At 33.8% G+C, this 121,896-nt stretch overlaps 12 protein-coding genes and 1 long non-coding RNA gene across 20 annotated transcripts; 7 read left to right on the forward strand and 6 right to left on the reverse strand.

Annotated features, from left to right (window-relative positions):
• Positions 1 to 7,972: 7,972 nt before the first annotated feature.
• LOC127899142 (uncharacterized) lies at positions 7,973 to 10,891 on the forward strand. Its single transcript, XR_008050976.1, has 3 exons — positions 7,973 to 8,385; positions 9,561 to 10,141; positions 10,223 to 10,891. It is a non-coding gene; the product is annotated as an uncharacterized LOC127899142 (long non-coding RNA).
• A 25,831-nt stretch (positions 10,892 to 36,722) lies between these two features.
• LOC107175703 (7-methylxanthosine synthase 1-like) lies at positions 36,723 to 38,587 on the forward strand. Its single transcript, XM_015527394.3, has 4 exons — positions 36,723 to 36,900; positions 37,003 to 37,410; positions 37,523 to 37,783; positions 38,031 to 38,587. The coding sequence occupies exons 1-4, from the start codon at positions 36,781 to 36,783 to the stop codon at positions 38,391 to 38,393; spliced, it is 1,152 nt and encodes a 383-aa protein (XP_015382880.2). The 5' UTR covers positions 36,723 to 36,780; the 3' UTR covers positions 38,394 to 38,587.
• A 1,232-nt stretch (positions 38,588 to 39,819) lies between these two features.
• On the reverse strand, positions 39,820 to 41,572 carry LOC102614785 (nitrile-specifier protein 5). The gene is made up of 2 exons (XM_006469384.4): positions 41,410 to 41,572; positions 39,820 to 41,002 (listed from the first exon to the last, which is right to left on the reverse strand). Exons 1-2 carry the CDS (start codon positions 41,437 to 41,439, stop codon positions 40,043 to 40,045), a joined length of 990 nt encoding a protein of 329 aa, XP_006469447.1. The 5' UTR covers positions 41,440 to 41,572; the 3' UTR covers positions 39,820 to 40,042.
• A 1,034-nt stretch (positions 41,573 to 42,606) lies between these two features.
• On the reverse strand, positions 42,607 to 46,494 carry LOC102614497 (nudix hydrolase 2-like). The gene is made up of 9 exons (XM_006469383.4): positions 46,327 to 46,494; positions 45,884 to 46,134; positions 45,703 to 45,768; positions 45,277 to 45,414; positions 45,008 to 45,085; positions 43,429 to 43,479; positions 43,304 to 43,338; positions 43,103 to 43,211; positions 42,607 to 43,003 (listed from the first exon to the last, which is right to left on the reverse strand). The coding sequence occupies exons 2-9, from the start codon at positions 46,085 to 46,087 to the stop codon at positions 42,803 to 42,805; spliced, it is 882 nt and encodes a 293-aa protein (XP_006469446.1). The 5' UTR covers positions 46,088 to 46,134; positions 46,327 to 46,494; the 3' UTR covers positions 42,607 to 42,802.
• Positions 46,495 to 56,129: 9,635 nt separating this feature from the next.
• Positions 56,130 to 62,303, forward strand: LOC102614014 (NAD-dependent protein deacetylase SRT1-like). 5 transcript variants are annotated; one of them, XM_025095121.2, is made up of 12 exons: positions 56,130 to 56,451; positions 57,207 to 57,420; positions 57,538 to 57,657; positions 58,106 to 58,206; positions 58,345 to 58,453; positions 58,632 to 58,711; positions 59,325 to 59,403; positions 59,727 to 59,780; positions 60,356 to 60,461; positions 60,767 to 60,846; positions 61,062 to 61,129; positions 61,342 to 61,743. In XM_025095121.2, the coding sequence occupies exons 3-12, from the start codon at positions 57,586 to 57,588 to the stop codon at positions 61,496 to 61,498; spliced, it is 906 nt and encodes a 301-aa protein (XP_024950889.1). In that variant the 5' UTR covers positions 56,130 to 56,451; positions 57,207 to 57,420; positions 57,538 to 57,585; the 3' UTR covers positions 61,499 to 61,743. The 5 variants fall into 5 exon arrangements, with proteins under 5 accessions (XP_024950889.1, XP_024950887.1, XP_052291099.1 ...); XM_025095119.2 differs by having other exon boundaries at positions 56,131 to 56,449; positions 57,328 to 57,420; XM_052435139.1 differs by having other exon boundaries at positions 56,132 to 56,449; positions 57,328 to 57,420; positions 61,062 to 61,163; positions 61,342 to 61,463.
• Positions 62,304 to 62,411: 108 nt separating this feature from the next.
• On the forward strand, positions 62,412 to 68,798 carry LOC102613325 (protein ACTIVITY OF BC1 COMPLEX KINASE 7, chloroplastic-like). Of its 3 annotated transcripts, none has more exons than XM_052435137.1 (18): positions 62,412 to 62,433; positions 63,354 to 63,926; positions 64,113 to 64,256; positions 64,432 to 64,557; positions 64,719 to 64,806; positions 65,273 to 65,366; positions 65,802 to 65,895; positions 66,035 to 66,089; positions 66,221 to 66,312; positions 66,500 to 66,670; positions 67,088 to 67,144; positions 67,288 to 67,368; positions 67,515 to 67,599; positions 67,704 to 67,765; positions 67,886 to 67,963; positions 68,047 to 68,151; positions 68,293 to 68,434; positions 68,544 to 68,798. In XM_052435137.1, exons 2-18 carry the CDS (start codon positions 63,369 to 63,371, stop codon positions 68,615 to 68,617), a joined length of 2,106 nt encoding a protein of 701 aa, XP_052291097.1. In that variant the 5' UTR covers positions 62,412 to 62,433; positions 63,354 to 63,368; the 3' UTR covers positions 68,618 to 68,798. The 3 variants fall into 3 exon arrangements, with proteins under 3 accessions (XP_052291097.1, XP_015382893.1, XP_024950883.1); XM_015527407.3 differs by lacking the exon at positions 62,412 to 62,433 and adding an exon at positions 62,503 to 62,833; XM_025095115.2 differs by lacking the exon at positions 62,412 to 62,433 and adding an exon at positions 62,864 to 63,037.
• Positions 68,799 to 71,477: 2,679 nt separating this feature from the next.
• On the forward strand, positions 71,478 to 76,955 carry LOC102612324 (protein ACTIVITY OF BC1 COMPLEX KINASE 7, chloroplastic-like). 2 transcript variants are annotated; one of them, XM_006469374.4, is made up of 18 exons: positions 71,478 to 71,646; positions 72,044 to 72,622; positions 72,785 to 72,928; positions 73,073 to 73,198; positions 73,387 to 73,474; positions 73,663 to 73,756; positions 74,049 to 74,142; positions 74,336 to 74,390; positions 74,527 to 74,618; positions 74,756 to 74,926; positions 75,098 to 75,154; positions 75,300 to 75,383; positions 75,485 to 75,569; positions 75,745 to 75,806; positions 75,909 to 75,983; positions 76,170 to 76,274; positions 76,408 to 76,549; positions 76,644 to 76,955. In XM_006469374.4, the coding sequence occupies exons 2-18, from the start codon at positions 72,059 to 72,061 to the stop codon at positions 76,715 to 76,717; spliced, it is 2,112 nt and encodes a 703-aa protein (XP_006469437.1). In that variant the 5' UTR covers positions 71,478 to 71,646; positions 72,044 to 72,058; the 3' UTR covers positions 76,718 to 76,955. The 2 variants fall into 2 exon arrangements, with proteins under 2 accessions (XP_006469437.1, XP_006469439.1); XM_006469376.4 differs by lacking the exon at positions 75,300 to 75,383.
• Positions 76,945 to 80,694, reverse strand: LOC102613026 (pentatricopeptide repeat-containing protein At5g61990, mitochondrial-like). The gene is made up of 2 exons (XM_006469377.4): positions 77,386 to 80,694; positions 76,945 to 77,291 (listed from the first exon to the last, which is right to left on the reverse strand). Exon 1 carries the CDS (start codon positions 80,558 to 80,560, stop codon positions 77,591 to 77,593), a length of 2,970 nt encoding a protein of 989 aa, XP_006469440.1. The 5' UTR covers positions 80,561 to 80,694; the 3' UTR covers positions 76,945 to 77,291; positions 77,386 to 77,590.
• A 14,958-nt stretch (positions 80,695 to 95,652) lies between these two features.
• LOC102612024 (acetyl-CoA acetyltransferase, cytosolic 1) lies at positions 95,653 to 100,174 on the forward strand. The gene is made up of 15 exons (XM_006469373.4): positions 95,653 to 95,811; positions 96,823 to 96,882; positions 97,113 to 97,211; positions 97,349 to 97,522; positions 97,641 to 97,746; positions 97,826 to 97,964; positions 98,058 to 98,135; positions 98,222 to 98,287; positions 98,537 to 98,622; positions 99,034 to 99,133; positions 99,303 to 99,413; positions 99,501 to 99,542; positions 99,673 to 99,759; positions 99,841 to 99,945; positions 100,038 to 100,174. Exons 2-14 carry the CDS (start codon positions 96,843 to 96,845, stop codon positions 99,928 to 99,930), a joined length of 1,218 nt encoding a protein of 405 aa, XP_006469436.1. The 5' UTR covers positions 95,653 to 95,811; positions 96,823 to 96,842; the 3' UTR covers positions 99,931 to 99,945; positions 100,038 to 100,174.
• A 3,984-nt stretch (positions 100,175 to 104,158) lies between these two features.
• On the forward strand, positions 104,159 to 106,539 carry LOC102611736 (protein NOI4). The gene is made up of 3 exons (XM_006469372.4): positions 104,159 to 104,327; positions 105,086 to 105,268; positions 106,180 to 106,539. The coding sequence occupies exons 1-3, from the start codon at positions 104,322 to 104,324 to the stop codon at positions 106,222 to 106,224; spliced, it is 234 nt and encodes a 77-aa protein (XP_006469435.1). The 5' UTR covers positions 104,159 to 104,321; the 3' UTR covers positions 106,225 to 106,539.
• Positions 106,540 to 106,845: 306 nt separating this feature from the next.
• LOC107175702 (transmembrane emp24 domain-containing protein p24beta2) lies at positions 106,846 to 107,756 on the reverse strand. The gene is made up of 3 exons (XM_015527393.2): positions 107,538 to 107,756; positions 107,239 to 107,425; positions 106,846 to 107,171 (listed from the first exon to the last, which is right to left on the reverse strand). Exons 1-3 carry the CDS (start codon positions 107,754 to 107,756, stop codon positions 106,846 to 106,848), a joined length of 732 nt encoding a protein of 243 aa, XP_015382879.2.
• Positions 107,757 to 108,173: 417 nt separating this feature from the next.
• Positions 108,174 to 110,939, reverse strand: LOC102611435 (uncharacterized). The gene is made up of 6 exons (XM_006469371.4): positions 110,343 to 110,939; positions 109,706 to 109,897; positions 109,431 to 109,479; positions 109,012 to 109,297; positions 108,780 to 108,855; positions 108,174 to 108,686 (listed from the first exon to the last, which is right to left on the reverse strand). Exons 1-6 carry the CDS (start codon positions 110,655 to 110,657, stop codon positions 108,495 to 108,497), a joined length of 1,110 nt encoding a protein of 369 aa, XP_006469434.1. The 5' UTR covers positions 110,658 to 110,939; the 3' UTR covers positions 108,174 to 108,494.
• Positions 110,940 to 111,438: 499 nt separating this feature from the next.
• Positions 111,439 to 114,798, reverse strand: LOC102611149 (indole-3-glycerol phosphate synthase, chloroplastic). The gene is made up of 10 exons (XM_006469370.3): positions 114,461 to 114,798; positions 113,892 to 114,152; positions 113,630 to 113,806; positions 113,282 to 113,356; positions 113,137 to 113,181; positions 112,838 to 113,002; positions 112,516 to 112,594; positions 112,280 to 112,362; positions 112,101 to 112,169; positions 111,439 to 111,776 (listed from the first exon to the last, which is right to left on the reverse strand). The coding sequence occupies exons 1-10, from the start codon at positions 114,617 to 114,619 to the stop codon at positions 111,693 to 111,695; spliced, it is 1,197 nt and encodes a 398-aa protein (XP_006469433.1). The 5' UTR covers positions 114,620 to 114,798; the 3' UTR covers positions 111,439 to 111,692.
• Positions 114,799 to 121,896: the final 7,098 nt, after the last annotated feature.

A 121,896-nucleotide genomic window follows, 5' to 3' on the forward strand; every position in this document is an offset into this window, starting at 1 on the left:
GGAAGGAGTTAATCGTTAGGAAGTTGTTGTAAGAGTAAATCGTGAAGAACAACCTCAAGATTATTACTATTAAGAGATACATCAAGGCTTTAATCGTGATGTAGTGCCTTTAGGCATCAATCGCAAAGTAATTCCTCAGAATTTAGAACTCGCAAGGCGGGTGCAGCTACATGTGCGTGAAGAGTGATAGAGTAATTCGAAAAAAAAGATAGAGGATTATGACGGGAAGTGTAAAAAGAATTCAGATTACAAGATTAATATTGATATTGCAGATTGTTATAGCGGAATGCATGTTGACGAATTTTTAGATTGGATAGCAGATATAGAGAATTTCTTCTAATATATGGAGATTCCCCAAGAGAAATGGGTTAAGCTTGTGGCATTCAAGTTTAAGCGCACATCATCTGCACAGTGGCAACATGTAGAGAATCGAAGAAGAGTTGCAGTGAAACCACTTATCAAATCATGGCCTAGAATGCAGAGGATGATGAAAGAGTATTTCCTACCAGTGGATTATCAACAGTAGTTGTATGTAAAATATCAAAACTGCAAACAAGGGAACGCATGTCGATGAATATACAAAGGAATTTTATCATCTACACACAAGAAACAATATGGATAAGCTAGAGTTGTGGATAGTTGCGAAGTATCTTGGTGGATTAAAACAAGAGATACAAGATCAGATTGTAAATGCCATTTGGGACATGGGTACATAGAAATTGGAAGAACGGAAGCAAAATGTAGTTTTTAGAACTCAACAACAATTCATTAGTGTGTAGAATAAACCAAGCAGTGTTGGGGTTAAAAATAAGCATAAAACATGGGTAGGTAGTAGTCAGGCACAACAACCATGATAGCAACAGCTAAGACAGCAGCCACCTAGACAACAATCACCAAGGCAATAGCAATACGAACCACATATATATAATAACCCAGACGTAAAGCCTATGCTGATGTGAGGAATTAGGGCATTGATCGACTGACTGTTGTACAAAAAATTTGAATTTGGTAGAGGCTGAAGTTGGCGAAGTAGATAATGTTATAGATGCGAATGATGAAGAAGCCCTAGAGTTAGAAGCAGATGAAGAGGAGATGTTGAATTGTATTATGTAGAAGGTTTTATTGGCGCTAAAGATAAAAAAAGATAGCCAGTGAAATAAGATTTTCAAAACACGTGACACTATCAACGATAAGGCGTGCAATGTGATAATTGATAGTGGTAGCAGGGAGAGCATAATTTAAAAGCGTCGGTTGACATGATGGGACTTTTAACAAAAAAAATTCAGCACTTTACATAAGCACATGTAAAAAAGGTGTGTCGTGTTTCTTTCTCTACTAGAAAGATTTATAAAAGTTATGTGATGTGCGATATAGTAGTTATGGATGTGTCTCATCTGTTACTAGGACGACCTTGGCAGTTCAATGTTGATGCAATCCATAGAGGAAGGAATAATGTGTATAAGTTTTGGTAGATAGGAAGAAGGTTCATTCAGTGCCTTTAACGAACTAGAATAAGAATTCTAGGATATAGAGGAATAATTTTTTGACCATTGTGAAGGGTCTTTGGAGGAAGATTGTGAAGGTTGCAATAAGCTAGAAAAAGAAGATGAGTTCGAGGTGAAGACTGTTCATGAAGAAGTGCAACCATTACTAACTTAGTTTGCTGACATTACACCATCAAAGAATCCAGATGGGCTACCACCTTTGCAAGATATTCAGATCATTTGGAGAGAGAGAAAATTAAGATTTAGTGTGCTTTAGGGAGAATGAATGGCTCATGAATCAACTTTTTAAAAAAAATAAATGTGCAGGGATAAAATCTAATCATAAAGCATATTTGGATAAATTAGAGAGTGACTCCACAGCATTTCTCAAATTTTGATTTGAAGAGTTGAAGATTGGAGGCCATATGATTCTTACCTTTTAAGATAATGACAATCTAAGAGTATATTTGGGATTGAGGTTGGACAGCTGTCACTTAAAAAATACAGTACTAAAGTGTTTGGTAAACATTAGCTGTTGTAACTTGGAAGTTATATTGATATGATTTTTCACTTGTATAATAGAAAATCTATTATATCTTTAATAATTTTGTCAAAATTATTATTTAAAATTTATATTTACTACATATTATTAACTTTTGTTTGATAATTACAATTTTTTTTTCCACAGTAGTTTTAGCTTAAAAATTATAGCATCTCAATCCTAAATAGGACCTAGGTGTATGTTTAGGATTGCTTTAGATTGCCAAATAATCACTTACTTGATAATCCATTACCTCAAATATATTTGGTAAACTCATAGCAAGAGTGATCATCACAAAATCTTATTTATGAAATAATTTGTTTTTGAAGTAACTCTTAAAAGTTTATAAGAGTAGATTTTAAAATTTTGATTTGTAATTTGCAATAACAATATTACCCTAATTTTATAGCAAACTTTCAAAAATATCCCTACACTAAAAAAATGTAATTTTTAATATTTAAAATTTAAAATTAAAAATAAAATTGAAAAACCAAAATTATTTTTGGTAACTAGTGACCTCACCAATGCCATTGTCGGTGATTGTGAAAGTGCTATTTGGATACCACCAATACTATCAAACTCAAAATCATATGACCTATGTATTTGTAATGTTCCAGTTGGAAAATGAGAGATGGTGGCAAAGCATACACTCCAAATAGTACAACAACCACCGCACACCACCATCAAAATTGGGGAATATTTGATGCAATGCCATTGCTATTTAATAGATCGACAAGCAATGACCATTATGTAGTGGTTTCATGCCGCCAATCTTCACTTTGGTACCATTTTTGTGGACTAAAGGTAACAATGTCAGTCGATTGTGTTGGGATTATGTGCTCTTTAAACCATATTAATTATTTTATTTTTAGATTAATAAAATATTTGAGATATTTTCAATTACATAAATATTTTGAATAAGATCCGTTTAATCATATTATATGTATTTATGTGATCATCATATAGATTCACAGAAGACATAAATACAAGTTATCTTGTGATTAAATAAATTAAGTTCGTAGTTGATAAATAGAGTTGAATGCTCTATTTATGTTTAGACTATAGTAAATTCATTGAATGATTTGTCTTAATCATGTATGAATTTACTAATGTAGTTTGACTGCATTGAACTGAATCACATATAAGATTTAATTAACTTTGAAATGACTGTCAGACTTATTAAATCTCATAGGCATTGATTTTATTGCAATCTTAATCTTGAGTTAATTATGGTTTCATGTTTGTGATTGTCATTTCATTTGAGTTACCAATGGGCGCGACATACATTTATAGTCAAGATTACCCAGTATCTTGGTGGAAGCAATTATGAGTAGTGAGATTATAGATTAACAATATAGAATTTGTACAACACATCTCTTGATGGGTTTTCGGCACTTGATCATAGAATTCTCTGGCTAGAGTGTGTCAACGTAATTAGTATGTTGAAAATGATCATTAGAGAAAACCAGTAAGTGTCAATGAACAAGATGTAATTAAATTGATTGGACAGTTGAGATATCAATTTATTTAGCGATGTGGTACAAAGGATTGTTTAGTAAAGAAATTAATATGGCATGAGTCGAATTATTTTTCGAGAACACTATCCTACATAGCATACAATTATGGAGATCAATTCCAATCTTTTAGTGGAGTAGATTTGGAATTAAATAATTGGACTAGTTTAATTACAGACTTAATTATTGTAGCCATTTTTGTACCTACCCATATGATCCCCGGGTTAGCTCATTTAATTGACTGCGCCGCTACTGGATTAATAAGTAAGATAACTAGTTATTTGAGTTAAAAGCCTAAATATATAATTTAGTGGGAGGCTTCATTTAATATGCTTGTGTGTAAGGGGCCTTGTGTTATTTTACAAGGTGGGCCCCTATAACAAAAAAAAGTAACGCCACTTTTAGTTTTATTATTTTTTTAATTTAAATCAAATTTGATTTAATAGAATTAAAAAATATATAAATATGGAGTCTAGGGTTTCCACCAAATAGAGATATAAAAGGATTTGTTTTCTCTAAAGGGTGAGAGGAGCCACAATATACGGATCAGAGAAAAAAGTTTTTCTCTCTAATTTTGATAGAGATATTTTCTCTTGCTAGTTGCTTTTATTAGTGATAAAGGCGCTCACACGTCAAGTGCAGGTTAAACTTGAGTCATAACCTGGAAGATCATTGGTGATAGATCGTGATCTAACAAGATTGGTGATGACGGATCGTGATCTGGGAGCCTAGATTACTTTAACAAAAAAACAAAAGTACAATTTCTAGATTATGCTAATTTTATATATTGTATGAGAATTGCGATCTAGATATTTTCGCTGTAAAATATTTTTCAAACCAACAGTCTATGCTGGGATGGTACACATTTTGATAATGGAACAATTTTATTAAATTTCATATATTTTGTTTATTGAATGATTATTTATTTGCTAAATGAATTATTTTTATCGGAAGATAAATGGTTACATTTTTATTATTACCGCAAATATGAACTATTTGGTCAACGTACCCAGCCATGACACATTTATGATTTATCATCAAGCACGTTTTACAAATTATTTAACAAGTGATTTTCTCATAATCTTGATTTACCAAATATTTTAGGAAATTATTTGAAAAGTTGATTATTTGAGAATCTTTATAGGAATTGTATGGGAACCTAATGCAACCCGAACATACCCTAATTCTATAATTACTTTCTTTTAAAAAAAGAACACTCTATAGTTTGTATTCGCATAGCCTTCATTAACATCATATCTGCTACATTCTTTGCATCCGATCCAATAATGAGTGGCAGCAAACCATATTTTTTGGCCGATGTGATTCTGAAAAAATATGGCTTAGTGAAACTAAGCATATCCCAATTTTTAACAAACAGTACAATTCGCCACTAAGTAGCACACTTTTACTTCTGGCCGACCATTTTTAGTAACCTCCACATGATTAACATTACTTGTAGTCCAATGATATTACGGGTACGTTTTGGTAGGGATGGTAAAATCTGGGTCCGGGTCCGGGTTTGGCCTTTCCGGATCCGGACCCGAATACTAAAATGTTATACCGAACTTGGATTTAAACCCGGTTTTTGTGATACCGGGTCCGGAACGGGTTAAACCTGGATTATTACGAGTTTTCAGATTGCGGGTTTTCAACCCGAATCACATACAAATAAAAAAAAAAATCAAATACACTTTACAAATTTGCAAAACCAGATTCAACATAAATCAAATACAAAGTAATAAACCATTTTAATTTTATAGATTTTTAATTTCAAAACAATAAACCATTTACAAATACAGATCCATGACATACACTCACAAAATACAAATCCATGTCTACAACTCAAAATCGTGATTCACGGATTTGGTTCACAAACTTCAACAATCGGTGTTCGGCGAAGTAATGAACATCGGTGGCTGATGATATGATGATGATGAACACGTCACAGCCGCCAGCGCAATTCGCAAAAGGCGGATGAACGACAGCCAAAACAGAGATCGCAATGGAGAAACGACAGCCAAATGAAGGCTGGTGATGATGATGAATGCGAACACAGCGAAGCGAAGCGATGAGGAGTGATGACGATGATTTGATGAAGAGAATAATTGAAGAGAAAAAGGATGATTTGATGAAGAGAAGAAGTGAATGAGAACGAAAATGATGATTTGATGAAGAGAAAAGAAAAAGGTGAAGAGAGGCGGCTGTGAAAGTAGAAAAGAAAGAGAAGAGAAAAGAAGGAGGACGAAAAGGATGATTAAGGCATCAACATTTTTTCCCTTTTTTATATTAAAAAATTATTTAAATATTATGCTAAAATAAGAATATCTGGGTCTGGGTTCCGGATATACGGGTTATCCCAAACTCGGAATCGGACCTTGATCCATCCAGATTATTAAAATTTATTCTGGATCCAGATTTTTTTACACTCCCATATGGGTTCAACCTAGCCCGAATTATCCGGATTCGTCCGGGCCCGGGCCGAGTCCGGGTTATTTTGCCATCCCTACGTTTTGGTATTATTTTTTATTTATTTTATAATATAAAAATAATTAATTTTGGTGAATATAAAGACGTATTTGGCAGCTTAATTTAAAATAATATTTAAAAATAAAATCTGTTTGATTGTTTGTTTGTTGAAAATAATAATATTATATTTTTTAAAAAATAATAAACAAAAAAATTATTAAAACAGCAGTTTATATGTATGCACAGTAAAGTAAATAGCTATATTTTATATTCCATGGCTCACATTTGATTCGATTGAACACATGCTAAGCTTTTTTAGGTATTATTTTTTAAATAATATTTTTGTATTTATTTTATAATATAAAAATAATTATTTTTGGTGAATATTAAAACTTATTTGGTAGTTTAATTTAGCATGATATTTAAAAATGAAATCAACCAAATATATATTTGATTATTTGTTTGTTGAAAATAATAATATTATATTATTAAAAACTAATAAAATAAAAAAATTGCTGAATCAGTGATTTATATGCATGCACAGTAAAGTAAAGGCGCTATATTTTATATTTGGTCTGTCACTTTGGATTCGACTGAACACATGCTAAGTTCTTTTTTGGTATTATTTTTTAAATGAAAATTTTATTTTTGTTTTATAATATAAAAATAATTAATTTTGATGAATATAAAAACATATTTGCTAGCTTAATTTAACATAATTTTTAAAAGTGAAATCTAGCAAGCATATGTTTGATTGCTTGTTTGTTGAAAATAATAATAATATTATATTATTAAAAAAATTGTCATTGCAATTTTTTACTCGACACGTAATAACTAACTTTTTGCTACAAATTTCTTTTTATATTAAGCTTTGTGAATCATCTCTCCATGATATGAAAGTTTCTATTGTCAAAGGTTTTGCAAAAAAGAAATGAATTGTCAAAGGGTGCTGGGGTTGCCGGCGATGACCCTCTGATGCTCAAGTCAGCATTTCAAATTTGATTATAGAAAGAGAATTTAAAGAAAGAAGGACATTATTTTGTTACCCTTTTTTTTTTCTCTTGGCCTCTGATGTGGGAAGTTCTGATCATTATATGGATAATTTGATTCATGAGGTGGAGGCATCATAATGACACGTGGCATTGTTTTAGTGACAAGTGTCCGCAAAACTCATGCATAAAGACACCTGTCATTACGTGTCAAGCTTCCTCATTGACAAGTCTTCTTTAAACACTTGTCATGATTTCAAGCTCTTAATCTTCGTTGGGCTCGAGCACTTCAGCTTTTATGTTGGTTCCTCGTAAAGAGGATTGGTTTTGTAGCATTTCACATGTATGTAACATTCGTAGAATGTTACTTCCAAGTAATTGTTGAACATCTAGGTCATTATTCATAGAAAATGGACCTAGGTCATTCTTTATAATGAATGGACCTAGGTCGCTCTTTGTAGACACATGCCTTTGGCGCTTTTTTGAAGGGCGTTCTACTTAGAATGGACCTAGGTCCTTCTTTATAAAGAGTGGACCTAGGTCGTTCTTTGTAGAAATATACATTTGGCGCTTTGCCGAAGAGTTGCCCTTTGGGTGTTTTATTTAAAATGGACCTAGGTCCTTCTTTATAAAGAGTGGACCTAGGTCTCTTTTTGTAGAAAATGGATCTAAGTCACTTTTTGTAGAAACTTGCCTTTAGCGTTTTGTCAAAAAGTTGCCCTTTGGACGTTTTATTTAGAACAAACCTAGGTACTTCTTTATAAATAGTGGACCTAGGTCGCTCTATGTAGAAAATCGATCTAGGTCATTTTTTGCAGAAATTTACCTTTAACACTTGGCCAAAGAATTGCCCTTTGAGCATTTTATTTAAAATGGACCTAGATCACTTCTTATTGAGCCTATATTCATGTGGGCTTTTTTTGGGTTTATTATAATTTTGGTACAACAGATGCCCCCAGTCTATTTTTTCAAATTTGAGAAGTTAGACTTTATTTATTACTATTATTTACTTCATGTGCTTTAGGTTAGGCTTGAATCATTTTATGGCTTCCAGCCTTGGCTTTTCAATGGGTGCGGGCTTAACTCAATTTTTGAAATTCAAAAATTGTATATCATTTCCTATTAATTTTCTTTGTTTTTTCATTTCCGATGATCTTTGTTTTTTCTTGCCCAATTACAACAAATGACTTATGGCATTCCCCTTCCTCTCATCTATAAAAACCCTCAAAACTCCATAATATATTCACAAGCACTACTAAAAACTTAATGAGAGAATTTACCTTAGAGGGAGACTCTTTCAATTTATAGTGAAGAGGGTGAGCATTTTTTGAAGGAGTTTCACGGATTCGCGCCAGAGCAGTGCTCAATTTTGGTGTCTCTCCGGCTGTAAGGTATTTTTTCCGTTCTTTCTTTTTATTTAAAAAAATGCATTTATTGACATATAATAAAATGTCCATATGAAACGTCAACAATTTGCATGCATGTGAAAACTTAGCAATTTGCATGCAAGTGAAGATTTAATTATTTGCATGCATGTTGAATTTAATATATGCATATATTAAAATGTTATATGCATGTTTATTGAAACTTCTGATATGATGTATGTGGATGCACAAATCAGTGCATGGCTATATATATATATATATATATACACGTGTAAAGTTCTAGCCATTTTATTTATTTATTTATTTTTGCATGCTTATTCACATAAACTTAAATAAATGTAACCACATATATAATTTTCGTATGCAAAGACTTAGCTTTTAGCATGAGAATTCGCATAGAGTTTGATTAATAGGTTCCTAATATGGCCAAGTTACCTGAAACTGAAGCAACCAATGGCGAGACTTGTAGTAAGGATTCATTCAAACATGTAGGCGTTAAAATTGAATCTGAGGATGGGGAAAATAACTTTAAAGTTTGGTATGACAAAAATTGCGCTAAGACTTCTAGTGTGTGGACCATGGACAATTGCAGTAATTCACTTACTTGGGTCGGTGTCGAAATACTGCAGATCATGTACCAAATTCCCCGTTCTATTGAAATGAACTTGTTGGAGAGTGATTTGATTAGCGAACCCCCTACTGGCTGTGTTGGGTTTACAAAAGCAATGTTCAAAGTTGGAGCTTCTCTTCCTCTTGCCCCAAATATTTGAAAGCTTCTACATTCTTTTGGACTGCTCCTGCTCAGCTAGTTCTTACTGCTTGGAGAGCGATAATTGGAATGTGGGTTGTATGGAGGAAGCTTGGATTTTCAGATCCGTCTGTGATCGAGTTCCAATATCTATTTCATTTATGTCGTAACCCCAAAACTTATGACATTTGGCACTTCAAAGCTTATGAAGATTCCAATGAAATTTTACTTAATCATGTTCACATCTCAATCAAGAGGTGGAAGCATTTTTATTTTTTGGTTAGTGGAAATTGGGAGTTTGGGGATGAAGTCGTTGATGCCCGGGTTCGGGTTCCAACACACTTTCGTGAACCAAGTGCGATTTATATATATATATATTATGTGGCACATATTTAATTTTTTTACTAACCTTAGTTTCACTTCTTAATTGTAGATATTTGGAAAAGACCCACGATCCGTGGAGTAGAGGCGAAAAACATTAGGTCAGCTCAAAAGTTGCCTCCAGAAGATCGTGATTGCAACTTCCTATGCTTATTCAATATTTTCACCGAGAATCACATAATTCCAAGTAGTCCATTATCCATTCAGTCAACTAAACGTATAATGGATTCTTCAACTAATGAACCTGTTGGAGGAAAAAAAAGAAGAAAAAGGCCAAGGTTATCTGAAAAGGCAAAACCCATTGAGAGGCTGAGACTGTCAGATAAGACAAAGAACGTGGAGAAGCCACGACTCATGGAGAAGGGCTTTACTTCCCAGCAACAGACAAAGGATCAGAATAATGGTACATTAGTCCAAACTTTGATGCCGAAAGAAGTGACTAAAAAATTTACTGTTGATCAAATCATCGATCCATCTACGGTTCTTGCCTAAGGTGTTAATTCATCACCAGTTCGCGCTCATCAAGCCGATGATGTTGATTGGGACCAATTTGTAAGTGAGGCTGGAGGATCGAGTGTGAAGGATTTGGGGGCCATAGAGTCTCTCAAGGTTGTAGTGAGACTTGTTATAAAGGTAAAGAACTTTTGCCTTCATTATGTTTACCCTTCATTTTTTATTCTGCCTCTCCTTATTTTTTATTTTATTTTTTTGTAGCATTCGGAGCATTTTTCATCCTATGAAACATGAGTTAGGGCTGCCGAAGATCGTGTTGCTGCCACAAGTAAAGAACTATCTCAAGCTCTTGCTGCTAAAAAGAATTTAGAATCTGAGTTCATTGCCCTCCATAAAGAAAAGTTAACAATTGAAAGTCAGTTGCATTTAGCCAAAGAGGAGCAAAAAAAGGCTGAAGAAATAATTGCTCTCGATGCTGAGAGGATTTCTAGTTTTGAAACCCGTGTAAAAGATCTTGAAGAGTCAAATGAACAATTTGAGGATGAACTTTTGGAAGCACAAGCTGAAATTGAAAAAGCTAGAAATAAAGAGTATGAAGAGTACACGAGTGGCGGAAATGAAGTCCCCATCGGTTGACCATCAGATATCATATTACCTGCGACTCTGGGTTTTGATGATTGCTATGGAGATCTTCACCTTCGTCCTCCTGAGTTAGATGATGAGATGTGCAAGGATGTTGAGGAGGGTGAACACATCATGGATCCTTAGATTGTTCCTAAGATCATTTTTCAGCATTTTAATTTTTCTTTCTTGTTGGATTTTAATTTTCTACGGATGTAATCATGGCTGCAATTTTGGCTTCTTTTCGGCGTAACTCGCAGCATGAAATGCTTTATTTTCCTAATGAAAGTTTAGCCTAAAATTTCTTAATTTTGACCAAGTAATTTTTATTCGAAGTCGATTTGACTTAACACCATACATTCCTTTATATAGATCTTTTCTTGTAGACGTTTGATTTAAAAATTTTTATCAGCAATCAGACTTAGGACATTCTTTTAAAAGAAATGACCTACGTCTTTTTATTACAACTTGCCGATCGATATTTTTCATAGAAAAACATTTCTAAGTAACTAGAACAAGGCCATTTTTCACAAGAAAATACCCAAATCCTTTTGTTACAATTTGCCTATGGGTAGTTTCCTTAGAAATAATGGATTGGACTTAAGTCATTCTTTTCAAGAAAAGACTTAAGTCCATTTGTTACAATTTGCTTGTGGGTAGTTTTCTAAAAAAAAAATATTTCTAAGGAATTGGACCTAGGTCATTTCTTGCACAGGTCATTCTATGCAAGAAAAGACCTAGGTCCCTTTGTTGCAATTTGTCTACGGGTGTTTTCCTTATAAAATTATTTCTAAGGAATTAGACCTAGGTCCCTTTGTTACAATTTGCCCGCATGCGTTTTCCTCAAAAAATTATTTCTAAAGAATTGGACCTAGGTCATCCTATGGAATAAAGGACCTGGTCATCTTATGGAAGAAAAGATCTAAGTCCATTTGTCATAATTTTCTCGCAGGCGTTTTCCTCAGAAAATTATTTCTAAGGAATTGGACCTAGGTCATCCTATGCAAGAAAAGACCTAGGTCCCGTTGTTACAATTTTCCCGTGGGCGTTTTGCTTAGAAAATTATTTCTAACAATTTCTCTAGGTTGACACTGCATATATGTTTATAAAACTTCTGCGATAACAAGCCTTTAAGCTTTTCGTAACTTGAATTCACAATTGACTAAGTGCTCATTATGAATTATACAAGTTTAACATAATGCAATGTCACTTCGCATAATATCATTATAAGAATAACAAAAGAAATTTAAGGCAACCAATCTTTTATTAGTCCGTAGGTTAATAAGAAAACTTGTTCGATTATAAAATTTTTCAGACTTTACTGATAATACACTCTAAGGTGCTCGACATTCCAAGCGTGCCTCAGGATATTAGCGTGAAGAGTATAAAGGGAATAGGTCCCTGGCCTTACAACATCTTTCATAATGTAAGGTCTTTCCCAATTTGGCCTAAGATTCCTAACCCCTGGATCTTGCGTATTAGGAAGAACTTTCTTCAAGACCAAATCTCCAATTCTAAAACATTGATTCTTTACACGAGCATTATAATATCGAGCCACTCTCCCTTGATAAGCAGCCACTCTGATCATTGCTTGATCTCGTTTTTCTTCTAAGAAATCTAAGTTTTAAAGTTGAAGATCATCATTGCGCTCGAGATTGAAATGTTGGACTCAATAAGTTGGCATTCATATTTCTACATGAACTACAGCTTCAGTGCCAAAAGCCAGAGAGAATGGGGTTTCGCCGGTGGGTATCCTTGGAGTAGTTTTGTATGACCATAGGACAAAGGGATGCTCTTCCAGTCAAGCACCTTTAGCTTTTTCAAGCTTAATCTTGAGGGTTTGCTTTATCACTCGATTGGTTGCCTCTACTTGCCCATTTGCTTGAGGATGAGCTGGAGAGGAATAGTGATTTGTTATGCCAAGGGCCTTACAGAAGGCTTTAAAACTGGCATTGTCAAATTGCTTGCTGTTATCAGTGATGATGGTTTGAGGGACTCCAAATCTATAAATGATGTTTCTTTTAATGAAGTCTGTTGTCTTATTTTCAGTAATTGTTGCCAAAGGCTCTGCTTCGACCCACTTAATGAAGTAGTCTATAGCGACAATACCAAAATTTACTTGGACTTTTCCTGTATGCAAAGGGCCAATAAGATCAATACCCCACTGGGCAAAAGGCCAAGGTGAAAACAAAGGAATTAAGTCTTCCAGTGGCTACTTGGAATTTTAGCAAACCTTTGACATTTATCACATTTCTTCGTCAACTCAAGGGCATCTTCATGCATGATTGACCAAAAATATCCTTGCCTTATTGCCTTGTATGCTAGCATTCTGCCACCAAAGTGGTTTCTACATATTCCCTCGTGAATTTCTCTTAAAACATAATTTGCATCCGCAAGAGCAAGACATTTCAAGAGCGGAAGAAAGAAGCCTCGTTTGTATAGTTCACCATCAACAAACAGGTATCTGGCAGCTCTAAGTCTGACTTTTCGAGCTTCATTTTTATCTGCTGGTAACTCCCTGTTTATCAAATACTTTTCAATAGGCTCCATCCATATTGCCCTTCGATCTGTAGTCGCAATTTCTTTAACCTCTGGTCGTATGATACTTGGTTTTGGGATCGTAGCAATTGGGATTGACCTCAACAAATTTCCTTCAGGTGTAGATTCGAGTTGGACTAAGACATCTACTCGTTGGTTTTGTTCTCGAGGAATTTGCCTTATTTCAAACCTCTCAAAATCTTTCAGCAACTCATTAACTCGCTCAAGATAAGCAATCATGTTTAAATCTCTGGCTTCATAGTTACAATTGACTTGATTGACTACTAGTTGTGAGTCGCTAAATATCAACTAGTTCTTCACACCAAGGGCTTGCACCAATCTAACTCTAGCAATCAGGGCTTCATACTCGACCTCATTATTAGTTGCATCAAATCCGAATCGCAGGGCACATTCAATTTCTGTTTTATCCATGTGATAATAATCAATCCTCATCTACTGCCCTTACTATTAGATGTGCCATCAACATAAAGAGTCCATTGCTCGAATTGTTCTCCCATAACTTCTGAATATGGAGTTTCTACTTCTGTAAAGTCTGTAATGAAATCTGCTACTGCTTGCCCTTTAACTAAAGTGCGAGACTTAAATTGGATATCAAATTCACCCAACTCTACTGCTGATTTGACCAATCTTCCTAACACATCAGGTTTTGCACATCAGGTTTTGCCAAAGTCTGTTTTAATGGTTGGTTTGTTAATACGATGACCTCATGGGCTTAGAAGTATGGTCGCAATTTCTGCGCTGAAATGACTAGCGTTACAACAACATTCTCTAAATTTAAATATGGAATCTCTGCATCGGGCAAAGCTTGACTTGTGTAATAAATCGGCCTTTGGACTCCATTGTCATCTCGAACAAGAATGGAACTTGTTGCTGAGTTAAAAACTACTAAGTACATGTAAATTAACTCGCCCTTAGATGGTTTGACTAAAAGCGGTGGATTGCTGAGATAGTCTTTTAGCTTCTGAAACGCTTCTTTGCATTCTTCAGTCCATATCATCTCTTTCATTTTCTTTAAGGCTTTAAAAAAAGGAAGGCATTTGTTAATAACCTTTGAGACAAAACGATCTAGAGCATCAACTAACCCAGTTACCTGCTGGATTTCTTTCACATTCTTTGGTGACTTCATGTTGACCAAGGCTTGGATTTTTTCAGGGTTAACTTCAATTCCTCTTTAATTTACCATAAAGCCTAAAAACTTTCCTGAGGCCACTTCAAAGGCACATTTAGCTGGATTAAGCTTTATCTTGAAGTTCATTAAAATATCAAAAGTCTTACGGAGATTTCTGATGCGATCAATTGAGTTTTTGCTTTTTGTCAGCATGTCATCCACATAGACTTCCATTGTGTGACCTATCTGATTGGCAAACATTGCATCCACGAGCCTTTGATAGGTTACCCTAACATTCTTAAGCCCAAAACGCATGACTTTATAACAATAAAGGCCTCGATCAGTAATGAATGAAGTATTTTCTTGATCAGGCTCATGCATCCGAATTTGGTTATACTCGGAATAGGCGTCCATGAAACTAAAACGTTCATGCCCAGCTGTGGCGTCTACAGGCTGATCAATTCGTGGCAAAGGGAAGCGATCATTAGGACATGCCTTGTTGAGGTCAGTAAAGTCTACGCACATCCTTCACTTTCCATTGGCTTTCTTTACCATGACAACGTTTGCAAGTCATTGTGGATACCTAGTTTCTTTAATAAATTTTTCCTTTAAGAGTTTGTCCACCTCATCTTTAACAGCTGCAGCTCTCTCAGCATTCAAACTTCTCATCTTTTGTCGAACATGTTTTGTAAGAGGCTTAGTACTTAAGCGATGAACAATTATCCTCGGATCAATTTTCGGCATATCCTGGTGAGTCCATGCAAACACATCTGAGTATTCCTTTAGGAAATCCACAAGTTCTTCTCAAAGTGGATTGACTAATTAGGACCCAATTTTAACTACCTTGTTGAATCATCTCCAAGGGGAATCTCGACCAAGTCTTCAATGGGATTCGCTTGTTAATCATCCCTTACTGTTTTGGGGTCCAGACTTGTGATTTGAAATGACTCATTTCTTTTCCTGAAGGAAATCTCATAACATTTACAAGCCTCTTTCTGATTTCCTCGAACACTCATATGCCAGCCTCCGTAGGAAACTTCAAAGTATAATGATAAATAGAAGTTGCGGCCTTTAATAGCATATAAGGTTAGTCGACCTAAGACTGAATTGTATGCACTCGGTTGATCTACCACTATAAATTGAACCATAGAAGTAACTTTAGTCGGAGTTTTACCAAAGGATACAACAAGCTCAATCATTCCCTCAAGGATAACACTTCCCCCAGCAAATCCATGCGATGGAGTAATGTATGGCATTAATTAGGATCTTTCCAATCCCATTTTTTGCAAAAGCTGAAAGAAATAATATATCAACTGAGCTTCCATTATTAATTAAGATTCGGTGAAGTCGCTTGTTTGCCACAAGTAGAGTTACAACAATGGCACACAATGAGGGTGATGAATGCCCTGAGTGTCCTCTTTAGAAAACATTATTGGAGTGTCATGAAACCTTGAATTCTGTAGGCGATCTGTTAAATTTATTTCCAGCCCACTAGGCTCATGCCTTATTTGCCTGGCTAAGTTCTTCCTCACCTTGCCAGAATTACCAGCAAGAGGACTACCCCAAATATGGTTGACATCAGACATATTATCATCACTATCATTTTCTTTCTTTTTCGCTTTGTCTTTTCTTAAATATTTTTGTAGGTCTTTATTTTCTCGACTACTTTGGCCTTTGACATATTCTTGTAGCTGACCTTGTCACATCAAACTTTCAATTTGTTCTTTGAGGTCAAAACCTCAGATGTATCGTGTCCAACATCTTTATGAAAGTCGCAATACTTCTTTTGGTTTCTCCGTGAACGATCATATTTCAGTGGAGGAGGAGCTTTAAACAAAGTGGAATTTTTCACTTGCATCAAAATGTGCTCCCTAGGAGCATTCAACTCATTATAGTTAGTAAATTGTATATGAGGCCAAAAAAGAGGCTCTTGAGAGCTAAGTTTGTCCTTAGGGCGGAATTGATCCCCTCTAGAAGCTTGATCGGGTCGTCCAAGTGTTACATCACACCTGTCTTCCTTCTTCTTTTTTTTTTTACTTGATTCACCTTTTCCTCGCCTTTTCTTACTTTGAAATCTTTCTTCTGCATTAGCATATTTCTAAGCCTGAGAGAGCATCTCTTAATATATTGATGGTGGATTCTTTATTACTGACCACCATAGTCTTCCTATCTGTAGGCCTTCCATTAACCTGGAAAGAGCAACCCCATCATCATATCCATCCATTTGAGTGGTCTCAGCATTATACCTTTGAACATACTCCCTTAACGATTCACCCTTATATTGTTTCACTGTCAAGAGGCATGTAATTGGTTTTCCTCTTTGTCTTGCACTACAAAAATGCATCATAAATTCTCGGATCAATTTGAATAAAGAAATAGAGTTTGGCTTTAACCTTTGAAACCACCTTCTTGCAGCCCTAGATAAAGTGAGAAGAAAAGCCCGACATAAAATGGCCAAAGACACGTCATGAACTTCCATAAAAGAGTGATATAGCTCGACATGCACCATAAGATCCATTTGTCAGTCGTAAGGCTCCATTAATGGAAGTCAAAACCCTGACGGTTATCTAGCTCTCATGATTTCTTGTGTAAATGGTGGTTCAGACTCAGCCATCATATCGTCTTGTGGTCTCATTCCATGAACCATTTGTTTAAGCCTTTGCATTCTCTCTTGTAAATCAGATGGCTCATTATTATCTCAAGTTGCTCTTTGTCGTGTCCGTCTCTGATTGAGAGCATGTTTCAAATTATCATCATTCAAATCATTTTTTGATCTTGTCTGGGAAGAGCCGGAGTTTGCTGCATTGCTATCAAAGTTGTTGCAGTTAGCTTGTTCATCATTTCGGGCTTGAAATTAATCGAACATTCTATTGAAGTTTATTGTCAGCTGCTCTATTTGCCTTTAAAGTCGGGCAATCCTGCCGCACCTTGGCGACGAGGCTAAACGTTTGGATCTGGCTATAGATGTTATGCATCAAATTGTTGATTTGGATTTTATTAGAGGTTAGGTGGATGTATTGGGACTGTAGATTCACTTCCAGGATCTACAACATATCTTTGTCGTCAAAAATAAATCTTGCCATCCCTAGAAATTTCATCATCAGCATCAAGCTCGAAGTAGTTATAGTTGTCATCCATGCTCAAGATGATCACATTGGCTTTTTATTCATCCCCACAAACGGCGCCAGCTGTCAATGCAATTTTTTGCTCGACACATATTAACTTTTTACTTCAGATTCATTTCTATATTAAGCTTTGTGAATCATCTCTCCATGATATGAAAGTTTCTATTGTCAAAGGTTCTGCAAAAGAAATGAAATTGTCAAAGGGTGTCAGGGTTGCCGGCCATGACCCTCTGACGCTTAAGTCAGCATTTCAATTTTGATTATAAAAAGAGAATTTAAAGAAAGAAGGACAACATTTCGTTGCCCTTTTTCTCTTGGCCTCTGATATGGGAAGTTTTGATCATTATATAGGCAATTTGATTAATGAGGTGAAGGTGTCATCACGACACGTGGTATTTTTTTAGTGACAAGTGTCCGCAAAACTCATGTATAAAGACACCTATCATTACATGTCAAGCTTGCTCATTGACAAGTTTTCTTTGAACACTTGTCATGATTTCAAGCTCTTAACATTCGTTGGGCTTAAGCACTTCAGCCCTTATGTTGTTTCCTTTTAAAGAGGATTGGTTTTGTGGAATTTCGCATGTATGTAACCTTCGTAGAATGTTACTTCCAAGTAATTGCTGAACATCTAGATTATTATTCGTAGAAAATGGACCTAGGTCATTCTTTATAATCACCTAGTAATTGCTGAACATCTACGAAGGTTACAAGTAATTCTTTAAAATGGACCTAGGTCATTCTTTATAATGACCTAGCAATCGCATGTATGTAACTTTCGTAGAATGTTACTTCCAAGTAATTGTTGAACATCTAGGTCATTATTCGTAGAAAATGGACCTAGGTCATTCTTTATAATGAATGGACATAAGTCGCTCTTTGTAGACACATACCTTTGGCACTTTTTCGAAGGGCGTTCTACTTAGAATGGACCTAGGTCTTTCTTTATAAAGAGTGGACCTAGGTCGTTCTTTGCAGAAATATACATTTGGCGCTTTGCCAAAGAGTTGCTCTTTGGGCGTTTTATTTAAAATGGACTTATGTCCTTCTTTATAAAGAGTGGACCTAGGTCGCTCTTTGTATAAAATCGATCTAGGTCACTTTTTGTAGAAACTTACCTTTAGCGCTTTGTCGAAGAGTTGCCCTTTGGGCGTTTTATTTAAAATGGACCTAGGTCCTTCTTTATAAAGAGTAGACTTATGTCGCTTTTGTAAAAAATCGATTTAGGTCACGTTTTGTAGAAACTTACCTTTAGCGTTTTTGCCCAAAAATTGCTCTTTAGGCGTTTGATTTAAAATGGACCTAGGTCACTTCTTATTTGGCCTATACTCATGTGGGCTTTTTTTTAGGCTTATTATAATTTTGATACAACAAAAATAAAAAAATAAAAAAATTTTGAAACAGTAGTTTATATGCGTGCTTAGTAAAGTAAACATTTCGTGGGTCACATTTGATTCAATTAAACACGTGCTAGTTCTTTATTGGTATCATTTTTTAAATGATATTTTTGTATTTATTTTATAATATAAAAATAATTAATTTTTTTGAATATAAAAACATATTTGGTAGCTTGATTTACAATAATATTTAAAAATGAAATCAATCAAACATATGTCTATTTATTTGTTTGTTAAAAACAATAATATCATATTAAAAATTAAGAAATAAAAAAACTGTTGAAACAGTAGTTTATATGCGTGCACAGTAAAGTAAATGGCTATGCTTTATATTTCGTGGGTCACATTTGATTTTGATTGAACACAACTAAGTTTTGTTTTGGTATTATTTTTTAAATTATATTTTTGTACTTATTTTATTTTATGATATAAAAGTAATTAATTTTGGTGAATAAAAAAAACATATTTGATAGCTTAATTTAAAATAATATTTAAAAATAAAATTAATCAAATATATGTTTGATTGTTTGTTCTTTGAAAATAATAATATTATATTATTAAAAATAATAAAATAAAAAAATGGTTGAAACAATAGTTTATGTGCACGCACAGTAAAATAAATAGCTATATTTTATGGTAAATGATAAGTTACATTCATGCAATTTACACCCACACACTATTTATGTATGTTTTACTTTTGTTTAACATGGGTCCCAGAATTAGAACACTGTCTATGTAATAGTAAATTATTATTTTTCAATTTACTGTGACAAGTTTTTAAATGAGTTGCACTCATTCTCACACAACGTGAAAATAGGCAGAAAAACAATGCCACCAAAACGCCTTTTCTTTTTTTCTTTTTTTTCTTGTTTTAAAACATAAAGCACTAATCCAAAAACTGTAGCAAACTGTCGTGAACCACCTGAAATTTTAGGCCGAATAGGTTAAATCTATAAGCCAAGGTGTGTTAGTTTTGCTTGATTCTAGAAGCTTCTATCACTAGTCTTTTCTAGTATATTCTCACTTGTACATAACTAAGAAATCTCCAGATTTTGCTAGAGTATTGTAACATATAGTTTGTACATAGATTTTCCTATATCAATCTAAGCTTTGCTAGGTACGAGAGCTCTCACTAAGTCTTGAGAACTCTTTAGAGTTAGAACCTTATAGAACTAAGCAAACTTCTTTATAAATAAAGTATGGCGCTTAGCATTTTCAGCAAGCAACTCAAGCAAGTAATCTTGCAAGCTATCAAGCTCTCTTGTGCACACACTCTTGTGAATAACACTGATTCTCTTTGTCTCAATTGCTCGCTTTTCTCTCTAGCTCTTTCGTAAGCAATTTCGCATACTTTTAACTAGACGAGAAGCTTAATAGGTTTACTTTGCAAATGTTGGGCTATAGTTGCATAAGCACTGCATGGGTTTGTTGTGCAATATACTCATTCCGTGACAAAACACACCATAATTTTCCATGAATTAACAAAATGATGGAGACTCGGGGTAAGAAACCACTATGTTATCATAACTTTGCCTTTTAGTAGGTTATCTCAAATAACATACATATTATGAATATGTGTCCTTCATAGATACAAAAAGAAATATTCAAAAGGATAATCCTGACAAATCATAAAATCATTTAATAAATTATACTTGTGAATATATATGTTGAAAGAATCATCTATATATAATTCTATAAACACCATTGAGATACACTTGTGCCCTTAAAAAATAGAGTAATAATATAATCATAAATGTTGATGCATATTTCTAGTCAACTTAGAAAATTAATTTACGCGGGGGCGATATAATGAAAAGACACAGAGACTTAATATGGTTCGGCTTTTGGCATACGTCCACGGGTAGAGAAAGATAAATATTTTATTAAGATCGCACTTACAACTTGACTTTCTCTCTCTTTGCTATTTTTTTTTTTCGATGCCTTACACTATGAGAGACCTCTGCTTTTATAGTCTTCTATAGATAAAGTCCTTTTCTAACTTGAACTCTATCTAACTTTCCTCTATCCTCTAGGATTTTAATTACAAAGTATTTCTACCTTTTCATAAGTTGTATCTGAGTCAAACTCTACTTAATTTGCTTCTAGGCCAAGCAATGCCCTTCTATTGTCCTTCAACGATAGCTCCTCTACTCGGACTTGACTTTTCTTGTGCGATCCATAATCTAGAACTGAGTCAAGGGCTGTCTGGAACCATGATTTTTGCCATCCTCCACTCCTGCTCCCTGTTCCTGGGGAACCTAATTCTTGCTCTATGTTCCTGGGGGAACATGATTCTTGTTCCCCATTCTTGGGGAGCATGGCTTCTGGGGGTCTTAAGGGTATAATTCCTGCATATTTTCTTAGGCCCATTCCTGGGGTAGAATCCTTATTCCCATTCTTGGGGAGCACACTGGGGCCCATTCCTAGAGGTGAAACCTCTGCTCCATATTCTTGGGGGAGTATATTTTCTGGGGCCCACTCCTGGAGGTGAAACCTCTGCTCCCCATTCTTAGGGGAACATATTTTCTGGGGCCCCAATCCTGAGGGTAAAATCTTGCTCCCCATTCTTGGGGGAGCACACTTTCTGGGGTTCATTCCTGGAGGTAGAACTTCTACTTCCCATTCTTGGGGGCGCATATTTTCTGGGGCCCCAGGGTGGAATCCTGGGGGCAGAATCTCTACTCCCCATTCTTGGGGGAGCATATTTTTTGGGGCCCCAATCCTAGGGTAGAATCTTGGGGTAGAATCCCTGCTCCCCATTCTTGGGGGAGCATACTTTCTAGGGCCCATTTCTGGAGGTAGAACCTCTACTTCTCATTCTTGGGGGAGCGTATTTTTTGGGGCCCCAATCCTGGGGAGGAACCTTGGGGTAGAATCCCTGCTCCCCATTCTTGGGGGAGCATACTTTCTAAGACCCATTCCTGGAGGTAGAATCTTTATTTCCCATTCTTAGGGAAGCATATTTTCTGGAGCCCCAATCTTGGGGGTGGAACCCTGGGGTAGAATCTCTGCTTCCCATTCTTAAGGGAGCACAGCTTCTAGGTTTCATTCCTGAAGGTAGAACCTCTACTCCCCATTTGGAGGAGCATATTTTCTAAGGCCCCAATCCTGTTTGTGGAACCCTGGGGTAGAATCCCTACTCCCCATTCTTGGAGGAGTACACTTTCTAGGGCCCATTCCTAGAGCTGTAACCACTGCCCCCATTCCTGGGAGCATATTTTCTAAGGCCCCAATCCTGGGGATGGAACCCTGGGAGTAGAATTCCTGCTCCCCATTCTTGGGGACGCACACTTGTTGGGGGTAACACTTAGCGCTTTATTGACTACTTTATATTTTCTGGGGTAAAATCTCGTTTAGTCCTTATATTTTAAGGTTAGTGCTCGTTCAGTCCCTATATTTTTAAAAATACCTCAAAACATCCCCGACATTAAATTATTAACACATTTCCTCTTACTTTTTGTTGCTTTTCGCTTAATTTTTACAATATTACTCTCTTACAATATTTTTTTGGACATTAGTAAAAAGAAAAAAAATTAATTATCAATTTAATCTCAAAAAATAAAATAGAAACAAAATTAATATATGTTACTTATTTGTAACACACTATTGAAGAATTAATATATTAATTTTTTTATTACTAATGTCCAAAAAAAGGTAATTTAATTATTTTTACAATAAAAATTTTTTGGACGCATGTAAGCTTTCACAAAAATTAATATATATTCTTTTTGTTTTTATTTTATTTTTGGGGTTAAATTGATAATTTAATTTTTTTTCTTTTTATTAATTTTATAAAAAGAAACATTATTGTAAAAGGATAATATTGTAAAAGCAAGTCAAAAAAATAAAAAGTAACAGCAGGGATGTCAATAATTTAAGGGTAGGGATATTTTGAGGTATTTTTAAAAATATATGGACTAAATAAGCACTAATTTTAAAATATAGGGATGAAACGAGCGTTTACCCTATTTTCTACAATAATAAATATGTTCGTATAAATATTATTATACAAATGAATGTGGAAAATAAAATTTAATATTTTTGTTGACCGATCATCTTGACCCAATCTATAAAAGATTGTCCGTAAAAATGCTTGTGATTCTATAATTATTCTTAAAAATATAATGACATCTTTTGACAATTCGGGTTGCATTAATGTATCTGTTGTCAATTTCCAAATATTTCTTTGTTGGCTTTGCTTATTTTCTTTGAAGAGATTGTAGAGTAGCAAAACAAAACTATACAGCAACTTCAATTATATTTCAATATGTTTTTTCATTAAAAAGTAGAGGGGACGAAATCCAAATCATTTTTTTTTTTTGACAATTCATGAATGAAGGAGAATGGAGATAACAGCTAAGCAAACAACTCAGCTCATTCGGTCAATATCTAAACATCAATCTCTCTCTCTCTTTCTCTCTCTCTCTCTCTCTCTCTCTCTCTCTCTCTCGATGCTTCACACTCTAATTTCTTCTGTTTATAGATTTTCTTTTCTTTTCCCTTTTTTTCTCAGAGGGAAGCAACCTTGAAAGCAAAGCCTTTACTAAATGAAAGCTCATTTGACTTGTATTGCAATGGCTTCCCAGATCGCATCAGACTTACAGATATGGGGTTGTTCTTCAGGGCCTAATGTATTTTTACCAACATGGCAAGCTATAGAGGTACAGGACACTATTTGCAGCCGCTTGAAACATAAGCCACCAATATTGCATGCTTTTACTACCGTTTCCAAATCTCTCCCAGCTTTTATAAGAGATTGAAGACAACGAAAGGCCATGAAGATTTTGGTTCATTTTTCCCCTGGTCCTTTCTAAGGAAGGCTATTTCTTCCGTGTTTCCTAAACTTAGTTTACTCTTCTTTCTGCCATCACTGGCTCTCTCGGGTGGACGAACCTGTTCCATTTATTCTTTTTAAAGATAATAAGAAATTGAAAACTTATATAAATAGTGTACAAAATCATATTCTTATTAATACCTCAATTTTATGCTTTAATAGGTACCCACAGAGCTAGTAAGTGAACGTAGAATTCCTTTATTGAATAAAAGGGATGTTTGCCTAGCAAAAATTTATAACCCTCCTAGTGTGCCTAAAGTGTTTTTGGATCAATTTGAGAGTGATTTCACATCATTTCTCAAATTTTGGTCATAAGAGTTGAAGACTGGAGGTCGTATGGTTCTTAACTTTTTAGGTAATGATAAATATCATACTGGTATCTTCGAGCTTTTGGGAATGGTGTTAAACGACATGGTCTCTGAGGTATCCTCTTTCTGTTTGTTACACATATATACAAGTATAATATTCTAAATAAGATATGTTTACACAAAGTTAGTTTTATACATATTAGTTTTATACACACACACATATACTTTCTTACATGAAAATTATTAGGTGAATTATTGCTAAACGATGTTATTTTGTAACAAAGCAATTACAATGTCCACTTGTAAAAATCGATCATTATTTATCACGCCTCTAGTTCATAAATTTATATATGTGTGTGAGAATTTTATATACTTTAAAGAGAATTACTATCTCTTTTGAACTAACTAGGGGCTGATTGAAGAATCAAAATTGGAGTCATTTAGGCTCGGTATTTGTTTTCTAAATATTGTTTTTATGAAACAAAAATGAGAATGAAAATGTTATTTAAATTTATTTATAAAAATTAAAAATGTGTTTCGTATCATTTTCAAAAATAATTTTAAAAATGAAAAAAATAAAATACGTTCGGTAGGAATATTTTAAAGAATTATTATTGGAATAATTTCCATTAATTTAAAATTAAGTAATGAATAATTATTTTTATTATTTAATTAGTTTGATTATTTTTATTTTAATAATAAATTAGGTGATCTTGTTAATTTTTTTGTTTAAAGAAAAATAATAAGCTCTACATATTTGATTTAATTAATATTTAAAACATAAATATTATAATGTACATAAAAAATAAAAGATTTTTGAGAGGGAAATTGATTTTTTGGGCATAGTAATAGTAGTAGTAGTAGTAGTAGTAGTAGTAATAATAATAATAATAATGTTGTTGATATTATTATTATTTTGTGAGAAGGTGGAAGAAAATTGTTCATTTTAAAACTTAAAACTGTATTGGAAAACAAGAAAAAGTTGTTTTCTTATTTTCTTTGTTAAAAGTATAGAATGAATTTTATATTTTCAAAAATACTTTCAAAAACAATCTACCGAACACGTATTTAGTATTTTCTGAATTCAAAAAATAAAAATCAGAATTTGAAAACAATGCCGAACCCACCCTTAATTATCCAGTCTATACACCTTGTGTTGAAGAAGTAAGACAAGTTATGGGAAGCAAAGGATCCTTTAACATCCATCAGCATGAAACATCGCATATAAGTTGGTCAGCAGGCTATGAGAACGATAACAAAGGCTTGGAGTTAAACAAGCACGCAAGAGCCAAGAATGTGGCAAATAATATAAAGTGAGAGTCCCTTCTGGCCAATCATTTTGGAAGTGCAATCATGGATGATTTGTTCCTTAGATATACAATCAAGGTACGTGCGCAATTGGAAATGGGGTTAGGAGCTTACACATTTCTGTTACTTTACTTGATTAAGAAATGAATTATGTAATTTCAAAAAAAAAAATTACGTTTTTTGTACGTTTATCTTTCAGTTCTTATCTTACGTGAAGCTCTGTTGTCCTCGTTCTTGTTGTAGTTTGTTTTGTTTGTTTGTTTTTCTTGTAATACGTATCACACTGCGTGAAATGACTAAGCTTTGTATCAATTTAGGTTATTTATGTACTTATGCTATTTTATGTTGTTTTTGTTAAAAGCTACAGAGTATAGAAGAATTCTAACTGTTATTAAAATGAGAATAACTTTGGCTATTAAATAGCCTTACATAACGAACCAAGCAACAAAACAGGAACCAAGTTTAACTGACTCCTAAAGACATGGAAGACTAAAATCAACAAATAACGTCACCCTTAACAATAGGAATTTTATTTTGACTAAGTAGTAACAAAATCAACTCAACATTTCCTCCCTTAAACTGAATGCTAATGCATCAGTTTACATCAGTTTCAGAGCAAACTCCTAATGATGCACGCAGCTTTAGGAAGACATCCAGCTTGAGTGGCTTAGTCATTAAATCGGCTAATTGTTCTTGTGTGCTGCAATAGACCAATTCTACAGTACCAGCCTTTGTAAGCTCCCGAAGAAAATGAAAACGCACATATATGTGCTTACTTCGACCATGCATTACTGGGTTCTTCGAAAGTTTGATTGCAGAACTACTATCACACTGAATAATAGTTGTCTTACCTTGCTTCAGACCCAAATTATCCAACACCCTTTTCAACCAAACTGTTTGACATGCACAAGAAGCCGCAGCAATGAATTCAGCTTCAGTAGTGGAGAGACTCACTATTGGTTGCTTTTTTGATAGCCAAGATACTGCTCCTGAGCTCAACAAAAAAACATAACCTGAAGTGCTTTTTCTATCTTCTAAATCCCCAGCATAATCACTATCAGTGTAAGCAATGAGTTCATTATTTCCTCCCTTCTTATAGAAAATTCCGAAATCAAGTGTTCCCTTCAAATATCTCAGCACCCTTTTAGCTACTTGGAGATGAAGCTCAGTAGGATTCTCCATGTACCTACTGATAAGACCCACTACGAACATCACATCCGGTCGAGTAGCTGTAAGATACATGAGACTACCCACAATTTGTTTGAAATAAATTTTGTCTACCTTAACACCACTTTCATCCTTCACAAGTTTACAACCTGGAACAATTGGATTTTGAACTGAGTTGCTTCCATCCACCCCAAACTTTTGCAGCACCTGTAACGCATATTTTTTCTAACTGATAAACACACCTCTTGAATTCTGCAAGATTTCAAGACCAAGAAAATACCTCATTTTGCCAAGATCAGTCATATCGAACTCATGTTTCATGGAACTTTTAAATTCTGAGACCATCAATTCATCATTGCCCGTAAAGATGAGATCATCTACATACAAACTCATAATCAAAAATTTCCCTTCTTTCTCTGTTTTGATGAACAGAGTATGTTCATAGTCACATTTCTCAAAACCCTCTTTCAAAAAATAAGCTTCTATACGGCTATACCAAGCACGCGGTGCTTGCTTAAGGCCGTAGAGTGCCTTTTTTTAATTTATAAACCTTGTGTTCATAACCCTTTTTCACATAACCAAGCGGCTGTTCCACAAAAACCTCTTCATTCAGCTCACCATATAGAAATGCCGACTTAACATCTAGCTGATAGATAGCCCATCCTTTTTGAGCTGCAAGAGCTACTACCAAACGAATTGTTTCCATACGTGCTACAGGTGCGAATACTTCTGTATAATCTACCCCATGTTGCTGAGAGTACCCCTTCACTACAAGCCTTGCCTTGTGTTTATCAACTTCACCATTCTCATTAAACTTGGTTTTGTAAACCCATTTCACTCCAATTTTCTTTCCACCTTCAGGTAATTCTGTCAATTCCCATGTATCATTCCGTTTTATTGCTTCTATTTCCACATCCATGGCTTTCCTCCATTTCTCGCTTTTTACGGCATCGTCGAAATGAATAAGATCAGCAGTTGCAAACATGGCCAACTGAACTTCTTCTTCAGATAGTCCCTCTCCTGTCTCATAGTCTTGCATCCAAGCTGGTGGTCTCCTAATTCTCCCTTCATTCGAGCTAGGTGAGCTTTCCTCGGCTGGAGAATCAGAGGAAAAATTCTCCCCTTCTTCAATATTAGCATCAGAATTAGATTCACTTCTCCCTACATTTCTGTCGATCTCCACCACTTTTTCCTCACGATCACCCCATTCCAAATCACATGCAATTGCTTCCTCATACTTCTTGTCCCAATCCCAGCTTTTGTCTTCCTCGAACACAACATCTCGACTTATAATAATCCTTTGTGAAATAGGATCATAAAGCCGGTAAGCCTTCGACTCCTCGCTTACTCTCAACAGAATACAAATCTGACTTTTATCATCTAGTTTTGTTCGTTTGCTATCAGGCACATGAACATGAGAGATGCAGCCAAAGACTCTGAAATACTCTACCGAAGGTTTGATTCCACTCCACGCTTCTTCCGGAGTCATATTTCTCACAGCAAAGGTTGGACTTCGATTTAGAATATGTATCGTCCAGTTGACTGCTTCAGGCCAGAAGGTTTTGGGGACTCTTTTTTCTGAAATCATGCTTCGTACCATATTCATAATGGTCCTGTTCTTTCGTTCTGCGACTCCGTTTTGTTGTGGTGTGTATGCTGCTGTCAACTGTCTCTGTATACCATTTGCATCACAAAAATTATTGAATTCTTGTGATGTAAACTCTCCTCCTCGATCAGTTCGCAGTGCTTGAAGTGGAGTGTTTGTCTTTTTTTCCACTCGGATCTTAAATCTTTTGAAAACATCAAAGGCTTCGGATTTTCTGTCAAAAAGAAAACCCATGTTTTTCTACTGAAATCATCAATAAAGGTAAGTAAATACCGTTTCTTGCTGTTGGAGATCAGTTTGATCGGTCCGCAAATATCAGCGTGTAACAACTGAAGGATTTGGAAAGCTCTCCAGCTGCTTCTTTTTGGAAATGAATCCCTGTGCTGCTTGCCCACCAAACAGTCCTTGCATAGCCTTGAAGGAGTTTTAAGTTGTGGTAAACCATTCACCATTGCCTTTTGTTGAAGAGTTTTTAAACCCGTAAAACTCAAATGTCCATATCTGCAGTGCCAGAGCTACACCAGATCCTCAGTAATTGTATTGAAACAAACAGATGTTATAGGTTTAGAAATAGCTTGCAATATAAACATTCGATTTGCAGACATCTTTGTATCCATGATCAAACCTCTCTTATGATGAAACACCTTGCACCTTCCATGTTGGAACAGAACAGTAAGCCCCTTTTCTTGCAATTGCCCAATGCTCAACAGGTTGCTCTTCAATTCAGGTACATAGAAAACTTCGGTAATAATTTGTGTTGTTCCATTCACTTGTAACCTGATGTTACCCTTTCCTATTACAGTCATGCTTGAATTGTTGCCCAACTTCACAGAATCTCTAAAATTTTCATTTAGATCTGAGAAATATTCCTTTTTTCCACACATATGATTGCTGCAGCCCGAGTCAAGATACCACATATCTTCCTTGTTGTCCTTGTTCACATCTACGCATGCCATCAACAACATCTCTTCTTGAGTCTCTGCAAAATCTGCTCTTATCTCATTACTTGGACACTCCCATTGAAAATGTCCAAGTTTGTGACAATTATAACACTCCACTGTGGATTTGTCAAATTGTTGTCTGCCCCGTCCTCTTCCTCTTCCTCGAAAACCTCCTCTACCACGACCTCTTGCTCCTGAACTATTCTCATGTGTTATCTCCAGCGCCTGTTCCTCTCCATTATTCCTATGAAATTTCTGCTCATGAACAATTAGTGAACTTTTTAGCTCATCAATTGAAAGCTGATCAATGTTCTTTGACTCCTCAATTGAACAAACAATATAATTGAACTTCTCAGTCAATGATCGAAGAATCTTCTCTACCACTTTAACATCTTGCATATCCTCTCCATAATTTCTCATCTTATTAGCTACTGACATGACTCTTGAGAAATAATCAATAACAATTTCACCTGGTTTCATTTCAAGGGTCTCGAAATCTCTCCTTAGTGCTTGAAGGATGGAACGTTTCACCCGAGCATTACCTTCAAATTTCTTTTTCATTGAGTCCCATATCTGTTTTGAGGTGTCCTTCTTTAAAATTGTTTCAAGGATGGTCCTGTCAATTGCTTGAAACAAATAATTCTTCACTTTCCTATCCTTTAACTTCATCTCATCGAGGCTCTTTTGTTGTGCTTCCGTTACAGCAGCTCCGTCTGCAGGCTCAACAAAACCAATCTCCACAAGGTTCCAATATTCTTTGGACCTAAGGAAGTTCTCCATTAGCATGCTCCAATGGTCGTAATGACCATCGAAGCGTGGAATCGCAGGCTGAACAAAACTCCCTTCACTTGCCATCTCTTTCTTCTCTAGTTTTTCTTGAATACAAGTCACTCAAAAGCTGCAGCTTTCTATTCTCAGGCCCACTGGAGAAAAGCTCTGATACCAAATGTTAAAAGCTACAGAGTATAGAAGAATTCTAACTGTTATTAAAATGAGAATAACTTTGGCTATTAAATAGCCTTACATAACGAACCAAGCAACAAAACAGGAACCAAGTTTAACTGACTCCTAAAGACATGGAAGACTAAAATCAACAAATAACGTCACCTTTAACAATAGGAATTTTATTTTGACTAAGTAGTAACAAAATCAACTCAACAGTTTTATGTTGGTATTTCAATGGAACCCAAGGGCTGCAAGTATTCAATGTTTCTATTTATGGTGATGATATCTCCATTCCAAAATTTCTGTAAACCCACCCCATGTTTTAAAAATAATTACAAAGTGTAAATTATTTTTAAAAAATTTCAAATAAAGAAGAACATTGGAGAATTAATTAACTGAATTTATCATAATTTGATTTTTTTATTATATTTGAATTTGATTATAAAGACTGCTCTGGCAGAAGTTTAAATTGACTATTTTAGCCTTATAAGGCAACACTACCAAGAATTTACTTTAACTTCAATATTTTTCTAATTTTATACCAAACTCATTTTTTCTATTACTACTTTATTAGTATGATTATTAAATTTTAATTAAACTAACTTGGTGTCTTTATGGCACAATACTCATGTAAATTATTGGACAGTCAAATATATGTCATTTACATGGAAGTGTGGTGAAAATAATAATTAGATTTCATTTAAAAAAATGTATTATAAGTCACAAAATTAAATACCTAAATTATTAGATACAGTAACTCTTGTTTTTTGGGACAATTTGATTATTTTATATCATAATAATAAAATAGTAAAATAAAACTTATATTAAAGTTTATGATTAAATATGGTCAAAGAAACCTAATAAAAAAGTTAATGGAAGGACTTGATTAAATAAACAAAACTTTTATTGATTTATATTTTTTGAGAATGTTGTGAATTCACTGCAATTATTTTCTAGAAGTGGGATGGATATACAAAAATATTGGAGCGGAAATATCCCCACCCTTAAAATTTTTTGACAATTACTTATTCCCACTTAATGTTTTAGTTTTTTCCATTTTAATTTATAATATATAGAAGAAATTAACCTATCATTTCTTTGATAGCCTTGGTCCTTTGGAGAAGATTTTATTCAGTTCATCGTGAAAATTTGTTCTCAGTGCCATTTATAATTAAATTCAACAATGCACTTGATAGACCAAATTAAAACTAAAGTTAATAGCTTATATTTATTTTTAATGATTACAACCTACACATATATATTACTCTCAAGACTTATATTTATTGAAACTTTCTATGCATTCATTTATAATAAAATTTAAAAATTTGTTGGGACTGGATAAAAAATTTATTTCTTTCACTAATAACCTTGCATGTAAAACTACCATGCATATTTCCTGTTTTTTTAATTGTGGAAAGGGAAAAGAGGATCCATGAGAACTTGAATTAATACCCTCAATATTATTGAGAGCACCCGCGCATAACTTCTCATCTTCATTAATATATATAAATATATAGTTCCCTTCTAATAATGGAATCCCTTACTTTAAAATAACGGACAGGGTAAAAGACAAAAAATTCAGATTTCAGTAAATTACAAGACAAATTATATTGTATTGAATCTATAATTTTTGTCTTTTTACTTACCATGTACTTCAATGTATTAAACTATATATCTTAATAGTTTATTGGACATTGGTGAAGTTCAGAATTCTGGTCTATATTCGTACTATATATATATAGTATGAATATAATCGAGCAATAATGGCATACATCCCAATAAGAATCTCTACATTTTGTGTCAGTAATTTATTGAGTGATGGATTTAATAACTTCTAACCAAGTTCTCGGAGAGACATAATTAACTGCATTGATCTCGGTAGCTACTCCACCCACAGAATTTAAATAACCTAAAGGAGCATGAGTCAGTCCAGCACTGACTCTTCGATATATTTCTTGCTGAAAGTATCCCTGATCCCATTGATAACGGGTGGGACCAAGTAAAATTATTTTTTAGTAGTTGATAAAACTCTTTTCTCAGAGCGTGTACCTTTTATACCAAAATTGGGTAACTCAATTGATGTTAGACCAGAATCAACGAGGCCAAAGGAGGCCTATAATCAGAAAGACCAAAAGAAAATCAGCAAATCCCATATTAAATAACAGAGTCAAATTCAACAGCCCACGAAGGCCAAGAAAATTCCAATGTCGAAGTAAAAGGGAAGGGCTATTGAATTTTTCAATGTATTAAATAATTGAGCCGAGCTATTGGCACCCCTGCATTATTCTTATAAAATCCCCTTTAAATAAAATTACAACTAAAGATAACTGAAAATTAAACACATATAATTTTTTTTTCCAGCAAACTACTTAATTCATAATCAATCCTTTAAAAAAATATATATATGTTACTTCCTATTTAATGAAAATAAATTGTACAAATTTAGGATAATCTATTGTTCTCTTTTGATTCCTTATTTATTAAATATTTTTATACTTAAAATTGCTTTGATATTATAATTTGAAATTGGTATTATTTCAACCAATGATTAACACTAAAAAACTTATCACCCATATAACTTTTTAATTTGTGTGTAGGGTAATAATAAAATTGAAAATAATGAAAAAGATAGCACAATAATACTTTGAGTTTTAACAATAAAACAAATCAAATGAAAATTGAAAACTTAAAAAAGTGTATCTAAAAAAGGGGCATTTTCGAAAATAAAATAAAAATAATTAAAAATAGAATCTTATGAAGAGATTAGAGGGGTGCCAATGGTCCAACTCTATATAATTTGGTATTGAAAAACTATATTGAGACTCGACTAATTTAAATTCGGCGTATTGAAGGGCTATTGAATTTGATGAAGCAAAATATCTCTCGCGCTCGCAGTGAAAGTAAAGACAACGCCTGTCAATGGCATATGAACAACTATTTTTGCAAAAACAGAGACTGAACATGTGGGTGGGCTGTGGCCATTTTCATCATACGTGTTTGATTATAATTTGTAACCAAAATTGTTAACTGGAAATTAACAATCTACCTATATAAGAATGGGCATAGCAAAAATCCCCGTAAGGGCTCATTATATTAGGTAATTAAGGGCCGGGTGGAAGTACGCTTTTTCATACCTAATATTACGTCGATATCCAATCCCAAATATATCAAGCACCGATTCCAAAACCATTTATTGTTAGAGTGTTGGCAGCGAAGTCTCAAAGTCTCAATCAAACATAACAGATATTGAGACGTGTTAATTAAACTATCTAAGAAAATGCATTTGCCAACCACAACTGTTGATGTGTTAGGAACTTATGTTATATTGTGAAACCATTGAAAATGTCATTTGCTGTGCGACCGGTGAAATTTAGTGATCCAGCCAAGGTTAGCACTAAGAAAAAGTACAAATTAAAAGGCCACTGTTTTGTTTAAGAACTTTTAATATGTTTTTAATTAATTATCTTCATATAGGCATGCACACACTCAGATTTGAGATGGGAAGCCTTCCACTTTTTCTTAGTTTGAGTAATTAGTAGGAGAAGAAGTGGATCCTAATCTAATTAATAATTGTTAGTGCCTACTGGATATTATTTCTTTCAAATCAAAAGCCTCCCGGCCTCATCTGGCTAAATGTCACTGTCGTGTGATGTGATCGCGAACTTCATTGATGAAAAATAAGGGGATAAAATAATAACTTTGAAGAGTGGAATTCTAAATAGATTTTTTAATTTTTCTCTTAGTGTAATTTTATTCAAAAATAAAATTATAATCTCATCCGGGTTATTTTTTGAAACCTCCCCTGAGATTTGATATAATTTCAATTAGATGGTGAGATTGATTGTATTCTCACTTACCTCCCTTGTCGTTAGTATACATACAACTTGACTGTTAGTTGACTTGAGAAATGACTGAAATATCCAAACTAATTATTCAACCAAAAATTTTGGCGCCAACAAAGTAAGGGTACGACGAAAATAGCTTGCCAAATATATACCTTCTCTTCTCTCCAAATTAAACCTAGGTCTTAAGTTTTCCGGCAACAGGGGACGGCAGTTGGACATGCGTTTGACAGCAAGTTGATCTCCGGCAGCACGTGGCTCTACTTCTGCCATTTTGGCCGCAATATATCAAGTTAATTTTCGGTAATTTTGGCAAGCCTTATATTGTAAATTCTTTTTGTTTTTCGTTTTCCTAAGATTGATTGATGACAAATGGGTATATAAATGATTATAGATGAGCATTAGGATTGATTGGTGTGTAAATATTAAAAATGGTTTACTGAAATTGGTAGTTAATAAATGGCACATGAGGTGCTCGACAAAATGCCTCTTGGGGTTTGTTTGTCTCATTTTAGGTAGATTAAGGTGTTGATGGTGCATTCATGCGAAGTCCTATTTTGTAAGCTCATTATCTAGCATGAAAAGTTTACAACAACTAGCTTAAGAGGGTATTTTACATTTATGGAAAATTGCATGCGCGACAGGGCCTATCGCAACAAGTGCTTGTGATTTAGAGTGACAGGCACCGTCTCTCGGGGTACAGGTACATGTCTCCCCAAATTACAGAAAATTTGTTTAACTAACACGTGAAATCAAAAATCACTAAAAAATAATTTACTTCTCTCAGCAATAGACTATACCAGTCTCCAAAATATGTTAAGGGATTCCATCACCACCAAACCACTAATATTTTACTTGTTTAAAGAAATAAGTAAATTCCAAACCATCAAGTTATATGTCATCAAACCAGCAACACAAATAACAAATAACAAACATTTAAATTTGTACCGAGAGGAAAAAAAAACATTAGTAGGAGTTAATTGAATTGGAAAATAACACTAAGTAAAATGGCACCATAATTTAAATTATAGTCACATGTGCATTTCCGCAGCTTACAATTGGTGACAGTCACAAATTGACTGAATTTCATCAGCCTATACATCCGGTAACCACCCATATACACAAAAATAACAAAAATAACAACTACACTAACAGTGTGCTATGATAGCTGAGTTATACTTTATACATGTCATTGTCACTATAATGTGAGTTTGTTAGTATCACATTTATACAAAATATACAAAAACTTAATCTTGTATCAATGACTGAGTACAAAAAGATGATACGACTTCTTAATTTGCCGGCATCCTCTCAAGAGAATCTTCTATTGCCGTCACTTGCTCAATGTGAACCTCATAATTCAAATCAAGGAGAGCAAACTCATTCTCGTTTGCTAAGTCAAACTAGTCCATTTTTGCTGCAGGTTCCAGTGGAACAACTGGCCTTTCGCTCCTATCATATGTAAATATGCACACGTTAATAAGTGAAAGCAAAGTAATAATTAAAAATAATAATAATAATAACATTACTAAACAACAACAACAATTACAATAATAAAGAAAAATAATGATAATAGTAATACATTTTAATAAAGATATTAATAATAATTGTGATGATAATATATGTGTGTGTGTGTGTACTATTTTTATTTTGAATTAATATTAAACACAAATTGTGTTTTTAGTGTGACATGCTTGTTGCACCATAATACTATCATGTCGCCCAAAAACACAGAAGCTGAATTCGGGCAACCTAAGCCGTCGCACGGGCGACAACGTTGTCGTCCAAAAACACAAAAACTGTGTTCGTGCAACGTGAGTCTGTCGCATGGGGGACAGGCCCTGTCGCTTAAAATCGCAGGAACTGTATTTGTGCGATAGACATACAAAAACAATGCAAATTCATAAACATATCAACTTGAGCAAACTTTGGTCAGAAAAATAAAAATTACAACTAAGACTACTTCTGTTTTGCATACTCATTTGCATAATAATAACAAATTATTGGCTTTATATACTTTATTACACTATGTATGGTGTAAATCACAAACATAAAAAAAACTAATAACAATTTTTTTCAACTTATGGCCACATATGTCTGAACCCATTCTCCTTTTAATCAATTTTTTCACCACCAACCCATAAACAAGACAAATCAAACACAACCAACAACCACTTATAAAATCTCCAAAAACAAGAAAATCAAAGGTATTTAAAAATTTTAGACTTTGATAAAGTAATTAACCTCTTACAAACTTCAATACCAGTGGCATATCCCGACCGCTGTCGATCGTCACCGGTCGGTCGCCTTCTCTGACCACCATGTTTGTCTTCTTCATGGGTTATATATGCTCTTTGTGTTTATTTCTTTTTATTCCAGCAACTGAGAATAGGGGAGTCGAGTGAAAAATGCTTTGATTGTTAATGTGAGAGAAAGAAATCTCCATTGCTTTTTTATGCTGGAGAAAGAGAAATTAACTCTTTTACACAATAGATATTGTGTGTAATCGAATAATACAATTATCCAATGAATTTCAAACCATTTTTTTATTGTTACTTGATTTTTTTAGATTTTTAGCATGTTTTTTACATTTTTGCCCTCAAATACTAATGTTATACGCGTATGTATACTAACGGGAGGGGAGGTAAGTGAAAATACAATCAATTTCACCATCTAACTGAAATTATATCAAACCTCAGGTGAGGTTTTTAAAAATAGCCCAATCTTAACTTTTGGTTTGAAGAGGATATTAAAATAATTTTATGGATGGTACAATTTTCTTTTCTTTTCTTTCGTTTCCTTTTTTTTTTCAAAGCAAACATCCTCAAAGGATGGTAAAACATTAACACTTTTCCTTCTAAAAATTAAGCACAATAATGCTATTCTTATTTTGTCATCTAGTACATGAGGGGTAGCCGGTTACGAGTGAAACTGAAACTAATTATTTTTCGAGGGAAAAATTTAGATGAGAGTCCCATTAAATTCCATTGATTTCTGTATATAAACCGTAAGTGGCTTAGAACTAGAGCAAGGGACACGACGAAGATCATTCACTCAGATGAGAAGCATGGAATTAGGGCAAGGTTCTAGCAAAAATGGAGCCATGCAAGTAGAACAAGTTCTGTTCATGAATGGAGGAGAAGGAGATAACAGCTATGCAAACAACTCAGCGCCATCGGTCACTTTATAAACTTCAATCTCACTTTCCCTCTTTCTTGATGTTCACACTTTAATTTCTTCTGTTTATAAATTTTCTTATCTTTTCCATTCTTTTGTTCAGAGGGAGGCAACCTTGAAAACAAAGCCCCTACTGCATGAAAGCTTGTTTGATTTGTATTGCAATGGCTTCCCAGATTGCATCAGATTTACAGATATGGGGTGTTCTTCAGGGCCTAATGCATTTTTGCCAACATTGCAAGTTATAGAGGCACTGGACACTATTTGCAGCCGCTTGAAACATAAGCCACCAATACTGCATGCTTTTCTCAATGATCTTCCTGGAAATGATTTCAATACCGTTTCCAAATCTCTTCCAAGCTTTTATGAGAGATTGAAGACAGAGAGGGGCCATGACGATTTTGGTTCATGTTTCATTGCTGCAGCCCCTGGATCTTTCCATGGAAGGCTATTTCCTCCGTGTTTCCTAAACTTGGTCTACTCTTCTTTCTGTCTTCACTGGCTCTCTCGGGTAAACGAACCCGTCCCATTTATTCTTTTAAAGATAATAAAAAAATTAAAAATTTAAAAAAATAGTGTACAAAATCATATTCTTATAATACGTCAATTTTATGTTTTAACAGATGCCCAAAGAGCTAGTAAGTGAATGTGGAATTCCTTTATTAAATAAAAGGGATGTCTGCGTAGCAAAAACCTGTAGCCCTTTCAGTGTGCATAAAGCATACTTGGATCAATTTGAGATTGATTTCACATCATTTCTCAAATTTCGATCGGAAGAGTTAAAAACTGAAGGCCGTATGGTTCTTAACTTTATAGGTAATGATAAATACCATACTGGTGTTTTCGAGTTGATGGGAATGGTGTTAAATGACATGGTCTATGAGGTATCTTCTCTCTCCCCTTTTTGAACACAAACATACCACTATATTATATATATATATATATATTCTCTTACATGAAAATTATTAGGTGAATTCTCACTAAAGATGTTATATTGTAACAAAGTAATTATGATATGCACTTGTAAAAATCAATCATTATGTTTCACATCTCTAGCTCAGACATTTGTATGTGTGTGAAAAAATTATATATATTTTAAAGAGATTTACTCTTTCTTTTGAACTTATTTAGGGTTTGATTGAAGTATCAAAATTGGAGCCATTTCATTTTCCGATGTATAACCCTTGTGTTGAAGAAGTAAGACAAGTAATTGAAAGAGAAGGATCCTTTAACATCCATCAGCTTGAAACGTCGCATATAAGTTGGTCAGTAGGCTATGAGAACAATAACAAAGGCTTGGAGTTAAACGAGCACGCAAGAGCCAAGAACGTGGCAGATAATATAAGAGCAGTCTCAGAGTCCCTTCTGGCCAATCATTTTGGAAGTGCAATCATGGATGATTTGTTCCATCGATTTACAATCAAGATAAGTGCACATTTGGAAATGGGGCTAGGAGCTTACACAGTTCTCTTCATTTACTTGATAAAGAAATGAATTATGTTATTTCCAAAAAAATAAAATAAATGTTTCGTACGTTTATTGCTTTCTGTTCTTATCTTACGTGAAGCTCTGTTGTGCTCGTTCTTGTATTTGTTTGTGCTTTCTTTAATACATATCACTTTACGTGAAATGACTAAGGTTTGTATTAATTAAGGTTATGCACCAATGCATGTACTTACGTTATTTTATATTGTTTTATGTTGGTATTTCAATGGGACCCACTTGCGGCAAGCATCCAATATTGTTGTTGTTGGTTGTTGTTCTTGTTATTAGTGTTTATCGAATATTTTTTTTCCCATCCCCTCCTTCATTTTTACTAGAAATTTGATTGTTCTAAAAGTGGTACTCGTATGGTACTTTGTTGAACCCACATTATTAGAAAGCAACATTTAAAATATCGCCCATATTGTTTCATGAATTCGTTAATTTGTTGAGAGTGGTGGGGTTTTTGATACTTAGTGGTACTTGTATGGTATTTTGTTGAGAGTAATAACGGTAAATATGTTTTAAAAAAATATAATTTCCTAGTCATAATATAAAAAATTAAATTGGCTGATTTTGAAAAATTTTAAAAATTTTAGGCTATTTATGTAAATTTTCCTAATTAATTCGACCAACCATTCTTTAGCAGCTTAGTAACTTTTCATAACAAACAATGTCAACTAGTCATTGGACAAGTACTGGGCACGCAATGGAGGTGATCAAGGAAACAGTAGCCATGCACACAACTTATCACAAATTTACAATAGCCCGGCTTGTACTTAATTAGATCAATTCCGGAGAGAATTCACAACATTTATCAGGCTTTGTTCAGAAGAGTAGATATCTACCTAGACGCTGTATAATCACTTGCAGTATCTTAATTAGAGGTACCATTAGTAATTTCACTCTATTATATGTGTATCTGGAGTGTTCTTGTCTAATATCTTTGTGTTTAAAATGTGAATACGAGGGCCTCCATATTTTTAGCTCCCCACCAGCCTTTATTAATCCTTTTGTCCGGAATGATACGTATGGGGTTGTCTATTCCCCGTCCAGTAACGTCTTAACCCTCTTTGGGAGCTCCCTATGTACCAAAATATATATATATATGAATATGAGACTAGATATCATTGCCTAATAATATTCTAATATACTCAATAATTTTAAAGCACCCAGATTCAAGTATAGATTTACATGGAAGGTAGTGTGGGCAATTGACCCCGCTTAACAAAAAAGTTTCTCTATCTTTTAGAAAATATTGTTTTGAGTACAAAGAAATTTAGATATAACGGTCAATTTCATAAATTATTAATTTTTTACTAACAATGAACTAAGTTTCTAAATTCACTAGTGGAATCATTGTAAATGTACATTAATTGTCAAGTTTAGCTACATCGGTTGATCTATTCAAACGTTTTCCATCAAGGTCTTGGGAGAATTCACACAACTGATATCACTTCGTTGAGAAAGAAGTAGTAAACAGCTACATATATTACACACACCCATCATGATTGCATGTAACATTATAACTTCTCAGTTCTTATCTGCCTTAATATTTATTTATTCACCGCTCAAGGACTTGCTCTACACAAACACACACACTCCACGATTTCTCTCATACGCATATTGCCATAATTACATCACCATCATTATCAAAATGATTAATCTTCAATCCCATCCAAGCAAGGAGTAAAGAAGTAAATGTCATCAAGCCTATCATTACTTGGAGAATTGCCACCGTATACCAGTAGTCCATGTTTTCCACCCCTAAGCCCACCAGCAAATGCACACCATCCGCGAGGCCCGGGATGATGATCTGAGCCGGGCCCATCATCCCACCGTGTCCACACCAATGTCTCAGTGTCCAATGAGTAAAGTTCACCGGCGAATTTTCCGGCCCCAAGGTGGCCCAAGTCACTGGGGTCTACTTCTCCGCCGTAGACGACTATGTGTTTTCCGATCCCAACAGTAGAAAATACGCTCCGAGCTGTTGGTTTTTCGCCGCTCGTCTCTACCTGGGCCCATTGTGCATGGGCTGGATCAAAGCAATGCACATCATCCACTTCCACTCCAGCAAAACCATACACAACCCATATCTTCCCCTGGGTCACTATCAACCCGGGCCCACCTCTACCCTTGCAGTTCTCCCCTGCCGATGGATATTGGATCCATTTTCTATCAACAACATCAAAACCCCATAGATCATTAAGCCGGCCTGAAACACCACAACCGCCGAAGATGTACACGTGTCGATCATCAGCGGCCGTTGAGTGGTAGCTCCTATGAGGGGGGCCAGCATCACCGTTAGATAATAGGGTCCACTGGTTTGTACGCGTGTCAAAAGAGTACAGCTCATTGAGCTCCTTGTGTGTACCATCCCGACCACCAAACATATAGATGGTATGTCCAACCGCAGCCATTGTGACACCGACGCGTGGCGGAGGGACGTCCCCAGTAACATCGGCCACAGACCATGTTAGGGTTTCGAGGTCGAAGACATGGAGGTTGTTGTCAACCGGGACACGTGGTGTGAACTCGCCCCCGAAAGCATAGACCTTTTGTCCTACTATGGTAATTGCATGCGAGCTTCTGGCTCCAGGCCCGGAACCCTTTTGGTCAAGCTGAAAAACGAAGATCACAACCAAAAATGCTAATATTGAACAACTACATGTACAAAATTGACTGATTTGTAGTCAATTTGGGATAATAAAAACCATTCTCGATCGCGTGTCAGCAAACCAAATAATTTTGTCATTTTCCATTTTGAAGAAATCAAAATGATCTGTAAATGAATTAAGAATTGACTCTCCATTAACTCTTGATGACTTTTAGATAGGCAGGCTTCCAAGAAATTTACAAGCATTCCCTAAACGGAATGAAGAAAACCAAACCCACTACCTGTAATAATTATCCAGCAGCGGCAGTTGAACGATAATCAAAATAGACAACCAACCAATTATAGATAATTCGGTTGGGTCTGCAGAAAATAATATCAGAGCAGAATATGGAAAGAGTAATAAAAGCAAACCTTGATCCATGTGCCTTTGGCAGAAGCCATTTATGACTTGGGATAAGGATAGGGGAGAATGGCCAAGACCCAAGAGTTACTCTCCAGTCTCCACTCTGCAGCCTGATTTCTTTCTTCTGGCTCTGGGTTCCAACTTGCAACCACTTGTATTTATATCTAAAATATTTTAACTGAGGCTAATATCGTAACTTCCCCCCCGAGGTTAGGCATATCTGGGTAATGCACAGCACATGAACCCGCTTACAAAAAGTCCTATGTCTAAACTACATGGATGCACCTCAACTTGTAACAATATTCCAGGAAGTGTTGGTCAACTTATGCTGCAAAATTAGCCATTATCACGGTGTTTTAAGTAAATATAATTTAGATTCTCTTGTGTCGTGGCATGGAATGAGCCCAAGTCGCTGTCAAAAGTTCTATTGGAAGCTAATAACCCAATTGCTTCATCAAAACAATTTTAAAATGTTTTCCTTATTTCTTCTTTTCACTGACCACCACCTGCCCCGGATGTGCCTGTTTGTAGTTTATTAAAATTAGTGTTATTTACAAACAAGTTGGTAGATTAACTGGAATAATTTCACTAAGATTTTTGGTTCGAAACTTAAAAATGGAGTTATATTAAATATTTATTAAAAGAGTTTTATTGTTTTAATAGTCTTACCCGATTCGAATCTAAATTAACCATTTAATGTAATATTTAGATACCAAATACACCCAAAAAAATTTGTCTCATTCTCCAACTACAAGGCATGATGCCTCCCTGCGCCTTACATCATCATGCGTTGCCAAGGATTAATTATTTGTTATTTTGTTTTGCCTTTGAGAGCACGAATCTCACCACAACCACATGAACCCCAGACGTATGTATAAGCATTTATCTCTGCTACAAATTGAATAGTTAAAGGCCATTTATACAACCTTTTGTTATTACATCAACATGAAACAATATTATGAATAATTATGAGCAACCAAGTCACCCACCCTTTCGCCCAGTGGCCAGGACCCTGTACTTATAACTGTGAGCGCAGCGGTTCGAGCCCCCGCGACGCATGTAGGGGTTTATTTCCTTCCTTAATTATTAAGTAAAGACAATCTTCTACCTTTCGAAATGTGAGTGGAGTAGACACCCCTCGAATATTAGAAAGAGTAAAATCTCGGCAGTGCTATATAAGAATTAATGTAAATTAGGCCCAGTAATTATCTGATTGTAAATATCAGTTGTAAATCTCATATAATATAAGTTGTAATCTGAGCATTATTCTCATGTAATTCAAAACAAAAAAAGTCACCCACCCTTTTAAAATTATTTTATTCTGCAGTTAGAACTGCTTTGTAGTATACATGCATCTGCAATGGAGTTCTATAATCTGCTGGTGAATCTTCCTGCAGATGACTAATGGTGGCCGTTAGACGGATCACAATACCGGCTGTTGAAGTACAAGTGGCTTTCTTTCCCGGAGCCTGTGGTTACAGGCATCGGAGAAAAACCAGCATAGTCCTTTTCTGACTTTGTTAGGCATATCTGGCAAATATAATTGAACATCTGATGTTTCAGTACGTAAGGTTGTGCTGCGTAATCCTCAGCCGGCATCCACTGCAAAAGAAAAATTTGAAAACAACGCTATATGATATGACGATTAATTGAGTTAACAAAACCAGTACAAATATCACCTTCCGCAATTATATTCAGTACCTGGGCAGCCGCAATCTCTGAGTCTTGCTTCTGAATGTCAAAGTTGCGTGGCCGTAGCATGCAAACAAAAAACAGATCCGATTTCCGGAAAAATGAACGGTGGCTTTGCCTGTTTCATTAAGCAAATAGCACAAACACTGTCAAGACCACAGAATTTGATAACCAAAACCGAGACAAGTGCAGCTGCCGAAGTTTCCTTACCTGAAGGCTAAAACTTCAACAAATTCTGTGTCGATCTGAAACAACAAAAAGGCAATTGAATTAGAATTAAAATGACTTGATACTAATTCGATTGTGCTCTATGGATTTGCACATTTTTCACTTACTCCAGTCTCTTCCTTAACTTCTCTCACTGCAGCAGCACAAATGTCCTCACCCTGTGGATTGTAAAACTTCAGATTATTAAATGTTCTTAAAAAATCATTTGGCCGCATAGTAATCCATCTCACTTGACGTGGGATATGTTTTCTATCATCTTTGTTACGTGCAGGCTTATATTTTTGCCTGATACTTGATAGAATCATTTTTTTGCTGAAACGAGTATCACATTATTTCACTACATGACAAGAATCACCCTAAAACTTAACGGATGTTAAAGGAATAATCTCACGTCCACTAAGAATAAATCCAAGATTATATATATATATATATATATATATATATATATATATATATATATATATATATATATATATGTATGTATGCATGCATGCATGCATGTATGTATGTGTATGGATGTATGTATATGTATGTATATAAAATAAACTTTAAACTTAATTTTTAATATATCTTTTTAAGTATGAGTTAGACAGATAAATATTCGTTTAATTCTTATATTTTAATAATACTTCAAAACACTCTTGAAGTTAAATATGTTATCTTTTTTTTCTATTTTTTCTTTACTTTTGCAATAGTATCCTTTAAATAATGTTTTTCACATTAATTAATTAATTTATAAAAATTTAATTAGTAAATTAGTCAATAATTATATATTTACAAAAAACTTTACATGGCTAATTTGGAATCACAAACTGAGCTATCCTACGATTCAGATTAAGTGCAAGAAAATATGTTTTTGTTCTAATTAAAGCGTACGAAATACTTTGAAAATGATTTTGTTTTGGGAAGCCCCTTATGTACGCGAAGACGTCAAGCAATAATAATTTATTTTATAAATTAAAGTAATGTTTACAAATAGTCGTTTTATAAAAAATAATTTACAAAATTAATCCTAAAAGTAGAATAGTAACATAAAAAATTACGAAAATTTTAATATTACTTTTAAAGTTAATTTGATAAATGAGCTTTTTTTATTAATATTCTCAAGAAGGTAATAATATTGTTTCAAGGATATTGTTGTAAAAGGAAAGAAAAAAAAGGATAGAATTGTAAGAATTTAATAGTAAAGTGTTTTGAGATTTTTTTTTAATACAAGTATTCACATTTTTTTTCATTAATATCCTCAAGAAGACAAAAATATCATTATAAGGATATTATTATAAAAAGAAAGAAAAAATAGACATAAAAGTTTAATATATTTAATTTTTTTTTTGGTATACTACATTGGGCCTTAATTAATCCAGATTCGAGCATGGTAGAATTATTAAGGCAATAAAACTTGCTCAATAAGTATTTAATGTAGCTGCATTCCCAAATCTCAAACCGAAAATCTTGGTTAAATTAAAATAGTCTCATGCGAGCTGATCTACGCACTTGTTGGTTGTAACATATTTGATAATAAAAGTGTTTTGAAATGCTTTTTAATATATAAATATTGAACTGAATACTTAAATTTAAAAAAAAAAAAGAGAAAAGGACAAGCATTAACTTTCAATTAGGCCCACAAAATTCCATATGTTGTTTTTCATATAATTCTATAAAGCACAACACGCTGAATCTGTATACCTCCTCAATGGTCCCGGTGGGAAGCTTCCAGACGCCGGTACCTTTGAGTGCTCCATTGTTCTCCTGCACAACCAGAACCTGCCAACCAAAAGTAGAACAATTCAACTTAAGCGGCATTCAAATATTGAAAAAAAAATGAAAAAAGGGAAAAGTCAACCAGTCAAGTTTTGTTGACCATGACCGGACTTTTATAAAGGGCGCCAGTGCTCGTGGTTTATGTGAAATTAATAAATTAAGGTGGAAAATCAACAGAAGCTGAGAGGCAATACCTCTCTTTTATTGTTCATGACAAAAGCACCAACACCAACGCGATGAGAAGCATTAGCAGGAAGAACATCAGCAGTTTCCGGGATCCAATAGACAAGCATCAAGTAATCTGGTTCAGCATGGTGGTACCGAAATCCTTCCTGAACAAAATTCAGAATAAGGACTTGGATCAAATCAAATATATATATATATATTAATTTTCTGATCCGGAATTTTAAAGTGCAGAAAAGTGTAGGAAAGTCTGAGAAAATTTTAAAACTGCACGATTTTAAAGGCTTACAGTTTTAAGCCTTCAAATCATGCGGTTTTAAAACTTTCTCGGATTATCTCACATTTTAAAATTCTGGATTGGAACATTTCTCTCTCTCTCTCTATATATATATATATATAACCATATTTACGTATTGTATATATATATTTGTATTTACCTGAACTGCAGGTTTAACAAGATTAGCAAGTTCAATAGGCAGTTTAATCCAAACACCCCTCTTCCCCTGCAAGATGTAAATATTCTCACAAGTTAGTTAAAAAACATACCCCTTGGAATAATTCGTACGTAGGAATAAAGTTTACAAATTTAATGGCTAGCAATTAAATATATCAATGTACCTGCTGCCTCCATAACGATAATGAAGCTCTAAGCCTAGAAGAAAAGACCTTAGAATCCATTGGCTTTTTCATATCTACTGTAACCCCACCATGCAAATCACCAACAGCAGTGAGTAATTCTGGACACCGAACGCCATCTTCAGGCATCATGTTCTGCTCCTCCTCAACTGATATTAAATTCGTTGAAATTGGATCGCTGGACATGTTTCCAATCTATTAATATTGGAACCCTCTGTACTCTAGCCTGCGACCTGAACGAAGAGTAATGAAGCATGAAGTCAAGTTTATCAATGATTCAACTTTGAAACAAATAAAGCAAATGGCCAATGATATCACAAGCCACAATGCAAATTGCGTTAGGAGCAAACCCACTAAAAATAATAACCAGAATTGACAACACTCGGAAGACGCACTAATCTGTTCGCATGTATATATATGTATACCTATTGGTCGATAATGGAATCAAATGGGGCTGCAAAAAATATATAAGACGCCAAGGAGCTAGCCTTCAGCTGGCAAAAGTGTATATTTAAATTAACTTGTTGGTTCTGAAAAATTCTAGGCGCGAACTAAAATCAAATACGCTCAATTCTGACGCACATATGAAAAGATGTTCAAATGCATGCTGAAATATATAAGGTGACGAGAGGGCAGTAACGTCGTAGACGGGACTGGTCAATGAAACGCCACAGAGGCTCCTGTCAGTTGTTTGATCATTGCTGCGTGTTTGCCGTGAGGTTTCCGACTGTCCGTGCATGGAACGAGTAAAATTTAATTCGCAGCTTCTTCCTGAATTTAATTGTTCTATTTATTTTAGTCTCTTTTTTTTATTCATTGTGTTTATTGGTTTCCACGTTGTTTCATTTTATAATAAAATGACGCGTGGGAGCTCTTTGACGCATCATTATGTACGTTGTCTTGGAAGAGATAATGTTTACATCACCGTGTTGTTAACGTAATGGAAAATGTTTTGTTTAGAGAAACATGAGAGAAACAATGAAGAAAGGGGTAAAGAGAGAGAGTGGGTAGAGAGAGAAAAAAAAAATTTTCTCGTCTTTTTATTGTACTTCTCTCTTTCTAGCACTACTCTAACGTAATATGAGGCCCGAGGATTTCGTCTAACGGTTTTCAAACTGCTTTCTTTATCTAGTCTCTAGAATCGTATCAATTTTGAGTTTTACTGATTACCTAATTTTTCAAAAAGATGAAATAAAAAATTAATAGTAATATGAAATTCTTTAGGTAATATCAGTGTATGTTCCATCTATTCAATTCTAATTTCTTGACTTTAATGGCGTAAAATTAAAGTTAATTTACAAAATGGCACAACTTAAATTTGTATTGCTTTTGTTGCAACCAAAAAAAGGAAAAAAAAAAAAAGAGACTGTTTTGGTAAGAATAATAACTCAAGTATGATAGTTGATTACCTAGCTAAGGTTTGGAAAATCAGTAAACGTAAACCATCATCACACTTGCCCTTCGGGATATTGTCGTCTAAAACTCTCTTTATTATGCCTACAAAACTAAGAAAGTTTCAAGTATCACATTATTTCTACTTTAAAAAACATTTTGAATACTATTATTTTGTACGTTCGTCTACTAAATTTATAGATTCTATTTTATGCTGTATACCCTTAAAAATTCCAAAAACACCCTCAGCTGAACTTATTCATTATAAACGTTTATTTACTTAGCACACCCATACAAATATTCATCACTCCCAAGTAAATTAACATTTACAATTTCATTTGTGTTTGCTAAAACAATCATTTGATCAGATTGGCTACATTCTACAATCAATATATATACAATTATTCTGTGAGTAATAATATAACCACAAACTCTCATACAAATTTATTTTATACAAATTGATGTGGTATGATAAAATTGGTTGAATTAAATATCTACTGGCCCACATAATCTATTTTTATTATTTTGTATTTTCATTCAACTAATGAATTAATGCTTAATCAGTTTGTACAAGATAAGTTTATACAATAGTTTGTGGTTGTATTATCACTCATTATTCTACAATCTTTAACCGTCACCGCTTTTCGAGTTTTTAACGTAATCTTGGTGTTGTTTTTGTTTTTCTCATGCTTTTCCCTTTTTATTTATTTTATATGATTTATTTATTTTCTTTACATTGTATTATTTTTAGAATTTTGTTTAGTTTGTGATAAATTAAAAAAAAAACATTTAGGTTACATTTGCATATGTTATGCGATCAATTTTCTAACTACATTTGTTAAAACCCTAATTTATTCTCAAAATTTTTTTCTACACTCATATTACACAACTGCAGTAGTGTATGTATGAATTTACACGACTATAGTCGTGCAAGTGTTCAAAATGTTCCAACTATTATGACACCTTAGCATTCTATTAGTGCTTTTTTCACTAAATATATCCTTTGACTATTAGTGGACTGTAGTGATATATTTTGATAAGTTATGCAATTATTGTCATGTACGTATGAACTACACACTACAATCATGCACATATATAAAATGTTCCAATTGTTATGAAACCTTAGTATTGTATTAGTGAAAAAACTAAAAAAAATCTTCTGGGGAAGAAATATGTTTTCTGACTATTTACTGGGTTGTAGTTGTGTATTTTTACAAGTTACACAACTTTTTTCGTATATGTACGAATTTACACAATAACAGTCGTGCAAGTGTCAAAAATATAGTAGTTGTTATGACAATAGTATTCTGTTAGTGTAAAGAATACATTATTTTTACTAAATATATCATCTGACTGTTTACAGAACTATATTTGTGAATTTTAGCAAGTTACATGACTGTTGTCATGTAAACGAGCAATTACACGACTACAGTTGTTTAATTGGGCAAACGGTTCCATAATTCATTATATGCACTATTTTATTTTTTTTATTTGTTGTATAATCATGTGTTATATTATTGCAAGAAATGACTTCAGTACGTGTGCCTATTATGTTTTGTGGTGAATAGATTGAGCAAAACGGCCATTATAGATTTAATGGTACAGAGACAAGAGAGATCATAGTGCCCCGTTCTACAACGTATGCACAATTGATAGAAATAATACCTCGGGCTATTTCTATTGATATTTATGAATTTGACATTGAAATGAAGTTCAAACTTAAAACATTCAATCCAATGTCGCTCGTTCCAATTACGACTGATGATGATGTAGATTATTTTCTAGAAGAAAACGATTAGTGTTATCATTATAATGATTGTTTTAGGTGGTTTTTGTAGTATGTCCACATACTCAACTATAGTCGTGTATTTGTAAAGTTACCAGACTATTGTCTTGTATATCTAATTGTGCTTGACTACAGTCATTTATTAAGAGATGAATAATTGATATTTCAGTAATGGATAATGTGTGTTTTTTTAAAGATACTCGACTACAGTCGTGTATCTATGAAATCTCATACTGTAGTTGTGTATTTAGACAGATACTCAACCGTTATCATGTATCAATAAACATACCAGACTGTAGTCATGTATCTACAAATGTATATGACTATCCTGTTATATATCGCACATTTTACAAAATTATCTTGTTGTCTTTGAATGATACATTTAACAAAAAATAATTTGACACTATGTAGTTTGAAAAACCCGTCAGTAATCTTGTATCAATGAAAATACCTGACTATAGTCGTGTATCTATGAAAATACCCAACTATATTCATATATTTGGGTTAAGCATTCCTTGAGTGTGTATGACCATCCTCTAATATCACATACATTGTACAAAACTATCTTGTTGTCTTTAAATAATACACTTAACAAAAAATAATTTGACACTATGTAGTTAGAAATACCTGGCTGTAATCTTGTATCAATGAAAATACTCTATTTTAGTTGTGTATCTATGAAAATACCCGGCTGTATTCGTGTATTTGGGCTGAGCATTTCTTGAATATATATGAGCATCCTATTATGAGGGTAGTAAGGTAATTGCACATGAAAAAAGTTATTTATGAGAAATTTTAAAGTATGAGGGTGTATTTAGATAAATACAATAAATAACCAAAAAAGGGGTATGGCATAAACAAATCCATGCTTGCTTTCCATATGAAACAATTTTATTATCTTAATGAACCAATATAAATTTTGCATGTTTTAGTCATTATAGAAAAGAAGTTTTTAGGTTGAAGATAGGCAATAATGTAAGAAATCCCAATATTTAAGTTTTTAACTTAAGTTCTAATGTTATGTGTCACTCATCTGTTAGATGATAGATTTTATAGTTTATAAAATTATTTAACCACAATTTAGTAAATAAATATCACATGATGAGATTCATACTAAGACTGGGGGTAATTCTATAATGTCGTAATTAAAATCACGGCATCAATACCGTAATTAAACATAAATCGTGTAAAATGAAACATAAGACATGTAAATTTAACATAAAACTTGTAAATCAACATCAAGTGTAAAACAAAATATAAATTATGTAAATAGAACGTAAGAATTGTAAATGAAAGGTAAAATAAGTAAATTAATATAGGAGTGGTAAATTGATAAATATAAAATAAAACTTATAAATCAATATTAAGTGTAAAATAAAAAATAAATTAAGTAAATAAAACATAAGACTTGTAAATGAAAGGTAAAACAACTAAATCAACATCAGAGTGGTAAATTGATATATTATTGGTAAATAAAATAAAAATCTACAAATATAATATAAAACTTGTAAATCAACAATAAATATAAAATAAATGGAACATAAGACTTGTAAAAAAAAGGTAAAATAAATAAATTAACATAGGAGTTAAGGCAAAATAAGTAAATTAAGGAGTTATAAATTGATATATTATTGGTAAATAAAGCAAAAACTTATGAATATAATATAAAACTTGTAAATCAACATTAAGTGTAAAATAAAATATAAAATAAAACATAACATGTGTAAATAGAATGTAAAATAAGTAAATTGGCATAAGAGTGGTAGAATGATGTATAATTGGTAAACAAAACATAAAATTACAAATGTAACATAAAACTTGTAAATCAACGATAAGTGTAAAATAAAAAATAAATTAAGTAAATAAAACATAAGACCTGTAAATGGAAAGTAAAACAAGTAAATTAACATAAGAATAATAAAATGATATATTCTTGGTAAACAAAACATAAATTTATAGATGTAACATATAGCTTATAAATCAACATTAAGTATAAATATCATATAAATTATATAAATGAAATAGAAGACTTGTAAATGAAATATAATATAAAACAAGTAAATATTCTAAGAGTTATTGAAAAAAAAATAAAAACTTCAAATATAAAATAAAAACTCATTGTAATAATTGTTACCTTATATATTTACTGTTTTTATTTCTAAATTGAATAATAATAATTTCAGTCTTATGTACTACATGTGATAATATATGTGAAATTTTATTAAGGATAAAACTTATTCTCAAAATTAAATTTTAGAAATTTTTTTTTATATTTTTCAAAATTATTTGTAAGATAATTGATTTTGCATTCTTCTAAACCTACTTAACAACAACCCCAAATGATCTTTTGTTGAAAATTGAGTTAAAAAAAGAAAAAAAAGTCGATGAACAGTAACACGGTTTGACCACGTGGTGAACAGTAACATTGTTTGACCACGCGGTGAACAGTAACATTGTTTGACCACGCAGTGAACAATAACACAGTTACCACGCGGTGAATAGTAACACGGTTTGACCACGCGGCATGAACAATATTGTTCATATATACAATATTGTTTACATGAAGCAGTGGAGCCAATCCAAATAGTCCGTGGTAAAGAGCAAAGACTAATTTGTAAAGCATATATGTTAGCAGTTGATGTTTTTCAAACTTGGTGGAGTTTGATGTTGTTGAAAAATTAATGGGAGAATGATTTTGTTTTGGCTTGTGGAAAATTCAAGTTAAAGGTGTATCCAATCTGGTAAAATTTGAAGGTGTGGACAAATTTGACACCTTAAGGAAATTGTTAAAAAGGTGGAGTGAGCTTGGCAAATTGCTCTAGAATCAGTAAAGGAAATACTAATATTCTCGCAAATGGTGAGTTTCTTTTTAAAAGATTGGGTTAGTTATTTTGGCATGTAGATCTCCAAGTTGTCATGAAAGAGAACATGTTACTGTTAGTGGGGCCTACAAAATTTGCACACAAGGTATGGTTGTCATTGATGTAGGCTGTGTGGTGGAATTTATGTCGATGGCTGACGACTTCCAAGAAAGCCAATATGGAAGTTGTACCATAAATTTCAACGGGATGTTTCGACAGGTGACGAGAAAAATCTTAAAATTGTTTATTCTAAGTGATATTCTCTTTTTGTGGTGGAGTATGGTAATTCTCTATGTTGAGAATTATGATTGTTGGTGAAGACAGTGCTTTATAGCAGTAATTATGATTTTTTTTTAAAAAAATTAACGTAGAGATTATTGAAAATTGATTAAAAAAAAAGAAAAAAGGTTGATGAACAGTAACACAATTTAACCACGCTATGAAAAGTAACACGGTTTGACCATGCGGCTTGAACAATAATGCGACATGAACAGTAATGCGATTTGAACAGTGTTATCGGTTTGGTTATAAATAGGAGAGCCTTTCATAAGCTTTTATGATCCTAGAGACGTAATTCAAATTGAGAGGAGAAAAATACTCTTAAACATGTAGATATATTGTAGGAGTATTTGACTCTTCAATATGGGTATTACGTGTTTGCTTTGTTAAGGGATATTTCTAGGAATCATCTTTTTGAGGCTTAGGTAAGAAAAAATTATTTATGAGAATGTGACTGTAAAAATTTTCCACATAATGAATATTTTTCTCTAGTTGTCTTTTGACAACGATCGTGATTTTTCTTCAGATTTAAAGTTTTCCACGTAAATTTGTATTGTGTGATTTGTATTTTCTTCATTCAATTTTTCTATTAATTTGTTGCTTGACAAATTTCTTGGAGTGATCTTGGGAGGAAGTTCAATTTCCTAACATCTTTTAGTATAAGTAAGAAGTAAAATTTAAAACTACATAAAATATGTATAAAACTAAAAATTAGATCTAATTTTATTGATATTTCATATATGTCTAGTAATATAAGAATGTATTTTTGTTTTGTTTTGACTTGATCCACAAGAAAAATAATTTTGCTCAATTATCTTGTATAGTAAACAAACACTATGATAGAAAAAAAAGTTTATAAATGTCTTAGTATAAATATTGAATTTATGGTTAAACCAATTTAATAAAACTTATTCCAATTGTTTCCAATTCAATTGATGATTTTTTTTTACTTTACTCAAATAAATTAAATTAATAAATTATTTTCTTATTAAAGTTTAATGCTAATTTATATTTTTTATATTATTTTTATAAGTGTTTGTTTTGTTTATAATTTTAAAACACTAATTTACCACTCTTATATTAATTTACTTATTTTATTTTCGTTTAATAATAGTATATGTAATTCATAACATTTATTTTATTTTCATTTAATAATATTATATGTAATTTATAAAATTTATCTTTATCATGACATTGATACCGGACTTTTAATGACGACATTATAGAATTTCCCTTGGGATACCTAACATTGTTGCCCTCACTTATTTGATTTTGTAACGAATTGTACTTTGAATGAAAAGCATTGCTCTTGCAATCTTTGGAAAACATTTTAATGATGAAATAAAATCGCAATAAATGATAATAAGAAAAAAATGGAAAAAGATATTTTCACACGGGGTTTTTAATTAAATACCCTTTAATAGTTTCAAAATTATTCAAATACCCTCCCTTTTTGGTTTTCATGGATACTCTAACAAATGTGAGCAAAGTCGGAAATACTCTTAATGAATGCATCAAATTCACTCAATGAATTGTCTTCATATTTCTTTCCTCATTTCTTTCACCCAAATTTATTTTTGCTGCCGATTCTTTCAAAATCTCTTAGAATCTCTCATAATTTCTTACACAAATACAATTATGTATTCATTTCTTTAACACCCACTCTTTCTTTAAAGGTGCATTGCTTATTAAACAACCCAATAAGGTATGTTAATGTTGTTGGGTTTTAAATTTTTTAATTTTTAGGAAAATTTAGAAATTTTCCTCACATTACAATGTTTTATTTTCACCATTTTTTCTTATACATAGAAATATATGCAATGTAGGTTGTTTAATTATTTTTTTCAGCAATATAACTTATTTATGGCGAAAATGTTTCAAGTCGTGCATTCTTTTGATACCGTGTACGTTATATAGTTAGTCATGTAGGTTGTGTAAGTAATATAGTCGTGTAAGTCGTGTAGGTCATGTAAGAAATATAGTCGTGTAGGTCATGTAAGAAATATAGTCGTGTAAATCATGTAAGAAATATAGTCGTGTAAATCATGTAAGAAATATAGTCGTGTAAGTCGTGTATGTCATGTAGGTCGTGTAGTTACTTATATATGAAATTTAATATTATTGTTTTTATTGTATCATCAGATATGATTTTAGTACGTGTGCCTATTCTCTTCAATGGTGAATGGATTGAGCAAAATGACGAGTATAAGTTCAAAGGTTCAAAGGCTAAAGGGATAATGATACCACGATCGACAACATATGCCGAATTGGTGGAGAAGATAGCTGAAGTTATTGATATAAATACTTCGGAATTCGAAATCACAATGAAATTCAAACTTAAGACATCTGATCTTATGCCACCAGTTACAATTCAAACCAATGATGATGTGAAATTTTTTTAGATTCCAATTTAATTTCACTTCTTTTTTTTAATAATTTTCGTTGACATTTTGTGTCTAGCAGCAAATATAAATTATTAGCACAAATTAAGTCTTTAAAGAACTAAATTAATCTAATGATTAATGGAAAAATTCGTGTAATTTTAAAGTCACAATTAAACATATTACAGCCATTTAATTTTTTTTTTTTTTAATCTTCAAAGTGCTTTCTTCCTCTGGCCAAGCATACAAGCATACATGAGGAATGCCTGCATATAATTAATCCATGAAATCAATTAAGAAAAAAAATATCAACTATAGGAAATTAATGTAATATTATACACATAAGAACACCATTCGCAGTGATAAAATATTTCCACTCATAACTAGACATATCATGACTTACCATGGCTTATAATTGGAAATTAAGAATCTCTCTAACTAATGACATTTCATAGGGTAAAGGTATATGCACCATTCCAATTTATTGTGAGCCTAATTAAACTAAATGTAATGTGTAGATTCTATTGACAAGAAACAAAATGTGGAATTGAAGGTCGTGTAATTGTGTAATACAAGAAGATCGTGTAATTGTATAATACATGAAGGTCGTATAAACATGTAATACATGAAGGTCGTGTAAATGTGCAATACATGAAGGTCGTATAATTGTGCAATACATGAAGGTCGTGTAATCATGCAATACATGAAGGTCGTGTAATACACAACCTTGAATCTTACATAATCTTACACGACCAAATCTTGTGTTACATAACAAAATTATAATCAGCACAATCCATTAATTTTTCACAATTTGCATGCAGCAAAACAACTAGAAATTTGTTTTCAAACATGTTATGAGAGACCCACAACTAATTACTCTATTTTTTCAATATAAAACCCTAACTTTTTATTTTTTTCCCTTGAATATTAACAAGAAAACTAATTACATGGAATTACTTGTCTCAACTAGTTATATTCTGACAATTTTACAGTAAATGATCAATTCTCTCCGGCGATTATGTAGTGACGAACTATGCTTCACTTTCTCAGTTGTGGCAGCTTCCCCTTCTCAGGCTTAGTTTGCTCGTGTTGAAGTTCGATTTATCATGTATGGAGAATGAATGTTTGTTTCGGTAGAGGTGATGCCGGTGAGGGAATTGCAGTGTTTGTTTGTTTGAGTTTGATAATGGAGGGAATTGCAGCAAATGAGTGTTTGTTTGCTTCAGTAGAGAAGGGAGAGGCGTTGTCCGTTGAGTTGAAATGTTTTAAAATGAGGATAGCTTAGTAATTTCCTATTAATTTTTAAAGAGTATCGATGAAATTTTTGGCAAAAATAAATTTTAGGGTATTGAGATAATTTTTGAAGTATGAAGGTGTACCGGGCGCAATCGGCACTTTTCACACGGAACAAAACGAAACACGAATCGCACACACGGCACGCGCCCCCCGCTACACTGTTGTCGCACTTTTCCCGGGAAATGAAGGGGTAAATACGTAACTTCTTATAGTTAGCAAATGCCAAACAGAAACACAAACGCATCGTAAAGAATTAGAAAGCGATTATTGCTTTGTTGTCTAGTTCTTGAAAATGTTGAACAAACTTTTAAAGAAATCAAAACGCAAAAGCACATTCTTAATAGCTCTGGTGCCATGTAAGCAAAGCAAAAGCAAAAGCAAAAGCAAGTGAATCTCACAGAGAAAAACAAACCCAGCAGAACAAAAATTGCTTGTTTCAGAAAAAATTAAAGACATGTCTTTGGGTTATGCAGAGAAGCTTTCTTACAGAGAAGATGTGGGCAGTGTTGGAATGTCCGAAATTTTCGACCCACCTCACCTGTTACAACAAAAAGTGTACTCTTTTTTCGTTCAAACTTCTTGTTACTTCTTTGCATGTTCATTTTTTGTTCTTGCTTTAAAGTTTTGTACTTTCTTGTGTTTCTTGAAATTCTTGAATTTAAAACTCATGTAAAAATGTGCTCAAATTTGAATGTGGCATGCATGCTGTAATGGGTTGTGTGTGATTTGTATTCGTGGGTTTGTTTGCATTTTTGTGTTTGTTTATTATATGGCGATGATTGTGGTGCAAGAAGTGGTTTTATTTAAAAAAAATTAATAAAAAAATTGGGTAGTGCATCTGTTGATATCTGATAAAGGAAGTTAGGGTTTTAAAGAAGTGTGTGCTTTGAAATTCTTGTTTTACAAGATTATTAGATGTTAGGGATGGAGCAGGGGAGCAAGTAATTCTAGTAAGGGTGATGAAAACCTTTGATGATCTCTAGCTAGATAATCTCTAGCAAGTAATCCTTAACATACAACATGGTTTTCTTGGTAATGAAAATTTTGAGTCTTATATTTAGGATTCTAAGTCATTTTATTTTGATTGCGAAGGAAGGCGTGTGTGTTTTGTGATGTATGGAACTTCTGGATCACAATTCCATGTGCGCTGGCTATTTTCTGAAAATTTTGTTTCGTTGCTTGTCTTGTTCAAAACAAAACACGTAAGCTTCCAATGTTTTGTTTGCATGAGGAGTTCTTTTGAGCACCAGGAGATTGTAGATTTTGACATGATTTGGCTGACATCAGTATCTTTTTCTGTTTAATGGTAGATTGCAGAGCTTGCAGTAATGATAAAGAAGCTGCGGAACTCCTTAAGAATCCTATCATATTGTTGACTTGCAGGATTAATAACCAAAGCCTTTTTTAAGTTTTCTTTTCCTGCACTTGCAGAGTAAGCATCTGGTGGCATTTACAGGTGCAGGGATATCAACTTCTTGTGGGATTCCTGATTTTAGAGGTCCCAAAGGAGTTTGGACGCTTCAAGTGAGAATCACTGTTTTTTATTTTTAGTAGTTGGTTTTTCTTTCAGTTGCACACACACAAACACATAAACATGGTGCATTTTGGCAGTTACAATGACTGTTACATGTTGAATTGCAGCGTGAAGGCAAAGGTGTGCCTGAAGCATCACTACCATTTGATCGTGCAATGCCAAGTATTACCCATATGGCCTTGGTTGAACTTGAGAAAGCCGGCATCTTAAAGTTTGTTATAAGCCAGGTTTGATTCATGCATCTTCCCATCAATATATTGTTCAATTTTCCATTTTATTGTACTCTGAAAATTTTAATATGAACTTACATGTTGACTATTTCTTTTAATCCTTTGTGTCTTTTTACATAAACTTCTTAGACATTTGGGTCAATGGCTAAATATTAGTGCTGACCGAAGGATATAGATTAAATCTCTACTTAATTGTTTCTAACAGTCTGATAGAAAAGCTTGAGTTAAAGTTTTTGGTAATTGGTTTAATTTTGTGGCTTCTCAATTAAAGGTCTTCTATTGACTGAAGTTAACGCATAGATATGTGGCACAAATTGAACCTTATGATCATTAACCTGCAAGAGATATTAGCCTGAGATGGTTACTTTTTCTTACCTACCATTCCATATGTCTAGACACTTCATGCTCTGATGCTTTTGATATTTGTTTCATTTTCAATTTTCAGAATGTCGATAGCCTGCATCTGTGTTCTGGAATACCAAGGGAGAAACTTGCTGAGTTGCACGGCAATTCTTTTCGAGAAATTTGCCCATCTTGTGGAGTAGAGTACTTTTACTTATTTTTCCTGTTCACAATGTGCTTCAGTATTTTGGTTTAATCATTTGGAAGAACCTTTCTCCCTGTCTCACTTTCTCTTTAGGATTTCAGTTGGTATAGAAATTCAATTTTATTTGACATGTACAGGTATATGCGTGATTTTGAGATAGAAACCATTGGTATGAAGAAAACACCACGCCGTTGTTCTGACGTTAAATGTGGGTCAAGACTTAAGGACACTGTTCTTGATTGGGAGGTAACTTTCTACTGCTTTTCTACACTGCACTGTTAATGTAATACTTGATTTCATGCTTTGCCATCTGCTTTGCTGCTTCTTGTGTATTATTTAGTCACTTGATACAAAGACAAATCAGATTGTTTTAGTTATCTTAACAAAGTTAATGCTGCTGATAGTCTTATTGCTTTTATTTCAGGATGCATTGCCACCAGTAGAGATGAATCCAGCAGAGGAAAACTGTAGGATGGCAGATGTTGTTCTATGCTTGGGTACCAGGTGTGTTTCCTTAATATATGTCTGTGCTGCACCATTGTTATCTTCATTAAAGCTGTAATTTTTTGCTTTAGATCATGCAGTGGAGATGGAAGTTTAATTCCCCCTTCAATCTCTTACCTACGCTTTGGAGTTGATATTTTAAAAATAAATGAATTAATGCCCCCATTAGCCCGCATTTATCTGTTGCAATCGTCTGGTAATTAAAAATCACATTTAGCCGTCCTCTTTTTCTGATAAGAGTATTTTGCTATTCTTTGGATTATTCATTTCTTGTGCCCCTTTTTTTTTTCAACTTTACCTGATAGTTCAGCTCAGGAAGTGTTCACATGCTATGCTTCAGAGTGGTGGAGTAATTACACACAAAACTCTTTGACATGTCATCAAGTAAATTTGGAACAACTTACTAGTCAGCCTAGTAAAAATTGTATATAGATGCTCGAATTTTAGCAGTTTAAAACTTTATGTCTAAGGTTCCATCAGCATGTGGTTTTAGACTGTTTGAAGCCGAGGTTCTTAGAAGTAGTCATCTTTTTATGTGAACAACATTTTCTTGTGTGCAATTTTCCTTTTCTTTTGTCTCTTTTAGTACTTCATTCAGATTGCTGTTGTGCAGTTTGCAGATTACTCCAGCTTGCAACCTTCCTTTAAAATCACTTCGTGGTGGGGGTAAGATCGTAATTGTAAACCTACAGGTATTTCTTTATTTCTTTTTCCTTCACTCATGAATCTGCTATGCTATTTTTTAGTACAGGCTGAAATCTTTATGTGTAACTGATCACTACTTCAAGGTTGTACTAAGGCCATGACATTATTGGGCTTTTCTTTCACATTATAAACTATGACAAAGACCTTTACTGGTATAAGTCTCTTGGGAGACTTGTGTCTCATGATCATTAAAATAATTTTGTATCAATTGACTTAACTTTCTCTTCTCATCCAGAGCAAGTATTTTATGCATATGATTAGTCAGCATCATTTTTGACTGCTCTCTTTACTTTTCAACTTATATGTCCAGCAAACGCCAAAGGACAAGAAAGCAAGTTTGGTTGTTCATGCTCCTGTTGACAAGGTATAGTTATCTTATTCTGAATTACTAAGCATAGAATGCTTAACAATTTTTTGTGTTACTGCATATTTTGTGCTTCCATGTTTTTCTCTCATCGTTGTCAATTCCACCATAATAGTTTTAAGTTCTGACAATTCATTTGTTATGCAATAAGAGGATGGCTTTTTTGAAGCACATATTGAAACATCATTGCAGTGCTGCATTGTAACTCAGGGTGGCTGTCCTATTCGTACCATGACCAATACATAAGAAGCTCCTGGTATAAACCAATAAACTACAGGATGGGACCCTGCTCATATTGAATTTTTTTTCCATTCCTTGCATTTTACTATGGGATGCATAAGGGTTTTTTTTATAGAACCAAAGGGCAGTATTATTTATTATACATTTCAAAGAACCAAACTTTGTCTGTATATTATAAAAGAAATATGTAAAGTATGTAGTGCTTATTAATCAGTTGCATTAGTATATTTTCAGTGCCTTTTTTATCTTAACATGCTAGATCATCAAGCATATCAGACATCTTCGAACTGGCTTGATTCTTTTGATCAACAAAAGTGTAACTTGAAAAACGACAGGTGATTGCAGGGGTTATGCATCATCTTAATCTGTGGATTCCTCCTTATGTTCGAGTAGATCTTTTTCAGATTAATCTTGATCAGTACTCTAGGCCATCACGATCAGGTATCTTTCCAGCTTTTTGCTTATTTTCATATATCGATATGTAATAGGTTTGCTGATGGAAGACATCATTTGGGATCCCAAGCTTTTTTATTCAAAGTTACGAAGTTTTGTCACAATTCGTGAGTGACTTAAGCTTGCATTTTACCTTCTTTCTGAGTGAATAATGACTGCTGTGCTGCAAAGGCTGGAAAAATACTTATTTAGACTATCTTTTAGTTATTATTGCTCCCATGTGTGGTGAGTGATATAAATCAAAAATAAAATGGAGTGCCTAATTGTATTTGTGATTTTTGGGAGCAATACAGACAAGTATGTGAAATGGGCTCTCAGGGTAGGCAGTGTTCACAGACCCAAAGCTCCATCGCCCTTCGTCCAATCAGTCGAGGTATTTCCTTTTCACCTTAGATATTAATATCTTTAGAGGGATGATTTTCTTTTTTGCAGTTGCTGCGAATACAGTTTAACCTTCAAACAAAGGCACCAGTTATCCCTCTCAATCACTTCCTGTTATGTTTTAAGACTCTTTACCTTTTTGCTTGCTTTTCCCTTGCTCATATTCTGATTGAATCTGTATTTAATTCTCCTGTATTTGAAATATAGGTTTCTTTCTCAGACAGGCCAGATCTTAAAACAGCCATTTTGAATAAACAACCATTCAAGCTGAAAAGGTATCATCCATCAGAAATAGTGCTGCAATCACTGGTGTGAAATAGCACATTTTGTGCACATTGGACATAAAATTTGGTTGTCTTCATATTATATTACTGTTACACAATAAATTTACTGTACATATTCTTTGATTTTAGCTGCTGCTTTCGCCAATGAGTTTTGTGAGGGGGATTCTAATTGTTTTACCCCTTCATGTGCATGAACACACTAGGGAAACACTTAAAACAAGACCATTTATCATAGCCCTAAAACTCAATTTTAGTGATGGTTGTGGTTGTCGGTGCGCCAATGTTGACTTCCCTTATATACTTCTCCCTCAAATGCCCGTTCATCTTTTTTCCTTTATCTTTGGTATAACGTCAAACTAATGCTGTATGAATCCTTTTAGCCTCTTGGAATTTCTCCTTGTCACTAGAAAAACTTATGCAGTAATTTAAGAAATCATAATTGAAACTACGTTATCAGTTCAACTTTTTAAATCAGTAATTTGTCCATGGTAACATTAATTAGGATGTAATATCTGTAAACATGCTCTATTAGTCTTTTTGAAGAAATTACACTCTCAAGGAAAGGTCACAGAAAACCATCGACTTAATTCCCGTCTGTGTATGTAATGCAGGAGGAAGCAGATAACATCAGCCATGATAAGGACACCGTTGTTCGGAAGCTGAGGAATGCAGCAATCCAAAGTCAATGCTGTGGGCAGGTTTCACTAGTTGAAAGAAAAATTCGTCTAACTCCGAGGACTGATATTTTTGTCGGTGCCATTGCAACTAACATCGTCTGGTACTGCAATTTTCCAGAAGGCTCCAGATTCCCTGAAGACATACCAAAGAACAATGATCACTTGGTGAGCAGGCACAATGATAGTGTGAGCCATACCGAAATGCCGCCAAAAAAATTGAAATGCTACTGACTTAAGTGTACTGGCTTTTCGGGAGTAAATATTTTTGAAAAGCTGTCACGCTAATAACAAAAAACTGATTCACAGTGGACGCTTACATGTACTGTTGCTTTTAAAGCAACATGTATATTTTTATTTATCAATGTAAATACTAAGTACTGGGTAAGTACTATGATTATGGGATGGCACTTTGGTCAATATTTTGACAGTTCAGAAAAGAAAGATGACTATTGGATATAGAAAAATCAATGCCATCCATTTTTGACTTGCGTCTTTTTTGCACATCTGAGTTCATATATTTATGTATTTAGAGGCAATGCAGTCCATGTGCATCACATTCGGCTGTGTCATCAACTTCATGTTGGTGTTCTTTTAAGTGTGATCGTGAACTTCAAAGCTGTGAGCCTGTAACATCATATTATTTTTATTTAACTAATGCAAGCCAAAACAAAAAGGCTATTTTACCCACCCAAATATTGGAGTTGTTTTCGGTTTTTGTCGTTGTTAGAGAATTTATAACACAAAGGCACAACCATTTGTCCGAACTCCGAGTTGAACAAATTAATGATTTAAAAATATTATAGAATTGCAAATGACAATTGCCCATTTGCTGGCGTCCCATTTTCTCACTTTCCCCCGTCTTTCTATTTTTGATTACATTTCTAGTATAGTCAATATCTTTCCTCTATAAAAATAAGTTAGTTGTTGGACAAACCCTTAGTTTGTTTTTCCTATACATCCAATGAAATTTTCAAATCTTAAGATTCATATCTAAGCTTGTTGCTGACTCTTCTGTTTCGTGAGTATCATAGTCTGGGTTCTTTTACTTTCACATAATTTTAATGGAGCTTCTGAACTTTTTTTTTTTTTTTTGATGCTGACCCTCAACCGCAACATCTGTTCTGTTGATTAGCAACTGATTTTGAGTTCGTGGGTGAATGATTTTGGGTTTGGTCTCTTGTTGGACATTTGTTAAATATGTTGACTTGATCTGGTTTGGAATGTAATTTCTTTCTTTTGTTTAATTATCTTGCTTTCAGTTTGTTAGTCAATAAGTTTCCATTGAAACCCTTCACTTCTTCTCTCCAGTTTATATGCTTGACTTATCTTATGAATGCTACATTGGTTTCTTTTATCCTAATTATAGCAAATGAAATCTGCATAATATAATCTGCTAGTTGATGTTAGATTGAAGGTGCATTGTTCTTTTAATTCTTTTCACTTGTTTTGGATCAAACCAAATTTGGTTAGCTTGCATTTCGCATTTCATTACTTAGCTCTGCATCAATCTAATTTTGATATTGGTTATCAATACATAGGTTTTTGTTGATTAAATGGTGGGAATACTGGCTTCACAAGGCTGCTGTTGCCACAGTAATCATTTGATTAATCAACAAAAAACAATGGAAAATCTGAGTTTTTCAAGCTCGGTATCAACGTTAGAGAGGTTAACATGCAAACCAACAATTACCAATGGATTATTCCAGTTTCTAGTGCAAATGAAACATACTGGGTCACCTTCAACATTGGGAATCAATGGAAGACCTGTTAAAATGGTACCCATTGGCGAGGTATTGGGAAGACACCCCCAGCTCAGTCATAATATAGATACAGTCAATGGCTCAAAGCAGTCCGTTAATGGAAGTGTAGTTAAGAGAAAATCTTCTTCAGCCCTGGTTAGAACACCAAAAGGTAAAGGTTTGAAAGAACTTCCACCGATAGGGGAGTTGAAGGATACACTTTCACATCAAAACTTCAGTTGGTCTAACGAGAATTATAATTCCTTGCAAAGAAGTATAGATATTTGGTTATTTGTTATTTCATTCTATATCCGTATTCAGTTGGATGATACCAAATGGACATATTTTGGAGGCTTCATGGAAGAAAAGCAGGTGAATTTGGCTGACATTTAGAGTGTTATACAATGCTGAACATTGGATATTCTAAGTCCTACTCAATTGTCTTCACTACTTATTTCCTACTTGTCCCAGTTTCTGACCGTTTCTTTATTTCTTATACTTCAGTCTTTCACTCTTTTGTTTTCACACTTTGGTGTTTATAAAATGTATCTCTTTCAGAAAAAAAGAAGAAAAAGGACTGCCTCGTGGCTACGGGAGCGTATACTGCAGCTGGGACCAACTTTTATGAAACTTGGGCAGTTATCTTCAACAAGGTCCGATCTATTTCCACGTGAGTATGTGGATGAGCTTGCTAAGTTGCAGGTACTTCTTGATTTCTGTCTTTATATATTTTCTAATACAAATTTTCCCAACATGATTAGGCTTTTTAGTGCACACATCCAATCATTCATGTAATCTCACTTCATTTTAAACTGAAATGTAATCTCAACTTCTTAACTTTCATCTAAATATTAAGTTCTTAATTAACATTATTCAGGATAGGGCCCCTGCATTCTCACCAGAGAAAGCAAGAAGCTTAATTGAGAGTGAACTGGGGGCTCCCATTGACCAATTGTTTAAAAAGTTCGAGGACCAGCCAATTTCTGCTGCTAGTATTGGTCAGGTGTTGATTCTCTTTAGCTCTTCCACCCAATTGTTTAAGCTTTTTTTTTTTCCTTTATCATAGTATCAGAAAAAAATGAGATACAGTTCCACTATCAGCATTTAGAAGCACATCTTAGTGCATCTTGAGAAAGTTTACAAATTTGGATACAATATCAACAGGTACATCGAGCTATCCTGCATAATGGAGAGAAAGTAGTTGTAAAAGTTCAAAGGCCTGGTCTCAAGAAGCTTTTTGATATTGATTTAGGTGAGTAGAGCATTGTTTCTCTCAGTTCAACCAAATTGATACTTTGGATTCTTATCACTATAAAATACTAGCTGCCCTTTCTTTTTAATATTCTTGGTTGGATCCATTAGGACAATCTTTACTGTTCTTCTTCTTCTTTTCCGTAACTATATATTTGATCCATGCGAGAGTTACGTCCAGTTCAGTACATTTATTTAGGAAGTGTCGGGTAGCAAGCAATCCCTGTTACATTTACTTTAACATTTGCGCAACAATGGTAATACATTGTTTCATTATAATATACCAATATTACTCATGTACTTGTGTTACCTGTACGTGTATCCATGCATCTCTCTATGTACACATTAATATAGAGGTTAATTTGATTTGCAGTTTTCTTTGTATTCTGAAATAGTAAATCAACCTTGGCTTTGTCCTTTTGGTGTTTGCTGCATTGATCTTTCATGTCCCTGCTTCTTGCATACAGGAAACTTAAAGCTAGTTGCAAAATATTATAAGAAAGGAGGATTATTTGGTGGTCCAGTAGCAGATTGGAATGGTATATATAGAGAATGTTCCACGTAAGTAGTAAGTTGAATTAATTGTTATCCCAGCTTTGTTCTTCAAAGACTTCAAAGGATGAAACTATAAGTATGATAACATATATCTGGGTCCTTATAGTTTCATATTGACACCTCAACATCCATACTAAAACACAAAATTTACTCAGCATCCACAAATTGTACTTTTCAATACAGGATTATTACAAATTTTTTTGGTTGGACAATTTGTTTCCGTCCTCTTTTTCATGCACCCAGCCCTTGAATTAAACATGGATTGAACCCTTGGTCTTACTTCTGGAGCAAGAGACTAATCAACTAGGCACCTTAGGGATGACAATTCTTTTCCAATTATTATAATGTGTTTATGCAGTAATCTTCTATTCCAATTATTTTAAAATGCAGTAATCTTCTACCTTTTTTAAAACTCACAGCTCACCCTCCTATTGATTCCAGGATTTTGTATCAAGAATTAAATTACATAAACGAAGGCAAAAATGCTGACAGATTCCGTCGAGATTTCCGGAATATAAAGTGGGTCCGAGTGCCTGTATGTTTCTTGCTCAAGAATACTCCCTTCCTGCCACTTCTTTCATTAGTTCTTCAATTTTATTGTCACTAACACATTTTTTTTTCTGGAATTTCAGACATATTATGAGTTCTTAAATTAACTTTTTCTCCCTTTGTAGCTTGTGTTTTGGGACTATACTGCCTCGATGGTATTAACCATGGAGTATGTACCAGGTTTTACCCTAAACCAATACAAAAGTTTTTGGTTCAAGAAGCCATGGAGGTTTCACAATGTATGTTTGGGGACCAAACGCAGATTTCTTATGTTGGTGATAATTGATGTTAGATTGTTACTTCTATATCAGGAATTAATATCAATGAGTTGGAAGCACTAGATTTCCATGGTTATAGCCGATCTCAGATCTCCTCCCGTGCAGTTGAAGCATTCTTGATTCAGGTTATTAAGTTTAACCCTGTCTGAATTGATTAATCTTCTTGTTCTTAATTCTGAAATGATGACTGTTATGAACCATGTAAATATCGAAGTCCCTCAGGACCTTATTCATTATGTTCCCCCATGATTAAGTAAGGTTTGTTGACCCAATTATAATATAGTAATTTACTGAAGTTTGCCAAAATTGCAGATGCTCAAAACCGGTTTCTTTCATGCTGATCCTCATCCTGGAAATCTTGCAGTCGATGTAGATGAAGCACTGATCTATTATGATTTCGGTATGATGGGAGAGATCACACCTCTTACTCGTGACAGATTGCTTGAACTTTTCTTTGCAGTTTATGAGAGAAATGCCAAAAAGGTCTACTTTCTATATATTGAGTCACTGTTCTTTTTGCTGTAAGTTGATGTTGACCATTAAAGTTTAGACAGTAAAGTTCTAAACATACCAGACTTTATACTGATATTTTCTCTATACAAATTCGAAATCATAGTTGTCTACCCTCTTGTCTACCCTCTGCCAGTACATAAGACACGAAAGAATTTATTCTTAAACTGGATGTTTATCTGAGAATGTTATGAACATTGGGCCCCACACATCCATCTGCAGAATCTTTTTACTGTCAGTTATGTTTTAAGGATCATCATTTCTTTCTTGCTTAGATAATTTGAATAATAACCCATTTCAGAAATGCAATTGAAGTGATTAGAAAAACTCGAGTAGATCAAATTTTGCTCCCCTTGCTTGCTGGCCCAAGACTGAGCAGTCATTATGCAGGTTATCCAGAGCCTAATTGATCTTGAAGCACTTCAGCCCACAGGAGATTTGTCTTCGGTAGGCCATCATGCCATATTTTTTCATATTAAACATTAGAAAAGGCATTGTTACACATTGATGTGGCCTTCTATTCATTATGGATTGCCAAATCCTTCAGTAGATCCATCTCGTAGATTAATAGTCGTTTATTCTATCCTTAGGTGAAGAGATTTGTGCAGTTTTTCTTGGACAATTTATTCAGCAGACCAGATAAGGAACAGACGCTTGCTGCTGTCGGTGAGGTGTGTAAACCTGGACACTGAAAATTTTCTCATGTGATATAGAAGCTTAAAGAAAAGGCAGTACCTTCCTGCATAAGAACACTAAACAGAAGTTAACGACACATGTGTTGTTAAGGCTTTTTGTCTGTTTGTTCGTTTTTCTGCAGGATTTATTTGCTATAGCTCACGATCAACCTTTTCAGTTTCCATCAATCTTTGCTTTTGTTGTAAGGGCATTCTCAACACTTGAAGGTCCTCTATTCTTATCCCCATATACGTCATCCCCAAATCGCAGTATAATAATATATCAAATCGATCTTTAAATCTTCAATTTTACTGTTCATTTTTCTTTACAGGTAATGGCTATATGCTTGACCCAGATTTTTCCTTTATGAAGGTTGCTGCACCTTATTTGCAGGTTATATCCACTTCTCTGGGCATCTATGATTAACTCCTTTGCAAATAAAAAAGGATTTCATGACGTTTTGGTGATCATTTCTATAGTTGGGAGTAGACTACTTATTATTCCTTCTTACAGGAGCTGCTAGAGATGAGACAAAAGCAGATGATCGCTAAGACGCAGCCTGTGGAAAATATAAGGAAACAAATTGATCATGTAAATGCTTATTGCTTCTTCTCTAGTTTAAGATAATTTTTCAATAATTACTAGTATTGAGATCACCTTTGTATGTTTCTCAGGCCCGATCCTCTACCGTATCCATGCCATACAGAGTTCAACGAATAGAGGAGGTTGTAAATCAACTTGAAGCGGGAGATCTAAAACTCAGAGTCCGGGTGCTTGAGGTACTTAATCATCTTTTAATGGTGATGCAACGTTGGTTTTATTTCATTTTTCAATACATTATCCATTATTTCTCATATTATCAAACCAGATCCTTCATTCAGCCTTTAAATCTCCTAAATTGAAAATTTTACATTTACCAGTCAGAAAGAGCAGCTAAAAAAGCAACAATACTGCAAATAGCAACCATTCGTGCTGTATTTGGAGGTAGCCTGCTCAATCTCGGGGTCACCCTTAGTGGTCAAGCCCATAAAGTTCTGGCAACCGGATCATTCATTGGTGCAGGTGCGCTTATGCCTTTCACAAAACAATGCCATTACTCTCCATTAAGTTCCAATTTCATATTCATCAATGCTCTAGTAGCTTGAATGTCTTATTATTTCCTAAAATGCAGGAGTTTTCTTTATACTGTTTCTTTGGTCGATGCAAAGAGTGAAGGAGCTTAACAAAATTGAGAAAATGATATAAACATTACACTTATGATTTTCATTCTATTCCTTTAGATTCTGCTCTTTGTATCAACATATACGCAACATTGTTAAGTAAAGAAATGGCTCCCAGGGAGCATTGTAGATTGCACACTTAAAATCACTTGTGAAAGCAAAAAGGAAAAGAAAAATAGATCATCAACTAGATAGGTTGCTTTAAATTACTGTGTTTCTTTCTTCGACTTTAATTCTACATCTAGTCAAGCAACCGAGGATTCCGACTTCTAAAGGGCTCTTTTCTCTGGTACCGTTTTGAGGTTTGTCAAAATGTCAAACGGGTGGAAAAAGATCAGAAGACAGTTATCAGAAACCTCCATGATAGGTTCCTGATCTTTTCCATGTACCTAGCAAATTCTCTCTAGAACCTAGCCATACAGATATTAAAGCCAACACGGTCAAAAGAAGTATGACACCTAACTAGATATTGATGGTGATCATACAAGAAGCCTTCTTTTTTCATTCAATATATTAATGGGGAGGTCAACCTTTTCTTTCGTCTAGTTCCGAACCTTGTGATACGAAAATCATGTATTTGAAGCAAACAAGGCATATGCATCAGTTGAAATATTCAATTTTCTCACACTTTTAGGTACACTTACACCAAGGCAAACTCATTGTATATCCAAGGCCCAAGCTAGCATCTAACAAACTGATGAAAAGTTGGCCAAAATGCATCAACTATTTTTGGATAAATATCCAACACCACTAATGATTTACTAAACTTTTTATGTTTTGTAGTTTTCCATATGAAGTTTATATAATGTATTATGTATTTACTTTTCTATTACCGTCGTCATTAAAGGATGTAACAAAATATCAAAGAATGACTATTCGATCCCTAAATGTGAAAAAAAATATATATTTATTGGTTGTTAGTTTGGATTTTTTGAATTATACTATTATTTTGGATTGACAAGAAATAACTATAAACTCCAAGTTTCCCAAAACTGATTTAATGTTATTATTTTCTATTGATGGAAGCAAATTATAATGTTCAAAGTTTCTCATAATTGATTTTATGATTATTTTGAATGTATTTTAAATAACTATGCCTATTTCTATTTATTGTTTATTAAAGATTTATTATTTTTGATGAAGTTATGTTATTTAGGATGGCTTATATGAACAAGGGTTCCTAATTTATGTTATAAATGAGCTACAAATTAACCAGGTTACTTATTTTGATGATTTTATATTTTTAAATTAGGTAATTGATAAGTCTATATAGTTAATTTTGTAGCCCTTATTAGTCCCAACTACTTCCTTTTTTTTCCTCATTTTGATAGGATTAAATAATCTTTTTACATTCACGTGTAAAACAATCATCTTATTAATATTCTGTTAAATCCTCTATCGGCATTAATAGAAAAGTGAAAAAGTGATGCACTATATTTTTGATAGATCCTTTCAAAAGAAAAAAATTGAAGTACTTTTTACAAATTAAAAAAACCAAATGGTAGGTAGTTATTTTTTCATTATTTTTTTGTTATAAAGGTCCAACACTCATTTTTTTTTCCCTAAAAAGAAATCAATATCACGTTGAAAATGATTATAGAGAATCTTCCTTTTCTTTTTTCATAAAAAATTGACCTTTTCACATAATTCCTGTATAATTATAGGGACATATACAAAAGTTAGATTTTGAAATAAGTTTAATTATCAGCTAATTGTAGATAAACAAAAAAGTAAAAAAATATGATATTGTTCATGATCATTTAACTTAATCTAAATGGTGTAAAACAAGTCGATATTATTAATTGTTATTGATATTCCCTTTTAGTTAACAAAGATTAGCCCTACCAATTAGCTAACATGATCTATTTAGCAAACATTAAAATAAATAAATAGTTGAAAAGCAGCCACATAAACTTGTTAAACCCAAGTCAACTCCTTGAACAGCTAGGTTGACCATTTAATTAAGGTTATGTTTGGGATTGATGTACTACATCTTTTAAGTTACAGCTTCTATAGAAAAAAGCAATAACGATGAAATAAAAGTTAATATTATATAATAAATAATAATTTTAAAATAATAATTTTGATAAATTAATAAAGATATAATATATTTTTCATCACAGAAATGTAAATTCAAATCAATCTAACTTCAAAGTTACAGTAGTTAGTGTTTACCAAACACTTGAAAGCTGTATCTTAAAAGATACAATTGTCCAACCTCAATTCCAAATAGACCGTGAATATCAACTACAAGTTAGAACATGTCACAATTCTCAGCAAAGCAACCTACTTGCCTGTCACCATAAACCTATCTAAACCACAAAGCACCAAATTAAAAAATTATTTTAAGATCACTAAATTGATCTTCTCAAAAATTTTTAAAAAAAAAAATCACTAAATTGTTATTATAGATCTTATTTTAACATCCACGCTATTGGTTAATAGTTTATTATTTCCCAATAATAATAAATAGTTCTTCCATTTATATCAAATATGTCCCCAATTTGATAATTTCAATCGCAATAACTGAAATACCCTTTAGAGTTAAGTTATATTACATATACTCTTGGAAGTCCAAAATTGCAAGGTTAAGATGATCATTTCAAATTTTTAATGGCGATAATCCTGGACCTGTTGATACGGATAAATAAGTCATCGCTTAAAGAAACATCAGGGACTCATATATAATTTTACCCATTCTTGACAAGAAAATAAAACCCGCCACGCAACTGAATGGTTGTCGTGAAGATTCAACTTTCAGTTTTGTCGTTAAAATGAAATTACAAATATACCCAAACAAAAAGAGAAAGAAAAATCAGACCGAACAATATGTTGAGTAACTTAATCAACTAGAATTGGCAAGGGAGACACGCTGCCACTGTGCTGTCCACGTTCTTTTTGCTCGTCCACATTTTGTTCATAACACTTATTTAGTCAATTTATTTTCTTATAAAAAAAAAATCAATTTTTTGGTCATTTTTCTTAAAACCCAATAAATCTCTCAGCTTCGAGATTCATTTCTAAGACTTGATAGTTACTCTTTCTTCTTCTCTTGTGAGTATCTTCATCTGGGCTCTCTTTAGTTTCAAACAAACATTATTCAATTTGCATGTATTAATGTCTTTTAAGTTTAAACTCTTCTGTTCTCTTAACTAACTTAGTATATATGTTCATTCATGTTTAGATAATTAGAATTAATACTTAAGAGTCATTGACTTGGTGGGTGAATATTCATTGCTCATTTGTTTTCTTCTTTTGTTTCATTATCTTGCTTTCAGTTGAGTTTTTTTTTTTATTTTTTTATTTCATTGAGTGTTCTGGCTTCAGATTTGTCGTGTTAATGGTTTAATTTTCGTGTTTCCCATTATAACTGACATTTGCTCGCTTTAATTCTTAGTATTGTTATTTGGTTTAGCATCAGTCTAATTTCTGTATTGATATCAATCCATAGGTGTTTGTCGATTGAATGGCGGCAATACTGGCTTCACAAGGCTGTTATTGCCACAATATTGATTTGATAAACCAAGGAAGAGATATGGACAATCTTAGTTTCTCGAGTTCCATATCAAGCTTTGAGAGGAAAACATGTAATCCAACTTTGACTAATAAAGCATTTCAGTTTCATGTTGAAGCGCGGCAAACTGAATCTCCCTCAAGAGTTGGGACTAATGGACGATCGGTTAAGATGGTACCTGCTAGTGAGGTGGTGAAAAGGAATAATCCACCCAATGGTAAGGTTAATAAGATGGTCAATGGGACAAAGCAGGTCATTAATGTTGCAGGTTTAGCTAAGAAAAATTCTACTTCGGCCCTCGTTAAGGCACTGAAAGGCAAGGGTTCAAATGAACTTCCACCAGTGGAGGAGCTGAAGGTTCTGCCCTCGGATGAAAGTTTCAGTTGGGCTAATGAGAATTATAATTCCTGGCAAAGGATTATAGATGTTTGGTCATTTGTCCTTTCATTACAAATCCGTATTCTGTTTGACAATGCCAAATGGGCCTATTTGGGAGGCTTCTCAGAAGATAAACAGGTATATGATGCTGCCAGATTGGCTTCAAACTTTGATCAGTCATTATCATTACTGATTTCATATTTGGCCAAGTTTCTCATCATTTCTTGGTCTCTTCGACTTAAATCTTTTTTTTTTTTGGGGGGCTTCTGGCTTTTTTGTTAATAATTATCTTCCATTCAGAAAAACAGAAGACGAAAGACTGCCTCATGGCTAAGGGAGAGTGTGCTGCAGCTTGGTCCAACTTTTATTAAACTTGGGCAGTTATCTTCAACAAGGTCAGATCTTTTTCCACGTGAGTTTGTGGATGAGCTTGCCAAGTTACAGGTACTGCTTTTACTGTCTTTACAATTTAGCATTGAATTTCCCCGACATCATTTGATTTTAGGTGCTGATATCCTGTAATCCATATAACTAGTATTACTTTTTACTTTTCATATAAATTTTATGTTCATATTCAATATAATTCAGGATAGGGTTCCTGCCTTCTCTCCAGAGAAAGCAAGACACTTCATCAAGAATGAACTTGGAGCTCCTATTGAGCAATTTTTCAAAACGTTTGAGGACCGGCCAATTGCTGCAGCTAGTCTTGGTCAGGTGTTTGATTCTTGTTACATTCCTCTTTTTCTTATTGAACATCGTACATTAAAGCTGGTTTGTCCGTTTAACTTCACTTAAGAAGCTTGAATAGTGTTGTCATTGTTAAAATTCTTGACATTTTATTTAAGTTTTACTTGAGGTGATTCCTATTCGCTAATTTGAATTTCAAAGGATACCATCTATAGGTACATCGTGCAATCCTGCATAATGGAGAGAAAGTTGTTGTGAAGGTTCAAAGACCTGGTCTGAAGAGGCTGTTTGACATTGATTTACGTAAGTAATGCACTTGCTCTGTCAATTTGACGGTAGTGATATTGTAGTTTCTTTTAATTGTATTTAATTGCTTTATTTCTCATTTCCCTTATTATGTGATTTCATCAACTGAAACAATGTTTTTAGTTCTTAATTGTACTTGAAGAAGTAAATTTTTATTATCCGTTATTCCTGCTTTTTCCATACAGGAAATTTAAAGCTAATTGCAGAATACTTTCAGAGAAGTGAAACATTTGGTGGTCCAACAAGAGACTGGATTGGTATATATGACGAATGCGCCACGTAAGTATTAAGTATTGTCACTTTTTTGTTAGATATTTTTCTAGGATCATGAAACACTAAGTAGGATCAATGTGTGTAAATAACATGTTGTGTTGAGTTGATTATTTTTTTATTTTGATATAATATATTTATGCATTATTGAGTTGTAATGGATCTGATGAAACTTGATATAATATATTTATGCGTTATTGATCTTTGTTATAATGGATCTGATGAAACATGATGGTTCTAGAATTGTCTCAATGAAGTGTGACACAGTTAACTTGTGCTATGCTTATCTTATTGATTTCAGGATTTTGTATCAAGAAATCGATTACATAAATGAAGGAAAAAATGCTGATAGATTCCGTCGAGATTTTCGGAATATAAAGTGGGTCCGGGTACCTGTATGTTTCTAGCTTCAAGACTACAAATATTAAGTGGCACATAATCAAATAGTTGTGCAAAAATTTTCTCAAAATTCTCATCAATTATGACTATAAACTTATTAATTTTGCAATTTCTAGTGAGCATAGATCTAGTCTTTTAAGTTTAGAGTCTCTTGTGGATTCCTAACTGGAATTTTGTTCCCCTCTGTAGCTGGTGTTTTGGGATTATACTGCTACAAAGGTGTTGACATTGGAGTATGTACCAGGTTTTAGCCTAAACCTCTGTGCGCGCGCATGTGTGTGTATTAATTCAAAATGATAGCAAGAATTTGCATTGTATAGTTCCACATAAATTTTGTGAAACTGAAATTTAATGGATTGAGATTTTTACTTTTGTATCAGGAGTTAAGATCAATGAGTTGAAAGCACTAGATTTGCAGGGTTATAATCGTTCTCAAATTGCATCGCGTGCAATTGAAGCGTACTTGAATCAGGTAATTGATATTAAGTTTTGACAATATGATGAGTTGATGACTATTAAGTACCTCCATTTGTTGTACAACGGTGAAATTGTAATGTTAGTTACCCCGCTTATAATGTAGTCGTTTACAGTATCTTTCTAAAAGTGCAGATACTCAAAACTGGTTTCTTTCATGCTGATCCTCATCCTGGAAATCTTGCTGTCGATTTAGATGAAGCACTCATCTATTATGATTTTGGTATGATGGGGGAGATTAAATCCTTTACCCGTGAAAGATTGCTTGATCTTTTCTATGCAGTTTATGAGAAAGATGCCAAAAAGGTGTACTTTCGATCTATCAACTGCTCCCTTTGATTTTTCTTTTGTGAATTTAGGTTGATAAGAGTTTGGTACCCATCTACTGAAATTGGATGGGTAATTTGTTTATAATGAAAGTAAATCAAATTTTTTTTCTCCTTGCTTGTTAGCCGAAACTGAGCAGCTATTATGCAGGTTATCCAAAGGTTGATTGATCTCGAAGCACTTCAACCCACAGGAGATATGTCATCGGTAGGTCATCATGCCACACCATCCAAGTGTCAACATTTGAAATGGAAATGTGTACTTGCATGGTTATTGAAAAGGAAATGTGTATTCTGTGGTTATTCTGTAGTATCCATCTTACAGTAGTACTAATTGTTCATTCTACTCCTAGGTAAGGAGATCCGTGCAATTTTTCTTGGACAATTTGCTAAGCCAGAGTCCAGATCAGCAGCAGACTTTGGCTGCAATTGGAGAGGTTCTATTAATTTTTTAATTTATGTAGTTTCTGAATACCCTTATGTGGTATCAGTAAGTTAAGGTTATTTGTTTGTTTGTTTGTTTGTTATGCTTTTGTAGGATTTGTTTGCAATAGCTCAAGATCAACCATTTCGGTTTCCATCCACCTTTACTTTCGTTATAAGGGCATTCTCCACACTTGAAGGTCCTCTCACTCTCACATTGCCTTAAAAAATTCACTTCTGAATCACATTAGACCATATATCAAGTTTATGCGATGTAATATTTGAACTTTTTCATTAAACCCAGAAAATTTGATAACCGCAGCTAGTCCATTGCCATTTTACTGCTTTATTCTGAGTATCATTGTCCTGTTACAGGTATCGGCAACATTCTTGACCCAGATTTTTCCTTTGTGAAGGTTGCTGCACCTTATGCACAGGTTAAATTCACTTCCCTTGGAATTTTCATGCACGTTTTGGTAATCATTTCTATGGTTGAAACTTGAATAGCTTGGTATTCATTGTTTCTACTCTGCCTGCAGGAGCTATTGGATTTAAAACAGCAGCAGCAGTCTGGAACACAGCTAGTGGAGCAAATCAGGAAACAAGCTGATGATGTATTGCTTTTTGCATTCTTTCTACTGTTGCCATATTTTTTTTTCCCAACGGATAACACTGAACAAAAATCTTTTTTTAAAAAATAAACAAATAAATACCTGTTATTCTTCTGATAATTATGTTATAAATGAGAAGGCTGAATTTCCATCACTGTTAGTATCAAGAACATTTCCATCTATTTTCAGGCCAGATCTTCGACCATGTCCATGCCATCCAGGGTTCAACGAATAGAAGAGTTTGTGAAACAACTTGAAGCAGGAGATTTGAAACTCCGAGTACGGGTGCTTGAGGTAATCATGTCTTAATAGTTCCAGAACTCACAAACAGAAATGGAGAAAATGGACTGTGATTCAGCATTTGAAATCTCTCTTTGTATATAATTTGACTGCATTGATTTTGAATGGCTATAACTATGTGTACCAGTCTGAAAGAGCAGCTCGAAAAGCAACAATACTGCAAATGGCAACTATGTATACAGTTTGTGGGGGTACCCTGCTGAATCTGGGGGTCACATTCACTGGTCAAGGCAGTCAAATTATTGCAAATGGATCATTCATTGGTGCAGGTGATCCCTCAGATGCTAATATTTCTCAATTGAAACCTAAGTTCATATTCATCAAGGTTCTATTACTGACAGTCTTAAATTTATAAAAATGCAGGAGTTTTCTTTACACTACTTTTAAGATCAATGCAGAGGGTGAAGAAGCTTGACAAATTTGAGAAAATGATATGAATTTAACCCATCACATCGATTTTCTTTGTAAGCGTATAAATCTTGATTCTCATTTTTATACAACACTAGGAATCTCTGTAAGCTGGAGGGTCTATTCTTTGTATTAGTATACGCAACATGGATGGAAATAAATTGATCTCTGTTGGTAAATTGGGAGCTGTATACATTGTACAATGTAACTGCTTTGTTAAAGAAAATTAAAAGAAATATAAATACAATCAGCTTGGTTACTTCAAAACAGTGTTCTTTTTCATAGAAACATGCGTTTCTTTCTTTCATTCATACAAACACTTTGATTGAATTACATACATACTCAACAGAATAAATGAATCATCAGCTTTCAGGGCATTGTAAAGAGTAATATGTCAAGTAGCAGGAAAAAAAACCCCCAAACGATTAGACACCTCTTCAACTTACTCACAGGCTAATAATTTGCATAGCACTTGCGGGATTGAAGCACCTCATTAAAGGCATAAGATGTGCAGATAAGCTCAGGCAAGAATCAAAATTACAGGAAGAGTATCCTCTTTCAGTGCAATAACCTGTGTATAACCACTGAATCGGAACCGGTCACCTGCAATGAAATAAGTTTCTAGTAAATAAATTAATCAGGGCAATAATAGCAATGCATGGAATACATAATCGAAAAGTAGATAATTTATATTTACCTCAACAGGTGACTGAACAAGCAATTCAGTCTGAAGCATCAACCTCTTAAGACTTTTTAAAACAACAGAAAATAGCCAGTAGCCATTTTAGTAGGGAGCTAGGCAGCTAGCACGCTGATTCCTGTGCAGAGTCTGCTCAGGACTCCAAAGAGTCAACTCAAGGACGAAACTGAGCAATAATGATTCACCAATATTTGTCAACTTTCTAAGCTGTTTGCTTCATAAGATCCTTGGACTCATCAAGATCTACACCACTATTCTCTCCTTTAACAATGTCAGCCAAGCTAATGGAGTTTGAAACCCATCCAAACGATGCCATACACTCCAGAACCTTTGCAGCATAGTCCATAACGCCTTCTCTGAGAAAATCATTAGCTACAGTCCTACATGAGGCAAAACCAAGCCTAAAGCCACTCTCTCCCATTTCATTAAGCAACCTCAACGCTTCAGAATATTCCTCTCTTTTGCATAAAGCTTTTATGATGGCTTTATATGCTTCTGCACTAATTGGCATACGCTTATCAAAAATCAAATCCTTCAACTTCAAAGCTTCCATCACGTTACCTTCTTTACAATGAGCATCAATCATAACATAATAGGTGAAATTATCAGGCTCAATTCCCTTTCCTAACATTTCTTCAAACACAACAAAAACCTCAGATCTATTCCCCATTCTATTGTAACCATTTAAAAGTGATCTGTAAGTGATTGTTGCCGGCTTCAGATTCCTTTGCTGCATCTCTAAGAAGAGTTGTTTTGCTTTCTCCATGTTTTGCACCTTGCAATACTGATTGATAAGTGTAGTGTAGGTGTCATGATTGGGATTAACCTGCTCTTCTAGCATTGCATCCAACAATTGGTGTGCTTCTTGAAGCTTGTTACTTATGCACAAAAACTCAATTAAAGTGTTGAAGGAAAGGGTAGAAGCCAAGCCCTTCTCCAGCATATCTCGAAACAGCTCCAGAGCTTGTTCCAACTTTTCTTCCTTGCAGCATCCAGAGAGAAGGGCATTGTAGACTGAACCATCGAGAGGAACACCCCTCTTTGTCATCTCATCAAATAACTGAAATGGCTCAGTCAAATCTCCAGCTTTGCAGAAGCCATCTATTAATACATTGTAAGTAAGGGTGTTCGGTTCAACTCCTTTTTCACACATCTCCTCATACAGTTGAAAAGCCTTATCTACATCACATATTTTGCAAAAGCTGGTGATAAGGGAATTGTAAGTGTCAACATCAGGCACCAACCCCTTCTCTAGGAGTTCTAAGAAGATTCCAAGAGCTTCTCTTAGTTCTAATTTCTTCGAAAGGCCATTGATGAGCACGCTGTAAGTTTGAACTTCTGGAAGAATACCCCGGGCAAGCATGCATCTAAATTTGGAGATAGCTTCTGCTATGTTTCCCTCTTTGCAGTACCCATCAACAATGGATGTGTAAATTACATCATTAGGCACTAGACCAGAATTTAGCATCTCATTGAAAAACCTGCCTGCTGTCTGCATCTCCCCTGCCATACAGTATCCAAGGATAAAAGCTCTGAACGAATGAATATTAGGCTTCAATCCTCTCCTTAACATCTCGACCAAATAGATCCTTGCTTCATCCATCCTCTTGGCTTTGCAAAGACCAATTATTAGAGAATTGAAGCAGGACACATCTGGTGTTATTCCTTCTCTTCTCATCCTCTCAACCAACTTTCCTGCTTCTTGAAGTTTATTTTTCTTGAAGTAAGTCGAAACAAGATTTGTGTAGATAATGGCATTTGGTTTCAATCCCCTCGTAATCATTTCTCCCAAAATAGCATTGATTTGCCGTAGATCTCCACAATGGCAGAGTCCATCAATAATCACACCGTAAGTAAATACAGAGGGGACCAAGTTCTTTTTCTTCATCTCATCAAGCAACTCAAAAGCACTAACCATTTTCCGCATCCTGCAGTAACCCTGTATTAACGAAGTATAAGTTCTTGAATTAGGTTCAATACCCATTCTAATTATCTCATTTAACACTTCCCTTGCTTTTTCCATTTTACCACTCTTACAAAACCCTTTAAGCAGTGTGTTATAAATGACCAAGTCAATCTGATTACCAGAAGCAACCAACTCATCCTTTACTCTGAAAGCTTCTTCCACATCACCTTGCTTCACAAATCCATCAATCAGTGCATAGTATGCAACAGTATCAAGTTTCAGACCCTTTCCAATCAACTCCGATAAAACCAATCTCACATCTCCCAACCTTTTTGCTGCAGAAAACCCATAAATAAGATTCACATAAGTATAACTATCAGGAACCAACCCCTTCTCAACCATCGAATTCTTCAACTCAACTGCTTCATCTACAAATCCCACTCTACACAAGCCACCAATAACCACATTATAAGTAGCAACATTTGGACGACACCCTTTCTCCCCCATTTCCGAAAACACTCTCTTTCCTTCCTCAGCATTCCTCACCTTAAAGTAAGCATCTATCACAGTAGTATAACTATAAACATCAAATTCAAAACCCCCTGCATTCATTTTATTCATTTTCGCCCAAACCTTCCAAAACAACTCCATTTTCTTACCCTTCAACAAATCCCTCAACAATGCATTACAACTGAACAAGCTGGGCACAAATTCACATCCCGTGTCACACGAAAACAAATCAACAGCTTCATCCAACAACCCAATCTTACTATACCCATCAATCAACATATTAAAAACCAAACCTTTGCACGCAAACTCATCAGATTCTCTAAAGCAGCCATCAACGGCACTCAAAATCTCAAAACCCGAATTATTTCCATCACTTATCATTCGTTTAACAATAGCACTAGCGGGCCCGTACATTTTACAATTGCATAAAACAACAAAAAGCAAAGACAAGACTTTTAAGTCGTTTTGGCAGGTACCCATTTGGCGTTCGGACCAGTGGAAGAAGCTGAGCAAGCGGGTCAAATTGTGGGCCCGGTTTAGATGGATAACGGATCGGATCACATCTGGGTTTAGCTTCTTGGGTACGTTTGAGGATGTCAAAAGTCGCTGCCAGTCGTTTTGCGTAAGGATGCTAGTGATTTGTCGTACTGTGGCTTCTTGTTCGGTGAGCTGCGTTTGTGAGGAGAAGCGGCGCGTGGGCATGGGTCTGGTTCTGGCATTGAGCACGTGTGAGGACGCACGTGTGAGCGCCCGCATGGCTCAGAGGAGGAAGACGAATGTTAGTGAGCGCTGCTTTAATCAAGGTTCAAGGACGATATACCAATTTTTTTTCTTTTTTCTTTTTTTCTTTTTTCAATTACTTTTAGAAACCCTGATTACAACTTATTTACCCAGGTCTTTTTTAATTTATTCATTTCATTTTCATATAAATTTTATGACAGTTCCACGAGGCAGATAAGTGGTTCTCATGTAATTTTATTTAACTGATTATGTAAACTTAAATTTTTAGGGAATTAAGAGACTAAAAATTATATTTAGATTTTCTCGCTCTGTAAATATGTAAATTCGAATTTTGGAAGAATTAGGGGATTAAAAATTGAATTTGAGCTTTTTTTACTATCATATTCTTAAAATTTTAAGGTAAAAGTTCAAAGTCTCAATGTATATTTACACTATGTTATCCTCCTGGTTACATAATTAAATGAAATAGATATATTCTTAATATATCTATTTGATCTATGGTAATTTCAATAATTTGATATACATATTAGGAAGCCATGCAACCACCTAAAGTTATTTCCTCTCATTTTTAGAGAGTATGTTACTATTATATCTATTTTTGAAAAAAAAAATGAGTTGTGAAAAAGAGAGATGGTAGTATGTTGTGCTCAACCGGCTTAGTAAAGCTCGAGCCCCACCCCCTAGCATGTATTTTTTCGGATCATGTCCAAAAACCCAAATTTTACATTGTACATACATATATACCTATTTTTAATTATGATTTACAAATTCATGGTTTATAAAAATTTATTTTTTGTTAGATTAGGCTTTAAAAGTTGGGCTTAAACGAAACTAAAACTTTAAATATTAATTACGAGTGTGTTAAATATATGTTAAGTATTTCTAAAATTTTCAAGCTAGTCTCAACTTTTTAGGTGAGGCATGCGCCCGACCTTAATGTTTAGGAGTCGTGCATCTGAACCACTTAGGTTGAGATTTAGTTAAATTTTTCTACATTCCTAATAAAAGATCTTATAAGACTCGAACAGATAAGTGTTACATTCAGTAACAACTATCATTGGATAGCCTAATAACAATAAAAAATTATTATAATTATATAGTATAAGTTATAATTTTCATGAGTGTTTGCTACAAACTTGCCCGCTAAGTGTTTGATAAAAGGTCCCACAGACTAAAATCAATGGCGAACATTTCTATCTCTTCCCTTTCTCCTTCCCCTACTTCTACCTCCAAATCCTTTGCTCAGGTTGTTGGTACAAGTTCAACTCCACCTGTTTCCATGCCTTAATTGCTAAAACTTCTTAAGTAGTGTGACTTGACTTGTATCAAAATCACATAATCCATTTACCAACATCGATTGTAGAAGTGTCGCACTAATTTAATTGGTCAATTACTACTACGTTTAGGATCTACACCTCTTAAAACTCATGAGCTTCGTAACTTGCTTCAAGTTGTGTGGAAGCCTGAAGCTATTTGAACTTTGGTCCCTTTGACTCGTGGCTACTTTGATGTACATTTTTCCAGTAAAGTAGGCTTGCGAATGGCTTAAAGTGGTGGTACTTGTTTCATGAGTGTTTTCATCTTTATCAATGGAAAAAGGACTTTGATCTCTACGACCGTACATTACACACACATGCTCAAGTTTGGGTGTGTTTATATGATTTGAGTCAAGAATATTGGGAATCAAGATTCTATTGGAAAATTGCATATGGTATAGGGGCTCTGTTGCAACTTGATAAATAAACCAAGGAAGGAATTTTTGGACATTTTGCCCGAGTTCTGGTTGATATGGACGTCTCAGAAAACCCGCCATCACGAATATTGGTTGAACGCGAAGAGTATTCATTTGAGATAATCGTATATTACAAAAACCTTCCCTCTTAGTGTCTTGTTTGTGGTTTTCTTGGTCATAATGCCTCTAATTGTTGCCGAAACTGTGAAACAGCCGCTGCCACCCACGAGCCTAGTAAGAACCCTTCAAACGTGTTTATCGACCAGTTCCAAATACAGAGGTCGTGCAAAACCAATCTTCAGATGAGGTTATTGAGAAAGCTCTTGGTTGCAACAAGGCTTCCTCACTACAATCTTCTACAAATCTTGCAATTGTGGTTCATAAAGCACCCTTACTTATGGACACTACACTTAGACAATTTGAAATTGATTTACTTACCTTAGAAACCTATCGCCCTGATGATGATGACTTTTCACAGGATGACCAATGATGTTTCAGTGTAAAACCACTAGATGACTAACCCCTTATCTATGATTCATTTTACAAATCAGCTTGGGCCATTTATTAAGCAGCTTATTACTACCGACCAAATGACCATGACCATGTCTTTTACTAAAAATACATCACCAATTGATGAGGATGGTTTCTAAACAATACATAAGCATAAAAGATATAAAGTGTGTGCTCGCTCTCTTCTGTCTAAGCCGTACTTCGCAAAAGGGAGTTATCAGAATATGGCAAAATGAAGATCTTATATTGGAATGTGAGGGGTGTAGCCAACCTTAGCATTCAGTCAGAATTGGCTAATTTATGCTTTACTTATAATCTTGATTATCTTTGCATTTCTGAGCCTATGGTTTCTTTGTTTTTTATTCCTTCTACCTTTTAGAATTTTATTCAAATGAAATTTGTATGCTCTAATGACAGAGGTGAGTTATATGTGGGTTTTTAGTGTTGCTCATTTACCTTTAAGTAGTCCACTGTTCAAAATAATTAATATCGATACAAGTTTGTCTTGATAATTCACCCTGTGCTCTATCTGTTATGTATGTTGCCATAAATTACATTGACAGACGGGTTTTATGGGATGCTCTTATTTCCTTTACTGCTTCTTATGACCAACCTTGGATGGTTATTGGAGACTTTAATGTGATTATGGGGACTCACGAAAAGGCTGGTGGTAATTCTCCTCCCACTATTTCTTGCTTAGATTTTTCTAATATGATTGATGCATGTTGTCTAACCCATCTCTCAATTGAAGGAATCTCTTTACTTGGTGTAATAGTTCAAACACGGGTCAGATTGAAGAAAGATTAGATAGGGCACTATGCAACCTTGCTTTCTATTATGCTTGGCCAAATAATAAAAGCCTTATTTTGCCTCGCTCATGCTCATATCAGAGTGCTTTGCTTGTTTATGTTTTCCTATTAATAGCCTAGAGAAGGTTAGAGTTATATGGCTAGCTGATGGTGATCAAGGCACAAAGTTTTTCCATACTTATTGTAGAACGAAGGTGGCCCACTCTTCCATTAATAGTTTACACATTGATGGTGTTGTAAACTCTAATCATGTGGAGATCTCTAACAATCTAGTTTCCTATTATGCCAAGCTTTATTCGACAGCTTTTAATTTGGATGATCCAACAATAGTTTGTTCAGTGTGAAATGCAAGTTATGCAACCCAAGAGGGGGGTGAATTGGGATTTTAAAATTATACAATACAATTCGCACAACAATTTAATCTATTGCCTTTATCAAATCAAAAACAACAAATTCAATTAAGAACAATATTAAAAGAGTAAGGAAAGAGAAAACAAACACAAGGATTTTTACGTGGTTCGGCTATTCCCGCTTACGTCCACGCCTCCAAGCACACCCGGCTTGAGGATTTCACTATCCAAGCCTCTCAATGCTTCAAATGTTTACAATTGACTTCTAAAGTGTTAATGACCTTTACAACAAGAGATTATCTCCTCAATCTCTTCACCCCAAGTGTTTCTCACACTTGTACACTCATAATTTGATGAGAAATGAAAATCACAACAATGAAACTCTCTTTAAGAGTAGATAACAAATTATATCTCAATGATGATTTACAAAATGGAAGCTCAATAAATGTTATATGATCTTATTTTTCCTTATATTAATCCTTAAAATGAAGTTGGAGTTGAGTTTTTATAGTTAAAGCCTGAAAACTAGCCGTTATAGACAAATTCTCGCGCCCAAGCAGTTAGCCGCTTGATTTATCCGGCTAGCCGCTCATGAACAGTGATATTACCATTATTTTTCATTTTTGCTACAGTAACACTGTTCACTAAAATTACACTTAGGTCCAAATCTTTCAATAATTATACTATGGCCCAAGACGTCATACAACTTTACAAATAGGTCAAATTTCAGAATTTCTAAATAATAATTGTCTTCCCAAAACTTTCTAAAATTATGATATGGCCCCAAAAATATTATTCTTTCACAAAAAGATCATTTTCAACATAATACCCATATTTTTCAAAGTTCTCAAAATCTTTCACTTTAGTCTAAAATATTCATAAATTATAGTAGGGCCCAAAACATTTCAAATATTTATAAAAACGTCCAACTTCGAAATTTAATAATAATACTTATTAAAATCAAAGATTTCAAAACTTAGCATTTAACTCCAAATTACTCAAATCCACAAAATACTTTACTTTATAAAAATAAAACCTTTTAGTTTATGAAAAGTATTTAATTAAATTAATTTCTTGAGCTTCTCAAATACTAAATCATGCATCAATTAAATCATACCGGCTTTACAAGAATTTATCGCACTAATTTGTCCGTTGAGCTCTAAAGTTTATTCTTGATTTCGCCGTTGTCCGTTGAGTGTCTTGAGCTTGATTTCACTTGATTCACTTGCATAAATATTACCCTTAAAAAACTAGCGAAAATGTGAAATACAATATCTATTAAATCACTTAATAGTATTACTATCCCTCCAAGCTTGCAATTGTGTATGAATCAAACATAATTGGCACAAAAAAGTATTGGATGTCACATATAAAGAACCCGAAAATGTCAAAGTGGCATCATGAAAAACCTTCAAGAATTTAATGAAATAACGAGCATATTCCCAATCAATTGACGAAGGACACGTTTTTTGCTCGCTCAAACAAAACTCACGAATGTATTGTGCATCATGAAGCTCTAACCGATCAAATACTTTTTCATACTTTTCAGCAGCCTCTAACATGAAAAAAGTGGAATTCCATCTAGTTACGACATCTAGACACAACAACTTATTTGAAGAAATTTTCTCTTGCTCTGCATATGCCTTAAACTTTTGTGTCCTAGAAGGTGAAGATCTAACAAATCTTATAACATTACGAATTTTAGAAATCGACTGATGATACTCTTTTAACCCCTCTACAACAATGAGATTAATATATGTGCACTACACCTCAAATGCATATTTTGACCCCCTAAGATTGCACCATTCCAATTGTTCACAACTTTTGACAAATAAAAAACAACACCATCATTAGAAGAAGCATTATCAACCGTTACTGTAAAAACTCTCTCAATACCCCAATCTAATAGGCATGTTTCAATTTGCCTACCAATTGTTTCACCTTTATGGTCAGCAACTTGACAAAAATTCAATATTTTTTTGTGCAATGTCCAATTATCATCAATAAAGTGAGTTGTAAGACACATATAACAAAGATTTTGAGCTGAAGTCCATGTGTCTGTAGTGAGGCAAACTCTTTGATGATTACTAACAAAAAAATCAGTCAAATCTTTCTTTGTTTTTTTGTAAAGTTGCAAAATATCACGAGCAATAGTAGTGCGAGATGGTACTTTAAATCTATTTTCAAAAACTCCCAACATTTCCTTAAACCCTTCACCCTCTACAACTTTAAATGACATCTCATCTTTTATAATAAACTTAGCAATTGCTTCCCTACAAGCCTCAACACTATAGGTCGTTGATACAAGACTACATGGCTCTCCAATTTTCACTGGTTGGTAAGACAAAGTTTTTTGTTTTTTGTCTACTCGAGCTCGACCATGATATTTTAGACATCTCTCTCTTATATGACCCAATAGATTAGATGTTCCTTTATTAAAACCACATTTATATTCTTTTCCACAATATCGACATTTGAATCTAGGATGCAGTGAATTAGAACTTAATTGGATAAAATGCTCCCAAGCTTCTGAAGTAGTGGATTTATTGGGCGTACCTTCAGCATTACTGGATGATTTAGAACTTGGGGGAGCTGAATCTACAGCTACGCGTTTTCCTTTATCAAGTTGAGAAGTCATCTACATCACCAATATGAAAAATCATTAAAATTAATTACGAAAAATGACAGGAACAAATTAAGCTTAAAAGAGTTCAGTTACGAAAAGTAAAAGAAGCCAATTCAAAAAGAAAAATCATGAAATTCATGTGTTACATCCGAAAAGGCAATATGATTGCTAGATCCACAGAAGCAACATGATTCAACCACCCCCCATAACAACTCTTTAATCTTCATTTTTTAAAAAAATAGCCCATCAAACAAGAAATTAATAGATTCAGCCACATGATTTCAACTGTACACTCAACCAGCTACAATCTGAATTAATTTGCTCCTTGTGGTTGCATAATCAGGATTTTGAGTGTTCCAATATATCTATATATTTGGCTACACTGACCAATAATTTAGACTAATCAAAATGCCTTTAATATTTCACAACGGCCAGGTACTGTGCAATTTCTCTCAGTTTTACCACAGAACAAAAAGCAAAAGCAACAGAATTAAGACATGCAATCAACAAATAATTCTCTCCCTCGATCCCCAACAACCTTATTATTAACAAAAGGATATCAAAATCATTATCCCAAGTCACCATTGACAAAAAAGAAGATACATAATAATAATTAAAAAAAATCAGAACAAATGTTATCGAAGATAAAATCAAAATAATAAATCAGGAGAAGGTTTACGAGTACTGTACCTAGAGAAGGAGATAGAAACACCATGGTAAGGTTTAATAGTACTCGTCGGAATCGTGCGTGTGACTGTGACGGCAGGGCTGCAGGAAGCTTAGGGTTTTTTTTTTTCGTTTGCAGATTGTTGGTCGTGACCACTGATTTGCGGTATAGTGCTAGTTTACTTTTGGGCTTTTGGCGTTATCTAGTTTACTTTTGGCTTTATGTTATTGTTACTTTTTTTTTTTTTACAAAAGCTTTATGTTACTTTACTTTTACTTTTGGATGACTTTACTTCAATAGTTTTTGACCGCCGATTTGATCATTTTTTATTTTATATTTTTATTAGATAATAGCTAAATTATATTATGGTACTTATGTACTTATGTAATGTCATATTTATAATATTTTTAAAAATAAATAAATAAATAAATATTTTTTTTTACGGATTCACGGATTTTTACGGATTCACAGAAGTAAATCCATATCCAATCCACCGACTATGGATTTTTAAAATTTCAATCCAATCTAATCCATCAATCCACGGATCGGATTTATAAGGATCGAATTTTTACGAATTAGACGGATTGAACGAATCGGATCGAATTCTGAACACCCTTACTTAATACATATGTTTGTTATCATCAAAATTACATTACGTGTAGCCCTTTAGGCTAACACAATGATCTTTCATCTAGTCTTTGAGGTTGATAATGTTCTTTTAACTGCGGTGCCTTCTGCATTGGAAATCAAAGATACTGTCTTTGCCATAGACCCGAATAATACTCATGGCCCAGATGGTTTTTCAAGTCTTTTTTATCAACATTGTTGGCATATTGTTAGTCCTAATGTTGTCCATTTTGTCTAGCATTTTTTCACCACTAGTGAGTTACCTCATAATTTTGACTCTAATTTTATTGTGTTAATTCCTAAAGAGGATGGTGCCATTGAGGTTTCTAAGTTTCGACTAATAACTCTTTCGAACTTCCTCTTCAAAATCATTCCGAAGATTCTAATAGATAGGTTGGGTACATTTATTACAAAAATTATTTCTCCTCGCAGACTGGCTTTGTAAAAGGGCGTTGTATCTCTGAATCTATAGGTTTGGTTTCCGAGGCATACAATCTTCTTGATCGATGGATTCAAGGTGGTAATATGAGGTTGAAATTAGATATCACAAAGGCCTTTGATACAATTGAGTGAGATTTTCTTTTTCGGGTTTTAAAGAATTTTGGTTTTTCATCTCAATTTATTTCCCGAGTTTCTATTTTGTTGCACTTTACTTGCATTTCCATTTATGTTAATGGCACTCCGAGGGGTTTTTTAGCTGTAACAGAGGAGTGAGGCATGGTGATCATTTGTCTCTACTACTCTTTTGCTTGGCAGAGGAGGCTTTTAGCAGAGGCATTCTTAACTTATGAGAACAAGGGTTAATCTATGGTATCTCTTCTCCAAAACTCAATTTTTCTCCAAGTCATGCACTGTATGCGAACGACATTTTTATTTTTGTTCGTGGTGATTATAATTCCCTCTTTAGCTTGATAGGGCTTTTAGAATCTTATAGTCGCGCTTCTAGTCAAGTGATTAACAAGGCTAAATCATGGTTCTTTATTAGATCATATATGAGTCACATGATCAATTTTTTAAAGTCTTTTTTGGGGTTTCAAGAGGGTCCAACTACTTTTACTTACTTGAGAGTTTCGATATTTCACGAAATCTTTAGGAAGTAACACTTGCAGGTTATTACTGATGGAGTTCGAGAAAAGCCAGAAAGCTGGTGATAACTCTATGAAATGAGAATTATTATGACACTTTTAGACTTGAATCAGTAATACTTAGAGAGTAAATGACATATTTTTATTGCATTTTAATTATATTTTGCATAAACATCAATTTTAGTTTATTTTAATAATTTTTTTTTATTTAGAATAATTTGTGTGCTTAGATTATATGTATAATTGTAAGTGACCGGAAGCTCAAATTTTAAGAAATGAATGCTAATGCAATAGGCTTGCAAAAATAAGGAAAGAACTTGATTACAGAAGAATTGAAATAAGTCTAGAACAATGCAGATGTTGTAGCCGTTCATGCAGTACCATTGCTGTAGCAACTTTGGAGTATTGACAGAGAAGATACTTAGAAGATTGTGATATGGAGTTTCCAAATCTGGAAGATACGTGCCCTAGACTTCCGGTTGCCCTAATTTTAAGCTATAAAAGGAGCACACAGGCAAAGGAAAGAGGGAGTCATCAACTAAAGAGAAAAACTGAAAAGAAAAAACAAGAAAACAAAATTCAAGAGAGAGATTGAAGGTTGTCATAGAGGAGAAATCACAGAGATCAATTAGAAAATTAGCCATTTTTTTATTTTCTTGTTTTTATCTCAGTATGGGGATGTATTTGATGGTTAAAACTCATTTATTTATTTTTTTTTCGCAAATCATGAACTAAATTTGATTGTGGTTGAGTGATAAATGAACTTAATGGATGTTTGAATGACATAAGTGTGTTGCTCAGTATTTGCTACAATATTTTATCTTAATTGTATTTATTTTAATTCTCTATTTTGGCTGACCACCTATTTAGGGATATTAACTAAGAAAGAGCCTTAAAAAAGTCACCTAAATTGAGTCAATTTCAATTTAAATAGGGTCATGCTTTATCTAAAATTAATGATGAACATAGGAATTCACTTGTAGGGTAAATATAACCTAGATCGTTTATTGTTATATTTAATGTTGACGTAACAATTGGTCACTGTTATGTTGCATTAGATATAAGATATCCAACAGACAACAATTGAGGATACATGAGGGATTTACCCAGTGTTGTAGCAGATGATATAGCAACGATACTAGAATTGAAATAATAGTCAATACCATTAAGTGAGTTTATTCATTCAACTACTCCATTTCCATTTGTTTTATCCTTGTGTTTGACGTGAGAATTTTCTTTATTTTATTTTATTTATTGCATTTTTACTTTAATTTGTCTATTAGTTTCATTAGTTACTTTATTTTCATTTAAAACAAAACTGCATTGTTAAAGACCGCTGAAGCAAATCTAAAAACATCAATCCCTGTAGAGACGATATGAATACTCATCAGTATATTACTTATTGTATACACTTATATATCGACACTAATAGATTTAAAGATTGCACACACCAGCTGGATGGGAAAGTTACTTTCTACGGCTGGCTGCTTTTAACTTGTGTAGTTTGTTATCCAAGCCATGTTATTACATAGCTTTATGATCTACCAATGACCATGCTCTCTTTTGAAGCAAATGAGTGGTTGGATCCGTAATTTCACTTGGACTTGCTCCTGTGATACTCGAAAAAAGATTTTTATCTCTTGGCATCAGGTTTGTGCTCCAAAGGAATTTGATGGTTTAGGTATTCGTGACCTGTCCTTGCTTAATCGTGCCGTTTCCTTAAGACTTCTTGGCCTATTTTGACATCTTCTTGTATTTGGTGTCAGTTTTTAAAAGGTTGGTATCAACTCTCTTTATACAATTAGTCTCGAACTTATTCCAATTCTTCCATTTGGCGGTGTTTGAAGAGTTAAATTCCTACTTTAGTTGCTAGTTACCGTTAGGTTGTGGGAGATGGAAAAAGATTAACCTGTGGCGTGATAGATGGCTATCAGATCCCATTGATTCTTTATTGAATATTAATTATTTAAGCATGAACCTTAATTCTTTTGTGAGTGCCTTGACTGGTGATAGTGCTTGGTATATTCTAGATCATTTTCAACCTTTGTTCCCTCAACTGGTTTTAAATATAAAAAATATAATGTTGCCCCTATTTGATACTGAAGATAAGATGGTGTGGTGCCACTCAGTAGATGGTGATCTTACTTTGTCATAAGCTTATCATTTTTTACTTGGCAACTGTGAAGTCTGCCCTTGGAACAAATGTTTGTGGTCACCTTTTATTCCTCCAAAAAAACTCTATGTTTGCCTGGAGGTTGTTTTATAATAGACTTTCAATAGATGATCAGCTACGTTTATGTGAATTATGTGTCATCTCAGCGTGCCCCTTTTGCTTGCAAACTGATGAAATAGCTGCCCACTTATTTTTCTTATGCGGGCTCTCTCAACAACTTTGGGGTTGGCTTCCTTCTTTATTTATAGTCACCTTTCCTATGAATAGAGACCTTGTGAGTTTTCGAAAGCTAATTCTTGATGATAGATTTTCTCATCACACAGCCTCCCTTTAGTGCATGGCTTACTTCATCCTGATTTATTATTTGTGGAAACCTTAAAACTTATTATGCTTTGAAAATCGTGTGCTCTCCTTATCTCAACTAAAGGCCATTATTGCTTCTCACATTATTTTATTGAACTTTTATTGTCCAGGACACACAGGCACTCAGGTTTCAATTTATGACATATTGGGCATAAAGAAGCCCTTATGGCATCCTCCAAAGGTAGTTTCAGTTTTCTGGCATCCTCTTTTAATTTATTGGGTTAAAATTAATACATATAGCCTTGCTAGATGAAATTCAGGAAAGACAGCTTGCGGTTTTCATGGGATTTAATGGTGCCTTTAAAGGATGCTTTGCAGTGCCTTTAGGTATTAATTCATCATTTTATGCTGAAATATTTGGTGTTATTATGGCTATTGAAGAAGCAACTAATAAATGGCGGCAATATGTTTGGTTAGAGAGCGACTCTACTGCTGCGCTGTCTTGTCTTCATAATCCTAAATTTGCTCCTCCATGGTGCATCCGTAATAGATGGATTAATTGTTATAGCTTGATTAAAAATATGATTTTCAAATGCTCCTTTATTTTTTGAGAATGAAGTTAGGTAGCAGATTGCTTGTCTAACTTGGGTTTATCTTATTCCGCGTATACTTGGTGGGATTATCCACCAATGACTATTAGGAAAAAAGTTATTTGAGGATACTTAGGGCTATCCCAATTATCTTTTCATAACTTAACCTTTCGTTCATGAGGATCCTATATCTCTTCTCCCTTTTTTTTAATTATATTTTCAGATTTATATAAAAAAAAAAATAGTTATACTTACTGACATCTACATTAAGAGGTTAAAAAACAAATGACCTTCATGACTAATGGTGGAACTAGTCTTTCAATTTATGGTGCGTTTACTAATCAATAATCGGAATGAACTGAAATCGAAATAGGGAATGATAATCAAAATAAATTGTTTGCTTTAGTTATGAGAATCGGAATCGAAATGAAGTATATTGTCATTAATGTGCTTACTTTATCTTGAAATTGGAATATATCATTACAATTCTAAACTAACTTTAGTTAATTATTGTGAATTAGTACAAGAACGTCTATCGTAGCTTAGCCAACACAATTTATAGGATATGTATTTTATTTAAGAGGATACTGGAAGCAAATTGTATAAGAAGAAAATATTTGTATTGGCCAAATTGATACTGAATGGAGCTTTGTCAAGTGCAGGTGGATACTGTTCAATGGAGCTGTTTAAATATTTTATTTGTTCTTACATTTTCTTTCACATTCTTATATTCTTATCAATGCCAGGGGCCAGAAAATGGCCCATTAGTTGGGTCCAACAAACTTTTTCAATTATAAAAGAGTGGTAGAGAATATAATATGATTGAGAAAAAAATTGAAAACATGTAACATTATTTTAGAAATCAACAATGTAATACTAAACGCGGAAAAACTTATGAATTCATATTTCTAAAAAAAGAAAACTTAAATTTTAATAGTTTTATTTCCCTAGCAAAAAAAAAAAACTAGATTAACAAATTGAGCATTATTTATTCAAAAACAAAATAATATATATATTTTTTCTCCTAAACCTACTTTAGGATTGGTTGGTACCTCAATCTCTTGAAGTACAAGTACATGGATTCAAAAGTCCCTCTAGTGAATATGAAAGTTAATTTTTTTTTTTAAATTTTTCATTGAGGACTCTATGGGCTTATTTGTGCTTAGTTTTTTTGAGTTTATTTATGTATTTCTATAAACGTATATGTAAATTATAATGCAATATTAAGATATTTATAAACGAGGAAAAAAAAACTATTTTTTATGTCGAAAATAGCACGTATTAAGTAGAGACATGCTCTACATGTTGTGTGTTTCTACAATTCAATCTTTGAATTAGTTATGTTTGTGTTAGTTGGCTCTAAATTATAGGATAATTCCCTCCAATGAATATGCAAGTTAGTTTTCTTTGATTTTTAATTGACGATTCAGTGGGCTTATTTGTGCTTAGTCTTTTTGAGCTTATTTATGTATTTCTATAAACTTATATGTAAATTATAATGTAATATAAAGATATTTATAAACGAGGAAAGAAGTTATTTTTTATGTCGAAAATAGCACTTATTAAGTAGAGACATGCTCTACATGTTGTGTGTTTCTACGATTCAATCTTTGAATTAGTTATTGTGTGTGCTAGTTGGCTCTAAATTATAGGATAATAATTTAGTTTAAAGTAGAAAATTAGTGCCGGGTCACAAATAAAAAAGTAAAGATTTGATGATTGCAAAAGTAAGTAATTGACTTGTTAAATATATATATTTTAAATATAAAAAGCAGTGGTGATAAAAATGATGACAATTAAAGTCAATAAAAGACTCCACAAAACTAATTTTTCAATAAATTTTCTATTGATGCCAAACTTTGACTTACCTTTCAACGGATCTCAATATGAATTGAAAAAAACAAAAATCCTGATTTTAATCCAACAAATAAAAATAATCATCACTTTTCGCATTCATGCTTGATGCTTTTCTAAAGAATAATATTTCGATAAAATTAGAGAAGGAAGTATGAGGAAAATTTGACATGGCCAATTACCTTAACCAATGTTACTAAATTTACTAGTTATATGAAAGAGATAAATAATTGTGACCTTAATTATTTCTTTTAAGATGAATTTAGTATATACATAGTATAAAAAACGATTTTATTTTTTTGGGCTCAAACTGTTGAAATCCTCAAGCTAACGTCTGAATCAGTACTCAGTAGACTGCGTAATGTCCACCAACTTGGCTTGTCCACTAATTGAGTGCGTAGGAAGTTGCTGAAAGTTGAATTTAATATTAATATTACTACTTTGATTCCAATATGTGAAGTTGAAAATAGAACAGAGTCAACTATTGTAAAATTAACTAAGCCACATTTTGAATGTTGAGTATATTTTTTCTATTCTTCGTTCAAGTTGTTTCATTTTATTTATTTTTAAAAAATATTTTTAAGTTACGCTCATTGCTATAGTGTTGATCAGGACTCGTCTCAAAATTTTTTGCGTTCTTATTTATGGAGAGGATAATTCAATTGACGATGATTTAACGAACTTGAGTTAGTTGAATGATTCTTAAATATGATGAAATGAGCCGTTAATTTTCATTAATTCTCCTAAAATTTTCTCAAATATTAATTTGTTCAATGAAATATGAATTAATTTGGACTAATAAATTAATTATGTGACATTGTGTTGTATTAAATAATTTTGTAAATATGGAATCTTAAAAATATATAAATCCCATTTTGGAATTGTATTAAAGATGCGGTGCGTTGGATATATTGCCACGTGTTAGCCTGTTAGGTTTTGTTTTTTCTTCGAAGCCAAAAAAAATGCACGTTGATGTTATCGCCCACCACGCTGACGCTGCTGATGAAATGGACATGCCGTAGAATCTCGTCAGCATGAATGCCAATCCGGCCAAGTACGATTCGATACGCTGCCGTTTGGTGACTAACGGTTAACTAAAATGCTTTGTTCATTTACGTTTTTGTACCTCCAATTGGATAATGCATTATGAATTTATGGGACAAGCAATCTTATTCCAAATAATGCAACCTCCAACCCTCACACACTAAATGCAGCCCCCTTTGAAATACCATTTATGGTTCCCATATTTCCAAACCCCGCATCTAAAAATTAGGAGAAAAAAAATTTATATGAGTCGTATATCACATATTTGTTTATTCGTCAATAAATAAATGTCACATGTATATATATTTATTAAGAAAAAAATAACTTAAAATATGTATAACTTATTTATTTGATAACTGAGATGAGATCACTCCACATAAATTTTTTTATAAAAAATAACTAATTTCGGATAATATCATTCCATATAAATTTTTCTGTAAAAGATAATTAAGAAATAATAAAAAATAATCCAATCAATAATTTCACGTCAACCATTACAATTATAAATTCAAAAGTTATAATACGTGATAGTATAAGTAATCTTGCTTAATTTGAATGAAGATACCACAAATTTAAAAAATATTTTAACAAGTTGTTGTTTAAAATTTTTTTCCCCAAAAATTTGGTTACTTGTATATTTGAAGACTCATCCTCCGGATATTTCGTTTTACTTTTTTCTAAATTTTTGTTAATGAAAATGAACAAAGTGTCTCCAAAAGGCTAAATTAGTAAATACACACCTGTGCGCGAGACACGTGCTCGGACATTCCGCGGCCTCTATATAATCAGAAGTTCAGAACAACTCTTCGCCATTTCCTCAGCACGACATTTCTGCGCTTCCACCCGCAAAAACCATCTCCTCCTCACGTGATCCACACTCACTCTGAATCTCGCAGGTAAATTCCATGATGGAGTTTTTTTTTTTTTTTTTGACCCCTATTATTGAAGTAATTCAAATGAAAAAGCTAAAAAAAAAAGTGCTAGATGTTTAATTATTTGTTTCTTCAACTTAGATTTAGCTGATTTTAATGTTTATGTTCCGTTCGTTTTTGAAAATTCTGTTTGGTTGGTGAGAAAACTGAGGGAAGACGAAAATGCAGAAGATATTTTATTTTTTCTGTTTTTCCTACATTTTCTCGGTAGTCAAATGACGGTTTGAAATTGGATAGTTAGTTGTTAGTTACGCATTTTTATCTACTTTAGAACTGTTATTTAATTTAATTTGGCAATTATTTATTTACGCTACTGTAAATGCTAATTCAAATATTAACAGAGATTTACTACTAACGTAATATTCTTCATGATTAGATTAGTCTATATGCGATCTGATTTTAAACGATTTCTTCAAATCTCTCCTTTTTTTTTTGGTAATTTATTTCCTAATTATTAACTTCTTTTTTAATTTTTTGGTTTTTTTGGAAAAAAGAAAGAGTGAAAATATAGTTTATTTATTTATTTAATGTTTCTACTGTCTTCATGCAGTTATTATGGATCCTATAATAAGCAAGATCTTTCCTGTTTTATCCGTTCATATGAATTGTGCTTAGTTATCTGAGTTTACGTATTTTGTTCTGTACCTACTTTTTTATTTATTTTTTGAGAGGTACCCACTTCTTTATTGATTTAGGATAAGTAGAGTCAAAGTCTAATTTCTTTTTTCTGGTTTAATTAGGGTTGCTTTATGTTTTCTTGTTGGTTCATATGTATTGTGTATTTGTGCTTGTGATTTTAGGTTCTTTACACAGTTTTCGTCAATAATATTCAGTAATTTCTCAATTGAGATCTTTTCCTCTCTAGTGAAAGCTTCCTTCTTGGGTTATTGAGACTGTGCACTAGAACTACATCTAGTATCTTTTCCATACTGCCTCATTTATTTGACTAACCATAAGTGAAATAAATTTGTACAGATCGTGATTGGCATTGACAAATGGCTCCAGCGGCAGCATCTGATTCGATAAAGCCTAGAGGTGTTGTTTCAAAGCATGTTGATGATTGTAGTTAGATTAGTCCATAATTGCTTATATTTGTGAGCAAAAAAGTGCTATGTTAATATCAAAATTTTTAACGAAATGATTTGTTTTTGCTCTCATACTTACATGGATAGTAAGAAAATATTAGGATACTAAATTTATAACTTTCAGTTCTAAAAGGTAGTGTGCTTGCCAATTTTTCAATCTTCTCTCTTTATGTTATACAGATGTTTGTATTGTCGGGGTTGCTCGTACACCAATGGGTGGATTTCTTGGTACTCTATCTTCCTTATCTGCTACCAAGCTTGGATCTATCGCTATTGAAGGTTGGAACGAAACCTTTTATTTTCTTCAAGCCAAATACTGAAATATTATTCTATTTCTCTTTCTTTCTCTCATTCTGTATCTTTAATGTAAGATTCTAACTCATTCGTTTTTAATTGTTACTTTTTGTCACCTACAGCTGCTCTTAAGAGAGCAAATGTTGATCCATCACTTGTACAAGAAGTTTTCTTTGGTAATGTTCTCAGTGCAAATCTAGGACAGGCTCCTGCTAGACAGGCTGCATTGGGTGCAGGAATTCCGAATTCAGTGGTCTGTACTACTGTTAACAAAGTTTGTGCATCAGGGCTGAAAGGTAACATGGAAGAAGTCTTTTCTTTTTCCTCTCCCATTCTCTCTTGGGTTTTATTTTCTATTTTTTATTGTTTGGGAATTCATCTTAACATCTGTTGGCATTTTGTTGGTCATTGCAGCTATAATGCTTGCATCACAGAGTATCCAGTTGGGGATCAATGATGTCATTGTGGCTGGAGGAATGGAAAGCATGTCTAACGCACCTAAATATTTGGCAGAAGCGAGGTTTATATCCCTCCCTCCCCTTTTTTCTCCCCAAAAGTGGAACTCAGTTACAGATTTCTGATTTTGTACTTGCATGCAGAAAGGGGTCTCGACTTGGACATGATTCTCTGGTTGATGGAATGCTTAAAGATGGATTATGGGATGTTTATAATGATTGTAGCATGGGAACTTGTGCTGAACTTTGTGCTGAACAACATTCAATAACAAGGGAGAATCAGGTATTGGATTTCTCCGATTCTTGAATTTCATCTGTAGAAGGCTACTAATCTTGCATTTACAACTCATGATTCATATCTTCATGATTTCTGCAGGATGACTTTGCTGTTCTGAGCTTTGAGCGTGGTATTGCTGCCCAAGATGCTGGTGCCTTTGCATGGGAAATTGTTCCAGTGAGACATCTAGTTATATTTAGTTTAAGTGATGCTATGTCAGGTTTTGTTCTACATATTTGCATACTGAATCTAATGCAATGCAGGTTGAAGTTTCTGCGGGAAGGGGAAAACCATCAACCATTGTTGATAAGGATGAAGGTTTAGGCAAGGTAAATATTATGTAAATTCAGATGCATAAGTGTATTCACACAGTGTTATCTTCAATCTGCTGATTCCAATGATATGATACGTATTTTTTACCTCCATTGAGATTGATGTTTTTGTAGCAAGTTGGCTATAATAATTTCCTTTTGGCAAACTTGCAACTGCCGGTTAAACTACCTTCAGTTTGCATTTGGAATTGTTTTTCCAACTTCCTGCTTAATGATGTTGCACATGTTGCTTTTATTTTATACCAGTTTGACCCGGCAAAATTGAGGAAGCTTCGACCAAGTTTCAAGGAGAATGGAGGAACTGTTACGGCTGGCAATGCCTCTAGTATAAGGTCAATCCCGAAACAGGGTCAAAAATTTGACTTCAAACTCCGAGATTATTGCTTTTTAAACTTACACACAAAAGCTTTTGAAATTTACCTATGAGATGTTTATTCATTTCATAGTCATGTTGCAACAACCTCCATGTACTGGCTTGCCCTAGTTATAATCATGTTAGAAACTTGCTCCTTTGTATCATGAAGCTATTAAGAACTTGTAATCATTTTGTTCCCTAGTCTTTCTATTAAGAATTTGTAATCATTTTGTTCCCTAGTCTTTCTCAGGAGAAACTGATTATCCTCAAACAACTTTAAAATTTCATCCATTAAAGCATATGCAGTTTCTCACAATTTTGGTTATTTGAGTCCTACAAGGACTTGAAACCAACCTCCTACTGAAGGTACAATTGCTCTTATTGACAGTGATGGAGCTGCAGCATTAGTTCTAGTCAGTGGAGAGAAGGTACTTAAGCTGGGTTTGCAAGTGATCGCCAAGATCACAGGATATGCTGATGCTGCTCAGGTACATTTCCATATATGTAGAAAAAAAGTAGTTATGGTGCCTAGCACACTAAAATATTGTGAGCAGTAGATGACTGTTTCTCATACTAGTCATTTCTATTTTTACTTTTATTATCTATTTTAGTTTCAAGCTTCATGTCATGTGATGTTCATACGTGTTTACTTTTCAGGCACCAGAGATGTTTACGACAGCTCCAGCCCTAGCCATACCTAAAGCCATTTCAAATGCTGGCTTGGAGGCTTCTCAAGTTGACTGTTACGAAATAAATGAGGCCTTTGCTGTAAGATTTTATTGCTAATTGTTAATGTGGTTTCTCTACCAATTTTGGGGATTGCTGTATCTTGAATTACCAAATTGGTTTTTGTAGGTCGTCGCCCTTGCAAACCAGAAATTGCTTGGACTAAATCCTGTGAGTTCTCCGCCTCAAAAGTTGATTCTCTGTGCATTTGCTCATGTTTTCTCTGCCTATGCATGAGCATATGCAAGTTTTCAAAATTGTTCATTTATTAATCAAGATCTTTTTCTGATCCTGCTTACAGGACAAGGTTAATGTCCATGGTGGAGCAGTAGCTTTGGGACATCCTCTGGGCTGCAGCGGAGCTCGTATCTTGGTCACACTTTTGGGGGTATGTTCTCAAAAACATCTATTGCATCATCGTGTAAAGATTGTTTTCTTTCCATCATCATTTAACGAAATGTTACTGCAGGTACTTAGGCAGAAAAACGGGAAATACGGTGTTGGTGGCGTTTGCAACGGAGGAGGAGGTGCATCGGCACTTGTTGTAGAGCTTGTGTAAGCCTTTTCTGTTCGGGTAAGTCTCATGCATATTCATTTAAAATTTACATGAGCACATAGGCATAGTTAGGCTATGATTAACATGACTGCAACTTCTCTTTGCTACAGATTATTATCAACGAGGTTGCACCCTTCTTGTGGAGTATAATTATGGCCCATTAGGGTGGGGTGTTGTGCAATTGTATCTCCGTTTCTTTTTCATATGTGCTTTCGTCTTCAATAAAAAGATAATAATTTTCTGGCTTTGCTCTCTCTCTGTCTCTCTCTGTCTCTTTCATTTTATATATGTGTGCGCGTACGTGTGAATTAAATGGTATGAACTTTGATGATAATCGTGCTATTGTATGTAACTAACAATTGAAAGTAATTGCTTGCAACATCAAACACCATTGCTACTAAATTTTTAGAAACACAATTTATTTATAATCGTTATCCGTGATTCAAAACAGATCCATACTGCTCTCCAGTAGCAAATGACCCAGCAAACGTGCGCAAAAATCACTCTCAATCCAATCCACATGTTGCATCCTATTAAAAAAAAAAAAAAAAAAAATCCACACGTTACATGTAGAGAAGCCTCATGAGACTATCAATAATTGGGAAGCTAAGTTGTGTCATCGATGCACCAGACATTGCCTAATGGGTAGTTACAACATTTAAGCTTGTACGTAAAACAAGAACGTCATGAAATAAGTGATCTCTCTTCTTTTTTTTTTCTCCATTTAAGTTAAAATCGAGGCATCTTTACCAAAATACAATTCTATAATCACACAATCTGATAATACATTTAGTTTAAAATTGGAGACTCAAAGATTTTCTCAATATTGTATGTCACTATGCATGAGGAATACGGAATAGGGTGAGGTTATTTACATTCTTAATAAATTCTTTAAACACTTTTTTAGTTAAGATACTCGACGAGAAAATATTAAAATTAAATAATTACTCAACACGCTCTTAAAAATTTCAAAATGACCTCAAATTGAATCATTGCCGTAGTATAGTTTTATTTTCGGTCTACAACCACAAAAATAATTTTAAAACCCAACTCTTTCACTCTTCGATAATTCACCAACAAGAACATGCTTTTCATTTGATTTTGGTTCGCAAGCTTCGTGTATAGTCAGACGGATAAAAATAGTTGATAACATAATCTATAAGGCTTGTGAGCCATGACCAATCCAAAAGCTAGTTAATAGAATAATATATAGGATTTTAATTTAATGAAAAACGTCAGAGGTAGGATCAGATAAAACTAAAAACCAACAGCTTTCTACGCTTGTGATTGATATTAATGAAGTCTTTGCATAGAGATGTTAACTAGATATCTTTGTAGATTTTTTTTTTTTTTTTGAGAAATTATCTTTTTGTTTTTTGGTCAGATATATATTTAACTACTATAAAATCTTGACATGTACTTTGCACCATCTTTATTTTTCAGTTTGTAATCAATTAACTACTTTAACACAAAAAAAAAATGACTATTTTATCTTTAAATAAATTAAAAGACCATTTTATTCTACAAAATTTTGAAAAATAAAAAAATTCATAATTATAGAATATCCCTAAATTTAATAAAATAAATCAATCTTAAATTCAATATGTTAATTTTTTATAAATATAATTTCATTTAAAAATTATCATGTTAATTTTTTGTAATCATAATTTCATTTAATTTGTATAGGGAAGTTTCTTAATATTAATTATTGGAAAGTTTGCAATAATTATAGAGAGCTTTTCTCTTCATTTTAATTTTTGTAAACTTCCTATACTTAATTTAATTAAAAAAAATTAAATGAAATTATAAATACAAAAAAAGTATAATTATAAGATGTTATTTTTATAATTATTATTTTATGTAAAAATTATCATCTTAAATTTTTTAGATTTATTTATTTTAATGAATTTAGGGGTATTCTTATAATTATAATTTTTATATTTTTCAAAATTTTGTGGAAGAAAATAGTCTTTTAATTCATTTAGGGATAGAATGGTTACTTTTAGTATCAAAGTGGTTATTTGATACAAGTTTAAAAATAAAGATATGCCACAATTTTGTGGTGGTTAAATGTATATGTGACAAAAAAAAAAAAAGTGGTACAGAGATAATTTTCTTTTCTTTTTTTAAGTTGTAGATTTAAAATTGGTAGTGAATCTAAGAAATTTGTTAATACTAAGATTTATTGGTAGAGAGAATTTAACCGAGCATAATATGTCAAAAAGAAAAAAAGGTGAAAATGAGACTGTGAATACAAATATATAGGAAGTTTAATTGTTTAAGTACTTTTTTCATGCATTTTTTCGTTAGAGATATTATGGCATAATAGGTGTGCCAAATAGAATTTCACATAAAACCAATGTCACAAAAGAGCTCATAACATAATATTATCGTGAAAAAATAAATCTTTAGTATTTTATTTATTAAAAATAGCTTAAAGGTTAAGGTCATATTTCCTAGTGCGATGTAGTGGAAAAAACTATAACTATAAAATAAAAATTAATAGTATATAGTAAATAAAATATTCAAATAATAATTTTGAAAAAAATAATAAATATCTTATAAATTTTCATCATACAAGTAATAGATTAAATCAACTTAACTTCTAAACTACAGTAATTTTTCATCATAGCTCAATAGTACTCACCTTGCAACATAAAGACTTATAATCCTTGAGTTTGAGTCGCGACGAAGGCCACGAGTTAAATAAGTGGTACTATAGTTTGAGAAATATTGAATCAAATCCCGAAAAAGATAATATAGCTCTATGAACAATTAAGCCCATCAAGCCCGACTAATAAATCTCCACGAAGGATTGAGCCCATCAATATTGGGATGATCTGGATGATTTAAATGATTTAAACCTGGGAATAGAGATGGCCAACAGACAGTGCCCTGTCGGCCCAGGCCTATTAAAGGAAGTCCACGTGTGCTCGTGCTCATGTCGAGCCGTACCCATTATTCGTTTCGTGTCATGTCGTGCCATGTCTACACCTGTCATACTGTGGGCCGTGCCGTGTTGTGCCTAGGAAAAATAGTCCACTAAATTTTATTTTTTTTTAAGAGCGTATGCTAAGTTATTGACTTATTTTTTTTAAGTTTATGTACTTTGTTTGGACCCATGTGCCTTTATTTAAATTTAATAAAATAAAAAATTAAAAACTCAAGTTCATATTCAATAATAAAAAATTAATAATAATAAGAGAATATAATATTAGTTGTTAAGTTTGACTCTATGGTATTATAATTCTTTTTTGGTAATTAACAACAACAATAATAATAATTTTTTTAAGGGTTAACTTAATTGTTAACTTGGAATTACGTAGAGTCATATATCATAATTTATAATAATATTAATACATATTTATAAAATCATGATATATATAATTTTATTTATTAAAATCATGATATCAGTTATTTATTTAATAAATTATAAATATAAATCAATTATAATTTTTTTGAAACTAAGAATTAAATAAATTTAAAAAATTTGAGCTAATAAAATATATTAAAAAATTTAATTTTAAGTTATTTATAAAATCATAAAATTTTAAGTTTACTTTTATTAAAAAATGAAACGCGTTCATTGCGTGTTGTGCTTTATCATATCTCTAATTATGTCGTATTTTTAAGATCCACGTGCTTAAAATTTAAACCTGACACAACTCACATACGTATCGTGTCGTGCCGCGTGCTCTACCAGAACGTGCTTGTACCGTCCGGGGCCACCTCTACCCGGAAATGCGTCGAAAGATACATTAATATCACGAGCTGCTCGAACTTATCTGCATGGATTGCTGTTAAGTAATCATGTCGTCACGTTAAGCTCAGAAAGTCGGCTCCAGTGATCCTTTAGTGTGAAATAACCTTTAAATACATTAGAAATTATTAAAAATCTTCAAAACTTCGAAGTAATTTAACATATTGACCAAATCGATCAGCAAACAGGTTTTCGGCTTTTGTCAAAAGTCGAAAAACTTTTTCATACAAATGATCGCAAGGATCTGATTTTATCACTTTTCCAACGTTGCACATTACCTTACCAAGAACCTGATCCCATCAGATCATGGCTCCCACGGAATTGCAAAATGCATTATTCACGAAAAGCTTAGCTGGAAGAACCAAACACCGTTGAAGTCATTCATTCATTCAAAAAAGTGGGCCCTGGGAATCCACCCTTTCCATTCTTACAACAACATGTCTTGTCCTTGGCCCATTGGACCCACTCTCCCTCTCTCTTACGAAAATATTTTCTCTTTCTTTTTTTCCTTTTTCTTCTTCATTATCAATTGAAGAACAAAGCGGACACGCCAAACTCAATAGCTTAAAACGCAGCAAGCATCAACGAAAAACGACTTCGAAGTTCCCCGCTCAAATCTTTCTCCTCAACCCCCATGGCTGTAAGCTCTTTTTCGATTTATGGAAAACAAACAAAAAAAAAAATTCTTTTTTCCCCCCCTTTTATTGACTTTGGCTGATTACTGTTTTGTTTCCTTTTAGAGCTTGTGGGTTTGTGCAGTAGCTTATGTGTCTTTAATAAGCTCGTTTACTTTCAGCTGAATGGATTTAATTCAACACCCCACATGATCCTTTGAAGATTGATGAGCTCAGATGTGATTGGTTGTTGCTTATTTCTACCCTGTAATTTATTTGCTTCAATTTGGTGCTTGTTGGTTGAGTGTCTTGATTTTTTTTGCTTTCTCTTTTGGTATATGAATGCAAATATTGGAAGTTCTGCCAACAGGGTACTTTAAAAAAAGTTTTTATGCGGTATTAGGAAACTAAAAGTAGATATGTCTTTGTACTGAGGCTATTCTTTATGCTAGCTGGGCATATTGTGCTGCTGGCGTGGAGATGGAATGATAGTTTTTTGAGGAACTTTTATTTTTTTCTTTGTGACAAGTTGGGTTTTGTTACATCATTTATTGATTTCTCGGATGAATTCCTTGGTTTCCTCTGTTGATGCGTCTGTTTCAATGCATGTTAACTGCCCATCCGCTTTTTGGCTAACTTATGTTTATGTTTCTAGAGAAATTGTCAAAATTCAGGGCTTTAGTGTTTATGTAGATTTTTCTGCTGCCATTCCTATCGATTTTTTATTTATGGCAAGTTTCCTTCTGATATGTGTGACCTCTCAGTGAAATTTTAATATCTACAGGAGAAAGGTGGACCATTGCCAAAGTTTGGTGAATGGGATGTGAACGATCCAGCATCAGCGGAGGGATTCACTGTTATTTTCAACAAGGCAAGAAATGAGAAAAAGACTGGTGGCAAACCTGACTCACCAGTGAAGGATGATTCTCAATTTAAACATGGAGCTGTACTTGGAAAGCCTCAGTCTGTAAGTTGCCACTATCTCCTAATACCTTATTTTTGTTGCTGTTTGATTAGAATCTCCACCAATTTAATGATTCAGTTTAAGTTTTATGAAGTTGTTGAATACCTCAAGAAAATGTTTTGGTACACCAGTGATCAAATTAAAGAATTTGCAATCTAACTTTTAGTTCCAACTTCAAAGCAGAGTAATATCGTTGATACAGTACCTTCTTATTAACTCACTCATATTATTTGAAATTATAGCTTATCACCCTCAATTTCCCATTACTCACTTCTCATGTTTGTGTTTTGTTTCTAAAATACAGTCTTTACGCTAGGATTGCACCCATGTCAGAACAAATCTTAGTTTTTGCTCATTATCTTTTTTTTTTTGGGGGTGGGGGGGGGGGGGGGGGTGACATTTCAGTTGATTCTAATGTATGTGTATACTTCTCATGGCCAAATTATTTCTAGATGGCTTTCTCCTAGTTTCTCCTGAATCAGTACCATCTCCCACTTCAAATGATATTCATCAACAGACCATGTCCTTTATGCAGGAAAATGCTTTACATTCAAATTTTACTGAAAAACATTATGGAAATACGTGGCGTCACAGTTACAGTATTTGAGACATACTATGTTATGACAATACATATATCTTACCAGTACCCACCCTGTGTATTTAGAACTAATACTATATTGCTTGCCATATACTTTTATGACAGAAAATTAGTGTGGCTTGATGGATATCCAATTGGCTGGCTATTGTTTCCATTTTTGGAAGGTGGTTATGAAAGATGAATATATGAAGTAACATAAATGGTTATTGTTTATTGTTAGTATATGCCCTTTTGAAATGAAAACAGCACACATGTACCATATTCTAAGGTTGACCAGTCTACTTATTTTGATGTTTGCAAATGCATTGATTTGCAGAAAAAATGGTTTTGCTGCATGCAAGCTGCCCGTGCAGAATCATAGGAAGCTCTTATCTTTTAAGAGCTTTGCAAGAAAAGCTTCATATATCTATGTCCAGCCACGATGTAAGATCCGGAAGACTGGAGCTTATCAGAAGCTATGATAGGTCCTACTGGAATCTGTTTGTTGTGAATTTAAGCTTTGGTGATGGTGCGATCCTACGGAAGAATATTATAAAAGAACTATATTTTATGTTTGTGATAAGTCCTTGCTCGGGTTCCACTACTCCCCTTCATTCAGTTTTTCATGCATTGACTCTTTTTCTCTGTGAAAATTCTCCTCTCTATTGTTTCAAGTGAATGTGATTTTCTGTATGAATCTGTGTACTTGTGCCAAATGGTCATATTAGAATGGTTCTCCAAGAATACTGGTTTCCTAATTTGCTGCAGGCGACCAGTTAATTTCCTTCCATTGATGAATTATCTGGCACTTTATTCCCCAAAAGAGAAGATTGAAGCATGAAAAAGAAAGACATGTAAACGATCTACAGACAGTTGCCTTGGCACACATCATGTAGAGAAACTTACTAATATGAATGGGACTAGCTACCAAAACAGGCACAGAGACATGGAAATCAAAACCTCCAGCTTGTCGTGTTATAATAAAATGAACATGCATTGCACTCTAAACTCTTGATAGTCCTTGTTTTCGGTCAAACAAGCGCTTCAAAAGATGGATTTGGAGAAAACTAGCCGTGATAAGGAAAAAGGATCCAAGCATAGCTTTGTAGATTGCTCTCCGGCTCATTGTTTTATTCACTTTACCAGTCAAGTTAAATCCATTGATCAATGAATGTTTCCAGATTTTATCAGGATTAGCGGAAATGAGTGTAAAGTTGTTACCTATGGATTGGCGTTCGGTCTGAGCATCAAACCAATGCTGTTGAAAGTGAATGTCGTAAAGTGCTTCCTCCAGCTTTGCTATCTGATCCAATATGGGATTAATATGCTCTGCAGATATTCACAAAAATCATCAGTGAGCGAAAGAAGAAAGGAAGGAAGATTGTTTCGTTCTCACCGTCTTTGGCATGCTGATCGTGGTAAGCATAGTGAGCAACATGTATATCAAAATCAGGAGTTTCATGATAAGGAGACTTGTTGGTGAAACAAAACTTGTAAAGCCCTTTCTTGTATGCCACAAACTCGAACGTTGCAGTGCTCCTGCGGTCAAAGTCACGAACACGTTCATCAGAAGGTCCCGTCACCTGATAATCTCAACGAGCATTTAAAAATGATCAGTGATCCGTGCAAGATAATGGACAATGAAACCTGAAAAATAAAACAAAGCTAAAGGAAAACAAATAGAATGATACATACAGTGAGTTCAACACCTTCATCAGAGTAATGCCATGGATTATCAGCCTTAACGACAACAAAAGAACAATGAAGAGTGTCACCTTCACATTCAACATTATGAGACACACATTCTTCTCTGTCTATTTCAAATCTTATGCCTTGTGTAATCCTCACAAAACTCAGCATACCCACCAGCATTATCATTAGTACCACATGCTTCAAGCACCACAATGTGTCCATATCAATCTGTGATTTATCTCTAGATTAATAATTTTAATGTCTCAGACTTGAAGATATGTCATAACATGAGAGCCAAGAGAGTGACTGATTTGTCAGAAGTGTATTTGATAACTAACACCAGCGGTTTAGAAGTTGTAATATATTTGTTTTCTTTAGGATACAGTTTCAGTTGTGAGTGTTGACCGAGGCAAACTTCCATTTGGAACTCTAAAGTCTAAACGATGTCGCTTTTCATTTAATAATCAGTCTTTAAATGCGTTCTTCAATTTGATGGGATTATCCAATTAAGCAACATCGGTTGTTGAAATTCTCTCTTATTGTCATTATCACTGCCATAAGTAATTCATTTTAAAATAAAGTTCATATGACATAATTGAACTGGATGAGAACATTCATTTAAAGATTAAATCCAAATAATGATAAGAAGAAAATTTAGAATATGATAATACTTCAATTTGATGGTAACACGAGAACTGCCAAGACAATCAAAAGCTGCTACTTCGTGTATCCTATTATTATCTGGTGAGTTTGGTCGCATTGACATTACTCATTAGTAACTTTACAAACGCTATTTTTGACCCATCAAAAAACTGGTCCTTTTTTTTTTTTATCTTTTACTAATAAGTTTCTATGTAGTAGATTGAGCAGACTGTACACCAAAAAGTCGGTGACTAATTCCTCCCCCCATACAGCACTTGTATCTGTACAACACAAACATGCGGGTTCCATTGTCAGCAGCTATACAGAAGCAGGGGATGGCTGCAAGATCTTCTTCTCCTCTGTTGCCAGCCTCTTGTGTAGTCGCTCTAAATGAAAAGTAAATTCCGCGTGTAAGTCCCTCAGCAACTTTGCTTTCTTGAACTCCTCAGTTCCAGAATAAGCAAGCTTCAATTCATGGCTAATCCCAGCATTGCCATTCTGTAGTTTCTTCTGCAAAATGTAATCCATCAAAATCAAGTTTCACAAAGAAGCATCATGCCATCATATCTGATGTTGAATTAAAAAAAGTTAACAATAGCTAACCTGAGATTTAAGCATACAAGTCCCAGTTGGCGCTGATATATCCCGCCACAAGATGTTTCTGGCCACCACCCACGGCCTGCAGGCAATGCACGCAGTGATTAAAGCAGAAATATAGAATCCGTAAATCCAAACAGAGCAGGTTCTTGATGGCTCTCAAAAATATCTTAAAGTATTAAATGGGAGCTGTTAGACAAAGAGGAAATTAGCATCATACTTGCACGGCATCGCTTACCTTCCTCTAGAGGATATGATGATATGTCCTGGGTTATTAAAAAATTTACATAAAACTTGAAGATCTTTATGAGTATTCAACACAATTGCTCCTCGAGCATACAACTCCTTTGACGAACTTGCGAAAACATATGATTGAGATACTATTGAAGTCTGTTGGTGAATGAATTCAGTAATTGTTGAAGGAGATAAATCTTTCTCCAAGTTCTCAATTAATATCAAGTAATTGTCTGCTCCTCCAAGATCAGCATCTTGCCTGTTGATTTCATTAATATCCTCAGCCCAACCTACCTTTTAGAAAATGGAAAGAAGTTAAATGGTTAATGAGATGTCCTTTCATAGAAGTCTTAAATTGGAAGTCACTATCAGGAGCACAACATTTTGATAAAAGAGTTGGGTCTTTAAAGCATGGGGACAAACCTTCAGACGGATGAATTTGACTGACCGACCGCTTGGCACACTTTTTACCCTGCAATAAGTGGAAAAAACATCAATTATTGCTCTAAATGAACGCTTGCTAGTGAAAACAGATTGTACTCGAGCAATTCTAGAACACCATATACAAAATTGACTTGCCTGCATTAGACACGACAGCTAAACAACTAGCTACTATTTTCTTTATTGCAAGCATTACCACCAAAGGATGTAATATAGCAGATAGAACTTAGAAGTTGAAATCTAGCAGTGGTACTTACAATTTTCTCCTTTGCTCTCTCCAGAAATAAAGCCACATTTCGATCGGGTTTCTCCTTAGACTGGACGAGGCATATGTTTTCAATCTTCTTCTCCATCATAATGCCGGCACCGGGGCCATGCTGCCAAACAAGTACGAAGGTGCACAAACACTCTTCTTCCCCCTTTGCTCTAGAATGCCTTTCAGTAATCACCTGCAAGAAGCATATTGTTTTCCGGAACGGGGTTGAAAATGGAAATTTATCATTTCATTCCCATATGAAATTCCCTCCAACAAGAAGGAATCATCTAAACATTAATCCAGTCGAACAACACCAAATAGTTACCAGGATCACAACACATCACTCAATTAAAAGTCAATGTTGACTCATTGACATGCACAAACACTTCATTCGGCTTGAGGAACAGAAAATCCTAAAACTGGGTTCGGCTAGTTTCAGATAATTAGATAAAGGTCTCTCCCTCAGAGAGGGAGATCGTGACAGAAGAGAAGGGGGGGGGGGGGGGGGCCTTTAACATTTTAACCCAAAAAAGATCACATTTTTATCATCGAATTTCAGTGCAGCAAAATGGTCAAAAAAAAGAGGAAAAAAAGATCTTTTGAAAAAAGAGAGTGGCAGAGAGAAGTAAAGTACTAACGTGTTCCATAACGGCGTCGTAGAAGCGAAGGTCGAAGCCGTTGAAAGAGTGGGAGGCGCAAACCGGCAAGCCCTCGACGGCCTTGGAGCATTCCTCGTCCTGTAACTGTACCGACACCGGACGGAACCTCCCTTCAAACTCCTTCAACTCCTCGAAGCTCTCGAACCTGCTGGCCTCGAACACTTCGTCCAGGTTATCCGAAAACCCCACGTACTTTATCGTCAGCCTCTCGCCTTGAGCGCCGACCAGCACGCTGTACCACGCGTCGTCCCCTTCCGCCCGGAACTCCAACTCACTCTCCGCCGCCGCCGACATCCAATCAACGGTGTTGGTCAATGTCGGGAGATAATTGAACTCACCTTTCTTTCTCGTGTGCTTATCCAATGTCCACCACCTGCGTGTGTTTGTGAGAAGCAAAACGAAACCATGAACAAAACTGGATACAAGGAGATGGAAAAGGAAACGAAAAAATTGGTGCACTGTTCTGACACGTGACAGGAGCTCGTGATGATAATGATTGAAAAGAACTTTTGGTATTTGTTATTTTTGAGAATAATATATGAGACTTTGTTTGTCATTCGAGCCCCACCATTTTTTTGGCCCCTCTGCTGATCATTATTAAAGCCCCAGCTCTCAAATGATGTCAAAAGCTTAAGTAAGGATTGGTCTAGGCCAAAAATCAAACGTGTAAATGTAATCGGAACATGCATGCATCATCTAATAAAGTTTTGTCGCATGTACATTCATCTTCATTAATAATGATAATTAAAAAAATATTAGTAATTAATTAAAACAGACGCTATGATTGATTTTATTGTATGGTCGGTAATACGAACTGACTAATCTCCTGATCGCTTATCGTAAGAAGTGACCGACTTAATTAGTTCATAAAGAAGAGAGCATGGAATTAATTGACCTCCCTCATAACGAACGGCAAATGGAATTAAGTGCGGCCAGGAGGTTGCATTTAACATCAACAGCAGCTTTAAATTTTGAATCTTCCGACTGTAACTATCACTTTGAAGCTTTCTTTTAGGTTAAAAACCAAACAAATCTCGCATATTCTGATCGTCCACCTTTTTTCCTTGGGGGGAACTAGCAGGTAAAATGCAGAGACCACAGTTCTCTTTTATTATTCTCAATCCATACAACAATACCATTACTATCAGATACAATACATTATTCCAGTTCACTAGTGAAAGTTACAAAATTCAAAAGGAAAAGGAAATAAGGCTATAGAATACAATAAGGGGGACGGTATATTTAATTGATCGATCAAAAGGTGACTTTATTCATCTTCCATCTGAATAACATTCACCCGAACATTCTGAGAAACAATAAAATAGGAGCTCATACAGAAATGTCTTTTCCAAAAAGTCCAGTTATTCCCTTCCCGGGGTCGTCTTGCTTCACTATTGACTCCCCAACCAGAACCTGCAAGAGGGCAACAAAACTTGATTCCCACACATGTACTGATAATTGTTTGCAGATTCTAAGATGCATTTCTGTTAAGTTTTTCTCATCTAATTTACATAACATATGCTACTGTTTTAGCAAGTATGTTTGCGGAGCAAAAGTTAACTAATGCATTAAAGGGACACTCATATCACACGTCATTTGTTGAAGAACCACATGGCTGAGGAATTACATACATCTAGGTTTCAAATGAAATGAAGTCTATGTTTAATGTCAAAATAATGTGTGGAACTTGGAATTTAGCATGTAAGGAGGAATATGTAGTAAGGTGAAAAAGCTTACAGCTTTAACACCAGCTTCTTGTACGTATGCGATATCATCGGGAGTAAATAGCCCAGATTCACCAACCACCTGAAAATGTCAAAAGTAAGGAATCCAAAATGAAGAAAATATATGAGAAGATGGCCCGCACAAAACATCTGTTTCGTGAATAAGTCTTATCTGGTAAAAGGACCACTTACAATTATGTTCTTTTGACGGATTATTTCACCACGCTCTCCTTCAAGAAGTTTCTTTGTGTTACTAATATCAACCTCAAACGTCTCTGTGGGATAAGAAACAATAGAAATTGCTAGTAAGCCAGGATGGCTAAGTCTATCCTGAGTCAATTTATAAAGATACTTAAGAGGGCCAAACAAGGTACAAGGATCATAAGTTCCACAAATAAATCAATTTTTATAAAGTTAAAAAAGCATACCAAGGTTCCGATTGTTAATACCAATAAGTTCAATCCCCTCAATTCCAAGAACACGATCCATTTCCCTCTCGTCATGAACCTGGAATGAACCAAGGCAGGTGGAGTATTTAATATCCAATTTGTGACCACTTTATGCAGTAATGATGAGGAGACTAAAGAACCAACCATAGTCTCTCATCTTCATAATGATAGAGAACCAGCAACTAATTAATGTTTTACAACTAGGATATATACTCAAGCATAAAATAGTGATCTCAGACACTGCCAGTTGCAGGAATAGTTATGGGAATCAAACAAATGATAAAAGAAGCCCCATTCAAACCTCAACAAGTGCAGTCAAACCAAGCATCTTGCAGATCTTAGTCATGTATCTGATATCAAGATCAGGCAAAACAGCAGCGATCAGAAGAACTGCATCTGCACCTTTAGTTCGGGCATAGTAGATCTGCCATGCGTCTACAATGAATTCTTTGCACAATAGGGGGCACTGCAAACGTGACGGGCATTAGAACCATAACTTATCCTAAAAATATTAGAACCATAACTGATACTATTAACTGTCGTACGAGAAGATGGACAAAGCTAAAAACACAGACAGGAATACAAGATAAAAAAACACACCTTCACTCCTGCACTCCTTACAGCCTCCAAGTTTTCAAAGCTTCCCTTAATTGTTAAGAACAGAAACATGTTAGAGGAAGCAAACAATCATTTGAGCATTTATATCAAAATTTAAGCACATGACTGCTCTAAAAGATAAACTTACCTTAAAATACTTTTCATCTGTCAAAATACTGAGACATGCTGCTCCACCTTTCTCATAAGATCGGGCAATTTCAACCTATCACAAGAAAGTTTCAGACAAGAGAATAAATAAAACCTACATGTGTATGCCGGTGGGCATGATAGAGAAAGAACAACAGTTGGAGGAGGCCTAGATGCTTAGACAAGGTCAAAACTCATTACATTTGTGGGCTCTAGAATATACAAGGAACAATTTGAATTGAGTATAGGTAGTGAGTACTATATTTCAATTTTCAACAATATCAAATTCAGCTACAATAATTGGATGGGATGGCAATTAAGGGCAAAATTATAGAACATGCATACTTACTGGATCAAAATCCTCTCTTAGGATTCCTCTGCTCGGAGAAGCCTTCTTTACTTCAGCAATCAGAGCAGGAAGTCCAGTTCGTTGATTGGCAGCCATAAGAGCTCCAATGAAATCTCTAGCTGGAGGAGCATTGTCAAGGGCATTTTTGAGCATAGATAATGGCCTCCTCTGTTTTAACTGAAAAGGAGTTTAGCATAAATGTCAACGCTCATCAAAATAATCAAAAGAAAAAACATAATTAGAAATAAAGTTGAGAGATTACTTGAGTAACTTCCACGTCCTTGTGCCATACGATCTCCTCCAAAATGTTACGAGGTGTATTGCCCTCATTCTGTATCCGGAACTGAAAAGGTCCCACATAGTGCAAAGGGGGCCCTGTCGGTGGACGTCTCCTAATTTTTATACCCTGGCTAGCAGCGACTTCATTTATCAGCATCCCCACTTCCCACTCTTTAGCTTTAAGTGCAGTTTCAGCATCTTCCATCACTGAGGAAATTGTAGCCGACCCATCCTTGGTCTCAGCCTACAAACAGAATTACAACATCTTTTAGCTCCAAAGCAAATAATCTGAGGGCACGTTCCGGATAGAGTGAATGTAACTTTTACTCCACATCAACAGTGGAATAGATTCACTAGCTATCAGACAGGCCAAAATAAAAAACGGGCAGTTAATTACCATACATTTTACATTTGCAAGTCCCACTAAGAGAAAATAATTTTTTGTTTTACGATTTCAAGAGTAGCACACTCGATGCAGTTTTTTAGTACATGAAAAAAGAACTCTTTGCATCATCATCATCAATTAATCATAATCATCACGAAAAAGGTTACCTTTTGAGCTCGAACGGGCGTGAAACCGACACCGTTTCGTCTGTGCGCGTCCATTGCGGAGGCCGGAATGGACCGTACGATTGAAAACTTACTGGGTCTGCGATTCAGCGTTGGAAACAAAATCCGGGGTGTCGTTTTAGGATAAACCAAGCCCTCCATTTTTACTCTTTTATGTCTGTGAATCCCTAAGCCAAGGCCGCGACTTCCTTCTTTTAAGGTTTTGGAGATTTTGGTGCCGGGAGATTTTCGGAGTTTGGTGGCGGAGATATAATGCTGCCGGGTGTAGCGTAGATTAAGTGCTCCTGAAACACAAATTATTTCCTATAATTCCTAAGAATAAAACTATAAGATAACGTTGGTTGGTTGCATTTTTATTTTCTATTTCAATGTTGTAAACCATTGACTACTTCGCCACTGAAGTTTCAAGTTTCACTTTGACAAGGAAAATAATACCTCTTCCAATGTGGGTACGATAGTTGATTTTTGACGTGAGAACCATTTAATTTTTACACTTTGGTGATTATTTATATTTATTTCTTTTATATTTTATTATTATGTTTTTATGTTGTTAATATATTATGTTGTCAATTTAATTATTTATAATAATTTTAATTTATATGATTGTTCTAAAATACTGGTTATATTATAATTTTTTTTGTTAATACGAGTGGTTTAACCGTCTGTTAATTTATTTTAATTTTAATAAATTAATATTTATTCTTACGTATATATTTATTTTTTAATATTATTATTGTAGCCAAAATTTTGTATCACAGATAAATAGCAATATAATTCGTAATTAAATGAAAGTGAAAATTGCAGTCAGTCGAGTATTCAAGCACATTTTATTTGACCACCAAATAAAAAGATTTTTTTTTAATCATTTTTTGACCATAAATAAGAGCTGGCAGCAGAGCTGATTCGGAATAAGTAAGTTCGGACATGATCAATTTTCAGAGCTTTCTGTCATGATCAACACAGAATGTCAACACAGAATGTCATCTATGAAAGAGTATTATCATATTCACAATATAGTTAAGATAGTATCTCAAATGATATGATATTTGTTTTGACCAAATATTTATTAAGAAATATTAGAATATATACACATTAAAGGAAAAAAGACATTAAAGTTCTAACATTTATTGTGATGATCACATAGATTCTATTGATTTTAGAAATGATCATACAAATCTTTTTTTAACTATGATATCATATCCTTCAACTACAGTCTAATCTTTTATGATACTGCAGTTAATCATAATCTATCTAAACAAAACATAAGACTTTTCAACTTAATATAAATCTTATAAATCAACAGTCGTTTGTTTTTTCAACTTAATAATTTAATTGACTTAATTTCAATAAATTAACTCATTAAATCTGTTTATTTTTTCAATTTAATGAAAATTTTCAGTCATTAAGTCATTAAACTAATTTTTTTAGCTTTTTATTTAATTTAAAAAGTTTGAATGATATTACTAAAACATATTCTCCAAAGTAAAATATACCTAAATAATTAATTTATTTTCATCTTTACCTAAATAAACTTACAAATTGGTATTACTATTCGTCTTTGTAACTTGTGATAATATAGTGTTGTTATCATTATTATTTCTATCTTTTTTTTTTAAGTTAGCTTTATTTATCTTTATAATTTGTATGAATTTTTTTAATATAAACTTCATAAATACAATAAAATTTATTAACATGTTCTAATTTTGAATATTAAAGGGCTATATATTCACTCAAAAGTAATTTATATTATGATAAAATACTATCTTATTTATATTCATTGAGATTTCATTCTTTGTTAAGGGTACAAATGTAATAGTACTAATTTTCATATTTGAAGTTAAAAAAAGAAAAACTTAATACTTATTTTCAAAAATTCAAATAAAAGATAAATGTCATTCAGATTTAGATATTACACTCTATTCAGAATCCAGACTAATTCAAATTTATTTGGATTTTGAAAAAATAAAAAAACACCTCATAAGTGTAAAATGAAACATATATTAAGTAAATGGAATATAAGACTCATAAACAGAAGGTAAAAAAAATAAATTAACATGAGAATGATAAATTAGTATATCATTGGTAAATAAAAGAAAATTTTATAAATATAATATAAAATTTATAAATCAACATTAAGTGTAAATTAAAACATAAACTAAGTTAACGGAACATAATAATTATAAATTCAAAGTAAACAAGTAAATTAACAATAGAATGGTAGATTGGCATATCATTGGTAAACAAAATAAAAACTTACAAATATAAGGTAAAACTTGTAAATCAACATTAAGAGCAAAGTAAAACATAAATTAAATAAATGAAGTGCATGATTTGCAAAAGGAAGGTAAAACAAGTAAATTAACATTAGAGTGGTAAATTAGTATACTATTGGTAAACGAAACAAAAAAATTAACAATTATAATTTAAGACTTGTAAATCAACATTAAATATAAAATAAAACATAAATTATGTAAATGTAATATGAGACTTGTAAATGGAAGGAAAAATAAGAAAATTAACAATAGAGTAATAAATTATTGTATTATTGGTAAACACAACTAAAACTTATAGATGTAACATAAAATTTGTAAATCAACATTTATTGTAAAATAAATTTAAATTTTGTAGATTATGCCTAAAACTTGTAAATAAAAAGTAAAATATGTAAAATAATATAAGAGGTACTAAAAAAAAACTAAAAATTTACAAGTACGAAATAAAAATTCATTATAATATTGATTACCTTATATATTTATTACAATTGATTTGATGTGAGTCATTTAATTTTTCTATTTGTGTTTATTTATACTTATGTCTTTTGTGCACTATTATTATGTTTTTATATGGTTGGTCATTTAATTATTTATAACAATTTCAATTTATATTGTTATTCTATGATACCATTTATATTATTATTTTATAATATTGCTTGTTTAATTTTTTTTTTTTTGGCTTACATGACTGGTTTAACAGGCTATCAAATTATTTTAATTTCAATAAATTAATATTTTGTTCTTGCATATATTTGTCTTTCAATACTATTATTGTAGCCTGAAGCTTGTCATAAAGATAACTTGATAAGAATCTAAAATTTTAATCTCATTAAAAGTCAAAACCAAGTTTTCAATTATGATTTTAAAAGATACTCTCTAACTTTTATGCATCAAATGTAATCCTCCAAGAAAAATACCCGAAGCGTCGATACCGGAAATAGTATGAGGTGATAGTATCTCTTTTTATTGTTGAACAAAATAATGAACTCCTAATTAATCATGAATTACATCCAACTTGCTTTCAACCATTCCTAGAAGTGAATGCAAATACGTGTGCCGGTAATGGACGTAATTAGGAGGCAAGAAAGAGCATAGTTATTACTTCGTGGTGGTCAGGGGCACTCAGTACAACGAAGCAACAATAATAGATGCCACCAGAAATGGAATGTTTATGAGAGACATAATAAGGACTATAGTGTAAAAATAAAAATACTAGAAATGGTAATGAAGAAATTTGTATTGATTTGAAGGAAAAGGACATTGATCATGCACATGCCTTATAGATAAATATTTATTAGACTTCTACCAAGCATCTAAGAAAAACAAAGGAAATATTGAGATTAATTTATTCAATAACTCTCATCTTGTTGATTAGATTCATCTTGATGTCTCTAATTTCTTTGAAAGGATATGAGGAAAAATCAATCACTCAATAGGTGATGGAAATGTCCACACTAATTAAAGCTCTCATTATTATGCTATAATTATTAAGTTACCAATAAGTTAATTTTTTTTTATAGTTTCATCATATGTACTTAATATTTATATTCAATCTTGATGTCTAACATGAATTTTTGTTTAATATAACGTTGTAGATTATATAAACAAACAAATTATCTATTTTGGAGACGAAAGTTATCGATGTATGTGTTGAGTGTTAGAAAATGCATATTTATAAAGGAAAAAACCGTCATTTTACATTTCAAGTCTTACTAACAACCCTTACTTTTATGTATTTAACCTTCTTGTGATTTAATTACATGTGTTTTATTTTAATTAAGTATTTTATGTATTTTAGGGGCATTATAGTCATTTCACAATAAAGGAGAGATCAGACGGCAAAACGGACATCACTTTTGAACTCAGGACGGTCGAAAACCTTAAGAGGAACATAAAAGGAAAAATGACACTATTCATATGTACGGTACTATTCACGTGTACGGTACTATATACGTTACTGTTCACAATACTGTTCACATAGACGGATCGATGACGTGGCATTGACCGATGATATGGCATTGACTGATGAGGTGTCACGATCCTATTGGACTAAAATTCTTATGTACTGTTGATGGTGACGTGGCAGCATATCAGTGGATGAAAAATCTCGCGTACGGTACATGCATCACACATGATTATTTTCAACCAAACCGCGTTATTGTTCATCCGAGTCAAACCGCGTTACTGTTCATCCGGGTCAAACTGTATTACTATTCATCTACGTGGTCAAACCGCGTACTGTTGACTGATGACGTGGCGCAATCCTGAGCGTCCAAACTGGTTTTAATCCGATGGCCATGATTTACTTGATGTATCTATAAAAAGGGGGCCTCTCCCCCCTAATTTGATATCTCTGAATCCATTTTTGGGATCCATTTTCTGTAATTCCTTCTCCATCTTGTATTTTCTTCGTATTTTAATAAATTTCCATTTTGCCCCTAGTTCAATTATGAGTGGCTAATTTTCTTTCAAGTTTGGGTTGAAGTTGAAGTCTCAACATGTGTCATGGGCTTTATTTGGTAAATTTATTTTCTCTTCCCCTCTAGTTTTTGTGGATGTTTTGACTTTTCGTCAACAAATAATACTAATCTTGTCTAGTACCGCCTTGGTTTCACCGGCCCTCTAGTATAAGGTTATTATTATTTGGCACGATAAGCCCTTAGCACCATATTGATTAGAGCGTGGTTCATGAGGTGTGGATTCCCCCCTCATGATTTAATTGGCATTAATACGGATTATTTAGCCCATGATGCATGTTGATACGGATCCAGATACCCAAGTACGTCATTTTAATAGAATTTATTCTTGCCATTTTAATTTAAGTTTTAACATATTCCAAATCATTTCCACCACAAATCCAATCACCCATTTACAAAATTAATTCTACACAATTAAAATCCACCTCCTCGTGGGATCGACACTCGTCACCATTAGTCTATACTACAATAGATTCGTGCGCTTGCGAGTACAGTAAAATTTGCACAACAAGTTTTTGGCGCCGTTGCCGAGGAGGTAAGTAATTTTAATTCATATAATTAAATTTTTTTTAATAATTTCTTTTATTTATTTTCTTCTATTTTTTAATTAAAAAAAAGTGAATCTACATTTAAAGGTTAGTATTTCTTTTCTTTTTCTCTTCTTTAAAATTCTGTGATTTAATTTTCAATTTATTTTTCTTTGTAATTTTTTTAATTTATTAATTTAATTTTTAGTTAATTTATTTCACGTATTTATTTTTGTGTATTTTTATAGAAAGGTTTTAATAGCGCAATAAGGTTAGTATCATAATTTCTCCCTCTTATTTATTTTTATTTGTTTTGTTCCCATCTTTATTTTCATTTTATTTGTTTTGCATGCATGGTCGTAGGTCATTATTACATAATCTTGAACCTATAGACCTTGAACTAGAAAAAACACTTCGCACACACAAACAAATTAAAAATAAAATGGATTTGCAACCACAGGAGAGGCCATTTAAGGACTACTTCAGTCCTTTAGCTAATTTGAGCACATCATGCATAAAATACCCTAATGTAGCTGCTAGGAGCTTTGAACTAAAACCTAGTGTGCTAAATTGTCTCCCCACATTTTATGGCCTAGAAAATGAGGATCCATATAATCATCTGAATGATTTTCATGCCATTTGTCAAACTTTTAAATATGAAAAATTTTCAGACGATGATGTTAAACTCAGATTATTCCCATTTTCTTTAAAAGATAGAGCCAGTTCATGGTTAAATACTTTGCCTACTAATAGCATCACATCATGGGAACAAATAGTTACAAAATTTTTGAATAAATATTTCCCAGTGCATAAAACCAATGCTATTCGCAGGGAAATCTCGGAGTTTACCCAAAGAGAGGACGAGCAATTTTTTGAAATATGGGAGCGATTCAATGGGCTACTCTTGAAGTGTCCACATCATGGGTATGAGAAATGGCACCAATGCCAATACTTTTTGGAGGGATTATTGCCGAATGTGCAAGAATGGCTAATGGCAACAAGTGGAGGAGAGCTAATGTCAAAAAGTGCATCAGAGATTTGGGAATTCTTCCAGCGACAAGCGGATAATTCCCAACAATGGAGTCGATCACTCAGGAATACTAGAAGAATTAAAGGAGTAAATGAGGTTCACATTGGCGAGTCAAGTTCAGAAATTAAAGAAGTCAAAGCGATAATTGAAGGTCTCTCTCGACAAATAGCATCGTTATCGACTGCTAAATCAACAGAGCCACATGACCATGACTCATACTCAGATCAAGCCAATGTCATAGGTGTAATGAGAAAACCATCGAATTACAACCCATACTCCAACACATATAACCCTGGATGGAGAGACCACCCCAATTTTTCATGGTCTCAAGGATTCCAACAGAACGGACCAGCAGCTCCAGCTCCAGCTCCACCAATTCCACAAAATCCTCAAGCCTCTTAGCCACCATTTAGACTATACAATCAGAACCAGAACTACACTCAGCCCAGACCATGGGAGGATGCATTCCAGAATTTCAAGAATGTTACTCACTCCACGATTGAGCAACAGAACCGCACCATTGATGGACTACGAAATGAGTTGAGAGCAGGCTTCAATTCACAAGCCCAATCAGTTTCAAGCCTTGAGAAGATAGTGGGACAACTTGCTTCTTCAGTTCAGACCTTGGCAATGACCGTTGAGAAAGGTAAGTTTCCAAGTCAACCAGTGCCTAACCCTAAAGGAGTGCATGAAGCAAGTACCAGTTCACCACAGCAGCATGGAGAAGTCAAAGTAGTAATGACCTTGCGAAAAGGAAAAGAAGTCGACAACAAAGTGGAGATGCCTGTGACAAAAGAAAATTAAATTGTACCTGTGAATGTTGAGGACTCATCACCGGCGGAGAAAGACGAAAACAACTCACGAGAATATGTTCCGAAAGCTCCATTTCCTCAGAGGTTAGCAAAAGGAAAAAAGGGAAAATCCACAGGTGAGATTCTTGAAATCTTCAAACAGGTAAGTGTTAACATCCCTTTGCTTGATGCTATTAAACAAGTTCCATCTTATGCCAAGTTTCTTAAAGACCTTTGTACTAAAAAGAGAAATATGCATGTTCAAAAGAAGACATTTTTAACAGAAAACGTTAGTTCTATACTCCAACATAAAATTCCTT

This window comes from Citrus sinensis, chromosome 2, assembly GCF_022201045.2.
Source record: "Citrus sinensis cultivar Valencia sweet orange chromosome 2, DVS_A1.0, whole genome shotgun sequence".
Lineage (NCBI taxonomy): Eukaryota > Viridiplantae > Streptophyta > Magnoliopsida > Sapindales > Rutaceae > Citrus > Citrus sinensis.

Coding starts and splice junctions, on each gene's coding strand:
- LOC102612324 (XM_006469374.4), top strand. CDS start 72,059: ATGGCGGCAATACTGGCTTCACAAGGCTGTTATTGCCACAATATTGAT. Junction 74,391..74,526: donor GACATTGGAGTATGTACCAG/GTTTTAGCCTAA, acceptor CTTTTGTATCAG/GAGTTAAGATCAATGAGTTG. Junction 75,807..75,908: donor TTGCTGCACCTTATGCACAG/GTTAAATTCACT, acceptor CTCTGCCTGCAG/GAGCTATTGGATTTAAAACA.
- LOC102613026 (XM_006469377.4), bottom strand. CDS start 80,560: ATGCGGGCGCTCACACGTGCGTCCTCACACGTGCTCAATGCCAGAACC.
- LOC107175702 (XM_015527393.2), bottom strand. CDS start 107,756: ATGGACACATTGTGGTGCTTGAAGCATGTGGTACTAATGATAATGCTG. Junction 107,426..107,537: donor ATGAAGGTGTTGAACTCACT/GTATGTATCATT, acceptor TGAGATTATCAG/GTGACGGGACCTTCTGATGA. Junction 107,172..107,238: donor CGATCAGCATGCCAAAGACG/GTGAGAACGAAA, acceptor GAATATCTGCAG/AGCATATTAATCCCATATTG.
- LOC102611435 (XM_006469371.4), bottom strand. CDS start 110,657: ATGTCGGCGGCGGCGGAGAGTGAGTTGGAGTTCCGGGCGGAAGGGGAC. Junction 109,898..110,342: donor ACGACGCCGTTATGGAACAC/GTTAGTACTTTA, acceptor TGCTTCTTGCAG/GTGATTACTGAAAGGCATTC. Junction 109,480..109,705: donor AGAGAGCAAAGGAGAAAATT/GTAAGTACCACT, acceptor CACTTATTGCAG/GGTAAAAAGTGTGCCAAGCG.
- LOC102614014 (XM_025095119.2), top strand. CDS start 56,351: ATGTCTTTGGGTTATGCAGAGAAGCTTTCTTACAGAGAAGATGTGGGC. Junction 59,781..60,355: donor TTCATGCTCCTGTTGACAAG/GTATAGTTATCT, acceptor GAAAAACGACAG/GTGATTGCAGGGGTTATGCA. Junction 61,130..61,341: donor CAACCATTCAAGCTGAAAAG/GTATCATCCATC, acceptor TGAACACACTAG/GGAAACACTTAAAACAAGAC.
- LOC102614497 (XM_006469383.4), bottom strand. CDS start 46,087: ATGTCCAGCGATCCAATTTCAACGAATTTAATATCAGTTGAGGAGGAG. Junction 43,480..45,007: donor CCACCGGGACCATTGAGGAG/GTATACAGATTC, acceptor TACAATCCACAG/GGTGAGGACATTTGTGCTGC. Junction 43,004..43,102: donor CAGAGATTGCGGCTGCCCAG/GTACTGAATATA, acceptor TTTCTTTTGCAG/TGGATGCCGGCTGAGGATTA.
- LOC102613325 (XM_052435137.1), top strand. CDS start 63,369: ATGGTGGGAATACTGGCTTCACAAGGCTGCTGTTGCCACAGTAATCAT. Junction 65,367..65,801: donor ATATATAGAGAATGTTCCAC/GTAAGTAGTAAG, acceptor TATTGATTCCAG/GATTTTGTATCAAGAATTAA. Junction 66,671..67,087: donor ATGAGAGAAATGCCAAAAAG/GTCTACTTTCTA, acceptor GTCATTATGCAG/GTTATCCAGAGCCTAATTGA.
- LOC102611149 (XM_006469370.3), bottom strand. CDS start 114,619: ATGGAGGGCTTGGTTTATCCTAAAACGACACCCCGGATTTTGTTTCCA. Junction 112,363..112,515: donor TATTAACAATCGGAACCTTG/GTATGCTTTTTT, acceptor CTTATCCCACAG/AGACGTTTGAGGTTGATATT. Junction 112,170..112,279: donor TCCGTCAAAAGAACATAATT/GTAAGTGGTCCT, acceptor TGACATTTTCAG/GTGGTTGGTGAATCTGGGCT.
- LOC107175703 (XM_015527394.3), top strand. CDS start 36,781: ATGAGAAGCATGGAATTAGGGCAAGGTTCTAGCAAAAATGGAGCCATG. Junction 36,901..37,002: donor CAAACAACTCAGCGCCATCG/GTCACTTTATAA, acceptor TCTTTTGTTCAG/AGGGAGGCAACCTTGAAAAC. Junction 37,784..38,030: donor TAAATGACATGGTCTATGAG/GTATCTTCTCTC, acceptor GAACTTATTTAG/GGTTTGATTGAAGTATCAAA.
- LOC102612024 (XM_006469373.4), top strand. CDS start 96,843: ATGGCTCCAGCGGCAGCATCTGATTCGATAAAGCCTAGAG. Junction 98,288..98,536: donor AGGATGAAGGTTTAGGCAAG/GTAAATATTATG, acceptor ATTTTATACCAG/TTTGACCCGGCAAAATTGAG. Junction 99,543..99,672: donor AATTGCTTGGACTAAATCCT/GTGAGTTCTCCG, acceptor TCCTGCTTACAG/GACAAGGTTAATGTCCATGG.
- LOC102614785 (XM_006469384.4), bottom strand. CDS start 41,439: ATGGCTTCTGCCAAAGGCACATGGATCAAG. Junction 41,003..41,409: donor CCAAAGGCACATGGATCAAG/GTTTGCTTTTAT, acceptor TTCGTTTTTCAG/CTTGACCAAAAGGGTTCCGG.
- LOC102611736 (XM_006469372.4), top strand. Junction 105,269..106,179: donor TACTTGGAAAGCCTCAGTCT/GTAAGTTGCCAC, acceptor ATTGATTTGCAG/AAAAAATGGTTTTGCTGCAT.